We start from the raw sequence: 133,681 nt of genomic DNA, 5'->3' as shown, positions 1-133,681 counted from the left end.
CCCTCCCTGCAGTCAAACATGGTGGCAGCATCTTGCCTTGAGGAATGGGCAAAAATCCCAGTGGCAAGCTCATAGAGATTTATCCAAAGTGAACTGCAACTGTAATTGCCGCAAAGGTGGCTCTACAAAGTACTGATTTTAGGGGGGTTAATATTTATGCACACTGAAGTTATCTGTTATATTGTCCTATTTGTTGTTTGATTCACAATAAAAAGAAAATAAAATATTCAAAGTTCTAGGCCTGTTCTGTAAATTAAATGTTGCCAACTCTCAAATAATCCATTGTAATTACAGATTGTGAGGTAGCAACACATGAAAAATGTCAAGGGTGGTGAATATTTTCACAAAGCTGTGTGTGTGTGTGTATATATAAATATATATAAATGAAAAATATATATGGGCAACACAGTAGCGCAGCAGGTAGTGTTGCACAGCTCCAGGGACCAGGAGGTTGTAGGTTCGAGTCCCGCTCCAGGTTACTGTCTGTGAGGAGTTGGTGCGTTCTCCCCGTATCCACGTGGGTTTCCTCCCACAGTCCAAAAACACACATTGGTAGGTGGATTGGCAACTCAAAAAGTGTCTGTAGGTGTTAATGTATGTGTGTGTTGCCCTGTGATGAGCTGGTGTCACTTCCAGGGTGTATTTCTGCCTTGTGTCCATTGATTCTGGGTGGGCTCCAGACCCACCATGACCCTGAACTGGATCAGCAGTTACAGAAAATGAATGAAGAAATAAATGAATATATAAATATATGTATGTTCCCTAGTCAGATGTAGCAGACACCACACTGCTTTAGTAAACAGACAAAAATCTTGTCAAATGAAATTAAATGTTAAAGGGCTTATATCATAAATTACTCACCTTAAAAATTATATAGTATTCATCAAAGTATCAAAACAAAGGATTCACATATCAGTAGCACTAGTGGCACTGTCACACAGCTCCAGGGTTTTGGGTTCAAACCCACCTAAGGTCACTGCCTGGGAGGAATTTGGAGAGTTCTGCCTGTGTTTATTTACTCCAGGTGCTTTGGTTTCTTACCACAGTCCAAAAAATCTATTAGTAGGTGACTTGACATAGCAAAAGTCTGTGATGCCCTGTGATGGACTGGTGTGCACTCCAGATTGCAACACTGAACAGGATTAGTTATTTGGTTATTGGTTATTGGTTACAAATGAATCATGAATGAAAATATACAGCAAAATCAGCCCATTGTGTTTTAGTAAATTAGATGTCACAAAACCAAATACTTTTAAAGCAACACCAGGTAGCATTATCTTAAAATTACAGCTTCACTGACCTTTAATTAGGGAACATAGCTGTAAATGATTCTTTTGTAGGTTTTAAAAAATATGTTGATTTTATACACCCTATTTCATCATCTCCATGACGTATATTAGGTTCTTTTATTTTACAGAGTTCTGTAAAAAAAACAATACAAATTCTCACCTCTCCTTTTGGAGAAGAGAATGTAATATCTTTAGGGAACACAACTGGACTTTAAAAACACTGTAGTACTTTTAAATGTACCCTCCTCAAAGTTATATAGTGCAGTTTCTACAGTGAATATTCGGTGAATATTTGGGGAGTGGGGTGTTGTATATTGTTGTCATTAACAAAGTCCACTTCCAACCTCTTTTTTTAACATCCCTCTCTCCAGGCTGTGCTGTGGCTCACAGCATGGCTTCGCTTGTTAGCAATGCTTGCTAACCTGCTAACTAAGGGCACAGGGTATACACAACTTTACCAGTTTGAGCGGAGGTGCTCTAATTTCAGGAACATAGCTGACATAATGAACTGTGGTGTCACCTGGCTTTGTTATAAGTGTGTTATTTTAGCATGTTAGGCTGTTTTATATGACTGAATTTAAGGCTTTTTGCACAATGACTTTTATGTTGATGAGCCTGAATATGGGTGGAGTGGGGAGAGCACTGTTTTTACTGCTGGAGCCTGAATGTGGGTTGAATGGAGCGTTGCCTTTTTAGATAATAACATTTATAAAAAAAAAAAAAACTGAATATTTAAATCTAAAAATTAAAAACCGAATACATAACCAATTATATGATTACCCAAATACTTGAGGCCAGCTCTATTGTTCAGAAAATCAGCGCTCAGCTAATTTAAAATTAAGGCTGCACTGCGGCTCCCAGCATGGCTCAGTTCGCTGAGTCGTTTGCTAACTTGTGCATACATGGTGTCACTAAGGGCACTGAATGTACATGAATAAACCACAGATTCGTGGAGGTGTTCTAAGTTCAGGTGTAAAGCTGAAAAAATGAACTGTAGCTTTGCCATGCTTCATTGTAAGTAGGTTGCTGTAGCATGTCAGGCTGTTTTAGGCTTCATTCAAGACTTTTATATTGACATGGCTGAATACATGTGGAGTGGAGTGGAGCCTTTATCACCACATGTATCCCCCCCCAAAAAAAACAACAATTATCTGAATCACAAAACTATAAACCGAATTCCTACCCAACAAATTAATATCCAAATAGCCATATATTCAGGGCCAGTCCTAAATGACAGATGCTCTATTCTCCCAATTACAGGTACAGAACCTTTGAGGTATGTATCTTTGAGGGTACTACCACAGTGATAGTTTTTCTGACAGTGTAGCAAACCACCCCACCTCCTCTGCTTTAATTTCAGAACAGTGCTATAAGAATGAATTACAATCTAATGGGATCCCAGGAGCAGAAACACAAATCTGACCTAGTATTGCTTCAAAATTAATCATCTATACAGAATATAATAATTTACTATCTTTAACACTGAAACGCTCTCAGGAGTTCAATGAATTCCATTGTGGCACCATGATAGGATGCCACGTGTACAACAAGTTCAGTTGTGAATATTCCTCGCTACTAAATATTCCACAGTCAACTGTCAGTGGTATTACAACAAAGTGGTTGTGATTGGGAATGACAACAACTCAACCATGAAGTGGCAGGCTATGTAAAGTGTCAGGGTGGGGTCAGTGGATGCTGAGGCTGCCAACTTTCTACAAAGCCAATTGCTACAGAACTCCAAACTTCATGTGACCTTCAGATTAGCTCAAGAACAGTGCATAGAGAGCTTCATGGAATGAGCAGCTCCATTCAAACCTACACCATCCACAATTCAAAGCGTTGGATGCATTGGTGTAAAGCATGCTACCACTGGACTCTAGAGTAGTGAAGAGTGTTCTCTGGAGTGACCAATCATGCTTCTTCATCTAACCATCTGGCATATGGATTTGGTGGTTGCCAGACATCGGTACTAGTCTGACTGCACTGTGCCTTGTGTAAAGTTTGGTGGAGGGGGAATTATGGTGTGGGGTTGTTTTTCAGGTGTTGGGCTCAGCCCATTAATTCCTGTGAAAGGAACACTTAATGCTTTAGCATACCAAGAGATTTTAGAAATTTCAGTTTGGGGATGGCCCCTTCCTGTTCCAACATGACTGTGCACCAGTGCACAAAGCAAGGTCCATAATTACATGGATGAGCGTGTTTGTTGTGAAAGAGTCCTGACCTCAACCACACAGATCACCTTTAGCGTGAATTAGAGAAGAGACTCTGAGCAAGGCCTTCTCGTCCAACATCAGTGTCTGACCTCACAAATGGGCTTCTGGAAGAATGGTCATAAATTCCCATAAACATACTTCTAAACCTCGTGGAAAGCCTTCAGAGTTGAACTGAAGCTGTTATAGCTGCAAAAAGTGGGACATCATCATAATAAACTCTATGGATTAAGAATGGGATGTCACTGAAGTTCATATGCGTGCAAAGGTAGATGAGCAAATACTTTCGCCAATAAAGTGTATTTAGAACATATGCCCTTTAATTCCTGAAAACAATTAACTTTTGTTTTTCTTTAGTAAACAAGGTTCTCATTATTAACATGAACGATGACAAAGGAAAGCATTTGTTTTTTGTTGTTGTTTGTTTGTTTTCATGGACTACACAATCAGGCAGAAATACAGAGTAGATTTTGTAGTGTCTTAGACAGCACTGAGCCTTTGAGCTTACAACACTTTCAGGAATGGGCACAGAGGTTTAGAAGGAGCTTTCTTTCATCAGCTTGTCCCTTCCTTCTGTACTGGGTGAAGAAAAGGCAGAAAAATTCAAGACGAAAGGCAGATGGTTTGTCTGGAAAACCCACATTGCTAAAATGATTAATATGACAACAAAGGTCCTGATTTATTATTGGCCTAGTAGTTTTTGTTTGAGAAATAACACCCTGCTGCTGGGTTTTAACCTTATAAATACAGTGGGTGACTTTTAAGGATTTGATTAGGAGTTTAATATGTTATACAGACCTGTAGGGTTGCCACACAGTGCAAATGCACAAAACCAAAAAATGAGGGAGGCCCCTAGACTAGAATTAATCAAAGCTGGCGTAACATTTGCCTGGGTTTGTATTCAATCCAAGCCTTTACCAGCAAATCAGTGAGAACAGAGGGTACCAAAATCATTTTCTGTATCATTTGAACACAGCAGTTTTCTTTACAATGTTTCATTGTGAATAGACCAATAGATTTGCTACAATATCACTAGTAATTAAATCTTTCCTAGTCAAAACTGTTTTTTGCATTTTTGCAAATTTACAATTTGTAGATACAGGCTTTTGGAGAAAACGGGAGTATGGAATCAGTAAAATCTAAAAAATACGGTACAATATGGTACAATTATGTAGGGTACCAACACAGTGACTGTTTTTCTGACAGTGTAGATGGGTGACAGGGCACACACTAATGCAACCACCTCTGGCTGGTTTGACACAGCCAACCTACCAACAAGTGTTTATTGGAAAGTGGAAGGAAACTGGAACACCCAGAGGAAACTCACACAGATACAGGGAAAAAATATCCAATTCCTCTCAGAAAGGATTATTGCGTGCCACTCTTCTTCATATGTTCACAGTATGCAGTTCGCTGCAGAGTGTTTTTCAGAAATTGCTTATGCGCTGACTTCTAGAAGCACACATTGAACAATACATTCACTGCACTGTACCACCTCTTCTCAATCTGTGATTGTATGAGCCTGAATTTAGTACCACCTTACACATGAATGATGAGTGAAGGCTTATCTACAAGCCATTTAGGCTGAAAGGTGGCAGTGCAGATTTCTAATGACAGAATGGAATGCTATGGAACAGCTGCATGTGGTGCCTGAGTTCACCATGTTAAATGCCAATGTCAGCTAAAGAGATACAAAGTTCACAACACTGGAACTATGTTATCAGGAGTAATGGCGATCAGTGGAATTTTGTTTGTACATCAGAAATAACATCAATGCCTGACCTCGCTAATAAATGGTGACGTAATAAAAGCCCAAGAAATCACCACCCATACTCCTACAAGTATTGAATAGTAATCAATAACAAACCCTGTGCTTCATGCCCCAGTCGTGGGAGGCTTTATGCAGCTGTAATCCACGCTTCTAAAACATTCTGTGTCAGTCTGGGTGGTGTCCTTTGGCAGATGATGGGTCCAAATAATTTTGTTTAGGGCTCCAAATGGCTAGAGCCAGCCTTGAGTCTACCTTCATTTTCTGTTTGGTAGAACCGAGCACCTAATTTCAGATCTGATTCCAAGGCAGTGACATAATGAGTGACTAATATTCATGTAATATCTTCATAGACTCTTACAGCCCATCAGGGAAAAGCAATACAGCTCCTCTTAGAATAAGGAGGATCTCAAGGCTTGCTTGTTTCTCTGCCTTTACTGACTTCCACCAGTCCAATTTTGCTTTAATACCAAACACAAACTCTGCATGCATCACAGGCCAGGGATACACACACACACACACACGCACATCCTAATGAAACAAAACCATACAGAGTTTAAAGCATGAGTCACTTAAGCCCTCAGCAAAGAACAAACCCAATTGGATCCTTAAATGGTGAACAATAAGCACTTTGCTGTTTGAGACATTTTAAGATTTCAACATATTAATAAAGTACACAACTCCTTCCAGAATGAATGGCTATGGAAAAAGTGCTGCTATGTTTATTGGCATCATCTTCCACTATAAATACTACAGAAATGATTAATAATTATGAGAAAGCTGTTAGACAAGCTGGTTAGGATTTAGGCTTAGGTTTTACTGTTAGTGTCAGGGGTTAGAGATAGTTACTGCCTACTGTAGTATACAGTTGAATTAAAAATATTAGTATCCCAGATATAATTACATGCTTTGTTGTTAGTCAGTGTGAAATAGGTATAGTGGGGGTTTCTTTATTCATTGTTATGTCACAAGATGATGATCTCAACACATACAGTTCTACTTATAAACATCTAGTGGTAACACAAAATTAACATCAGACTAGGGTTTGGTATAATGTATTTAAAAATGAGGGCAGTATTTCAAAATTCTCATGTGTCTGGTGTGTCAATTTTCTGTTCTGTGTCTGAACAAGTTAAGTACGATGCAAAATGAAGTCATTCCCCTGCATCCAAAAGAGCCATAGGGAGGGTGCAATTGAATGTGTGTGATTCGAGACTCAGTTTCCTGGAGCACAGTCTGTGCTGTGGTTTTTAACCCCTTTTAACTCACTTAGCTAAGCCTAGCTGGCCAACTACACTTCAGAATGGTGGAGAGCATTTTTTTAACTTTGCTGTTCCTCCAGCACCAATTGTTGGACTTTGCTCTCTCAGACATGAGTTTTATAGTCAACATGTATGCTGGTGTGTGCCGTCAGGTTGTGTTGAGCTGAACTGCTCAGCATAAAACTCCAAAAACCCTTAAACTATCTCTGTACCCCTGTAACACCACATAACATATTAATATTTTCAGATGGTATGATGATTTGAAATAAATTGATACCACCCATCCCTACATCTGACTACCTACTTAGTAAATTAGTAGCTTATACTATTTTAACTTAGTATAGTAAGTAGTAAGTCATAAAAATTGGATCATTTTGACTTAATCTATCATTATTATGACTTATCTCATAATTATATCTTACTTTCTCATTATGACTCACAATCTCATAATTATCTCAAGTATCTCATTGTATCTCAATGTGAGTCTGTTTTGCCCTGTGAAGGACTGGCGCCCCCTCCAGGGTGTATTCCTGCCTTGCGCCCAATGATTCCAGGTAGGCTCTGGACCCACCGCGACCCTGAACTGGATAAGCGCTTACAGATAATGAATGAATGAATGAATCTCATTATGACTTACTTTCTCATAATTATAACTTAGTATCTGATGATGTTTTTTGTCATTATGACTTACTACTGGGACTTACTACTGTCCCATTAGTATGACTTATGATCTCATTATTATGTTTTGCTATCTCATAATTATGACTTACTATGCCATTTTTTTTTCAAGTTGCGTTCACTGCACTGGGCACTGAAGCAGTGGGACTTCAATTATCAGGGGTGTTATCAGGAGTGATGGAGCTCTGTGGAGTGATGTATGTACTACAGAATGAATCACTCAACATTAGCACCTGACCTCCATCAAATTTCTGTGACCAAAAGGAATCAAATCCTCACATAAATATTCCAATAACTTGTATTAGTTTTTTAATGATTGCATTATTGTGAACATTTCACATAGTGTTTAAAGCAACGTATGTTTTCAAATGATGCAGAAAAATGAAAAATGGAAAATATACATGGATTCTTCGGACAGCTATGATGTATTATAAATATACTGTATTTTGGGGGTGGGTTCAGCATAGTTTCCTGATGGACCAAAGCCAACATCCTCATAGGGCCAACTTTATCCTGTGGGCCACTCTTGGACAGCCCTGTTTTGAGTGAATAAACTAATATATGATTCTCACATAGTTCAGCGGTGCTTGGACAGATGTGAATGGAAAACAGATGGAAAATGTAAATTTTTGAGTGGTTTTCCTACAAATATCTCAGTGTGGGATCTCAGGCTAATTCTGCTGCGGGTGAACAGTATTAAATGGCAGATGTTTGGTGGAGTCTTATTCTTTTACACAGAGTGGAGAGCCACTTTAAGACGGTGAGCACACACACACACACACACACACACACACACACACACACAGGAAAACCCCAGAGCGGTCAAACCAGCCCTGCATCAGGCCAGCATCATGGAGGTGTTTGAGCACACACACACACACACACACACACACACACACACACTCAGAGCAATAAAAAGCGCAGGAGCTCCTGATCAGCAGTATTAACAGAGGGAGCTAAGCTCAGACTCATGCTGGATGTGTAAAGCTACGCTCAAACCCAACAGCAGCACTACAATCCTCTATAGTAACCCAGAGAGGTAAGAGCTATCTTCTTCTAAATTTATGCTCTTTTAACAATTAAAAAACAAAGTACACCATATTCTTGACATTGTAATTGAATGGAACCTGAAGAGATTTGTGAATTAGTAAAGTTTATTATAATAGTCATCAAGAAAACCTTATATTTCTGATTGTGGAATTAAGACAGATCTCTAGGTTAAACATATAAACACACTATATATGATGGTTTATTCATTCAAAAAATGTGCTTGTTTACGATTCGGTTCAGTTCGTTTCAATTTAGTTCATAATTGATATCAATTAAATTCTGTTTACTTATTTTAGTTCTGTTTAATGCATTACATCTGGATTCACTTTTGTCAAATGCAGTGTCAATTTCAGTCAATTCAGATTTGTTCATTTTATTTAGATGCTTACTGAATGAACTATCAGGATGATTTTGCAATGTAAATGTAAAGATCTGTGAAGTACACTGTTTAGTGCCAGTGTAAGGTAATACAGGTATTAGATTATATAATTCAGTTTTTAGCTGTTGTCTGTGAAGCACATGAGGTTCTTGCTCTGGCTGAAGCTGTGTGTGTAATCTGCTGACGGAGACAGGGACGGATTTGGTTAGAAACAGAGTCTGTGTGACTCAAGTTTCAGACAGACGCTTAAAAGCCTTAGGCCAGTACTCATGGTTTTAATTGAGAGAATCTTTGCATGTGACATATTTTGTTTTACCAACTGATTTTTCAGTCAGTTCAAAATCAAAACCAGAAGCCACTGCTCTGAGGAACCCATTATCCGTACAAGCATTATACAAGCATACACTTTTAGAAACAGAAGTTTTTAAATGTTTCTTGAATCATGCATATGGCTCTACAGAAATCCTTTTTTTGAACCTGTCTGTATGGGGAGGTTTAACACATTCACATCATGCAAATAATCAAAAATGCCATCAAATGGAAACAGTTACTCTATGCCATCTCGCATTTGTATCTTTATATCATTGGTGTCCTCAGAAAATGTTTGGACATGTTTTTGAAACTTTGCTTTCTTCTTTATCATTTGAACACAAAAGCACAACACTAAAATGTTCACTATGTATAGATAAATAGAAACTGTACAAAAGAACTTAAAAATAACATCTCTTGTATTACAGGCTGGAGATGAAGGAAAAAAAAGACACCAAAAAGCATTATTTATATAAATCACACAGAGTGAGTTTGGTTCTATAAATGACCATAGAATCGATGATTTCTGAGGCTTGAGAAACTTTGGAATAATTAAAGAACCTCTACATTTAGGGTTTCAGATCTTTTTCTTAAACATGGTTCCTTCAGAAACCAAAATATTGTGTGAGGTATTACTCTTATATTTACCAGTTTTAAAAAAATAGATACTTTCAGTCTACATAAATCAGTCATATTTTTTCATTGGGTATAGTCAGTCATTTAAGACATCAGGTTTGGAATCTGACGTTTGCTTCTTTTGTTTTGTCCAGGAGCTATAAAGGCTATGACTTACTGTTAAGCATCAAATACCGAATGCTTAAATGATCACAAACTTGTTAAATACTCTCAAGCAGACTTGCACAAGTGATTGGTGACACTGCATGTCAGACAGTAAATAGCCTGTTAGAAGTATCAACATGCTAGGAGGAGAATACTAATGGCTACTGCCCAGCTACGGTTGCCACCTCCCCAGTTTTCACCCTGACAGTCCAGTTTTCATGATGTCTGTCCTGTTTTTAATGTAATTTGTCCATTTTTGTAACATTCTCAGAAATTATGCTTGGAAAATAGGCAATAAAATTAAACATTTTTTCCAAGTTTTTACACACACACCTTAAATTTCTTGTTTACATGGTTAAAATTGCAGTGTGACCAACAGCCACTGAAATTCAGTTTGACAGGCCTGCAAACTACAGATCAAGTATCACTGTTTAGTGCATTGTGCAGCAGTATACAAGGGAATGGAAAAATGGATTCTTATTTAAAAAAAAAAAATATATATATATATATATATATATATATATTATATTTTATATCTGTATGCTTTAGATTTATATATATATAAATCTAAATTAAAGGGTAAAGGTGCTTATAGAATGGAATTTTGACTTTGTGTTTGAGGCATAGGGGTCTGGTTTTGGCTTGTTGAAAAGGTGGCAACCCAAAGTCCATCTGTAGGAGAAAAATGAATTATCTGTGGAATGTTTTTTTCCACAGGCAGCAGAAATAACAGGGTCAGCTTAACAGCATAAAAACACTGTTGCAATAGGTCTTGGTGGAAACTGAAATTACTTCTCGTTCCCTGTAATTCAGTGGTGTAATCTTCAAATACAATGTGGAGTTGTTTACTCAGAGGAATAATTTGAAAATTCACAGTGCTTTGCATGAGTTTAACCAGCTGTGTTAAACACGTTCTTTCTCAGCATAGCTCTACTGGTCTTTGAGAGTAGATCCAAGCATGTTCTTCCTGCCAAAAGGAAACACCAATTTTTAGACGGGTGTACTCTGGGAAAAAAAATCTTTATTTTTTTTGTTTTTCTTTGGTCCAAACATTGGCAATCATTTTTGTCTGTTGACTGTCAACACAGTTACATTTCATTTAATTTCAAAGGTAAAAATCAAGATCTTTCAAGTGGTTGAGATTTTGAAGTTTTTGAAACAGTAGACAACAAACAGGAACTTGTCCAAAAATTATCCAGGATTTTTCAAAGTGGTGTCGATAGAATCCAGACATCTGAAGAGTTAAATGCCTGTAGTTACATCATGGACATTTGTATAGAATCACACGTGCCCATTTAAAATCAAATAACTCTGTGTGGCTTTGTTTTTATGTCATTTGTCAAAACATTGGTGGAATTAAATCTTTAAATCACATTCAGTTTTAGAATAAGTCTACATTTACATTGAGTCATAAGGACCTTGGAGTAGTGGCCCCTTTGTCCTAAGATGGTACCACCATTTTGGTTGTAGTGTGTTTGATACTGTTTCATATTTCCATTCTTCAAAATCTGTTTCAAATTCTTTGTACATGCATGGCATTTCATCCACATTCATTCTAAGCAACTTAAAATTTAAAAGAGTTATGCTAACATAATATTAGGGGTCTGGCCCAGGATTGGGAATCAAACCACTTATAGGCTAGGCTGAACTAATGAATAAAACTTATTTGCGTAAGTTGGGGTTCTAAAGTGTCTGCTTGTGCAGTTCTAACACCTGTAGATATTTTAGATCAGGAATTTATTCCATGTTAGGGATCTTAAATTTTGAAATGCCACAAGTAATTCACGAATAGTTTATTAAAGTAAGGTTTTACGATGAGTTAGCTTTAATAATAACCAAAACATATGTAGGAATGGGCAATAATTGTTTGCTTAAAAACGATAATCACACACACACACACACTGATCTCTTAAATGTCCCTGCTTAGTCAGCAAAGTTTGGGGTGCCTTGGGAAAAACTCTTGATTCTATGTTTGGTTTCCTGTGAAAGATCATACGAATTACTACAGATCTAAGTTTAATTCATTTTCATGTTGCCCTCTTTTTATTCTCTCTCTGAGAAAGACTTCACTTGTACCTCTTTTTTGTTTATTTTTGACCTCATTGGCCAAAAGAGCTTAGAAACAGTCACAGAATATCTGTGAGGGATTGTTGAATGATGGAGGATCTTGGCCAGTATCACTCTGTCTTTAAGCGTTCTTCCAGGGAGATTAGGTTTGCGAGCTCTGGGTGATGGTTTTACATGCATGCCATTTCCCCACAGCAAAGCTCCTGAGAGGAAAACCCTGCTCTCTCTGATTAATGCTGGAACACCACTGGCAGGAGACAATGTTTATGAAGTGAGAGCTATGCTTTGTTTCCAGTCTCCTTTCCTTCACCTCCTACCTCTCTATCCCTCTCTCTCTCACTCTCATTTCAGACTAATACAGTAATTTGATTCTTATATTAAGCACTAGGAGACAGAATAATAGCAGCTCATTCATTTCCCAACTTACAACTCCCTGCACATTTTGCTATGCTTCTTTCTTGCTGTAACATGTTAGGGAAAAATAATGATTTAGAACACTATGAATGATGAACCTCATGCTGCAATTCACAAGGGCTTCAATTTACAAGAGTACAGATCTTAAACACCCATTACAACTTTTTCCTGGTGTTCACAAATATGCCCCTAAATTGCACCCATTTGTATTCAGCTGTGAACACATCATGAAAAAGTAATGGCCAGTAGAACAGGATACTTAAGATCACCATGTCCAATGCCAAGCATCAGCTAGAGGGTTATAAATTCCTATGCATTGGGCTCTGGAGTAGCAGAATTACGTTCTGTGGACTGATGGAGCAACATTAAATACCCTTGGGAGGAGTTGGAGTGGCATTTGTCATCCAGAACTAATTGTCCAAGTCACAAGTGGTCCAACATCTCATAATTTAATTTACCACTGGTTTAAAATCTTCCCCTACAAAATGGGACATCTCTTTAAGAGCCTGATACGTCATCAGAACACAAAGCAGCAGCAGCATTAGAGAAGTGCTGCTGGACTAACATAGTTAAATTTAGATCATCAAAAGCCTACAGACATGAATTTACCATAAATGTAAAGTCTTCCCAGAGGAATAGAGGTTTTTACTGAAGCAAATGGCATAAACTACCTAATAATACCTTTAATTTTAGAAGATGAGTGAGTGGGTATATATCCATTTTGGACATATAGTGCATATGTTCCATCCATCCATCCATTATCTGTAACCGCTTATCCAATTTAGAGTCGCAGGGGGTCCAGAGCCTACCTGGAATCATCGGGCGCAAGGCGGGAATACACCCTGGAGGGGACTCCAGTCCTTCACAGGGCAACACAGACACACACACATTCACACCTACGGACACTTTCGAGTCGCCAATCCACCTGCAACGTGTGTTTTTTTTTTTTTGGACTGTGGGAGGAAACCGGAGCACCCGGAGGAAACCCACGCGGACACGGGGAGAACACACCAACTCCTCACAGACAGTCACCCGGAGCGGGAATCGAACCCACAACCTCCAGGCCCCTGGAACTGTGTGACTGCAACACTACCTGCATATGTTAATGATTTGAATACCTGTGTCAGCAATGACTGAACCTTGAAGTAGAGGAAGTCATTTACTTAAATTAAAACTTACAAGCTGTAAACCTACAAAATTACAGTGTATCATGACCACGAAAAGACAAACACTAATATGAAACAAAAGCTTTATCATATGTTCTATTTCCCATTTATACATTGACAAATATGTAAAATACTTGTCTCAGCTAAGAGTCTCACCAATAGAAACAGAGCTACTGCAATTTGTGTAAAGAAAACCTTTCAGACTCTTGCCTTTAAGTCATTTTCTACCATTAAATCCAGTAATCACAGAGATGTGATGAGGCACAGTCTTTTCCCTTGGCGTGTGGTTTGTAAGTCCAATCATCTTTCGCCTCTTCCAATTTCACAGTGAAACTGTAGAAAATTCTGTCTGTTTCCAGAATTCTTGACAGCTGGATCCTATTGAGACAGTAAACCCTTGTTAAAAGAAGCAGTTTTTTACCCCTAAATGGGATAATCCAAAATTTGCAAATAATTCAGACACTGAAAGGTGCAACTCCAATTCCAGTGAAGCTGGGATGTTGTGTAAAACATAATTAAAAACAGAATATGATGATTTGAAATCCTTTTCAACTTATATTCAATTGAATAAACTACAAAGACAAGACATTTAATGTACAAACTGATAAACTTTGTTTTTTGCAAATATTCACTCATTTTGAATTTGAGGCCTGCAACACGTTAAAAAAAAGATGGGACAGGGGCATGTTTACCACTGTGTTACATCACCTTTCCTTTTAAAAACACTCAATAAGTGTTTGGGAACAGAGGACACTAATTGTTGAAGCTTTGTAGGTGGAATTTTTTCCCATTCTTGCTTGATGTTCAACTTAAGTTGCTCAAAAGTCCCTGGGGTCTCCATTGTTGTGTTTTGCGCTTCATAATGTGACACACATGTTCAGTGGGAGACAGGTCTGGACTGCAGGCAGGACTAGTACCCGTACTCTTTTACTACGAAGCCACGCTGTTGTAAAACATGCAGAATATGGCTTGGCATTGTCTTGCTGAAATAAGCAGGGACATCCCTGAAAAAGACGTTGTTTGGATGGCAGCATATGTTGCTCTAAACCTGTATGTATCTTTCAGCATTAATGGTGCCTTCACAGATGTGCAAGTTACCCATGCCATGGGCACTAACACACCCCCATACCATCCGAGATGCTAGCTTTTGAACGTTGCACTGATAACAATCCGGACAGTCCTTTTCCTGTTTGGCCCAGGGGACACAATGTCTATGATTTCCAAAAACAATTTGAAATGTGAACTCGTCAGACCACAGGACACTTTTCCACTTTGTGTCAGTCCATTTCAGATGATCTCGGGCCCAGAGAAGTCAGCGACGTTTCTGGGTGTTGTTAATGTATGGCTTTCGCTTTGCATGGTAGAATTTTAAATTGCACTTGTAGATGGAGAGATGAACTGTGTTCACTGACAATGTTTTTCTGAAGAGTTCCCAAGCCCATGTGGTAATATCTTTTACAGAATGATGTTGGTTTTTAATGCAGCGCCGCCTGAGGGATCAAAGGTTACTTGCAGAGATTTCTCCAGATTCTCTGAATCATTTGATGATATTATGGAGTGTAGATGATGAAATCCCTAAATTCTTTGCAATTGTACGTTGAGAAACGTTGTTCTTAAACTGTTGGATGATTTGCTCACGCAGTTGTTCACAGAGTGGTGAACCTCACCCCATTCTTGCTTGTGAAAGACTGAACCCTTCAGGGATGCTCTCTTTACACCCAATCAAGATGCTCACCTGTTTCCAATTAAACAGTTCACCTGTGGAAAGGTCCAAACAGATGGTTTTCCCAGTCTTTTGTTGTCCCTGTCCCAACCCTTTTGGAACCTGTTGCAGGCCTCAAATTCAAAATGAGTGAATATTTGCAAAAAGAAAAAAAATCAATAAATAATGTTTATCCGTTTGAACATTAGATATCTTGTCATTGTGGTGTATTCAATTGAATATAGATTGAAAAGGATTTGCAAATCATCATATTCTGGTTTTATTTATGCTTTACACGATGTCCCAACTTAATTGGAATCTGGGTTGTAAACTAAAAGTCTAGTAATGTTTCACTGTAGAGGAACTTACAGACAAGAATCTTTGGAGTATCAGTATGAGAGACACTCTCATCCAGAGTGACATACAATTTTAAATGTGTCACATTTGCAAGGTAATGCAGCATTAAGAGTCTTGCTGTGGTACATTGTGTTCCTCCCCAGCAAGGTGAAAACTGAAACATAATCTGCAGAAGAAGGCAGTGTTACCCAGTATGATATACCATGCACTTGTTGATTATTTGTAATGTTAATAATGGTACAATAGTGCTAAATTAGGCTTTGGATACTATTGTACCTCATAGTGCCTTTAATGCATTTTAACATCATGAAAGGAATGTTAAAGAAGACACAGTGTCATTGATGTGAAGCACTGAATCAGCCGTCATGTGGAGTACTTTGTTAAATATGATTTAGTGAGCGTGTGAGTTAGTTATGAGCAAGATCTGTTATGTAATTTGTGTCCAAAATATGTAGCAGGCGAATCTTATGTCAAACTATCATAAAACAATATTTCAGGCAGTGTATTCATAACATCTTCCATTAACGACACTTTCTTTTTTATAGTCATTAGACGCAGATGTCTTGTTCCTATAAGCACTACTATGAATAATTCTGCCAGTTCAGCTTTCTCTACAATAGAACATTTTACACTAAAGCACTCTTAGTGATTTTGTTTGTATTTATTTATTCATTTACTTTCTGTAACCGCTTCCTCTTGTTCAGGGTTGTGATGGGCCTGCAGCATACCTGGAATCATTAGGTACAAGGCACGACACACCTTGGTGGGGCCACCAGTCCATTAATGGGCATTACACTCACACATTCACTCAAGCCCTCACATATATAGGCACTCTATGAATATACAATCCATCTACCAGCATGTGCTTTTGGTTTTTGGGACAAAACGTGAGGAAATAGGGAGACACAGGGAGAACACACCAAACTCCTCACAGTCAGTAACCTGAGGTGGGGCTCAAACTTGAAACCCCAAGACCCTAGAGCTGAGCAACAGTAAGACCACCTGTAATTTGTTTATATCTTTTTCTTTAGTTTTCAAGCCACATTACTAAGAATAAGGATGTTAATACCAAAGGAAACTTGTAAAATTATAGTGTAGGAACTTCATCACAATTGCCATTTAGGGCAGTGTTATGAAGCACATCTGTAAACCACAAACGAATCTCAACACAGACTTCTTGAAAAATGGGGTTGTGACCATATAACTGTCTCAAACAATAAACAAGAACGGTCTGAAGACTTCAAATTGGTCCATTTTGGATGCAGGCATTGCATATGAGGTAACTGTTAGCATGTTTTGATCTAGTGAAGTTTGCTGGCAACATTCTTATTCAACAGAATATCTGACCTTATTTATTTTCCTTAGCTTCTAATGGTAGCAGCCAGCCTGTTTTTTTCTGTCTGTCTTTTTTCTGACAAATGATGAAGTGGGGAGTTTCACCACTGCAGTGATTTTAGGCTGGGAAATGAACCAAACTTTTGCCCATTATATCTTCTCAGACAGCTCACTGGCCTGGAAATTCTCACAAAACCACTTAAATAGGCACTACTTGTTTTTTTCTGTCAGGTTGTTTATAAGCGCATGGCCTTCACTTAATTCTGCAGGGGGATTTTGCAATGCCAGGTCAGTGTTAGTTTCGAAAGTTGAGCTAGGCCTCTGTGTGGCAAATTCTTTTGCACTTTCGGCCAAACTTTACTTCTGTCAAGCGCGCACAATTACAGCAATTTTCCCAACATGCTGCACAGACACCCTCGGATTAGAATCTGGTCAGTTGTGCTTGCCTCATTCTTTTTTTTTTTTTTTTTAAACCAAGAGCTGTCAACGCATTGGCCAGACTTACTCGTGGAAAAGAGAGCTGTAGAAACGATTTCTTGGCATGGCTCTTTTACACATAATCCAGGTGCCTTTCATGGTGCCTTCAAGCCCACTTACCTCAGCGCATGATCTTGACTCAAAGAAACAGATTACAGAAACTAGCGGACGCATTATTCATACACATATGACTGCTGCTTCTTCTCATATGACACGTTATACAGTTTCCAAATGCCACAATTTAGGAGAAACCAGGGACAGTTAGAAAAACCAATGTAACTTCAGCTTCTGTAGAAATAGCAAAACCAACGGTTTTGGTTTTCGTTCTCCACTTAATGTTTAGTCTGTAACATTGTTTGCTGTAGTGGAATGTTTATTATTATTTTTTTAATTATCATTTTACCATGCTATGAAATTCATTTTAATTGTTTTCGTAAGAGCTATAATTATTTAATTAATTGTTAAGAAAAATGTTTTCTCAAGGTAAAATTGTAAATCATTTGGGATCTCAAAGTTTGTATCAATACATCTATTCCAATATCTTATATTATGTTTTAATAATTAAATAAAAGCTTCAAGACCTTGAATGAACAAATAAAATGAACTCATTTCATTTGTGCTAAAATGAAGTCAAAACATCTTGTTGTCATGATAAAACTGTCTGAAAAAGGATCAATACTGTCTTGTTGCCTGAATGGGATGCCAATGTAGCAAAACTATTTTCCATTGACCTTCAAAGTTAGATGAGAGTGGGGTTAGCATTTGAAAGCCCTTGTAACATAATAGAGGTGGGCTTAACCACACTTGCTCTGGCTTGAGATGTGATACCCCAAAAGTGGGGGTTCTCCATCTGGGAGGGGCTAACTCCAGGATGTGACTGTAGATACTTGGTATGCTGTGACTGACCAACATGCAGATGTTTCTTGGTATACAAACCTTCTGACTCCTGTGGAAACAACTGCATGAAATTGTGAGGAGAGACAATATGTCATGACTCATGTGCCTCATTTGTTTTAAGGTGACAGTGCCAGTGCATTTTGCCAGCAGCAGCCGGAAAATTCACAATGGGTCCCAGCGTCTGGAGCTTGTGCGCTGTCTTCTGCACTTGGATACTGGGTCAAAGCATGGGCCTGTCCCGGAGACGAAGGGCCTTGGGAGACGATGGGGTTGATGGACTCCCTAAAAAGTGCTCATACACCTTCCTGGTCCCTGAGCAGAAGATTACAGGACCCATCTGCGCAAGCAGAGGGACAGCGCCTCCGGACAAGGACCGCGTGACTAGGTTGGACATAGCAGATGTTCGTGAACTGCTGTCCAAGCAGAGACGCGAGATGGACACCCTGCGGATGGTAGTGGATGTGGATGGCAACATGGTGAGTGAGATGAAGCTGTTACGGAAGGAGTCACGCAACATGAATTCACGAGTCACTCAACTCTACATGCAGCTTCTGCATGAGATTATTCGCAAGAGAGACAACTCACTTGAACTTGCACAACTGGAGGGACGCATACTCAACGCCACTGCTGAGGCGCTGCGCCTTTCTGCCCGCTACAGGGAGCTGGAGGTGCGCTTTTCTGCCCTTGCTGCCGTGGTCAATAACCAGTCTGTCCTTATTGGTGCTCTCGAAGAAAGATGCCTGCAGGTATACGGCGGTCGCAGGCAGGAACCACTTGCTCCACCTTTAGTCCAAGTTGTTCCTGAGAATATTCCAGTGCATGTGCCCCGTTTTTCCAATGAGATCCAGAGGCACCATAGCCGGAGTTTCCTCAGGGAACGGGGTTCCAGAGCAGGCCCAGAACCCACTGGAAGTACCTTGGACCCTGAACGGCCTCCAGATGGCAACTTCAGTTCTGAAGGTAGCTGGAAATTACAATCACAATGAGTTAAGCATGTGTTAGCCTCTGTTACTTTAGAATAACACAAGTAGCCTAACGCAGCAGAATACATTCTCTATACTAAGCAGTGTGTTCTTATATATTTTTCAGCAATGTTTTGGTTTGGATATTTTAAGGGAAAACCATTGTGGAAAACCAATTTCACACACTTTATTGAAATAAAAGAGATTGTTGTAGTACGTAAACCATATTAAAGTTTCACAACTTCTTTCTCAGTCCATAAAGTCAATAGCTGGAATCAGAAATGATGGGTTAAACATATGCTGCATAATAAGTGCTTCAGCAGCTTAATGCAGATATTACTCTGACCATACAGGCCAAGAAACTTTCATGAATGTCTAACTTTTGTCTGTGATGAAAGTATTAGTTTTTATACTTAATATTCCAGTGGCAAACCCTTAGACAGAAAAAATAAACAATGTGACAATATTACTTTTTGCTAGCACATTTGTGGAAATCATGTTGGCATGTTAACCCAAAACTATGCTGAGGCATTCCTAAATTAATCATGTGAATTTTTGCTTGTATCTGTAGCTTGTACAGCACTTAGATTTTACACTGAAACATGCCCGTAACAAAGTGAAATATTTAGTCACTTAAATTTACATGATAATATCTTAATGAAATATTCAGTAACTTAGATAAATGTCAGTGTGAAGAAATCCATTACCTGGTTGTTGTTTTTAGAAACTGAGTGGAATATGTCAGTCATGAAGTATTCAGTAGGAGTGAAATGTTAAATCGGTTAAATCTACAATAAGGGAGATAAATATTAAGGAACTATGTGAAATAACAAATCACAGAGGTTAAGTTAATTAGTAACCAATAACTGAGGTAACTATCAATAAGTAATGTAAATGTTGCAATCATTTTGTGAAATATGACAGTAAGTGACTGAAATATGCCCAGAATTGTGTATGTATGTCAATAAATGAGCTAACACTGGTAGTAAACAAGAACAATATGTGAATTAATGCCCTGGCATAAAATTTTCAAAATTCCAAAATATTATGGTAGTTAGTTTAATGTATAAGAACTTCAGTTCAGTTCCTGAAATCCTAAACAATTTGGAAGCTCACTTGACTTTTCTAAAAGGATACCACAGGAAAAAGTATAAAGTATTTCCAATTTTATTATTATATCATTTTCAATTCAGACATGCTTATTAAATAAACATGAAGTACAATCCACAGCCCTGTATTCTTTTAGTTCCCAGAAATCATTAGAAATCATCAGTACTTTTTGCAATTCCACCCATGAAACTGCAGCCATGTATTTCAATGTCTGGGACTTGTAAGAAAATACAGCTTGCACATTTTTGAAAGGCATATTTCAAAGTCTAGGTTTTCTCAGTCCAACTAACCACAAAGAATCTGATATCTATGCTACTTCAGTTTGCCATCCAGTTGGTACAGGTTTTAAAACACTAAAACCACAAGTATAGGGCGTCCATGTTTGTTTTTACAGCCCGGCCTCCTGCTGTTCCTCCTCTGTTTCAAATAAAAGACCTGACTTTAACACACTTTATTGCCAAGATGTAAGGGCAGATGGTAAACAACATAATGACATTTTCTCAGTAAATAAACTAACCTTTTCAAAACCTTTTAACTTTTAAATGCAGCCTAAACTGAGCACATTTTCATTATTCTGCTCTCCTTGGTTTTCCAGGTCCTTTCCGTGACTGCCTCCATGCGCTTCAGGCTGGGCATGCCACCAGCGGAATGTACCTTCTGAAACCAGACGACACTGAGAGGCCATTCCAGGCTTGGTGTGAACATGACATTGACAACGGAGGCTGGACCATCATCCAGCTGAGGAAAGATGGATCTGTCAACTTCTTCAGGAACTGGGAAAGTTACAAGGTGACACTGAGCCCCACGATTTATTTTTGATCTAACCAAGCAATATTTCTTTTCACTTCTTATCTCTTCTCACACAGAAATTATTTTTGCTTAAAAAACATGTGAATTAAAAAGCAATGTTTTACTTTTTTTTTTTTGCTAAATTCAGTGCTTGATGTGATGGAACTCATTAACAAATGCAGTGACAAATAAATCATATAAATAAAATGCAGTGACTTCATTCTCTTAAGGCATGATGGGTTTATAAAAGGCAGTATGTGTCACTGGTTACGCTGCCCACAGAAAAGCCATCTAGGACTCCTACCCAAGTGCCTTAGAGCTTCCTTGGCCTCAAGCGCAATTTCAGTTGTGGTCTGAGGAGGCAAAACTTTAACATTTACAAGACTGTACTATGTTAAGTCATAGTTAAATATCACCAGAAAATCTAGAAATATGACCTTTGCTTAAGCTCTGGGCTAAAGCTCATCAAGATGAACTGACACAAAGTGGAAAAATTCAGTGATCTGACAACTTATCCTTTGTTTTTAGTATAGGGACATAATAATTCAAATATCATGGATATCTTGCACACCTCTGAAGGCACTATTAATGTGTATGCGGTGCATACACATTTTGGAACCACATATTTTGCCATCTAGACAACATCTTTTTCAGTTGGACTCCTTCTTGCCTAAAGTCCAGTTCTCTGTCCCATTGGTGCATTTTGAAGCCCAATGTATGGCGATGAACACCTCAGACCATGTGGCAGCTGAAGTGTTATGAAAATTAGAAAAAAAAGACATTTTCTGTGCAATAATTACTGTTGTCTGTTCCAAACATTTTAAAAAATGAAACATGATGTAACACAGAGGTGCTCATAGATCTTGCCCTGTCCCAGCTTTTTTATAGCACATTTTGTCTAAAATGTCACACATCATTTATGTCTTATGTCGTATTATGTCAGATCATTCTCATTCCAGCAATAAAGGAAGCCATGTACATCTTTTTTATCCAGTAATTGGACACATGGGAACAATGTTGATACTCTATGCGGATACATTTTACTATGCAGATGCACATATCTAACACCATTGGTGCCAGATTTAAAGTGAAAGTAAGCTAAATGTCAGAATGGATTGCTAGTGAGATGATCTGAGATATTTCAAACATCTGGTTCCTATCATTATTATGAACAGTTCTAAGGCTCTCTCTCCGTACTGGGACTTCATCTTAATGATACATTTATGCATACATTTTGGTGGGAAAAATTCCTTTATATACATCTGTTTGATGGTCTGTTTGCTAACAGATTTGTGACGACTCAATGAATGGCCATTGTTGACTTTTCTCAGAGTTTCTTGCCACAGAATAATAAACACTGAAATTGGAGGGTTCAAAGTTCTGCCAGCACTGTAAATAAACCCACTCATAAAATTATGCTTATAACATAACAATATGGCCTATTGTTTTAAGTGTCATACATTTCTGCATCCATAACTTCTAAAACTGAGTAGCTGAGATTCAATGCTGCTGAAGGCAACAAATGAAAAAGGCAACCTCAGTTCATGAGTCTTTTTTTTCCTCTCTCTCTCCAGACTTTGGGTTCATTTTCCCATGTGCATCACACTCTGATGAAAAGATGGACGTTATCTAAGCTTTCATGGCTGATTGAGTGTTCCGAACAACTCTGCCAGAAAACTGGCGCCCCATTACTCTACAAACCCTGACTCTCAGCACAATTCTAGCCCCTGCCATTGAGAAACCTCAAGTCATTTGTCATTATTCAGATATTTAATGGAAAACCTCGATCTGAATCAATAGATTTAAGATACTTCTATGTTTTCAGGGAAGAACGTCAGCCACAAATTGGGCTTGCTTACGCAAAATGATTTGAACTCTTTCAGCAAAATCTGTGGTGAATGGACTATCTTAGTAAATGATCTGCAGCTTTCATATCAAGCCTTTGCTATAAATATTAAACATTATGAATCAGCTGTTGAGCAGTTAATCAAATAGCTCCTACTGTTTGATTATTCCTCTGTTTTCACAGTCCGCATGCCAATAGTACTGGGTGAGTTCATCAGGCATCAAAAGGAGGTTAATAAATAATCAGTATGCCCTACTAAATAGTAACAAACCTATGTTTCCGCTGTTGAGTCTGTGTAACACAGCACCACTCAAAACAAACTCACTTTCCTTTTCATCCCATTCCAGAAAGGCTTTGGCAACATTGACAGCGAGCACTGGTTGGGGCTGGAGAACATTTACAATATGGGGAGGCAGGGGGACTACAAGCTGCTAGTGGAGATGCAGGACTGGATGGAGAAGAAGGTCTATGCCGCCTACAGCAGCTTCCACCTGGAGCCTGAGAGTGAATCTTACCGTCTGCGTCTGGGCACATATCAGGGCAACGCTGGTGACTCATTAACCAGCCACAACGGCAAACAGTTTACGACCCTGGACCGGGATAAGGATGCCTTTTCAGGTTATTATCAATTTTGATATGTTAAAAAAATGTTATAGGTATAAAAACACTGAAATCTTATATCAATGTGACACTAAATATAGTCGCTGTCCAATGAAAAACATGTATATCCACTTTGATTTAATTTACTAAATCATTTAAACACAACACCCACTATTCTTCATATTGTGTGAAAAATTCATGATGAATGGACCAGTAGAAATGCTCCAAAAATGCTCTTTCCAAACTACACTGAACAATAACTGGTTTAGGAAAACCCAGAAAGGTCTCTACACCCACCATCCCTTTTATCAGCTCCACTGACCATACAGGAGCACTTGGTATGGGTAGAGCTGTTACATTTCATAGAACTGTTGTAAGAGAGCAATAATATATATTATAAATGTCCTCTTCTTTCTCTTTCTCCCTCCCCTTTCACTGATATAACTCCTCTGGATTCGGGCAGGTAACTGTGCTCACTTCCACAAAGGCGGCTGGTGGTACAACGCATGCGGACAAACCAATCTGAATGGAGTGTGGTATTCTGGAGGAGTTTATCGCAGCAAGTTCCAGGATGGGATTTTCTGGGCTGATTATGGTGGAGGATTCTACTCCATGAAATCTGTACGAATGATGATCAGACCCATTGACTGAATAAAAAGCACAGCCAAAGACTCAACATAGCTACAATTCTCCACATGTATACAGTGGCTAAACTGCCACAATGGAGAATAAGGGAAAGAACCGGGGTCCAGTTCTCAGTTCTATATTTAAATGTACACAATATGTCTAAAGACTTGTGGACACACCTTCTAATATGTGATTTCTGCTACTTTAATGTGCACCTATGGCTTACACAGGCATTCATCAGCACACTGTTTGTACAATGCCATTTTACCTTTATATATTTGGAATTTTTTGCTAGGACTCTTTCGTAATAGTTCATATTTGTCCTAAAATTTTGTGCTTGTACAACCCGGAAATCAAACACTCTTCAACACATCTGTGTTGAGAGTTGTGTCTCCGTAGAACAAAAATGACCAATCGAGTGAGATAGGATGCTCTGCAGCAGCTGCACATGAGCCCAAGGTCACCATGTCCATTACTAACTGCTGCCTGTTGGGTATAAAGACCCCAGCGCTGGGTTGTGGAACAGTGGAAAGTGGAGTGATGAAGCTGTGTCCAATGCATTAAGGATGAATTATATTTGTATTTTGTCATCCACAAGTAATCAGCACCTTAGCTCACCAAGTTTCTCTGGGCTGAATGCAATCAAATTCTCACAGCAGTGTTCCAGAATCTAGAGTGGAGCTTGTCTACTTAGAACAAGACTGATCATGACCAAGGCAAGGCAAGTTCTTTTCATGTACAATGGCAATTCAAAGTGCTTTATATATTCAAAGGAACAGTAAAAATCATTTAAATAAGAACATGAATTAAAAACATCAAAAGCAGTATTTAAAAAATGAAAATAGTGCAATTTAAACAAAAATAAATTTGAATATAAAATATAGAAGCTGTACAAGAATTAATGTGCTGTTACAGAATAAAAAGTACGCTTTTAACTGAGCTGTAAGCCTGCTGAAATAGGATAAGAACACGGCAGATTTGAAATAATAATACGTAGTGCAGGTTTTGACTTGGGTATCAGTGTTGGCAACAGTGGTATCAGATGGATTTTTTTTTTAATTTGTTAATAAACATTAAATAAACATAATTTAACATTAAATTAAATTAATTTAAAATGTTATCATCTAACAGCTGGATAGCAAGTGTCAGCAGTGGACAGTACACTTACACATAGCACTATGCTTAGACATTGGACTGAGGCTGTGACCACTTATCAATAATTTTTGCAGCCATGAAATCCATAAATAGAATTGAAACTCCAGACCTGGTTTTACTTCTTTTACACGCAGTAGTGATCGGGGAAAAACACCAGAAACAGTGTTATTAAATCTTAATGAGATATTGTGTCCTGCAGTGAGTTGTTATAGATAACAAAAGCAGATGTGATTTCTAAGGCAGCAAAGCTATCACTGCAATGCATTTAATTATAAGAAAATGAAGAGGAAAATGAATTAATTGTGTAGTAACAGAAACAAACATATCATGTTGTGTGACTAAGAGATGTAGATGCTAGGTGAAATCACATTCTGCTAAAAATGTCTCCCAGTGGAGCTCTGCAGCCCCAGAGCTTCCAAAACCTGGTGCACTGAAAGGAGCAAACAATGCACAGAAATAATCATGACTTCTGATATTATTATTTTAATACCGTTAATATTTATGTTTTCAGTTTTTGTTTTGTTATGCTTTTTTTAAAAAATGCCTTCTATAAAATAGTAAAACTCAATCTTGGTGTTAAAACGCATTAGGTGACATCCCCTTTGCTGCCAAATATTTATACTGAAAGTAATTTAGCCAATCCACCTACCAGTATGTGTTTTAGGACTGTGGGCAAGTGAAGGACAGTGGAGCACCTGGAGGAAACCCACTCAGACACAGGTAGAACACAATCAACTCCTCAGAGACAGTGATCCAAGGCGGGGTTTGAATCCACAACCGCGACCCTGGAGCCGTGTGACTGACATTTCCTGTTGCTCCATCATGCCATCCTTTAACACGTGGTTAAAATAAATAAATAAAAACAACAACCAAAAGTGTTCATCATCCCAGCTGATGTTCAATAAAGTAATCAGAATTACACAAGTATTGCAGTGTTCTACTATTTACACACAGACATCCACGTTAAAGGTTAAATACTTTTTTTTATTTTAAATGGAGGAGGTCTTTGAAGTAATAATTTTAACAGTCTGCTTAAATATGTACTTGTGATATGCTAGTGCAGCCTTTAAAAATGTCAAGAATTTGCTCACTGCTTATATGTCCGATCTTGAGACAAGACACAAAAGAAGGGGTCTGGCAGTAGCATTCAGTGAATAAAAAGACATGTGTGTGTTCTGATTAAAACTGACAAAGAAAGCCAAAGGGACATCATAAAACTGACTCTGCACAGAAAACTGGAGACAGGAATGAAGATAAATTATACGGTGTACTACTTCAGATTTGGACCAGCTTCAGTTTAGAGGCAGTCTCTGACAAATATCTCTGCTTGATATCAGAATTTTATCTGCAGTAGCTAAAAAAATAACAATAATTTATTTCCACTTTACTGCATAACTTTGCAAGACAGGAAGTTAGCTAGCACTTTTTTCTGTATATTCTTCCATTGTGATGATATTACAAAAACAAATGTTTTATTAATTTTCTGTTCCCATTTAAAGGAGCACTCTATAATATTGACACCAAGCATTTAAAATTGGAAGTATAATACAGTTTAAAAACAGTGGAGTGAGCACTATGCCTCCTCCGCCTCCTCCCCAGACGTGAAGATTGAGCGGGTTGCCAGTTGGAGGAAAACTGAACGAACAAGCAAGAGAGGAGTTTTTGAGCTAGAAGGACCATAATAGCTGAGGAATGTGCCATAATCAACACATTGACACAGAAAATTGTTCATAAATTCATTAAGACATCTACCTACAAAAGAAAATGAAAAAAGTGAACGAGCGGCCACCATTTCCCTACATTTACAAGACTTTATTGTCAAAATCCACATTAAATATTTAGACTAGACAAGGCTGGAGTTACTTATTGATATTTCCTTCCATAATGTCATTTAGGAGGCAGAAGTTTGCTTCTTATTCACATTTTTCATAGTCAAACATTTTGTTCCACACTATATGTCTTATTGTCTTATTCTATGTTCCACCTTAAGAGATTCTGAAACTTTTGGAAGCAACTGTTATTCCAGTTTATCAGTTTAAATCACACAAAACTATTGTATGTAATGTTACTAAATATTTACCCACTTAAGTGAAAAGCAGAAATGGAAAGAGCCCTTGCTGTTTTCCCTGCATTTACACGAATGTACTGCCTAAACCACTTTAACATTTTAGATTAGACAAAGTTGGTGTTATTTTGCCTTCAACCATAAATGTCATTTTAGGAGGTAGATCCTTGCTTTTTATTCATAATTTTTGTATTCAATCGTTTAGTTCCACCTTAAATGGGTCAGTTTAAGAGTCTTATTTGTGTTATTCTCCAGCTTTTATTGCATAATCATTTCCACCTTAAACAGCTACATGAAGCTAAATCTAGCGCTAGGTTTTATAAACAACACTAATTTTGAAACACATCCCATTATTTCCCTTTTTATTCATTTAAATCACAGGACCAAGTGTACATCATTTCACTAAAACATCTAGTGAAATGCTAATATTTGCTGTGTACTACTAAGCTTGATTTCTGCATTCCACCTTAAATAGATGAATATGCGAGGCTTTGCAAACACAATTCTTACTCCTTAATTTGTTTAAAACACACACCACAGAGAAACACACATGAATGTTGACTCAATTTTGTTAAAACAAACAAACAATAGTATTAACACTTTTCAATCATATTTTTATTCACCTTCTTCATATAAAACACAGCCCTGACACCTTTCAAATGTCGCTATGCCTCACTATCTTTATATATTACACAAAATCTATGGTATTTACCCCTTTTAATCTATACATAGGAGTCTGTATTTCTATATTTATTTTAAAAAACTATTTGCTGTTAGCTGTTCAGGAGGAAATTATCCAGCAGCTGCCTCCAATTTTCAAACAAGGCCAATATTTCCTCTCAATTTACTCCGTCTCTTGTCATGGAGATGTTTAGAAGGTCAATGTGGTTTTTGAGTCCAGTAAGATATAACACTTGCTTATTTCATGATAAAAAACCCTATGTTTGTAGACCTGGCAGCAGTGACTGTAAAAAGGATTGGTCAAAGTGCGGGATCACAGGAGCTCCGCTCCAGACTGGACACTTCGCAAAAACTGAGAATATACTGCTTCAGCAATGCTATGAGAGGCAGCAGTGTTTTAGCTTTGACTGTGTCCTTAATCTATGATCACACAACCTGGACAGTTTATGACAGTACAGTAAATATCCTACAGATTGCTCCTTGAAATGAGAAACTTTTGGAGGCCTTTCAAGCTGCAATGTTACACACCAGCTGTTGTTTAATGATGGTTTTAATCTTAAACAGTAACTTCATTGCATTGGCTTTGGGTTAGCTACATAGCATAACATCCAAAACATTAGCATCTAAAATACAAACTCATGTAAATTTCAAAGTGTGGTTGAAATAGAATAAGTGGCTAAACTCAGCTCATATTAATTGTAGCGTATTTTAGGCTAAATCGTTTACATTTAGGCTTCAATAACACAACACTGTTGTAACTTTAATAAAAATCTATTTTGAATACACACAGACCTATCACTGTATTCCTGTTATAGGAATTTTTATTTGTATGTGAAGTGTATTCTCATTTAAACGTGTAAAAATATTAAACCATGATTTGTTCAAGTTAATTTCAGAGGTACAATATTGAGCTTCCCTGAGCTACCATTTCACTGATGTGCTAAGAAAGGCTATATGTTCAATGGAAGATGTGAATGATTGGTTTGAATTTCAATCTACTGTATATGAACAAATTAAAAGTAGCATTCATGATTTCAATCATAAAACACTTTGTATAAAATTCAGAAGACTTTTCCATGTAATTTGCTAACTCTTCAGTCTGTTGGTGCAATAGAAATGTATCTAATATTTTTTAAAAACCCCAGTGTCAATAAATGAGTAAAAACAAAAACATAAAACAAAGTGGCTCGGTGAGACATACTAGGCTAGGGCAAAAACATTGAAAATCATGAAAAGAGATGAAAATATTTATTCTCGATCCAGAATTTATTTTTGCTTTTTCAGATTTTTTAGTTTGGAACCCACTCTTAATTCAGGAGACTGCTACTACATGAAAGTAAACACATACCATAAGTGCTACAAAGCTAAACAAGATGTACAAACGAGTTTCTATGGTAATTCTATCACTGAATAAAAACTCAAAGTTAAACTTCAGCCACGTACAAACAATTGTTTTCCTCCTCAAGCACACCACTCCACCTCAAAAGATGCAGAGTTTCTGAACATAAACAAATCAGGAGTAGTTCCCCACAATCATAGACATCGCCTTTAAGACATGCCATTTTTAGCTTCAAAGTTTGGACAAGGACTTTAGGCTGAATGAAAGACTGGACAATGCCATCCAGTGTTCAGCTGAACTTACTCAACTGTGTCTGCCAAAATAATTTCTATTTTAATGCTAGGATATAAAATTATTTACTCAATATTTGAAATTGGTGCCTCTGGGTTGTTGTTTTTTTTTATTTAGTCAAGACTGCTTTATGACCTGTGTTTTTCCATCCACAGTTCCTCTTTTAACAGCATAAGCCACTGAGAGCAGAAACAACACCTTTTTAAGTAATTAGTGCAAATCATGTCCAGTGCAGTGGATTGCTGCCTGATCCCACCAACAAAATAGAGTTGGATCTCTCTATTTGGAGCCTCTGGCAATAAAAGGGACAGAACGGTACTCTTAGTTCTTTATATCACAAAAAAGTGAGAAACTGCAGACTAAGTAAAGCCCATGAGAGGAACCCGAACATACAGCAAAGTTAAAAAGAGAGAGAGAGAATTCTGAGGTTGGGGTTGGTGGGGGAGGACGTTGTTGAAAAGGAATTGGAATGGAACTGGTCCAAGTTTCCTTTTTTTTTTAACCCTACTTCAGCCGTGCTTTCAAATACAAATATATTTACATTCTTTCCGAGTGAAACTGCGGTGTGACTTGTAATTTGATTTTAGCAGTCATGACTCCCTGTGATCAGCCATCTCAAACACGGGGCTCCTGAAAGGACAAGAGTAAACCAGGGACCAGAAGGACATCAGGGCTCTGCTTCAGCACAGAGAAGAATAAAAAGGATTCTGAACATAGGAAAAAATCCCTGGCGTCAAATCACCAGTAGCGTCTATCCCTTAGCCAAGCTGCCAGGAGGATCGTATTGCTTCGAACTCCGATAAAGATAATAAAGTTCTCTTGGACACAGAGCAATGTAGTGGATAAGTCAATATTTTCAGGTTATTTATACATGCCCTCCGGCCCTGTCATACATTAATCCTCACATCCAGAGAAAAAATCAGTACCTTTCCAAAGAAGATACCAAAAAAGCACATTAAGAATATATTTGTGACAGTTGTGAGAACCTTGTATGATTTCTGATCTCTTTTACACATTGGTCTTTAAAGAGCTCCTCTTCTTAAAATGTCTAATAAATCCTTACGATGTAAACAAGTCAATGAGAGTGCTTTAGTGAAAGATGTTCTGTTCTAAAGAATCTTGAACTGGCTGCACTGTCATTGTTCACAGTAGCAGTAACAGAATCCAGACTTCTGACACTTCAGACACTTATTACATGACAATAAAGTTGAATTCTATTCTATTCTATTCTATTCTATTCTATGTGAGTTAACCTCTCTTTGGAACAAAAGAGCGAGTGCTCCTCATATTTTAAATGTTTTGATATTATTAAGTGGGCCACCATAATAAACATTCATTCATTCATTCATTCTTTGTCTGTAATCACTTTTCTAGTTCAGTGTCACAGTGTGTCCATATTGAATGGAGATCCATCCATCCAGAGAATATATGAGGCATGCTGCCGGGAGGAATGAATGCCTTAATTAAATGTTAGCTACAGTGTGGAGAAATCAGAGAGACTTCTGACATCAATATAAATGAAATCGTTAAGAAATCATTAAAGGCATCACAGGTTAAAAAGTGCGGATCCATCCAAGACAAGCTTCATCTCTCCATTCACTCTTACCTCATTAGGATTAGAAAAGCAGAAAATGACCCAAGATCAGCTATCACACAGAGAGAAGCTGGATAGATACGGATCAGTTTCCTCTTCCCACGCTGTCAGACAACTCTCAAAGCTGCTCCCAATACAAAAGCAGCTGGATCCTGAATTACAAACTGCTTTTAAAACTTTTTGGTTGTATAGAACTGTTTTTACCACATCAACATGTTTAAAAGAGTTTAATGGTACTGTCAGGAAAACTATTGCACTTGATTTCCAGATTTACCATGACCTCTACTAAAATATACATACATACATACATACATCTTTTCTGCTTGTCCATTTCAGGGTAAAAAAAAAACAAATAATAACATATATGTGTATAACACACACACACACACACATATATATATATATATATATATATATATATATATATATATGTGTGTGTGTGTTATAATATATCTTAATATATATATCTATATATATCTATATCTATATATATATATATAATCTATCTTTAAAATCTTTAAAAATAGTCACACTTCCCATTTGATGAAAAACTGTTCATGGAAGTGCTCCATTAGAGTAGATACAAATAGTGATGAATGTGTCACAGATGTTTGGCAACACTGCAAGGACTTTTCCTGTGGCATATTTTTAAGTTATTGGGAAATCTTTGCTTTTTTAACAAGGTTAAAAAGAGTATTTAAGCAGGCAGGAAAGAAGGAATAGGCAGGAGCTAAAATAAGTCCAAAAGAAAAGCTATGTTCACATTTGTGTCTTATTTCTGGTTTGAGAACAATTGCCTGCCAAAGCAATATGAGGATCATGTTTTCTGTGCAATGCTGTAATGCAGTGTGGAGCTGCTAGTGAGCAATGACGGGTGAAAGGGCAAAACAGTTTACTTCTGAGAAAACAAGTTGTATGTAATTCATTCATTCATTATCTATAACCGCTTATCCAGTTCAGGGTCGCCGTGGGTCCAGAGCCTACCTGGAATCATTGGGCGCAAGGCAGGAATACACCGTGGAGGGGGCGCCAGTCCTTCACAGGGCGACACAGACAAACACACACATTCACTCACACACTCACACCTATGGACACTCACACCTACGGAGTCGCCAATCCACCTACCAACATGTGTTTTTGGACTGTGGGAGGAAACCGGAGCACCCGGAGGAAACCCACACAGACACGGGGAGAACACACCAACTCCTCACAGACAGTCACCCGGAGTGGGAACCGAACCCACAACCTCCAGGCCCTTGGAGCTGTGTGACTGCGACACTACCTGCTGCGCCATCGTGCCGCCTTGTATGTAATTATATTATTATATTTATTCCATATACATATCAGCAAGTTCACTGTAACAAAGAGAAGCAACAGACTGCTTCTCTGAGCAACGTTGCTCTAGATTATCCAATAAATATCCCAGGCATCCAAAAAAAAAAAAAGAAAAAAAAAGTTAAGAACAGAGTACAGTGTGGTTGGGGATGTTGTTAGGACCCCTGGTGGATGAAGCCCTTTTATGGGTGATTCCCATGCTGATAGAGGTTTAAGCTCAACCCACAGAATTTTATTCACTTGCTTATTTGCTGCTGTGGATTCAGGATCACTATTCTGCCTTAATGACCTGGGCCACATTTTCAACAGATGTTCCAGTGTTTGTATTGGATGGAAAAGCATTTGGTCTTGAAGATGAGGGGAACTGGAGAATGTGTATAGATGAGGATTAGCAAGCTAATCAGCCCTGCCTACATATTTCTGGCAGCATAATAACAGTAGACAAATTGTGTGGGTCACTGGGGGGTTGGGGGTGGGGGGAGTGGGCTTAATTTAACAGCAGGTGTTCAAACACTATTCCTCATAAGCCCCTCTGAACAAACAAGTTGTGGTTAACTTCCAGTGCACAACACAAGTCTTACAAATCTATTTTGTTGTGTTTGAATGTGTAACACTGCAGTAAGGCACGAGAACTGATTACCCCAGTTAATGTTGCATAGTAACATAAAACTTCTATGATAAACAGCCAGCAGTTTAATGCTAATCATATATGTAAGCTTATTATGGTTTCATTTTTCATATTCATTCATTATCTGTAACCCTTATCCAGTTCAGGGTCACGGTGGGTCCAGAGCCTACCTGGAATCATTGGGCGCAAGGCAGGAACACACCCTGGAGGGGGCGCCAGTCCTTCACAGGGCAACACAGACACACTCACTCACACACCTAGTCACCAATCCACCTACCAATGTGTGTTTTTGGACTGTGGGAGGAAACCTGAGTACCCAGAGGAAACCCACGCGGACACAGGGAGAACACACCAACTACTCACAGACAGTCACCCGGAGTGAGAATCGAACCCCCAACCTCCAGGTCCCTGGAGCTGTGTGATTGCAACACTACCTGCTGCACCAACATGCCACCCCATTGGCAGTAGTTCCTTGGAGGTTTTGGCCTGGTTAGAGTACTGGTTTATGATTTAAACTTGTTGGAAGGGTGCTTGGTACATATGCTGGACATTAGACTGATCCAGTGCAGAATAAAAGTAAAAAAAAAAAAAGCAGTGCTGTTCCGTTTACTCACCATATTCCACTGCTGCAATTCTGAGGTTTAGTGGCAGGGTTTGTTTACTGAAGTTTTCCACACATTAGAGCAAATGTTCAACGTGTTCATGCAGCTACTAGAATTATTTACAAACTTACATACATAAATATAGACATAAGAATTGATATGGGTCCAAATGCTTATTTATGTGATCAGTAGATAAGAATAAGTTACTGTTGGCAGTTCTAAGAAAAAAAGAAAAAAAAGTGTGTCCCACTTTCTTGCAGGAAAAGCTACTATTCTTTTGAGAGTTATTGCACTTGAAACATTTCTGTATCAATCTTATGGCATTTAACCATGAGAGCAAACCACTCAACATCTGTCTTCAATGTTTTACTGCACCACAGTCCAGTGCTGGGTATCACTTAACCCCTTTTGCTGATGCTTGGCCAGTTGACGTCATAAGCACATGTGAAATTGCTTCAGAAGGACTAATTATGTTACATGCTTTGTGGGCGACTTTGCAGTATGTGTGTCTTACACTAGTAGACTTTTGCTGTTTATAAACTTTTACATGTAGTGTACCATTCCTTTATTCAGAAAGTTTCTTGACAGTTTGCGCTATGTCCTAGAAGCTCATTACACCCAAAACACATTCAGTATTGAAGGTTATTTTTAGTCAAGGACCAACCTTCCTGATTCCAAAAAAGTGAGTGGGAGCATCCAGACATATAAATGTGACAAACCACAAATTAGCATAACCGCGTTTAACCACATTAGCACGTCTCTGAAAAGCCTCAATTACACAGTGCAGTCTGTGCAGTCATGGCTTTCTCTCCTCCATCTCCACCATGGAAAAACACCTTCCACCTCTTGGCATGGTTTTGGTGACCGTCCCACCAAAGTGACCAGGCTCAAACATTGGTGTAACATCCATCAGATTCAACCTCTTGGGCAAACAAGGCCTAGCAGTAGCGTCCAGCAACTTTTGACAAATGTCTCTCAGTAGGAGCGAGAGGAGTGAAGGTGTCATCTTTGGCCCACAGACGTGACCTCACTGATCGCTGTGAAGGGGGCCATTTTGTGGCTTCTGAATAGGAGCGAATGGACCCTTTTGACTCGGCTGCTGCTGAGTGGAAAAAAAAGAGCTCGCACTCAAGACTGTGCTGTGACCTACACACACAGAGCTAAGTCTGTGGGAAGGTGCTGCTGGGAAGTCTTGACTAACTCAATCAGATCTGGGCCCAATGCCAGAAAGGTCTTGCAGTGTTAAGACCACCTTAAAAGCCATGGCAACAACCTTTTTGACATACCTTCCATCTCTGCTAATCTTCAAGGTTTATGTCAGCCCAGTGAGCTATAAGTGTGATCTTTTTGGTTCTTTGGTCAGTTTCCATTACAATTAAATATTACAGCCATTCACATATACATCAATTACACAAAGGTTAAATATTTTCAGGGCTTTACAATTAATATATAAATATAAAATGTGAATGTGTATATGGGCTTTGAGAAAGATCTTCGTGGCAAATTATTAACTGTATTTTATCCTTTATTTGAATAATTGTGAGGCACAGTGGTGCAGCAGGTAGTGTCACTGTCACACAGCTCCAGCGAGTTTGGTCTGTTCACCCGTGTCAGTGTGGGTTTCCTCCATCTGTTCAAAAATAAATAAATAAATAATTAAATAAAAACCACACACATGTTGGTAGGTGGATTGGTGACTCAGAAGATTGTCCATAGCCACTAGAATTCATCGCGTTGAAGTGCCGGTGTCAGAACACCGGTCCTAGAGCCTGGATAAAAAAAAAAGTGAGGGTTGCGGCAGGAAGGGCATCCGGTGCGGTGGTGCGGTTCGCAGTTGGTCCGCTGTGGCGACCCCTGGCAGGAGGGAGCAGATGAAAGAAGATAAAGAAAAATACCCTTTATTTGGATAATTAAACTAAAGCATTTTATAATAAAAAAATTATAAAATAAAAAAACTTTAATAATCAACTGAGCTAGCCTGCAGCACACAGGTTTTTTTAATTAGCCTTTAAATCTTTGCCTAGCAGTCAGAATTGTTTGATACCCCAAATTCCCAGTTGCTGAGTGACATTTGCAAAATGTATGCTGACTGACAAAATAATAAATAAAATAATAAAAAATAATAAATTCAGTCATGGATAAGACTGAGGGATATTGCACTACAGAATGCTTCTTTAGTGCATGCTAATACCCTAATAAATGCCACTTTAATACAGTTGCTAATGCCTGTATAACTGTCATGTATATATAATACATGTATATTTTAATTATGTTTAAAGTAATATGTAATTGTAATATGTATTGAAATTGTAATTGTAATATGTATTCTTTTTATAATAAAAGACAGTTTACTCTCCTCTCCCTTGATTTCAGTATAGTGCTGTGAAAATGAATTACATTTTGCAACTGTAGTGGAACCCATCTGGAAATAAACTATATCTTACCCAGGTTTCTTTTAAGAGATGAGTTGCTTAGGGTGGGCAGATACTTCTGCTGGTTCTTTTTACAATTCCACTGAATACACACATTTTAATTAACTATGTGAACATTGTCTATTCTATCTCAGAAGATCTCCCTGATCTGCGTTTGAGGCCACATTGCTTTATTTGTCTAAGCCCCAGAAAGGCATCTTAAGCTCAAATATGGCAGGAGGCTGAATATCAGAGACAGGAAATGGAACACGTTCCTTCTAAAGGCCATGAAGATTTATTTTCTTTGATTAAATGGCAGACAATTCTGAGAGTGGGAGCAGTCCAGTCTAAACTAATACAAGTGCTTGAGACTACCTGGTAGCTCCTTAAAAAGCCATAAAGAATTTCTCTGACTTCTGTGGATGAAGCATTATTATAAAAATAATATTTACATCCTTTAGTCAAAAGGTAAATGTGGCTTATGAACTATAAATATATCAAAATTACAATTAATGGTAATCAGAAAATAACGCAAGACTCATCAATCTTTTTGCTTGTCTGCAGATGAAGTAGGGCGGCATGCTGATGCAGCAGGTAGTGTCGCAGTCACACAGCTCCAGGGACCTGGAGGTTGTGGGTTCGATTCCCACTCCGGATGATTGTCTGTGAGGAGTTGGTGTGTTCTCCCTGTGTCTGCGTGGGTTTCCTCTGGGTGCTCCAGTTTCCTCCCACAATCCAAAAGAAAAAAACAGGCGACTCAAAAGTGTCCGTAGGTGTGAATGTGTGAGTGTGTGTGTTGCCCTGTGAAGGACTGGCTCCAGGGTGTATTCCTGCCTTGCGCCCAATGATTCCAGGTAAGCTCTGGACCCACCGTTACCCTGAAATGGATAAGCGGTTACAGATAATGAATGAATGAATGGATGCAGATGAAGAATCAGACCAGAGTCACATTTAAATCACATATTTATTCATTGTATGTAATCGCTTATCAGGTTCAGGGTTTCCGAAGCCTACCCAGGAATCGCTGGCCGTAATGTGGGAACGCACCTGGAGGTTGCATCAGTCCATCACAGGGCACCACACACTCACATTTGTTCACAATCCTATAAACACTTTCTGGACACCATTCTTCTGTGACACTTCCTCCCAGACGGAGGAGCAACCTCAGGTGTGAAACTGACACTACCTGCTGTGTCACCTAGATCACATATTGTCATTATTTATTCTACAGATATTCTGATTTGTTGAGAAGAATTGCAATGTCTGGGTGATTGAAATATTACAGAGGAAATCCACTGAATTTTCCATATTCCATGTCATGCAGTCACTACGATTGCAGAGATCCAGCCATTCGAAATTGCTGAAAGTAATGTGTGCAGTCAATGTGGTTTATAGGATATGAAAGAACACAGTGTCTTTGATAAGAAGCCCTGACTAGCACTCTCCTGTGGAACAGTCTCTGAAAATGTGATGAATATTTATTAGAGTGAAGGTCTGAGTGAGTAAGTAAGTTATCAGCCAGCTGCTTAATTTAATAATAATAATAATAATAATAATAATAATAATAATAATAATGAAACGTATTATTTCACACCTTTACTTTATTATTTCACCCAATACTTCACAACTGAGGATGGTGGGGGGGATATAAATAATAATAATAATAATAATAATAATAATAATAATAATAATAATAATAATAATAATAATAATAATAGTAATACAATAATAATCAGGGAGAGAGAGAGTGTTTTGAGAAAAGTTAGTATTTGAAGATGGAAAGAGAAGAAGAAGAGCTGGTAGAAGAGGGTAAGCAATTCCAACATGTGGGGGCAGCTACACTAAAAACCTGCCACCCACAGAGTGAAGCCCAAACCTACGAATAGTCAGAATACCTGAATCAGCAGATCTGAGTTTGCCCCAAGGTGCATAGGGGAGCAGAGATGGGAGGGAGCAAGGCCTTGAATGTCAACAGAAGTATTTTGTATTTAATGTGTTCTATAACTGGAAGCCTGAGAAACTGGTGGAGGTCGGGGCTGATTTGGGCAGATACGGGGTGATACGGGCAGAGGTGCTACACCAATGCACTAGTGCCTCCTTGTGGTAGAAGCAGATGAAAACAGATTCTTGGAATCTGATGTAGATCATCTACACCTTTTATTCACTCAGCCTTTATTCACTACTGCCAAAACTATATATATATATATATTATTACCATTATCTGTAAGCACTTATCCAATTCAGGGTCACGGTGGGTCCAGAGCCTGCCTGGAATCATTGGGCAAAAGGCGGGAATACACCCTGGAGGGGGCGCCAGTCCTTCACAGGGCAACACACACACTCACACATTCACTCACACACTCACACCTACGGTCACTTTTGAGTCGCCAATCCACCTACCAACGTGTGTTTTTGGACTGTGGGAGGAAACCGGAGCACCCAGAGGAAACCCACGCGGACATGGGGAGAACACACCAACTCCTCACAGTCACCCGGAGCGGGAATCAAACTCACAACCTATATATATATATATATACACTTTTACATTTACATTTACCTTACAGTAAATATAAAGAATATCCTTTCCCTTTAGAGCTGTAACATTTTTGGGCTTATATATTGTTTCTGGATGATAGTATGTAAGAGTAAATGACATAATAACCAGAAAAATTAAGTATGACTCTAAGGCCCTATGATTTAAAGACATGTGAGCAAATGTATAGCTGATGTCTGGTTATGACTGTGTATTGTACTGGAGTCCAGTTTTTGAGCTAGTGGTTAATGCTGGCTTGAAAACTGCTGGCCTTCTGTGGTTTTCTGGTGCTCGCTCTCCAGACTCAGAAGGTGGTGAAAGGAATTTCCTCAACTGGAATTCCAGATCATTATCTAATCCTGACATAGTGCCTTTGCACTCAGCACTTCATAAAGACACACAGCACATCAGCCACTATCTCCTGGGACCAGGACCAAGGCTTAACATACAAGGTGTGACCTATCAGTCCAGTCAGTCTGCTCCAGAGCCCAGCGTTCTATTGCTCTCATCAGACTGAGACTTTATTCAAGGCAGATTTATTAAGTTCAGGAGTGGGATCTCAGGAGAGAAAGAATAGATTGTGTTCAGAGCAAGAAAAGGGCCTGTTTGCCATTTGGAGGTGCACTTGACTATAATGAGTTTTATCCTTTGGGCTTCTTCTTATTAGCTGATGTAACATAAGTGTTCTGTTACAATCTCATTTCACCCACTATACTGCCAAATGTATTCAATCGTCCATCCACCTCATTGAATCCAGGGGTTCCAATCATCTCCATGGCAGCAGGTGTATAAAACCTAGCACCTAGGCATGCAGACTGATTCTACAAACAATTGTGAAAGAATGGGTCGCTCTCAGGGCTTAGTGAATTCCAGAGTGGTGCCATAATAGGATGCCACCTGTGCAACAAGTTCAGTTGTAAATATTGCTCCCTACTAAATATTCCACAGTCAAATGTCAGTGGTATTATACCAATGTGCTTGAGATTGGGAATGACAACAACTCAACCATGAAGTGGTAGGGAATGTAAAATGACAGAGTGGGGTCAGGGGATACTGAGGTCGCCAACTTTCTGCAAAGTCAATCACTACAGAACTCCAAACTTCATGAAATGGAATGGATTTCCATGGCTGAGCAGCTGCATCCAAGCCTTACATCACCAATCAGAGCAGACACTGCAAGCCAGGCTCATCCAACATCAATGTCTGACCTCACAAATGTGCTTCAGGAAGAATAGTCAAAAATTCCTACAAACACACTACTATAAACCTTGTGGAAAGCTTTCCCAGGAGAGTTGAAGTTGTTATAGCTGCAAAAGGTTTGGGTTTGGTTACAGGTTCTGGTCATAACATTAGAATAACATGAAAAAGTTTATTTATTTCAGTAATTCCATTCAAAAAGTGAAACTTGCATATTATACTCATTCATTCACTCACTCACTGACTCACACATACTGATATATTTCAGGTGTTTATTTATTTTAATTTGATGATTATAACTGACAACTAATTAATACCTTAAATTCAGTATCTCAGAAAATTTGAATATTATTTAAGACCAATACAGAAAAAGGATTTTTAGAAATTCTGGCCAACTGAAAAGTATGAACATGAAAAGTATGAGCATGTACAGCACTCAAACTTAGTAGGGGTTCTTTGTGTCTGAATTACTGCAGCAATGCAGTGTGGCATGGAGTGGATCAGTCTGTGGCACTGCTCAGGTGTTATGAGAGCCCAGGGTGCTCTGATAGTGGCCTTCAGCTCTTCTGCATTGTTGAGTATGGTGTATTCCATCTTTCTCTTCCCAATAACCCATAGATTTTCTATGGGGTTAAGGTCAGGGGAGTTTGCTGGCCAATTAAGAACAGGGAGACAATGGTCCTTAAACCAGGTACTGGTAGCTTTGGCACAGTGTGCAGGTGCCAAGTCCTGTTGGAAAATGAAATCTGCATCTCCATTAAGTTGGTCAGCAGCAGGAAGCATGAAGCGCTCTAAAACGTCCTGGTAGACGGCTGCTCTGACCTTGGACCTCAGAAAACAGTGGACCAACACCATAATTGACATGGCGCCCCAAACCATCACTGACTGTGGAAACTTTACACTGGACCTCAAGCAACGTGGATTCTGTGCCTCTCCTCTCTTCCTTCAGACTCTGGGACCTTGATTTCCAAAGGAAATGCAAAATTTACTTTCATCAGAGAACATAACTTCGGATCACTCAGCAGCAATCCAGTCCTTTTTGGAAGCGACACACTTTAGACACTGTCTATTGTTCAAGAGTGGCTTGACACAAGGAATGTGACGCTGAAACCCATGTCTTGTATACGTCTGTGCGTGGTGATTCTTGAAGCACTGACTCCAGCTGCTGTCCAGTCTTTGTGAATCTACCCCCACATTTTTGAATGGGTTTTGTTTCACAGTCCTCTCCACAGTCCTTGCTTTTGCAGTTTTTTCTACCACATTTTTTCCTTCCCTTCGCCTCACTATTAATGCGCTTTGACACAGAGCTCTGTGAACAGCCAGCCTCTTTAGGAGTTAACTTTTGCTCTGCTTGTGTAAGGTGTGAATGGTCATCTTTTGGTGTTTCCACAATTGTCAAGTCAGCAGTCTTCCCCATGATGGTGTAGCCTACAGAACTAGACTGAGAGACCATTTAAAGGCCTTTTCATGTGTTTTGAGTTAATTATCTGATTAGAGTGTGGCTCCAGGTGTCAATATTGAACCTTTTCACAATATTCAAATTTTCTGAGAAAATTTGGAGACACTTGAGTCGCCAATCCACCTACCAACATGTGTTTTTGGACTGTGGGAGGAAACCGGAGCCCCCGAAGGAAACCCATGCGGACACAGGGAGAACACACTAACTCCTCACAGACAGTCACCCGGAGCAGGAAACGAACCCACAACCTCCAGGCCCCTGGAGCTGTGTGACTGCGACACTACCGTGCCACCCCAGTTATAATCAAATTAAAAGAAATAAACACTTGAAATACATCTGTCTGTGTGTAATGAATGAGAATAATATACAAATTTCACTTTTTGAATGGAAGTACTGAAATAAATCAACTTTTTTATGATATTTTAATTTTATGACCAGCACCTGTAAGAATGGGATGTTGCTCAAGTTCATATGTGTGTCAAGGCAGATGAACAGGTCATGGCAAGTGGCTAAATGTTTGTTCTCATGTAAACAAACACACAAATCCAAATCCACACAATGGGCATGGATATTATTGAACAATTGTCCATATATTGTTCGCTAAGTCAGTAGTGTAATTATTGTAACAGGCCTGCACCTGAAAGAACTAGTTGAACTGAATTTTGACTAGCATAAAACTGTGTTAATTCTGTAACATAATGCGCTTAGGATTTTTTTTACTTAACACAAATTATCCATGTACCTCAATGAAGCAGCTTTTAGTGATATTAAACTCTTCAGATGTCTGGTTTCTATCGTCACAACTGTGAAAAATTCTACTCAGATACTCCAGAAAATAGTGATGTGTCGGTCGTGAACGAACCGGTTTAAAGAGCCGGCTCTTGTAAGTGAACAATGAGAGCCGGTTCCCGTCTAAGACCAAGCCATTTTTTTCTAAGGCTTGTCATTCAACCAATCAGAGAACAACAAGCAAAGGTACCACTCAGCGAAGGGTTATACCATCAAGCAGGTGGGCAGATAATAACAGAGAGAAGAAACCGGATCAACCCCTCCGAGCTGAGACACTTGGTTTTCCTGAATGCCAATCTGCCTTCCAAAAAATAGTTGAAGAAAATGTTAAATCAGTTAAATGTTTGTTGACAGTTGTGGTTGTTTTAATCACTAACGTTGAATGCTGCTGTTTTGAACAGAATATTTGTTTATAAATCAGAATATTTTATTATTTTATTACCCAGAAATGGATGATTATTTAATTTAATAAGCTATTTTGTAATACCTATCTTTTGGGATCCATGGGCTATATTTCAGAATTTTTTCATGTGATTTTTTATTAAGGTGTTTAAATAAAAACCCAGTTATTTATACAATTCAATGTGTGAGTGTAATCAGTGAGTTATTACAAGACAGCCATAAAAACAATTGGCCATTGCAACACTATTTATTATTTTTAATATTGAAAAATAATATTTTGTCCATATAGTCATGTAAAATGTATGTAATATTGTTATGTACCAGTGGAAATGAGTGGTAAAACAAAGAGCCATTTAGGAGCCGAAAGAGCCGAGCTAAAAGAGCCGGCTCCCCAAAAAGAGCCGAAATTTCCATCGCTACCAGAGAGCATTTGGTATTTGCTTTTACCTTCAGTTGATCTCAAACTATTATCATCCAAACTAGTGTTCAGAAAACAGAAGGTGGCGCTTTTACACAGAAGATGGCGTTTGCCGTGTTTAAATGACGTAAGGTGCAAGTTGAGACGTCTCACCGTATGGTTCGTGTAGTAAATGCCGTACAACAAAGTTCTTCCCTCGCAATCTCTTTACCTCAGAGCCACAGCATTGCAGAGTTTTCCTTTCTTTACCAATTTTGCTTTAATACTTAAAGACTACGTTATCTTGGCATGATCCATTTGCGCAAAAGAAAGTGCTAGAAATGGACTGGAGCCCGCCCGTTGAGGGCCACTGCTGTATATTTTGACTTATCTGATGGTGTTGGTTTTGTGGGTACACCAGACCTAGAATTCACATTTTCTCAGTATCGTTTTAAACCTTTTGGAACTCTTTGGTTTGTATCTGCATCAAATTATTCTGAAAAAATGAATAGCAATATGGAACTTTTTACTCTAAAATTAAAGATTTATCTCGGCACAGTGCATTTATTTTAAGGCTTATTACTACATTTCATACTGAATTAGCATTAGTACTCAATTAAAAAGTTCAGACTAATTGCACAAGACATTGAAACGGATATTCAATAGAAACATGGTCCTATAATAGTGAGATTTATGGCACTATATAGGCACACTGCACACTTTTCCATTGTGATTTGCACATATATTGTTATTGTTTGCATTTTTGTAACTTTCATGTTAGTGTGTTATATTTATTGTGTAGACTATACACAACTTAGTAAACAAGGAACGTCCCTGTACGTTCAAAATAGGTCTAAAAGTAGTCTGTCCGTCAAGGACATATTTTAAACGTCAATGGACGTCCAACATCCATCTTAAAAAGTTAGTTAAGTGGTGACCAATCGATAACGTCAGTGGACGTCCAAAACGCGTTTTATACAAGTAATTTATTTCGGGACCAATTAATAACATCAATTGACGTCCAAAATACGTCTAATAGTCGTCTTTTCAATGTCTGTGTTTGAACGTCTTTTCAACTTTCATTTTCAACCTTAAGAGAACGTTGATTAGACGGCAGTCATTACGTTATTTCAACGTTGAATCAACGGCTAATTGTTTACTGGGAATTTTTTAAGGGAGGGAACATAAACAAAATTCCAATGTACCTGTATTCTGTTTTTATACCTGTGCCAATGATAATAAAGCTCTTATCTATGCACTCGTGTAACTGTGAAGCCACATCCTGTTTGTGAACATAGCAGAATATTTAGTGTGGTTTTTTTCTCATCTGAACACAGTAAATTCACGAGTGTTAAATCAACACTATTAGTGTTAAATTAACACTGTTAGTGTAATAATTTAACACTCTCAGTGTTAACACTAACAGTGTTGATTTAACACTGGCGAATTTACTGTGAATACTCGTACACTTCTTATAAAATTCAGAAGATATTTCCTCACCATTTGCTAGCTCTCCAATCTGTCACATTGGTCTAATGCCCCAGTGTCTGTAAATGAGTAAAAACACAGACTGTCTCAGTCCAGTATACTAGTCTTTTTCTCCCTCTCTCTGCTCATGGCATATCTTCATTTCCGTTCATGGTTTTCAAAATGTAGAGGTCTTTTCATTGTCTAAAGTCTTCCAGAATGGCATTTTATTGCCATGAGCAGAGAGAGAGAAAGCCTAGCATACCTGACAGTGTCCGTATGTTTTTTATTTCATTTATTTATTTATTTATTTTACACATTTACAGACACTGGGGCTTCATAAATACATTAGTCCAGTTTCCAGTGCACAAAAGGACTGGAGAGATGAAAAATTCTCAGAAATTTATAAAAAGTGTTTTTGAATAAAACCATGAATATCACCTTTAATAATTTGTTTGTTACTTTAGCCTCTTCGCAAGCAAAGAATAGTACAAAACAAGCCCTGGCTGAACAACTATGTTTAGGAATAAGATATCAGTGTGTGGTATTTTATGGGTTTTGATCCTGACATAACCAGTCAAACCAAACTTATAAAAAAAAATACCCTCAGGCTGCATTAAAAAGCCTTCAATTATGGATACTTTCAAAACACCACACCTAGTTCTAAATGTGTCAAGAGTATTCTGCCCTTCAATGATTGCACCGATTTCTCTCAGCAAAAATTAATCAGAGTTATGATAGAACTGCATTTTAGGTTGAACATATGTAGAGAAGAAGAACATTTTCAGCCTCTTTGCCACTTAGTTGGTCTGTGAGTTGGAGGGTGTTTCCCCACATGTTACACTGTTGTCTTGGTGGCTTGCATGCCCCAACAGCTGCCCTTGAGTCACATACTTGAATTAGGTGTAGTGTCAGTTCCCATGTAACCAAATTAGCGAAACGGCACTGACAGTGTAGAAGGTTTCTGAGGGTTTAACCTGTTTTAACCATTTAAACTCATTTATTATGGTTATAAACTCAACATATTATTAAGTTTAACATTTAGTTGATTAAGTATTCATAATTCTCTAATCAACACTTGGCAGTGAGCGTGTTAACCTCATTGTAATCCCAAAGACCTGTGTACTCTGGAGTGTTCCATTTTATAGTTTGGGGTTCTGTTCAGATTATGCAAGCCGAGTTCCCAACTGAACACAAAAAAAGGTTTGTGTGTATCATTCTGTACTGGCTCCCTTTTAAAAACTGCTGTGTGTTATAGGAGGTTTACTCAGCAGACATTTCCCAAACTGCTAATTATTTAGCAGACGTTTGTATATATTTTCAACCCAAAAATCTGGACTGCATATGTTTAATATGTGATTGATCGGTTTGGGGGGCGGCACGGTGGTGCAGCATGTAGTGTTGCAGTCACACAGCTCCAGGGACCTGGAGGTTGTGGGTTCGAGTCCCGCTCCGGGTGACTGTCTGTGAGGAGTGTTGTGTGTTCTCCCTGTGTCCGCGTGGGTTTCCACCCACGGTTACAAAACACACGTTGGTTGGTGGATTGGCAACTCAAAAGTGTTTGTGTGTGTATGTGAGTGTGTGTGTCGCCCTGTGAAGAACTGGCGCCCCCTCCAGGGTGTGTTCCCGCCTTGTGCCCAGTGATTCTGGGTAGGCTCCGGACCCACCGTGACCCTGAATTGTATAAGTGGTTACAGATACATGGTCTTCTATGGTCTCCAATGCTTGACTGAGAAAAAAAGAGTGTGATATTGGAAACTTGAGTTGCTGCTCATTTTGGAAACAGTTATCTTTTTAATGTTAATTTCTACTTAATATCTGGGGGAAAAAACAAACGTATATATAAAATGGATATTTCAATAGTTTGTACTTATATAACAGGTCAAAGTTAATGTTTGTTTAACCTGTATAGCACCTTTTGTTTCTGACATCATAAATACTATTTTTGTTTTTTCGAATCTTAATTCAGACAAGGGTTAATGATATATTTTATATTCATGTAAATATTTAAAGTTTAACATGTTGCCAGTTTGTTGTTCTAAAACACAGAATGTTACATTGGGAATGTTTTTTCCTCTTGTGTTTCTCTCTGCTGTTTTGTAGGATTACCATCTCAGCAGCATGTCTCCACACGTCCAGCTCTGGACTGTGGTTTGATTCCTAGGAACCCCATGCTGCATCAGTAACATTCCTTAGGCAAGACTCCTACTGCTACACTCACGCATCTCTTTAAAGTTGGATAAACAAATTTCTGCAGTGTAGAAAAATGTCTATGAAGATGAAAATGAAAAGGACTAGCGCTTTTTGAAAAAATATAAGAACAAACATTCTGATGTGTTAATGAACAGATGAATGAATGATTGAGTGAGTCACAGTTTTATTTGACAATTCCTTGAAATAAAGTAAAAATCTTCAAGAGTAATAAAGAAATTTACTTCAAACATCATAAAATATAAAGCATGAAATCAAAATAGTACTTGCTCCTGAGCTCTATTGCCCTGTGAAGATACATCTTCAGTACAGCTGTTAGTAAGATGAGTTTTTTCTTGGCATACACAATAGCAGTGATATGAAGTTCTTCATTTGCAGTAGTCTAACACATCATAAAAAGGAGCTCCTACAGTTTTGTTAGGCAAGGTTTAACTTTATTACAACACACTATTTATGATTAAATATTTAATTATCAGCAGGTATCTGGCTTAATAAAGTTAAGTTTATTGTAGAATGCCACAATTATTCCATAAAAAATGGCCATTTAAATAAACCAACAAGTAGGCCACTCAAAGTGAAAGTCTTGTGTAACAAGGCTTTTAAAATGAATGTCCTGTAACTCCCTGTGATTGGATTTCCTGTGGATGGCAGGGTTGCTCTCCTGCAGGTGTTATTTAACAAAAATCTCATTAAAAAACAAACTCCTTAAATAAACCCTAGAAACCTAAAACACACGTCCAGAAACTGTGAAAGGTCTATTTTTCAAATATACAAGCGGAAAAGGCATACATTTTTAAATTGCTGTAAAAAAAAACATAATTAATAAGAGACACATGTCTATTTCTCGCTCACACACATACATGCACATACTCACATAAAAACTACACGCTCCAGGTGACTGTGAGGAGTTTGGTGCGTTCTCCCTTTGTCCGCGTGGGTTTCCTCCGGGTGCTCCGGTTTCCTCCCACCGTCCAAAAACACATGTTGGTAGGTGGATTGGTGACTGTTGTGTCTGTTGGTGTGAGCGAATGTGTGAGTGTGTCGCCCTGTGAAGGAGTGGCGCCCCCTCCAGGGTGTGTACCTGCATTGCGCCCAATGATTCCGGGTAGGCCCTGAACTGGATAAGTGGTTAAAGATAATTAATGAATGAATAATCAGATTTGAGTGACTAGATGCGTCCTTGAGATTATACCGCATTGACACCTGTACTTTGTGCTGGCACTTAAGATTGGATCACCCAGGACACGTTAATGTCAAGTGTGAGTCTTTGTTTAAAAGTCATCAACAAAACTGAAAATGGTTAGTGCATTTCCTTGAAATGTAAAAAGTAATACAAGGCCACAAAGCGTCACTGATGCAAAGCCCAATAGCACCCCCTTCTGAAGCAGCCCCTAAATGTGAGTATGTGAGTGACTGAGTGAGTGAAAAATAAGTGAACTGAATAAGTGAAAAATATGGGTGAGTTAAGCCAGTTCCTTGAGGTGATTTGCATCTAAAAAAAACACTTCAAGAAAACTGACTCGAAATATTTTTCTGTATACAAGTATAAACATTTGTTACACAACTTTATAACATACAATGTAATCATATGAAAACTAAAAAGTAACAAAACTGAAGTTGAATGATGAATAAAACAAGCTTCGATCAAACAAGATGAGTGTTCTGCAAAATCTGGGCTCACTATTGGGAAGCAACAGGTAACAATATTACTTTAAGTGTCATAACTGCTTATTAAACACTTCTGACTTGTTTATGATGTTATAACCCTTGATAAACTAGTTTAAAAACCGTTCATAAAAAATGAGGGTAGATGAGTTTTAAAGTAATACCTCTAATGTTAATGGTGAGATCAATCTAATTATAACAAAATTAGGGATTTTAAAGAGCTACTTCAGATATTTGACTCATAACACTTTTCTGACTTTTGTATTTTACGTACCCACCCTTGCCGTTTAAATAATTAAAAGACACTCTGGTGCTTTGTCTTGCTATTAGTTGTCTCATCTATAGTGCTGTTCCTGAGGATGTATACTTCTCATTTCCTCACCGGACTGGTCAGGAACACGCAGTGGTTGTTAGACATAGCCAGGTTGGGAGGACTGGTTGGAGCGTGTGGGCTGGTTGGAGCGTGTGGGCTGGTTGGTGCGGGCTGGGTAACTTGACCCTTCTTTTCCTCCAGAACCTTTACTGCCACAGTTGCAGCACAGCAGACTGCCCCCAATCACAGTCAATGCTGATCCTGCCCAGCCAATAAACAGAGCCTTCCCAAACTCATACCTGCAGCCAGCAACAACAACATTCAGCTCTCTGTACATCAACGAGGAATTTAAACACTATGAACCAATACAAAAACCATAAAACTGTCTTTGGAAATGTACCAAACATAGTCAAAAAATCATGTTAAAAAGGGTAACAGTATGGAACTTGTACCCCTTCGCTTCAGTAACGGCTTCAACTCTTCTGGGACGAATTTAGACTAGATTTTTGAACATTGTGATTATGATTTGATGGCATTTAACCACATAAACATGTATAAGGTTAGGTTCTGACTTCAGATGATTCATTATTTAATCAAAGAAAGCCACACATCGCAAGGTACTTGAGTTCAGTTCCCTGCTCAGTTAACTACTCTATTCAATATAAACAATATTAACACCTTCGGTTAAATTTACATCCATCTGTCACATGATTCAACCGTAAGATGCTCTGGATAAAACAAATGAATGGGATTTGTTTGTCATTTTAAAACCAAAACAATGCCTCACAAAGTTGCTTACTTGCTATTAGTCGGAGTAAATGGATCGTAGAACTGTCGTCTGATGTTGTCTCCGAACCAGATGGTGGCAATAAAGGCACAGACTCCTGCAGAAAGACAAGAAATGTAAATAATAAATCAAAAACATGCCTATATTTTAAAAAAGTATTCACATCATAAAAGATATGGAGAGTATGGGGCCCATTTTCCACGACTTGAAAAACATGTATCCACTAAGTTTGTCATAATAATGAGAAATTTTCTATAATTATTTTTTTCAAGATGCTTTTGAAATTGTATTGTGGCTTTTAGTTTGGGGTTTTAGGTTCTCCTCATATGAGTGACTATGACTTTACCAAGATGGCCTCCAAGTGGAGCGGCTTTATAAAGACTTTAAATAGCACAATAGCCTTAGAATATTCTGGCACTAAATTACACAAAGTATTAAACTTTCTAAATGCAAAGCCAAACTTCATCCAAAGGAAGACTATGGGAGGTTTGTACTGTCCTGTGTTTTAGTAAAGAAATGCACACATCCATCAATGTCATTAAAGAAGCAATGCTATCCTATAGGTTTTATAAGAAAGGAAATAAAGAAGCAAATTAATGTTCTAATTAGTACAACAGAGCTGTTCAATGTGGTTTTTTAGAGTTTCTTCTTCTCGTTAGAAACGATGTAAGAGAAGAATTTATCCACACACCTGCAATGATGAAGACCACTCCTCCAACTACAGCAACTTTGTTTTTCACCTCTCCGTTATCAGCAAGGCAGGTGGTGCACTTCATTCCCACAGCAGCCACCAGGATAGCCACAGCAGACAGCAGTATTCCTGCAACCATGAACCCTCGTGTAGCCTGAACATTCACTGCGAGAAACAAAGAATATTTTTATAGAGCCATTTATTTTAGAGCTACTATCTATCTTGTATCTATCTATCCTTGTGCAAGACTCTTAAAACTGCATAAGTCTACCTCTGTAATGTAGCAAGTATTGTCTGTCAAGTGGCATACATCTAAAATGGCGTTCTATTTATCGCTCACTGTCAAAGTGAGCTCAATTCAGTCAAACTGTCATTTGACTGAATTTACAAGACTAGAATATGTTGCATTTTCTACTTATTTAAGTTACACTCAGATCTGATGTAGCGGTCAGGGTACTCTGCCATTTTGCAACCAGACAGCTTCAGGTAAATCCACCTCCCTTGCAGATTGTTACAGTATACAAACATATAAAGCAGAGTGGGATTATTCTTGTCTTCACATGTTTTTCCTTTCTTTTTTTTTCTTTTCTTTAAAATAGCATATGTTTGAATTTGATACTTCCTTAAAATTATTTGCTCATAATTGCAGAGAATCAAGAATGTAGATTTGACTCCAATGACCAAACACCAGCTTCCCAGGCCTCCTATACATATTATTTACATTAAAAAAAACCTAATCTATGCAGGTATTTAGCCAACATTAAGATGGAACCCTGAGGATCATAAAAACACTGTTACCAAATGTCAATGTTTTAAAATCACAATGGCAGAAAAACATGAAATAAAAACTCTTTAGATTGAATAATACATAATATTATTTATAATAATAATACTAATAATATTTAAGGTTTATAAATGATTTATAAATATAAGGTTTATGAGTATATCAATGGTTTCTTAAAAATCAATTATAAAACAAGGATAAAATGGGTAACAGTGGGCTGTTGTTTGTCAAGTAGTAACCCACATCATTGTATCCTGTTAAACATATGAGGTTATTGCATATTCTTTACCTTGACATTTTCAGATTATCTGACAATTTTTACCCTTTATGTCTGTTACAAATTTTAATTATTTAAAGTAGTACCTGAGGTTATACATATTAGTTAGTTATACATATTATTAGTATAAAAGTTATACATATTATTTTATGTTTGGTCTTAATATTGCTATTATTGATAATGTTCTCCTTTTTTATTATTTGCCTACAAACCAAGACTTCTTTTCAGACTTTGTTAAACTACAATGTTCAAATTTACACACACACACACACACACACACACAAGAAGTAAATTTGATCATAACGATACGCCAAATATGAAATCGATAAATATATTACAACAGCCCTGTTAAATGTGCATGTGCTCATTTTCCAATTAGAAATGACTGTGACCATCCTTGATAAACAATGGCCATTGTTGACCTATCGACCTAACCTCCTGGTTTTGTCTGTTCTTTGAGCTCTGTGAAACCTTCGGCTTTGCTCATCATTAGCTGAGGTATTTGAGGCATTGGTCAAACTTGTCTCGACGTGCAAAATGAGAAAGAAGAGTGGGAGTCGACTTTTTCTGAGGTGGTTTCTTGAAGAAAATAAAAAGAGGCGGGAAGTGCTTGCATTGTTTCAGACTAATGAATATTATATTATACAGCTTATGGTTTATGTATTTTTTTTTTACATTTTAAGCTTCCTTGAAAAAAATAACCTAAATACACAGCACACATTCAGCCTTAAATGTAATTAGACACCCCTTCAGCTATTAACATTGCACCCGTTATGAAGGCACGGTTAACGCAATCTGTATGAAATGTAATAAAGTGCACATCAGATCACTATGACCAACGTTGAGGGTTGGCTAGCGGGGTATAAGGCCCCTCACTACTGATGACCCAAAATTGACCTAAAAATTACATTTCTATAATACATCTTAATAATCTACAATTAAATCCATCTGGATGTATTACCTATAAATTACACATTCCTAAACAAAAAAATTACTTACTTGGCAGTTGTAGCAGGGAATCATAGACTTTACATTGCATCTGACCAGTACTTTGGTAGACGCAGCTTTGCCAAAGCCCTTCGTACATAGCCTGTGCTGTGATGATGTTATCCCCTGCATAGGAAGACATCTTCCATTCAGTCATGATGGTGGCGGCCAACAAGCCTACAAATCCAAAAAAAGCTAAAGTAAATCCAAGATTCTGAAGCCCTGCGTTGGCCATTTCGTCTGTAGTTTGAAATCTCCCAAATAAGAGAAATTATTCAAATGAAAAGTCCTTTCAGGAGACTCTCTAGACTTGGAAGAGGAAGGCTGATGTCTGAATGGCTGCCAGCTGTTTGGCACTTTGCTTGAACATCCTCTCACCTTTTTGGGTGGGCCCACGTCCCACGTCTTCATGAATAGTTCAAATAAAAGTTTGTGCTCTTTCTCCACCTTGTGGTCATTTATAGATGGCTCAGAATCACCAGGATTCCAGGTGCAGACCCTAAGGAAGGGTCCTCATGCTGAAAGACAAGCCTCAGCCCCATAGCTGACCCTGGGCTTTGTTGCAGTGGACCTGTGTTGTTTACAGAGATGGAGCATTATCCAACGCATTTCATAAGAAGGCATCCAAACGTATAAAACGTATAAAAAATTAAAAGCATGGATTCTGTCACCACCTTGTGGTTATTGAAGGAATGGGGCACGCCGTAGAACAGCAGATCAAGTACAAAAACTTTAGAAAGTGTGCCAAACTTAAGAGTTTGGAGATCTCTCTGCTCAGTATCCCCTGTTTACCAAGTTTAGAAGGTTTGTTAGAGCAGGAATTCAGCTGGACTCCAACTATCCAGGGCCTAATATTGACAAAATAAATTAAATAATTAAAAGTAATTATACACTCATGTGCCAGCTTATTAGAAACTTTTCCAATTCTCGTCATCAGCCAATCACAAGTTGGATACATAGAGATACCATTGCCATCTGTAACCAGAACTCCTCTGGGTAAATGGGCCTTCCCTTTACCCCATCACTCAGCAAAATGGTTGCCAGTTGGCAGTTATTTGGAAATTTGTGTTCTCCTCCTAGTGTGTTGAGCTTTTAAATGAAAAACACCTCAGGGAACAAGGAAATTTAACCTTTCTCACTCACTCACAGTTATGAGTTGCACCACAAATGGCACTAAAATCTCATGATGAATGAACCAATAGAAATGCTGCAAAATTACTTGGGATAAAATCTCTTTACATTGACCTCCATAAATATTTTTCATCACATTCAAACCCCTCACGGTGGTGCGGCATGTAGTGTCACAGTCACACAGCTCCAGGGACCTGGAGGTTGTGGATTCAAATCCTTCTCCAGGTGAGTTTGGTGTGTTCTCCGGGTTCTCCGGTTTCCTCCCACTGTCCAAAAACGTTGGTTGGTGGATTGGTGACTCAAAAGAGTTCACAGGTGTGAATGTGTGTGTTGCCCTGTGAAGGACTGGCGCCCCCTCCAGGGTGTGTTCTTGCCTTACACAGTGATTCCGGGTGGGCTCCAGACCCACTGCAACCCTGAACTGTATTATCGGTTACAGATAATGAATGGATAAATCCCTTTAATTCAGAACAAAACACTAGGCGGGTGCCTATTAGCCATATAGAGTATTTTTAGATGTACTATATCTAAAAATATAACATCTGAATATAGAATAATATCCTGGGATTGCTCAATTGAATATAGACTTACATTAAAATATAAACAGATGTCATTCACTAAAACACAGAACAACCTTCCTGAAAAACAAACTCTTGACTGATTCATCCAGTATGTGTTTGCCTTTGAAAGAGCTGAACTGGGTAAACTGTTTTGTAACTTTTTTCCCGTCAAACAGTGTGATGTCATTGAATGGATGACCAATAGCCGATATGTTACTTTTGCAGAGCAAGTAGAAACATATCTTTGCCGTCAAGGCTGCTGAGAAACCACAAGACTTCCAATTCACTGTTTTTTGCCTACGGCGAATTAATAACACACAGGTCAGTAAGGATTTATTTCTGCAATCATATCCTTTAGAAACTAAGAAAATTTTATTTTTACTGGAGTGTAAACATTTTAATCTTGACTGTAAAATCAAAACAGGATTGGTTGAACAGGATTACCTAATTTTGTTTGACAAGGCAGTTATGAAATAAATTATTCTGTATTGTTCTGTCTAATGCTATAGGACATCTAGTTATATATATATATTACAACTGCTTAAAAATTTGCATAATAATATGCATTTATTCACTTTTAACAAATACATATACAGCATTTATCAGACACTCTTATCCAGAGAGGCTTTTTTTTTCAGTCAGATCTTGATTCTCACCTAGTACAAATAGGTTAGAGTCTAAAATACCCTTGAGCTCAAACAAGGCTAGAAGAGAGACAGCGCTGATACCCAGAAAAAAAGAGAGTGAGACACAGCACAAATCCTCTAGTTAAACCAGTGTTCATTCCTATTGGAAAGTTACAAATAGTTGTATAAAATGTTTATTACAGATTTATTTTAACAGCCAATTTGGCCAATGACTCCTAGCCCTTTTTGACATGAAACACAATATATATACATAGTGTCACACACATCACAAAGAGTGCGCAAACAGATTAAAAAAGGGGAAAGGAAAATAAACAGTACCAACAATCAAAAGACAAGAATCATCTAATTTACTACAAAAATGAATTATATACATTTACACAGTTAGAGATTATTAGAAGGTTTTGTTTTGTTAGGTATTTGATCCATACAATGTTTTGAAAATTAGAAACCCAAAATGTCATGGTTGAAAACTGAAGAGAAATCCAAAAGTGTAAAACGTTTTAAAAGCCTTTTAAAAACTGTAAAACCCACCATTAACATATTTTGCTAAATCATCATTTAGAAGACAGATATGTGGGGAGAGAGGCTTAAAAGTATAGATCAAGTATTTGAGACACTTTAGGGATGGTTTCCCAGACAGGGATTAAGCCTTGTCCTGCACTATTGCCTCCCTTCAATGGAAAAACCTTCAATGGAAATCCACAATTCAAAATGCTGTGTAGTCCAGCACTAGGCTTAATCCCTGTCATGGAAACCACCCCATAGCCACTGTAGATGTCCAAACATCTGCTACTTTACTTTCAGGATTAATATTTATCCAGCTTGTCAAAGGATATTAATACCGTAAGAAATAATACTAACATGGCTGTCGTCCTGACAGGGAAAATGACCAGTCGACATGCTGTGGTTTTACTACTTCTGATGCAGTTCATCCATCACAGTTCCTTGTTCGATCCATGTCAGTCTTTTTCTGCAACCACCATGATCTGCTCGGATGACAAGGCGTTAACTTTACCGGTCGACCTCCCCTCACAAGTGAAAAGTTTGATAGTTGTGGCATCTGGAATTGGGAAAATCAGTTTAGAAAAATATCCCCAACTGACCAAGCTTGTGCTCCTCAACAACCAAATACGCATGATTACACCCCATGCCTTTGATAGACTGATCAGTTTGGAGGAACTGGAGATCAGTGGAAACCCTTTCATGAGCTTACCGACCGGGACCTTTCACAAGCAGGGCAACCTCACCAAGCTTCTCCTGAATAACAACAAGCTGGAGCTTTTGGAACCAGGAGTATTTGACCATCTGCAGAGACTTGAGAAGTTGCAGCTGAAAGGGAATAACCTTGGTCATTTGTCTGGTGCTCTGTTCCACAATCTCTACAACCTCCAAGAGCTTGATCTGTCCTTCAACAGTCTTTCTTCAATAGATGTAGACCTCCTCAGTGGGCTGAGCATGCTGAAGAAGTTAAATCTGGATTTGAACCAGATTTCTTCTCTGTTTTCTGATTCATTTAGTGCTAATACTCAGCTTAGGACACTCTCCATGCGGGGCAATCAGATTACCCATCTCCCTCCAGGTATTTTTGCCCACTTAAATAACTTGGAGGAACTGAATCTCAGGGACAACAGGATAAGACAACTGAGAGCTGGAGTGTTTCCGTCCTCTCTGAAGACGCTTATACTCAGTGGTAATAGCCTTGTCCATCTCACTTCAACCTTGTTTGGTGGCCTTCAGAATATCACACACCTGGATTTGTCTCAGAATCATCTGTCCATACTTCCCGCAGAACTCTTCCAGAATCTTACATCCTTACAGCATCTTGACATGTCCAAGAACCAACTCATAAAACTACCTACCTCTATCTTCAGAGGACTGTTCCTCATCAAAGCCATTCTTCTGCAGATGAACAAGTTAAACTCATTAAATGTAGGCCTATTCAAAGACCAAGAAAATATGTCACTGCTTTATCTAGCCGGGAACAATCTGAGGAGCGTGCCATATGGCTTATTTAACCCTGTAGATGTTCAGGGTTTGGTGTCACTCCACAGAAACCCCTGGCATTGTGACTGTGGCCTTTGGTACCTCCATGAGTGGCTAAATTACAGTAGCAATGCCATGGAAGATGTGCGCCAAGTTTATTGTGCCAGTCCTAAACCTCTCAAAGGGCTAAGCTTGAACTTCTTGGAAAAGGAACAGCTAGTGTGTGTTAATAGTAGCAGCTCCACATTGAAAGGCTTCATTAACTCCACGAGATCATCTGATATCATAAAAATAGTCTCAGACAACACTACCACACCTATCTCTACCACAAAACAGTGTACACTCCACGAAGTCAATGGCACAATTGTTATAAAATGCAAGCTTATGAAATGTTCCGACTTGAAGTTCGAAGCTAATTTTTACCATACGGACAAGGGCAATATTAATTACACCATAGAAAAAATATGGCCAGAATACACTCAGTGCTTAAACATGACTGTAACATTGACTGTTTAACTTTAATACTGATGTTTTTTCTTTCTGAAATATATCAAGGGAAATCAGGGGTGACACATGACTGTCAGAATGAGGTCTTTCAGTTCAGCCCATAAAAGTGTCAAAAATGTGAAAAAACAACAACAACAACTCTTCAATACTTGCTCATTCCTTGGATTGGATTGTTCTTGTATTAAATTACAGCTGTGATTCACATGAACGTTTTTAGCTGTTCTACAAACCCCATTTCCAGAAAGTTGGGACGCTGTGTAAAATGTAAATAAAAACTGAATGCAATGATGTGCAAATTGTTTACTTGAAAATACTACAAAAAGACATATTTCAATTATTGAAATTTAGAAACTGTATTGTTTCTTTAAAAAACCGATGCCCGTTCCAAAAGTTCCAAAAGTTGGGACAGGACAACACAAAAAGAATGGTAAAGTTGTGTAAAGAGGACTTTTAAAAGAGGAAAGAGGAAAGTGAACTTTGAAAACCTATGTGAGCAAATAGAAATACAATTGGAGAATCACGTCTCTCGGTGTAAAATAGAACCTTTGGATTTCTTCTTCTATAGTACATAATATCTTTAAAAATTCAGAGAATCTGGAGAAACCTCTGCATGCAAAAGACCAAGCCGAAAACCTATACTGGCTCTCTGTTGTCTTTGGGCCTTCAGGTGGCATTCAATTAAAAACACGTGATTCTGGAGTGAAAAATCACTTCAGAAACACATATAAAACCCATTGTTTGTGAGCACAGTTTGTTGCTGCATCCACAACAGAATGAAGAACCTTATTAAGGATTCACAAATGCCACCATCATCTCTGGGCCTGAGCTCAGGTAGTGTTGCTGTCGCACAGCTCCAGGGACCTGGAGGTTGTGGGTTCGATTCCTGCCCCTGGTGACTGTCTGTGAGGAGTGTGGTGTGTTCTCCCTGTGTCCGCGTGGGTTTCCTCCGGGTGCTCCAGTTTTCTCCCACAGTCCAAAAACACACATTGGTAGGTGGATTGGCGACTCAAAAGTGTCCTTAGGTGTGAGTGTGTGTTGCCCTTGAAGGACTGGCGCCCCCTCCAGGGTGTATTCCCACCTTGCGCCCAATGATTCCAGGTAGGCTCTGGACCCACCGCGACCCTGAACTGGATAAGGGGTTACAGATAATGAATGAATGAATTAAGATCCATGTTTAAGGGATGCGAGAGAATGACGAACTGGTTAAAAGTCATTTAAACAAATTACAAAAATGGTTATTTAAGGAACCAATAGTGGTTCTTTGGAATCGCTTAAAGAACCTTTTGTAGCACCTTTAAGACTGCAGTATTCATAGTATTCATTTGAGCTTATCAATGAGATTAATTACTATTTTATCATTTTTTAAAATAGGCGGAAGGCTGTTCCAGATTGAAGATCGTCAGTGAGAGAGAGTAAACTTTACAAGTTTTCCTAAAGAATGCTGTAGGAGATTGTTAGAATTTTGTGGCATAATGATACATATGAAAATTGTATTGGCAGCTGTTCTGAAAGCAGTCAAGCAGAAGTTTGTGTATATACGATAAAATATACTGACATACGAAGGTTAATGAGTTCATAGACACTGCAAATCTCATAAGAGTGAGAGCCTGAATAATAATCTGATGCAGTGACAACTCTAACAAAGTGTTTCTGAAGTATGTGTAAACAGCTGATATTTCTTGTGAATTTATTGGCCCAGGGAATACTAAAGCAAGTTTGACCTGATTTAATATCATATACCTGACTTTGTCAACAAGAATACCACACAGTGGGGAGTATCTTTGGGAAACAAACTCCTAAAAACTGCAAACCACATGCAGTAGTTGTATTAAAGTACTGATAAAACTAATGTGTCTGGGGCCCAACATTTGGTGCAACATTAATAGTCAGTGATGTATTTAGTAACATTTTTCTCACAAGCTTTGTAGAACACATTGAAACTTTTATTAGTCCCTAATTTTGTCTGTGTATACTTTCCTGAAGTCCTAACCATTCAGAGTGACAAGTATTGTTTTATGTCATATAAATTATTATTATTATTATTATTATTATTACACTGGGAGCTTAAAAGGCCTTCAGAGTTGCCCACTCTAAATGTATTTCAGTCTAAATGTGAGTGTCTCTTTAAAATCTTTGCCCAAAACCAGCCCGAGCATGTCGAAATGGAGGTCGGAAAATATGTTCACTTACAGAGTTTTTTCTTGTTAGTTTCTGTTCTGAAGACAATCTGGACATCAGGAGAAATCTCTAACTACGTGGCTGATAAGCAAGGTAGATGCCCTGTAAAGTTCAAAGTACAAACAGGACTTCAAACAGCGTAATGCACCAACACACAATCTCGTGTCCTTTCTGTTGAACCTTAACGAAATATTCCATACCACTGCCACATGGCAACAAAAAAATCTTCTCATCTTTTTGTTAACGTTGCTAAACTTGAAATGTTTTTTGTCCTTTGGAGACCTGAAGGTATTATGAGTAAAGTTTTTTTTGCCTGATTATTCCTTGCTTTTTTATTTCACTTTCAAAGTATGTGTGTAATTTAATATTTGTACATATATCACCCTTCATATACTTTCTAATCATATTGGTTAAAAAAAGTTTCCTTTCATTTCTGAATCTTTTTAAATTAATTAATAATAATAATAAAGATATTAGCTTTAAAATAATCCATGTACATGGGAAAGTCAAAATATAATAAGGGAAAGACAGGGCTTTTAATACTGGGGAATTTAAAAAACAAAACAAACAACAACAACTTTAACTTGCCATTTACTTCTACAAGATAATCAAAGCTATAATGGCTTCAGAAAAATGCCCTGGAGCAGCTCCACAGTGCCAAGCGTATGTTTGGAGCTGTATAACCACCAACCTACTGTGGTTCAGTGCAAGTATGTTCTACTTTGGTGTAGTATTTATGAAGCAGAACTAATCATCCATCCGCACCTAACCTCACGGATTTGTATGTAGCTGAATGCCACTCATTTTTCACAGAAATGTTCCAACATCTAGAGAAAAGATTTACAAGACTAGATGACATTACCGCAGCAAAGGAGACAAACTCCCTGATAATTCCCTTCATTTTAGGAGAAATGTTGGGTGGCTAAGATTCCACAAACTTTTGGCCATATAGTGTACATCTAAATTACCATAATGTAGGCTGAGTATCACCCACAGAGGGTGCTCTATGCTCAAGGTAAGAATTTCATTAAAACAATGTAACAAACATAAATAATTTTTTTAAAGGCAAAATGGCTTCTAGACAATTATATATATATATATATATATTAACCATAATTATATATTTAACTATGTTCTAAAAAAAAACCCTTTCATTGGATCCTATCAGAAGGCAGCATGGTCATTCATTCTCCCATTCACCCTTATTTTACTCTTTTACCACTAAATGAAAAAGTTCAAGTAGCACCAACTTTATATTAGCACCTTTTATACCTCAAACCTATAAGTACTAAAAATCCCACTGGTGTCGGTGACAGAAAGCAGTGGCCACTTTGATCACAGTAAATCATTAAGCCAGACACTCCTTCAGCAATCAGACACTGTCCAACACAATGCCCTGTTATGTAATGCTGCATTCCTCCATGAGCTGAAAACGAGATACTACAAGGTAGCAGTCCAGAGGTCTGGGGGACATCAGTGCTTTAAACAACACAAGTCATCCCAGCATGGATGTGTGCCATGAAAATTTTCAGGCACTGTCGTAGAGTGAAGTGCTTTCTGATGCAGCCTACAATTAACCCATTTAACTGGTTTGTATCTGTGTTGTGTAATAATTCAGTCACAACGTGCGTATTTTGTGGCACAAGGTTTAGCGTGTGGTAATTTTGCCTCCTTGCAAGTTTGCTCTAAAATTAAACGCTTTCATGTGTCATTTTATAAAGTCAAGCACTTATCCCACCAAGAGCACAATGCAGTGATTAAAGGGTAATTCCACTTATTTTTTCAAATGTCAGCATAACTCTATCACTGAGATGTAAACAAAGTGGTTTGGGGTGAAATGCTTAGTTCTAGCAAAATTTATTACATCAGAATGTGTCACAGTTTTAGGGACAGGAAAAACCCCATAGTTTCATTGCTCTACTAAAGTTCTGAGGCTACATTTTAAACAAAAATGTGTTTTTTAATCACATTTTTAAACGTGAAATGAAGCATTTGAGTAAATGAGTATTTATATGTCTTTAAAAAATAAATAATTAAAAAATTAAAAGGTTGAAACAACAACAAGTTTTTGTTGACAGATGGGGATCAGTGGGAATGGCCTTGTATTTTGCATTTTTGCTTTGTTCACTTAGAAAATGAAATTCCCCTTAATGTATGTATAATTTGTGGTGTGAAGGCATGTGCCTTTCTGCATGTCCCCCTCCCCCAAATTCCCAGCTTCAACCCCACTAACAGAGAGAGGGAGAGGGAGAGAGAGAGAGAGAGAGAGAGGGGAGAAGGAGGAGGAGGGATCAGAAGGGGAGGACTCATGCTAGGGCTTGTGGCGTCTCCTCTACTGTGAGTTTTAAGAGTAGAGTGAAGTCCTGCTGAATGAGGGACTACAGCCTTGTTTAAGCTCAAGACCAACACAAACCTGATCTGAGCCGAAAACTCAAGCCTGGATCTGGAGTGGAATCCAAATTAAACCTCATTGGCCACTACTCCACTTCAGAATGAGGGGATGTCTGGATCATCTCTCCCTCTCCTCACTGTAGGCTACACACACTGAAGAACAAGAGGACCACTCACATCAAAGGTAATCAGTTACTCCACTCACTCCAGCGACTTCACTTAGAGTTCAAGGTTAAACCTAAACTGGTCCTTCCCTTATATTTTATCTACTTGCCATCAACAAATAGATCATCACGAAACATGTTAGTACCTTAAAATGATATCTGTTGGGCTATTATTTTAAATACAAAGGGATCTGCTGTGTTTTACGTGTCTTTTGTTTATTTACAAAATATGGCGCTAAAGAGACCGAATAAGAGTAATAGGGGGTGAGAGAGTTAACCAGTGAATGAGAGAGAGAGAGAGATCCACTCCATTCACACCGAAAGTGAATGAACGCTAACTCTTAGCATTAGCATTTCTCTCAGTGGTAAGTTACGCTGCTTTTATGTGGAGCATTAAACACTCGGTTCTGTTACCAACAAAGTCTTTGTTGTTTGTTTTTGCTGTGGTCCGATTTCCAAACACAGAAAACGAAAGAGAAGTAAGTGGGAGGGTTGGCTTCCCTCAGTAAAGTCCAAGAAGTTAGCTGACATGCCTGCAGCGATTTAATGATTTATTTATTTATTTATTTATTTTTTATTTATTTATTTTTTGGCTCTGGACATTTTCATATTAGCTCTCTCTCTCTCTCTCTCTCTCTCTCTCTCTCTCTCTCTCTCTCTCCTTACAAATAACTGACATTTAATTACTCTTATAACTGTTGTGTCAGTATAATGAGTTTTATACCAAAACAAATTTATTTATTGTTCTCCCAATTATGTCATGGAGTAACATATTGCCTGGGTTGGGTTTCTTGTTTGAAATATATTTACAGCATTTTGGGAAGATTTGTGTACCAGACGTGTGCTCTTTGACAAACCTCTGTTTGCTCTGTTTGGTTACACTCACAGAATGCCTATGTTTGTGTTATTATTAGTACAAGAGAATTTTGAGCAATGTTGGCAAAAATATAGTATCACAACATTAGACATTGACTAGAGTAGTATTGTTGTCTGTGTTGGGACTCTATTCCAATCTGTCACAGATGGAACTGTCCTGAAACCCCAAATCTACACCAACTAATACACTGTATCCTGTTTTTTTGGCTTTTCTGACATAAGTGAGAACAGACTAAAAATGTAATCGAGAAGCAATGAAATTTAATTTAGTGTTTCAAACTTTGCACTGCCCAACCTTTGACATGACTGAATATGTTCTCTTTATGAAATGTCATTTGTTCAGTGTTCTTTTAGCAGATCTACTGATGAGATCAACCATGCACTCAGAAGTGTAGTGAAATAGTTTATCACAGTAATGATAACATCTTTTCACATTACTGACCTTGTCAACAAAATAATTTAGTGTAATACCTGGAATCTTTTCAAGACACTACATGACAGTTACATGACTGTCACTCACTTGTTTACACTTTTACTGCACATTAATTCTCACACAGCATGATTCATTCTTTGATATTTTGGTCGGATTGTGTAGGGAGCCAGCACAGAACAAGTAACATCCAATATCTTGATGCTGTTAAGTACCACACTTAAGTTTCAGGCCCTGGTCAAAGCCTGCTGCTTAATGAGGGGCCGGTGCTAACGCTTGTACTCTGGCTCGCAACCGTATTCTGATTCTTACTTAACCAATGTGGCAGCCCAGTTATATACAAAAAAAAAAAAAAAAAAAAACAATGGGAAATTTAATGAAGCTAAGATTTGGTACATTTATTTGTTAGTGCAATTAAACTGTTCCAACATAAATGGCCATGAATATATTTTATGGATATGGTGCTCTATTAAAGGGAACCCTCACTGTCAAGATTTATAGGCCGCAATATGATGTACATGTCCAGTAACAATAACATAATCATACTAGTAGGCTGCCGTTGTTGTTCTGTCATTTGTTTCATAAACATTAAATGCTATGTTTTCTCTTTGATGGAAGGTGACCATTCAAGTTGTTCAGAAGTTTCTCAAGGACTTTTAATAAGATGGATATGGGTTTTGGACCCTACCCCCTCATTTTTGAGAAATCAGGGATACCTGTATGACCAATGCTATGCAGTGGATGGTAGGCTGGTAAAAAAGTGTTAAATGTGATTGCAGATTGTTCACATGATTGGTCACTTCATTTTCATATTTTTATGCATTATGTCACCTATGATCACATGTTAACCACAATGTCAGATGTTTACTTGTGAGTGTAACTTACACAGTTGAGTGGAAATGTGTTCAGAGAAGAATAAATGCTGAAATAACATGAAATGTGTGCGCATATCAAAACAAAGAAAGTTCACACTAGAGAATATCTGCTTTTGGGAAATGTCTTTTCTTTGTGTATAATAATGCAATCCGGTAGGCCACAGTAGAACATTAAGCAACAGGCAATGACAGTGCTGTCATAAACATTTTCCTGTCTCTGTTCAGAGAGCTTACATTTACATTTATGGCATTTGGCAGAAATTTATCCAGAGCTTAAACAAATCACATGTGAATATCGCATTACAGTTGTGGCCCAAGGAACTGAGCCCCATTCTGTTATGGAGAAGGCAGTGGTGTTACCCACTACATACCATCAACTGCACGCAAACCATTAGATCCTTAAGGCATAGGTGGAGATTGGAGGGAACAAAACCATGACTGAGGGTCATACAGAGTCTGACTGCCTTTGCAGAGCCTTTGGAGCGTATCCTGAGTGTGGAGAGCAGCCATTTCACTGACATGTGTGATCCATTACAAGCACCAACAGGGATATCTGAACAACAAAGTGGCAGGCCAAAGTCTGGAGTTTCTAAATTGCTGAAGGAAAAGTGTCTGAGTCATGTTTCCCTCCAAGAATTTGTAAACATTTTTTTGAATGAAGTAAAATAGGTTGAAAGAAAGTCTATAGGTAAAACAACTAGCAACAAGAGTGAATTGAGAAAAAGAAGGAAAAGCAGACAGAGAAAGGACCAGAAGGAGGGAAAAAAGGAAAAGAAACTCCTTTACAACCGATGTTGGAACACATTCTTTCTGGCCGGGTGTATCGGAGGCCGTAATTTGCAGTCGTTTTAAGAGCTCTTACATGGACCGCAGGATCCGCTGGCCAGTCGAAGTGGTGTCTGTTGTTTCCGGATGTGTGTCTGTGTATGTTGTTTTTCCTTTTTCCTAAGAGTGTCCTATGAAGGTAGAAGGGGGAGACAAGTACATGTTGAAGTTCCAGCACTGCTAAACAAACATGGCTAAAAAAGTTCCACAACCCTTCCTGCTCTGCTTTTCCCAGATTCCATGGTTTTGTTTAGCGCTGGGGGATTTTGTATTGAGTTTGCCTTCAAAAGCAACACTAGTCAACAGGGTTGTAAGCAGCAACATCCACAAACCGGAGGCTTTTAAGGATAATTTGACATGAAAGAACACCTTGGTGTTTGGTCCACCAGTCGGAAGTGAAACAGATTTGAAGAGGGATGTAATAATTGTAAAAAGTTATGTAGAAGTTTCATATATATTAAGAATATTTACATATTCTGTGTGAAAACCGTACATTCAGTTTCACTCTTGGATATTAATTGTATCAATGTATAGAGTAGCACACGTAGTCAGATATACAAGTGTATAAGACATTTTTTCTTCTGTTTAGTGTGTTATATCTCTAGCGCTTTCTTGTCTATATATCTTTAGCTCTATTCAGACAGTATTACTTTTACCTGAGGAACTGGGGCAAAGTAATTATTACCAGAGTGTCTCGGTAGTTAAATCCCTTCTGAATAGATAGTTTCCTTCATTTCTCTGGAATGCACACTCCTGTTTCAGGAAAGATTATGGAGCCTTTTACCCATCCAAACTGACACATGGGGAAATATTCTGTCATATTCACGGGTGGATCAAACTAGTCATTCAAGTAAGTGGTGAATGTCGTGATACACAAATACACAAGACGACCTAAAGGATCACTGAGAGGAGTGAAACAGCAGGCAGCTATAGGAGTGCACAGTAGCACCCACCATACATGGTATGAATGTGCATCCTATTCATTGAGTTGCTTCCATTAAACTGTTTAGCAGTTTAGAGTGAGTAATTTATTTATTTTTTGCCATCATCTTGCCCATTATCTTTTATGAAGGAACAGAAAACAAGGCTGTTGAGAGCAGTCTAGAAACTCCAGTAGTGTCTCATCCACGCTGTGAAACTCATGCACAGATTCTACTGTCATATAAGTCTTAGTTCAGTGTGAATAGCAGATGATGTGACGGCAAAGCGTGAATCACATAGCCACTCCCATATCTGTTGTTTACACCAAGATTTCTTATCCAGTGAAGATCAGTTAGTGCTGACCTCAAATCAGCATCATGATTAATAGAGCATTTTACCTGGATTACTATTAAAAAAAGTTTGTTTGTTGAGTTTGTTTTCTTTTTTTCCTTTAGTGTTTACATTTGACTTCTTTATGTTCAGTTTGGAACGTAAAGCATTTTTGTAAACTTTGGTACAAGTTGCTCAGTTGGCCTCAGTGTTTAGGTTCTCCTCCATGTTGCTCCAATGTTCAGACTTCATGGGGCAGAATCACATGATTCTGTGCGGTAGTGTGGTTTTAAGGGAAGAGTACATTAACACACAGTGGGAGACATATACAGAGAATTAACAAAAATAGAACAGAATTAAAGACAATATGATATCATAGATATAGGCAAGATTACATCTATTAGAAGTTGATTTTGATCATTTATTTAAAAAAATGAATTGCCAAGCCCTATAACCCATCAAAAGTTTATTGAAATTCTGTTTGAAAATTAGTTTATTGTTATTACTTTAAAAAACGTAATCTTGTCTCAATAAGGATGTTCTTTATCTATGTATTGCTTTCCCATATGTTATTGATCAAAACTATAAAAATAATTAATGCACTTAAATTAAATAGCTAAAGCACTTTATCACCTGATGTGGACACATAGTCAATTGTGTATAACTCATATAATGTCCAGAGAATCATGACATTGAATGCTGTGGAGCAGCTGCACATGAGCCAGAAGTCACCACTCCGACTTCCAAGTGCTGGCAAGAAGGGATATAAGGCCCCCAGCATTGGGCTATGAAGCATTAGAACTCCCATGCATTAATTTGCCTTGATTGCCTTGTTGTTTTCACTTGTTATGATTAAGTAGTCTCTTCAGGTTTCTGTGATCTGGGGAACTTCTCCCTCCTTTTCTCTGTTTCTGAACAGTGGTCATCGCAGGAGGCTTCCCTCCACCTCCACAGGCCAGGTCACATTCCTAGCTAACAGCTTCTCTCCTCACTGGGCCTGCACTTCCTGCTGCATTTTATGGTGTTCCTGCTGTCGCCCGGGGTTGAAGGATCATTAATCAGGCCGGTCTGTTTGGCCGAATGTTGACACAGAGTGTTCCTCCACACGACTGGAGACTCTTCCAGACTTGAAGAGCTTTCCTTCAGCCAAGCTAGCTGCTAGCTGCTGCCTTTAGGGGTTTGCTGGAATTCCTTCAGTGCTACCTTCCCTCTCTCTGATGAACAGCTCTGGAAAGGGTAATTATTAATTATAGCAGCTTCCCAGCGTGCGCTCCCTCTTCCTGTTGACTCCCGGCCTCCAGTCCTGCAGATTTTGGCGTCAGGGTTTGATTATATTTTTAAGCTCAAGCGTCCTTGGAATGTTATTTATTAATCTAGCAATGTTTACTTTCTCCCTTGCAGTGAAAAGCTGCTGCCGTATCCTGCAAAGATTCACAGATTTTTGATATATTGTGACCGCTAAGACCCCCAAAAGCAGCATGGCTAGGCCTACTTCCTATCAGTAGCCAACTAAAACTACACAACCTCCAAAAATAGCAATGGTTTGCGTAAATCACCAGTCCAAAAGAATCAAAATGAAGGACGTCAACTGAAGTAGTTAAGTAAAAGATAAGGTAGGCCACAGCAAATGCTAAAGATATTTTTTATTTGCACTATTTGTCCAGAGGTTGGTAGTCATTTTTTTTAAATAATAAGTAAATTCTAGAGAGAGGACTAGAGGGGTATAAAAGCCCAAAATTGAGCCGTGTCTAGAGAGTGGTGGAGCTTTATCCAACATTTTTGGGAAGGATGGGATTGGTTTTAAATGATTTTCTTTTTACATATTTATATTTTTATCTCTATCTCTATGTTTCATCTGCTGTACACCTCTTCAGTCATGTTTGGTTTTAATATATGTTTTATACATTAATTGAATTAAAAGAGTTATTATAAGAGTTATTAGTTTACATAAAAGTTATTCCTTCCAAGCTTACTCAAACAGCATTTTTTTTTTTTTGCAAGGACTTGCAGCTTATCGCTGGATGATCTCATTTTAAGTGACATCATTTGTGATGTGTCGACAGTTGTGCTTGAGTGGTTGAGTGAGTTGTCAATATGCAGTCCACCACATCAGACATTGATTATAGGGGTAGATTGTGAAAAATCCATGCAACTTTACACTTATCTCATTTTTGTTTTTGATTGGCTTAGACCTGTATGGTTCTGAACTAATGCCGTCAAACCATTAAAATAGTTAATAATAGATAATGGCATTAGATTTTCTAGTTGGCTGCAAATAATCTAGTTATATTAATTTTCTCAGATTTTAGTTTTTTTACATTTTAAGTACTGTGAGATTTGTTTTAGCTACAAAAAATGCTTTCAATGACATTGCACAGCAGTACAACACAATTGTGCTTCCGCATCCACATTTAACCTATCGATGGCCACACACAGACAAACACACTACCACATTAAATTCAGTGAGAACACACACCTTCAGTTTGGCAAGCATCTATCCTAGCACCCAGGGAGCAGTTTGGAGATAATGTGCCTTGGACATGGGCCCTTCAGCCATGGATGCTGAGGGAAGAGATTCTGAAACACTCCTCCAGCCCCTTTTTACATGCCAGGTCAGGAGATTGGAGGGCCATGGCTTCCCCTTCACTCTTTATGGGAACTGGAGTTGCCACTTAGATGTAGCTCTTGTTAGTTCACTACATGTTGATTTATCCATAGCCCATCTACACCCAAGACTATTGAAATTTGTAAAGATATAATAAATAAATTAAAAGCTGAATTTGAATTGGAGGGCTACAGTCACAGATTCTATTAAAAAATATTCAGCATGGGAACAACTAGGCTTCAGGTTACTCTACTCTGGATGGAGGAAAATAGTCTAGTAATGTTTAAAATATATAAACATTTTATTAACACGTTAAATTTGTCAGAACTAGTCTGAAGTTTGCACAGCTGCTCTGTGTGAGTGAGGGTGGGTTATAACCCCCAGTGTCACACACACACACACACACAGAGAGAGAGAGAAAACACGTACACGATATATACACATGCTTCTTTAAATCTACATTGGATTTCTGAGACTAAAATATCTAACATTTAATAGAAGGTTGTAGTAAACTGCCCACCAAAGTCATCAGGAAGAGTTAATTGTGTAGCTAAAAATAACAGTAGCAGCCACCATGAACCTTGATGTAATTTATGTTCATTTATACATGTGTTTCAACAGTTTAGTTCAGTTTAAAACCCTTTAAAAACTCTTTGTAACTCTACAGATTTGCATTTCTTTGGATATTTCTCATGTTGTTAAGCTGGTTTTATTTTCTGTTCCAGAATTCGATCAGATTCATTGCTTGTCCCGGCCCCCCACTCATTGCAAGCACTCTGTAGTGTCTACTGTGCAAAAGACAAAGCCCCTAAAACGTTTGATTGCAAACAAACATTGAATGAACTTGGCCTTTGCTTCCATGGAAGCTCTGTTCAAACAGGACGCTCAGATCGACCACCTATGCTGTGTTCACATCTTCCTCTAGCACAGTCATGCCTGAGCACTGTACAAAGGGCCCGACTGACCCACCCTCACTCGCACAGAGCAGCTGTGCGTGGGTGATAACGGATCATATATCTGCATCACCTGCCACTTCCTGGGTTCCAGAAAAATCTGAAGCGTTTACTGTAACTGCTCACACTTCCAGAATCTTATGTCTATCCACCCCTAAGAGCAGCAATCTGGAAAGCCTGAATTATGCTAAAATTTAATTTAAATTTATGAACCAACGTATGTTGGCTTATCCACAGTTAATGTAAGAGGAAACAAATGCTAACTGCTTTTTTCTCTGCCAAACTATTGCTTCAAAAAATATTATTTTTGATGTTACTTATTGTTATAGTAAGAAACTCTCACTTTATATCACAGCATGCCTCTTTTAGCATATAATACATTTCATGATTAGTTAAAGGAGCACTAGGTGGTATTTTTACCTTAACCTCTGTCATTACTACTCTGGGCTCAGCACTACAGAAGCTGCACTATGTAACCTTCTGAGGCGGGCAGATATTAATCTGTAAATGGAGCCATAAAATCATTATTTAAGGGCCACATCTAGGATTCTGGGGAACAGCTGTTCTGTCATTTAAGTTCAGAAGCTCAGTGTCTTTTAAGGTGGAATGTTATGTTTGAGAAAAAGAAATATGGCTGTACGTGGGTGACGTATAAATGATTGTATGTAAGTTTTTATTTACTGTTTGAATTACCAGAAACTCATATGTAACATGAGTTATTTAGTTTTGTGACACTTTCACTCTGTGTCTACTTTCAGGCAGTTAGCAATATCCTGAATTTAGTGTCATTTCCAACTAATCTGAAACAACATAAACAAGGCAATAATACCCACCTATGGAGCATGTTTGGAGGTCTCTCCATTGTCTAAAAAAAGTCCAGATGCTGTTTTTCAGCCATGAGCTGAGAGTGAAAGCCTAGCATACTGGGCAGAGACACTTTTTTTAAAAGAACTGGGGCTTTGTAAACATATTTAACCGGTTTTGAGAATGCAAACTTCCTGGAGAGCAGCAAATAAATAGGAAACATCATAAATTTAAATTAAGTTCTGGTCAGTGCCTTTAAAGGTGATGTTCACTATTGCAATAAAAAAAATAGCTGATAGAATCAAACATAGTGGCATTTCCACATTATATAATGCTGTAAATTGCACAAATAATGTTTCATCTACAGTGCTATTGGGTCAGTTGTACATGTTTTTGTTGTGATGCTAATTTGAAGCCAGCCATGCTTAAAAATGCAAGGTGCAAATTAGTTTCCATTCTATGTTTTTCATTGACCTTTGTTCTGAAGAGGAAATTCTTTTGTATATTAACATTAAGCTGGAGATCAGGCCTTCTCCCTCAGAGGTCAGGCTTCCTAACTAGTCTGCTACATCTCCTAGTTTCTCCACGTCTTTCCTTTCATTTCTGGATTTTCAGAAGTGGCTTCAAAAGCTGAGTAAATAAACAGCATTGTCTGGGTTTATAATAACTACGCCACGCTACTTGAGGAGCATCCCTACCCCCTCCACCTTAAAAGAGTGCAGCACTTCTGAAGGACTCGCCCTGGATTAGCAGATGTTTAGCAGATTAGTAGGCTGTCTGATTTCTCCAGGGCTTTCCCTCTCTGCCCTGAGGATGGCAGATTCCTGTCTGCTATGGCAGGTAAAGGGTGTGGTCACCCATCTACTGTACTGATGATGAATTCAGTGTTCCCCATATTTCACTGCATTTGTGGGTTGAAATGAGCCAAATTGACTCTGGAACTGTGCTGTTAGGAAATGTAACACAATTTAAATGGTGTCAGTGGCTGTATTGGACGTTGGAGTGTTCACTGTGCCGTTTTAATGCACCTGAAATGCAAATTTGGTGCACACACACCTTCTGTGCGCTCCATAGAAACTCATGTATTGAAATTGACCTTTTTGGAGCAGTCACACATGAGACAACTATCAGCTATACGCATATGTAGCCCTCCCAGCCTTAAGCTGTGGAGCAGTGGTAGTGTTCTCTAGAGTGATGGAGCTCCATCCATTTGGATAAGAACATACATAGCCATATTTTGTTGATATTTTTAGTGACAAAAATATATCACATCATCTACATAGAACAGGCTTCTGTGCATACTTAATGCACTATGACAGTTTATTTGCTGAATATAAGATTTAGGACAAAAATTAATCATGGCATATGCAAATATTATTAGGTGTGCAAGTAAGATTTAGAATGTTATTGGGTTTTTTGTAACATATAAATGCAATAAAAAAAAAAATTCAAATATACTCCATAATTGTCAATTTATTTGAAAAAAAAAAAAACCCTAGTTCACAATTGCTGACATTAAAATCAGGAAATTTAAATGATCTATACCAAAAATCACACATACTATTGGATACAATATCCCCAAAAACAGAACAAATCGATGCACATGCTTTTGCAGCAAATTTTCCATTGTCAAACTCTTAGCAAATGCAGTGATGAATAAATTCTTCTCACTTGCCAGTTTTATTTATTTATTTATTTTTGTTGAATGAAAAGGCAATTATTTATTCTAATACTACAGAACAGTTACCATAAAATGACAAAAGAGCCAGAGAATTTTTGAATTTTGAGTTACAATTACATTATTCTTTTATATGTTATGTGTGTTTTCAAAAATCTTTACATCTACTAATAAATTTGTATAAAAGTATTAAGTGCTAAGTACTCCAACACTGTAGTTCGTCCTTGGCCTGGCCAGCATTATATTAGGCAAAAGCCTGCAACTAAGAACCTGTAGGAACACGTCCTGTGTCCGTGGCAGCGGGCCCATTCTGCTGGCCTCAGCCTCGCACCTTTGGGGCTAAAGTAGTTGGGGAGAGTGAGGGGGGTGGACACAACTCTGTCCTAGGCACGTGCCTTAGCCGGCCTGTAGCAGCATGTTTCCTCTCTTAATTCAATCTGTGATGGTAATAGTATTTTACAGCGCACTGATGCAACAACTGCTGCACTCACACCTTTCAGAGTTGCAGCACTCAATGTAGAGCACTAGTAAGGGGAAGTTGGGGTATTAGCATGCTAGCCAGCTCTGTGGAGGGCATTGGTGTTACCCATTACTTTATAACAGCTACTTTATAAAAGGGCACATGTGAGAATTTAATTGTATGAACTACTAATCTGTATTTGTTTCATGTACAATTAAATTGTAATAAAATATATGTATTATTCATAACTATAAATATACTTTTTTTTTAATACTCATCCATTTAATCAGCTCCTCTGACCATATTTCTGCACCTTTTATGTGTACAATTATAGACCATTTGTTGCTCTATATAAAATATCAGCCCATTTTCCCCCTGTTTGCCAGACCGGCCTAGAAGAGGCATGTGCGCATACTGACTGACACCTAATTTAGGAACTGTTAATTCAGCCATATTTCACAGAGAGAACTTAAGGTGGCACCGCTACACCGTCTGTTGTTAGTTCAGCCGTATTTCACATTCCAGTTTGTGAACAAAATTTGGAACTGTTCGGCGGTGACCAGAGGTCCTCTTTTCCTCTGGACAAGTGTTCTTTTTGGGACCTGAAAAACCAGAAAGTTGAGAGCTGAATTGGGACACGCTTGCGGCGCTTCAGTGCTGTATGTCCACCAACCACCGCGGTGCAGCTCCGTGTCTTACTAGAGCCTCGAACAGAAATGTGTTGAACCAGCAGAACACACACTAATACACCAAGAACTTTCCAGTTAATACTTACTGTGTGGGAGTCCAGACCATTGGTGAACAGAGTGAAAAGAGGGCTCAAAATGTATGCAACAGGTGGACTACAGGCTGTACTTCTGCAGCTACAAGTGTGGAACTAAAGTTTTGGCTGATTGGTGTGTACATGTTGGATAATATCTGAAGCTAGGCAGGAGCATTACTTTTATAATGCTATGAGCTAAGTACATCACAATTTAAAAAATAAAAAAAGAAAAAAAAAAAGAAAGAAGATCAGCCATGTCATCTTGTATGGACCAGTCTGACTTGTGCAATTATGTAATGCAAATGGAAAAAAATACTGCACTTTTATGCAGAGGCTGACACATACTGAGCGTATTTCATATTGATCATATGTCTTGGAGATACTGAGAGTTTTATGAGTACACTATAGGGCCAAAAGTGTAGACTTATTCATCCAACATTTTGTTTGCAGTCAAGGACATTAATGATTTTTATCGTGATTTTAAGCAAAAAAAAACCCCCAAATTTTATAAAATTTTGAGGATTTTTCCGCACCATTTGCTTGTTCTCCAATCTGTTTGTGTGCTCAAAACCAGTCTAATGTTTTTATGAAACGTAAATGAAAGGTAAAAAAAAAAAAGCTCTCTGTCCAGGTGTATGCTAGGCTTTCTCACTCTCTGCTTATGACAGAGAAACGTCAATTTTTTAGACAACTAAAATAGGCCTCCAAAGATTGAAAACGTGAACTAGTATGAGGATATTGCTCAAGTCCTGCTCCGTAGGTGGGTAAGATTGACTTATTTTGCTGTAGATGAAACTGACTCTAGATTCGGAAAAGATTGGTAACTAAATGAAAGTAAACAGAGACTGTAAGTTACAAGTGAGTTTCTGTAGTAATTCAAACAGTGAATGAAAACTTAAAGACAAGTTAAACTTTAGCCATGACAGTCAAACAACCGTCTATTTTTTTCTCCTTAAATATACTGTTCCACCTAAAAAGGATGCAGAGCTTCTGAACATAAACAAATGAGAGTACAGCATTTCCCCACAGACATTGCCTTGAAAAGGGAGTTTAATACTGCAGTAACAGGAAGATGATGGAACACTGCTGTTGGGAATTGATTGTATTTAGCCTCTAGAGCATTAGTGAAATCAGGCTCTGATGTTGGATAATTAGTTCTGGATCACAACTTCTCCTCCAACTCATTCTAGAGGTTTTGTATGGAGAGGCAACTCTCTACAGAATGTAGCTCCACTGTTCTACAGCACAGAAGGTCTTTCTACCTCTAGTCGATATTTCTTGGGCCTAGAGCCCCTAAAAGCAACATAGATAATTCTGGAGAACTACTGTCCTCACAGCAAACAAAACAAACTCCCTCTTGTGTTTGTGTTCCTTCAGAAGCTCTGTTCTCCGAAGACATGTAGAGCATTGCAAGTCAAATGTATGTTTGAGTAAGAAGCTGACTGTAGCTTGTTTGTGGTTGAAGTTTAATTTGCATGTTTGAATTACCACAGAAACTCATTTGCAATTCAAGATGTCTCATTTTGTAGCACGTCTAGTACGCTCTTAATTTCATGCAAAGTTAGCGGTCTCCCAAATTAGGAGTCAGCACCTCCTAAAGTAATGTAACTGATACAGCAAATATAAGTAAATATTACCCACCTATGGTGCAGGAATAAAGCAACATTCTCATCTTTTTGCATGCTTTTCAATATCTGGAATCTCTCCACCATCCAATGATGCTTATCTGCCATTGTGGAGCTACTGACACAGAGCCAGTCTGGACTGAGGCACTTTGTTTCCCATTTTACAGAGCCAGGACTGTGTACAAACACTGGACCTCTAGACTGGAGAGCTAGCAAATGGTGAGGAAAAATTCTCAGAAACTGTATTGGATTCAGTTGCGACCATTGCCTTTAAATACAAAGCCTGTCAAATTGAATGAACGCCTGCCAGATTATGCAGGCCATGGGAAAGTATTCTTGAAACATTTATGCTAATTATGTTTGGAAATTCACCGTTCAGTATTAACTCCACTTAATGGATCCCATTCTCATTGTGGACGCACACAAAACCCAACAAACATCACAGTTTGCTGGCCTTTGCCTGGCTCCATTAATACCTCGTTAAGTGCAAAGTTACGAACCTGGTTCTCAGATGAATAAGTGTCTGACCGCTGTGGGCCACTACTGTGGCCGATTGACCCCTCCCCTCTGTTCCCCTAGCGATGACCTCCTTCACACAGTCGCTCTTTCATTCTGCTTACGGTGGCTGTTAAAACACCCCACCCCAAACCACTTTTTGGATTTACGGCTCCCTTCTCATCGTCTTTGTGTGTGTCTGTGTGTGTGTGTATGTGTGTGTCTGTGTATATGTGTTGGGAGTTTAGAGTCCCGTCAGACTTCATTAAGTGACATGCTCAAGCAGCAAATCGTTAAAACAACAAACAAGTCCTCAAAAGACCCTCAGAGAGACAGATGAATTTCCCCTCCACCATTTCCAGTGTGTTGTTTATGTCTGACTATGTCCAAGATTCCCACACATGTCTGAAAACCTACAGAAAATCTGGAAATTGATAAACTAGTTGTCTAGCTCTGAAAAATAAAAAAATGCTGAAATGTCTATGATAAATTAGTGAGGTCCTGGACAAATGAATTATTTTTTTATGTGCCCTTAGACAGATTACCATTGTGATTTAAATGTAAGTTATATTAAAGTGTAGGCTGGTTTTACAACCAAGAAAATCTGGATTATATTTGAAAGTTGAAGGTGCCAGACGCTCATTTAGTTGTGGTTGTTGTCATGTACACAGCACAGTGTTTGGCTGCCCCTGATTGATCTAACCATGGCCTGTTTAAAAGTTGTTGTTAAGACCGTTGTTGTGGATAATGTCGAATTTCAAATTGCAGTTATTATAAAAACAATGAATCGTTCAACCCTATTGCATAGAGTGGATATAAAATTCTTTTAAAATGCTAGGGTGATGTAAAAATAATCACAAATGAGAAAATGGGAATCATTTCAGAAATGTTGAAGAACCTTTAGATTCTATGACAGTATTCAGTTTTTATTTGGTTAGGAGTCTATCAGCATGACACAACTTGATGTGGCAATCTATGCCTACGCTTCTTTTCAAATGTGCTCCAAATCTGTCAGATTGCGAGGGTCTCCTGTGCACAGCCCTCTCCATTTCACCCCACAGATTTTGAGTTGGATTCAGGTCTGGAATCTGACTGGGCCATTCGAAAACTCTGGTATTCCCCTGGTGAAGCCATTGTTTTCTTAGCATGGAGGTATGCTTTGGGTTATTTTCGTGATAAAACATGAAATTCCTCTCCATCTTCAACAATTGTCCCAGTTCCAGCTGATGAAATACAGCCCCAAAGTGTAATGCTGCCGCCACCCTCTTTCACTGTGGGTATAGTGTTTCTCTGGTGATGTACAGTTTTGTTTTTGCTCTTTAAGCTTTGTTGACCATGGCTTATGCTGTAATTTCTAAACTAAATAAATGTCTGTGAAATCCTGCTAGAACCGCTTAACCGAATATGGGGTTAAACAGAGTCAGTTTCATTAAGAACAGGTGTGCACAGGCTACTGTTCAACATGAGAATGAATATGATTGGGGCAGCACCCATCACCCCATGGGGTGTCCTCCCATGGTGTCCTCAAAAAAGGTGTCTATAGGTGTGAGTGAATGTGTGAGTGTTTGTTGACCTGGGAAGGACTGGTGCCCCCTCCAGGGTGTGTTCCTGCCATGTGCCCAGTTAATACATGGCCTCAACCCTGAGCTGGATTAGGAGAAACATAATAAAACTTACATCAGTATACAATCTAAATTCCCCATGTGGATGGTGGATCATTTTCAGCGCTGCAGTGACATTCATGTGTTGTGGTGGGTTCAGTGGATCAGATACAGCAGTGCTGCTGGAGTTTTTAAACAGTGCCTGCTCTATTTCAGAGGGAAAAAAACAGAGGGCATTCAGTTAAGAAGGTCAAGGCCTTTTGTGTAAAGAAATGTTTGCTGTTTTTATTTGATCTGAATCTGATGTAGCTTTGTAGTGTTTCCAGACAGAAATACAGACTTCAACTTGTTACTGACCAAAGAGATGATGTTTATCTAAAGTGTTTCTAACCAAACGACACAAACATTTTTATATTCTTTGGAAATAACGTTCTGAGCCTGAAAAAATGAAAGCAATTTCCATGTATTTCCATAAGATAAACATTGTAAAGTGGTTGATCAGCAGGGATCTCAGAGGAACTGTGCAGGAAAAACATCTGTCTGTGGACATTGTGTCCAAGAAATGAGTTTCATTTTTTTTATAGAATTAGAACAACAAATACCACCCTCCGGGCTTGTTTTTAGGGAGTTTGTCCCCCTTTGTTCATAAGAATTTGTATTGGATTTTAAAATTAAGCCATGAGGACATTAGCAAGGTCTGGTACTGGTTTTTGGATTATTGGATCTGGATCACAGTCAACCCTCCAAGTCATCCTTATGGAAATATTTGGAATATGGTTCATTAAAAAAGTGGTTCTGTAAAGCACTTAACATAATATAGTACTGTCCAGGTAAGGTTTAATGCTGCAAATTGAGGGAATTTCAATCATGTTATTTTAGACAAAAAAAAAAACCCAGAGCTGTATGCTTCATGGCTACTGTGAAAAGTTGGAATTGAAGAAAAGAGTTTGTATTGACATTTTCACCAAAAGATTTTTCGAAACAAGTCAGGAAGTATTGACACTTCAGGATTGATCTGTCTCAACATGAAAGCTGTATCAGTTTCTTAATACCTTAAAGATATTGTGTGCAAAATATATCACTGAGGGCATGGATTGGAAAATGTAAAATTCTGCCTGTGTAGACAGTTCGCTAAATATTGGGACACTGTGACTGGTTGAACTCATGAGCAAATTCCCCAGGGCCAAATGAGTTGAATCAGATGTGACAGAGCAGGGAAAACACATTTCAGGCCAGTGGCCCCCCAGGATTGGGATCAGGAACCAGAGCACTGTGGGGCTAAAAGCTCCTTCTCAGAGCATTATATGCTCTGGCTGTTAATACTGCCGTGTTGTGATAAGCCAGAGAATCTGAGATGCTCTCCAGATAAGCCACGTGAGGGGATGCCTTGCTCTGGAAACACAGGAAGTGCTCAGCACTGAGATTACCACAAAACTCCACATGCCATAAGACCAGCCTTGTTATGGAAGCCATATGCTAGCTAGCACAATGCCTTGTTTTGAAAGACACACTCTACTTCCACATGGGGATTCCTAGCAAGTTCAGAGCCTTTCTGACTGCAAATGGTCAAACGATATGTTTGGGTTGGACAGCTTAATCATTAGGTTCATTAAAGCCAGTCAAGTTTAGACTGTGAACCCTGCTCTAGCTAGCATGTCTCATATTAGCATGGAAAAATCATGAAAACTGAAAGGAATGGTTAACTCAACAATAACATCCAGGAACTGGTTATAAATACAGGGGAAAGTCAATATTTTGCCACAGCTAAAGAAAATCCTACCTGGGTATTTTAAAAATATACTGCAGTAGTGAAGGGCATTTGGTGTGAATAAACTCTTATTTTAAATGGCATCCTCACATGGCATGTGGCTTTAAAGCCACCAGCCTGAGAGTGTCAGGTCCAGCATAGACTTTGTCCAAGATTTAGACTTAACTAAAAATTAATATATATTTTTTTTAACTGCTGGCCCAACTGCAGAGCTCAATGCACTTGGAGGAGAACATTAACTGGCCAGATCGGGGCCCAGTTTCCTACAAGCGTGTGATGCTCACTCTACCACTTAAAATGCTCTTTGTTCTAAGATTCTTTTGGGAAACCCAGCCCTGTTATGTTGGCTAACAGATGTCTGCTCTGGTTACAGCTGTTCTTGAGATGTAGGGAGAAGAAAAGCCATCCTACATACTCAGACAGTGTGAGGCAAGTCGTGCTCTCTTGGACCCCCAGTCTCGGAAATACTTTGAGGCTCACGTGTGAAATCGTCAAATAGTTGCCCTATGCTAATTGCTGTAAACTGCCATTACTTATTTGCTATATTTGCTTCATAGTTCTGGGGCAAATCAAAAGTAACAAACAGTATCTGTTAAACTACATATGGGATTTTTGTTTAATTTCAACCTATTTCCAACAATGTTCTCTTTGTTCTCAGATGGAGGAGGGTTACGAACTGGACCTTACCTATGTGACAGAGCGCATCATCGCTGTATCCTTCCCACAGAGCTGCTCAGAGGAGACCTACCTGCACAACCTGAAGGATGTCACACGCATGCTCAAGTCAAAACATGCTGATAACTACTTGGTAAGATACTCCTTTGCGTTTACACCCAGTGACAGAGGAGAAATGTCTGAGGGTAAGAAACCGCTCAGAAATATAGTCCCTGAAGGAATGAGTTTTGGCTTGTCTTGTGTGGACATTACACAGCGACTTTTGAACAAAGAGGTCTTTTCACTGTCTAGCTTCAGAAATAACAATAATTAACGACAGTGTCTCCAATTTGGTTACAGTTTTTATTGGGAAGTCTTTTTTGGTTCCCATGGAATGTTAAAGGACTGGTGACACCAGAACCATGAGAGAAAGAAACCAACATTATTTAAACTCTGTGTTAGGTTTTGCTAAAAATACACACATACACACACACACACACAGAGGTGGGCATTTCATTCAAGTAAGATTATTGTTACTGTTAGAATAATATGACTCAAGTAAAATTAAAAAGTACTAAATGACAAAACTACTCAAGTACTGAGTAACTGCTGAGAAACCCCTTTTGTTTAATAATCAGGACACGAAATAATACACCGGAATGCACAAAAATATAAAACAGCAATGAACAAATTCAGAGCCAGAGAATATATCTTAAACAACTAAAACAATAATAAATTAAATCTTTACCAAGTAACAAATTAAATCCAGCCACAGTAACGTAAACACAAAACAGTGGGCTCAGTAGGTAGAGGTTACAAAGAATAAGAAGAAAAAGGCAGTCTGTACATAAGTTTATGTAAACCATAAACAGGCTGTGTGTGTGTAGTTCTGTGTATTTACATGTTCACTAACAAAACAATGGACTAAATAGGCAGAGATTACGTTGTCTCTGCCATTATACCGTGCTTCTGTGCTGTTTTACTCCTGTGTTTGCCGCTAATGGCTACATTGGATTGGTGAGACACAGTTATGTGGCAGAGCCTCTGTTAGAAGTCTTGCCAAAACAAAACAGAGAGATTGTGCATTGGACGGAACGATAAAAAAAAGTAGCGAATAGAATGTACGTCAATGTAACTGTACAATTTATCCAAAATACAATATATATATATATCACATGAAAAATACAACATAAAAGATACATGGTTTTCTTTGGACAGCAACGATATATATTTTTTACTTAAAATTAATGGTATGGATGTTTATTTGTTATTTGTACACACTAGTCCTCCATATTTAGGAGTATCATTATTATATATTTGGTTATTTTCAAAGTTTACAACTCTCCTTTGAGTGGATCCTTCTTTGTCTGGATTGCACTGTTGTATTGCCATTGATAGAGACAGTGAATGGAACAGCACACTACAGAAGACCTACAATTTAGTTGGTCAAGTAACTGCTAACTGCTCATTTAAAAATGATTTATTAAAACTGATTAGTTGCCAGTAGTGCACTGTTTGTTGCTACATTTAAAATGAAGTTGTGCTGATTTTTCCCGTGCTCAATGCTAAATATGCTATTGGGCTACAGGGGTATAAAGTTGTTAACTGAGATGTTTATCAGTATGTGGCTTGATGCTAAAACGGGTTTAGTCTAAACTAGTTTCTTTAAGTACATTTACAAACCTTAGCTTTTAAATTCATCTAGAAAATGTATCTTATCTAATTTTTTTTAACTTAATTAGCAAACAGTACCTTAAATATTTTCAGATTTCAGAAACTAAATTCTCGTTTCTGTTCTTTGTTTTCTTTCCAGGTGATAAACCTGTCAGAGAAAAGACATGACCTGACAAAGATGAACCCTAAGGTAATGTAAAAAGATCTGTTTGAAAATGCCTCACTTACAGTGCCGCAGTGTGTGGGTGGAGTGTGTTTACTGTGTGTTTGGTAATGGCAGCCCTAGTCATCAGAGTCTATGGAACTAACTCAGCCCAAACAGTAAAGAGCACACATGCTATGTGTGAATTAGTGTATTTCAGCTCCAGTTATGCCCATTTAAAATTATTTTGGAGGTAAATGTTGCCAATTAGCAAATTTTGCATATGAGCTTTAGGCATGTGTGATGTTTAAGATGAATATTAACTGCACTTGAGCATTTTTGAAGTATTAAACATGAATATTTTACATTTATCTAATTATTTTACATGTTTTAGTTCATATATCTTTCATGTGAAACACTTAATAGTACCCCCTTGTGGGCAACTCCTTAATATGTGTATGTGAGTAAATAAATTACGAGCCAATTCCGTGAGGTGCTTAACATGTAAAAAGTCTGCTTTTCAGAAATCAATGTGCAACTTGAGAAACCGTTATTTGCATTTTTAATTCATCTTATCTTAAAGGTTACGTTCATGTTTTTTTTAATCAGAAAACACTTTTTATAAAATTTAGAGACTCAGTTTCCTCAGCATTTGCTGTTCTCCAGCCTGTTTGTGCTCTGGACACAAGTCTGATATGTTTGTGAAGTTCCAATGTCAGAAAACCATCTCAGAAAACATACTCCTGTATGCTAGGTTTCCTCTATGTAAGAGTATACAGCAGAGAAATGTCAACTCGAGGTGTTTAGACAATGAAGAGGCCTCCAAGCAATGAAATGTATGAACTGAAATGATAATATTGCTCTATTCCTGCTCCATAGGTTGGTAAGATTGACCTTTTTTTTTTGCCGTTTCTGATTACTTAAGGTGGATCTGACTCCAGATTAGGGAGAGCGCTAACTGCATTAAAGTAAACATAGACAGAAAGTGCTACAAAACGAAACAACTTGAGTTACAAATGAGTTTCTGTGGTGAATGAAAACTTACAGACAAGTTAAACTGGTACAAACAACAGTTGTTTTATTTTCCCCTCAAACATACCGTTCCACCTTTAAAAGACATTAATCTTCTGAACGTAAACAAATCAGAGGGACCAGCAGTTCCCTAGAAGCTTTGAAATTGCCTTTAATTGCTACTACCTGCTCATACTATTTTTCTATATCTTTTGTTCATTTAGTTTATTTACACTAGAGAGTGAAGTTAATTGTGCTATCTTATACTTTTGCATGTTTATACAAATTTATACAACTAGTTATGTTGCTTATGTTTTGAACTATTTCTAGACACTGGACACAGGCTGGCCGGACCTGCATGCTCCTCCATTGGACAAAATCTGCACAATCTGCAAGGCCATGGAAAACTGGCTTCATGCTGACCCTCAGCATGTGGTGGTCATTCACTGCAGGGTGAGAGTCCACACGCCACACACTGTTCACATTTAAATCTGTACATCTTCTGAAAACACCACTGATTTCCACATGGCAGGTTAGGGTTCAGTTCCTAGCTAGTGCAGTAACACCATGCTATACCAATTAGAGCATTAGCCCCTATGTCTGTAACATGATTATTATTGTTATTTGCTCCTGTATTAGAGCGTCTGCCAGATGTAAAATATGTAAAGCACTAATGCTGCTGAAAAGAAAGAGCATTTACCAAAGACTGACATTACACAAACAGGAATATATAATTTAAAATGATGACAGTGGTACTGAGCAGAAAATGTCTTAGTACTATAACCTTGTTCAGGTGTTGAGAATAGTTTGCAGATCAAATGGTCTAGATTTTCCATTATCGTGTTATTGATTCAGCTGTTTTTCAAGCTAGCTAATAAATAAATAAATAATTAAATAAACAGGGTACTTCCACAGTTCAAAACTGCTTTGCGTATGTAATACTGTGACTTTCTGCTGTTTATCTAAGCTTTAAGAGTGTTGGCAAAATTGCAACTGGAAAAAACAACGTTCTCACTAAACTCAAAGTTAAGGTAGTAATTAATGTAAAACAAATTGAAAAAGCTCAAGCATAAATTACATATTGAGTAAATGTAATGTAATGTGTTGCAAATCACCTTTGTGTTTAGCTCCTGTGCATTGTGTATGTCTGTTTTTTCATTACTTCCAGGGAGGAAAAGGCAGGATTGGAGTCGTCATCTCTTCATTTGTCCACTTCACAGACATCTCAGCCAGGTACTGACCTGCACCTCACCCTCCCTTCCCCTACCATGTGTACATATGTATCAATCTCTCACTGACATTTTGAGGATAATACTATAATGAAACTATATAAGGCCTTAATCGTCAGGTTTGAAACAGTCACCAGGCTTGTTGCCAAGAATTAACTAGAGGGGGTGTAATGTCGCCTGAGTTGTCTGGAAAGATGTAGTTCCTGTACCTTTTGTGACGAGTTGGCGTGGTGTTTCAAAACGAATCAACCGACATAGGTACCTGACCTGTTTTTGTGAATAAATGCAATATAATACTTGGAGCACTATTCAAAGACAAAACCTTGCCAGAAGAGTGAAGTCTGTTACTGAAATAACTTGTTTACAAACTTTAATTTGATTATGTTATTATTACAGCTCCCAAAAATATCAAAATGTTAACTATAATAATATTCAATAATCTTAAAGAGACTTACTGGACTCTTACACTAATGCTCTAAAACTTAAGCTGTAGTCATGCTGTGATTGTCAAGGACATTGGGCAGCTCTGGTCAATCCTTTGGTTGAAATGGTGATTATCACATGTGTGTTCATGCTGATCTGCTCAGTACACACACTCCTGCTGTGGTGTGTGTAACTTCCCTATTTATTCACTGCACACTAGGAGATTAATCTGTGTGAGTGAGTGAGAAAGAGTTTGTTGAAAACCTCACACTGTGTGTGCTTTGTGTGGGTTTTTATACATTTGTAAGGACCAGATGTCCCCTCAAGGATATGAATATGTAACATTTTGTTGCATTGTGAGGACATTTTGATGGTGCTCACAACTTCTAATGCTTTCTTACAAAAACTGGTAGTTTAATGTGGGAAAAATAAAAGAGTGAAATCATTTACTTTTGCTTAATGAGGTATAGGTTAGGTTTGGGTGTAGCGTTAGTATGCTACAGTAATCAGTGTTTCTGATTACTGGAAGGCCCTCATGAGTATCTATCTCTCTATCTGTGTGTGTCTGTGTGTGTGCGTGTGTGTGCATGTGTCCGTACACTCCGCGCTTGTGTTTTTCGGTGTGTGTGCTTTCTGCTTTTAATGGTTTAGTGGTGTTGGGATAGTGCATCCCCTTCGTCAGTGTTTATTTAACCAGGGCATTGTGCTCTTCCACACTGCAATCCTGACCTCACTGGATACTTACTTCTCTCTCTCTCTCTCTCTCTCTCTCTGTGTTTGTTTGTATGATCCACTTCCTTTTTTTCTTCTTCTAACAATGCCTGCCAGTGTTAATATTAAATATTAAATTGAACTCTTTAAATATCCGACCTCCCTTTTGCTCACAATTCTCTTGTAGTCATGTTCATTGCAAATAAATATACTCACAGAATGATTCTCAATTCTCATGCTATTTTTGTCTGTTTTTATTTTGTCTGGTGCAGTGCAGACCAGGCATTGGACCGCTTTGCTATGAGAAAGTTCTATGATGATAAAGTCTCTGCTCTGATGACTCCGTCTCAGAAAAGGTAAGATGGTCATTCATGTGTGAAGTGGTGGTAGGATAAAAGGAGCGTAAACCTGGCACAAAAATAAAAGCTGCATAAGAAAGTTAAACTAGGACTTTAAATGATTTACTTACAAAGCCAAAAAACACTAGGACTCAAATAAACTCAACACAAACCTGAGCACAAACAATATCATGTTAAAGAAAGAAAAGTGATAATAGCTATAGCTGATGTGGTGGGGTCTTGTTTGTAGAACTCTCCTACTAAGACCCTTTCTCTTGTGGCTTAAATGTCTCACATATGAAATGAGAATGTGTGGGATGGTGTCTTTGTGAATGCTCCACCTTTCGTGCCAAAGGGAATGGGAGAATACAATATAGACCTCAAAGCATTGGCTTTAGGTGCATGAAATCTAATCATCCAATATCAGTGCCTATCAGTAATGCTCTTGTGGATGAACGCAATTAAATCCATGCAGCAGTGTTTCAATACATATTTTGAAGCCTTTGTGGGAAGAGTAGTCACTGTTACTACAACAAATTTGTACCAACTCACACTTACCGCTTACTCATATAGCAATTTTGTAGACACACAAAGTGCTTTACATTCTTTGGAAGACTAAGGAGTCGCATCAGCCACAACCAGTGGACGCCAGCCAAGTACACTCACCACACATCAGCTATTTGGTTGAGAGGCAACAGCACAAGGCAATAAACACACCCTGAACGGGGTGCAAGCCCATCACCAGGAATCTCACATACACGGACTCACCCAATGTCACTGTCAGGAAAAACTGTCTATGTGGTGGTTCCCTCAAGTGTGCCTATTCTGTACCTTTGTACCTGTACCTATGTTAGGGAACAAATTGTGTTGATTTCATATGCCCCGCTTTATCTACATGATTTTTTATTTTACACAGTTCTATAATGAAAGATTACAAATATTCACCTCTCTTTCTGGAGAAGAGAATGTAATCTACCTTTAGGGAACACAACTGGACTTTAAAAACACTGTTGTACCTTTTAAATGTACATTTATGTGTACCTCTTACACCACTGTGCTGCCCAATCTATTTGGATCGTCAGAGATTTACAAACCCCAGGCAGCAAAGAATATTTCGCCCAAATGAGACACATCTGCAGTTTTTCTTAAGGCCCACATTTGGCCTGGAATGATAGCGTTGACTCAGGGTGAGTCTGGATGCCTCAACTCAACCACGAGTCCATCTTATACGGGCCAGATGTCAACATTTGGCCCATGTCCGGCCCACACAACACGTGCCATAAACCAAGTCTATCCTGGCTCATGATAGTTGGCCCATATCCGGCCCACAAAACACTTGCCAGTGCCGTAATTAAGCTGTAAGTGCCAAACGTGAGACAGATTTAGCTCAAATGTCTCCACTATCTGTGAATTAGCAATTTTGGGAGGCATGTATACAGTTCTGGAACTTACGTCCAGACTATATGTTATAAATGGGAGTCCTTATTTAGACATCAAGCAATGTGAAAGTACCATAAGAGGGGTGCTGCTTTTCATTTTTGATATGTAGATATGTTCTATATGCCTTTATCAAGAGAGAGAGAATGAACATGAAAGAGATACAAAGTGAGTATGGATGAAAGGGAAAGAAAGAAAAAGGAGAAGAAAAAGAATGAAAGAAAATGTGTGTAACCCAATGCCTTCTCTACTCTGACTCATACGGTGCATTATGAAGACTCATCCTCCACAAATGTATGATCTCTGCTACAGTTCTCACATGTGTGTCTTTGTCCAGTTTACAGCATAATACCACATCAATGTCAGCATCAGATACCATAAACCAACTGTCCGAGAGTTTAGTCTGGCCTTTAGTTTTCTTGCTTTGTCTCAGTCACAGTTTAATACAAACTGCACCGATTACATTGTTTGCACTGAAACAGTCACCACCCACATATGACCAAAACATACAGACAATAGAGAGTGCATTCAGTTATTGCTTTTTTTGTGTATTTTTTATTCATTATTGTTATTAACACCCACTTTTTTTTTCTTATTTCTGCTTTTCTCCAAGTTCAATAAATTGACTATAGCATTGTGCTAAGTGATGGGGATAGGGGTGGTTATCCTGCCCACCCAGAGAGCATGAAGCCAGTTGTGCATTTTTGGACTCCCAAGTTCAGATTCCATTTTCCTAATAATAGGACCAGCTTTTAGGACCAAACTGGGGCAAATCTTCATACGTTTTTAAGGATTTACATAATTACATAAGACTTTTGAACATGTGAATTAAAGGAAAATATTCAACACATCTGAGAGCCTGTTAACTCTAGTCATTTCATTTAACATGGTTCCACATCCAGGTTTATAACCAGGCTTCATTCATGCTTAATTTTGGTATGTTTTGTTACATTTCTAAGTGAAAATGAAGATACACCAACTTATGGTTTGCCATGTTATTAGAATACTGAAAAGCAGACTTCACGGACCTCTGTCAAGCTGTAGTATATTATGTGTCAAAAAAGGTGAACAACATTCAGTCAAGTATTCAGATTTACCCATTTACTGATTTCAGATTTTGTTGATGTTTTTTGTTTCTTCCCCTAGATATGTGTGGATTCTGAACAGTCTTCTGAGTGGATCCATGAAGATGAATGCCTCCCCACTCTTTTTGCACTGCATCATTCTCCACGGCATTCCCAACTTTGACAACTCCGGAGGTTTGTTTTGTTCTGTTTAAATCTGTGTTATTTATTTCTCTGATGTTCTTTTTCTATACCGATATCAGATATCTGGGCACATCTTTAAATTTTATAGAATAATCTTTTTACTCACTCAGTCAGTCATGAATGTTAATAAGCCCTTCGCACGGTGGTGGGCAGCCGTGGCCTGGTGGTTAGGGAACTGGGTTTGTAACCACAAGTTTGCCAGTTCAGTCGCCCAGAGCTGGGTTAAATGCAGAGAACAAATTCCTCTGTGTGCGAGCACAGTGGTCAATAAATTAATTCCACGCCAAAGGAATCTGATGGTGGCCACCATGGTCCACAACTTCAGAAAAAAGCTCCTCTGATTTCACCACCATTTCTAACAACAGACTGAAACCTGATTTGGTTTCAACTTATAGCCAATAATGTATATAGAATATCTAGAAGGGTTTTTAGGTGAAATTTGTTGGTCTTATTATGGATAGTGTATTTACATTGCAAATGTAATTAATTCTAATTAATGTATGGTCAGTAATCCCTACACTCTTAAAAATAAAGATGCTACAAAGGGGCCTTTAGGCGATGCCATAGAAAGACCACTTTTGGTTCCATGAAGAACCATGTGTGTTTAAGAGACATGTGAATATGGAGAACCTTTTAAAGGTTTAAAAATCACTGAATCTTAAAGTTCTTTTCTCATTTGAACGTATTAACAAAAATGGTTCTTTATGGGACCAAAAGGTTTTCTTCTATGGCATTGCTCAAAGAACCCCTTACACTTTTTTAAGAGGGTAGGCTGATCATAAATATCATTGTTTGAGATGGAAATGCTTACAGAATTTTATATCTGTAAGTTAAATAATTTGTTATGAAGGGTACTCACTGGTATTATAGATTATGTCTTGCTCATTCTTTCAGATATGTGGATTATGTTTGTAATCCCCCTTTATCCAACCTCTAAAGGCTGAAATTATCCACTTAAGTACTACATGACAAAAAGTCTTGATTGGACTTTTTAATACCTTCTGGTATTCCATTAACCCTGTTAAACTTAACTTAAACATAGCATAATAATAAGAGAAATACTACATCACATGCAGAACATTTTTAAAATAGTGAAATAAGAATAACATTTTTTGTTTTAATTTTATCAAGTCCCCTGGGTTCCCTCTAAAATATATTTTATTGGATTGGTGGAGTTCAAGGAATGGTACTGGGAAGATTAAAATAGGAAAATAATGAGCCTTTTTTGGTGTAATAATAAACAGATGAAACTCAATGGTGTAATAATAAACAGCCTGTACATGCAGGTATTGACTCAAATCCAAACACTCCAGGGGAGGATTTACCGTAAATCATTGTCTGATACGTGACTAACCACAGTAACATGAGATACACACATGCATGCATGCTTCTTTCTAGGTAAAAAGCCATAGATTCATGAACTGACACAGTTATTGCACAAAAGACAATAGATCAAATTTCCCACAATCCCCTAGAGTTCTCAAAACATGCTAAAAATTGCTCTGATGGAATAAAATGTTGTATGACGTCTTACTACTTGAAGTTTATATTCTGTGGAAGTGCAGTTTAGTATCTGAATACTTCTAAATCTTTTTCTATATTGTTAAAAATATTTCAATCTAGCACACTGTTAGGGCTCCCCACTAGCGTTTGTGTGTGGTGGGGAGTGTAGGTTTTGTGCCACATCACTGCAGTATCTTCATCTATTCCCTTTTGATAATGATCAGAGGGGAGTGTGTGATTGTGCCCTGCTACATTAAAAAAAGGGGGGGACCCTATTTCAATCTAAAGGCTTTAATGGCCACAAAAACAAATAAAGGTAAAGCTATGTTTGACATAGGATTTTATCTGCACAACATTTCAGGGTCTACTTTGTCAGATTTTTGCATTTCATAAACAAATGTTTTCTGTGGGTGACAGGTCTGTACCACAGGCAGGCCAGTTTAGCATCTGGATGCCTTACTCTGGAGCCATGCTGTTGAAATACAGTTATACTTGTCTAGGTGGAAGCATATGCTGATCTAAAACCTGTACATGAGATATAGCTTTTATGGTGTCTTCAGTGGTGTTCAAGTCACCCAATCCAGTGCATCCCCCGCACCATCATGGATCCTGGGTTTTGCACTGTACACTTAAAACAAGCCAGATGGTCCCTCTCCTCTTTAGCCCAGAGGATGTGGTTTTAAAATTTCGATTGACTTAGTTTTGATTCACCTTTACCTGTGTCTGTGTGGGATTCCTCTGAGTGTTCCAGTTTTCTTCCACATTTGAAGAACACCCGTTAGTAAGTGAACTGTCCATGTGGGATTGTCCATAAGAGGGAGGGAGGGAGTATGGCACTGTGATGGACCTGTGCCCTGTCCAGGGTGTGCTCCCACCTTGCACACAGTGATTCCGGGTCCATAGTTCTAAAGGCTATAGCTAGGACTCTCCCAATACTCTGTATTGTCAGCCAACCTTTAAAAGTCCTGTGATAAAACTGCTATAATATAGCAATATAATCAGTCATTTTATGGTACATTTGTCCCTGTTTTGCAGTGTGTCGTCCGTACATAAAGGTGTACCAAGGGATGCAAGCAGTGTATTCATCAGGAGTTTAGTGAGTTCCATGTTTATGCTCAATTTTTATATTATTTGTTTTTGTTCTTTGGCTTCAGCTCTTTCTTTTGTTGATGGTGCAGGTTTATTAATTTTTCTTTTTTTATGTGAGTACAGTCAAATTGGACCTGGCCACAGACACAAGGTCTGCATTGTCTTGGAGCCAGCTCAGCTACTGAAGGGAGACATAATGGTACAATTATTACCTTGATTCAGTACAATTTAAAGGAATATTCCTGTAATTCTCAATCCAATCTCTACCTACAACATCTGTAATGCACCATCACTTGTCATTGATTATTTTCTAACTTTATTTTTGGTAAAACTCTTTGTAATACAAGTTTATTTTTGGCTTGTTGCTAAGTTGAACTGCCCATAGGTCTCTATTATCTGTAACTAACGTTTCAAATCAATAGTTTTTCTTTTGTTCTTTTCTAAAGGCAGTAAAATGCATTAAAACTACTGTATGTGGTCATATGCTTCTAAAATTTTATGTTGAAAAAGCCAGAGTATTTCTTTAACATATTAATAATACATTTTGGACATTTATGAGCAGTGTTTGAAAGCAGCTCTACATTTTAAACCTGTAATCTCTACTTGTACTTCAAAAACAACCATGGTGTAAAATGTAAAATGTTAGTTATGTTTAAACAAACATCTGCAGAATAAGTGCAAATATGAAAATACAACTCATTAATATAAGTAACTAAAGATAACTCTGTGTTTGCAGTTGAAATGTTTCCATAAAAGCAGTCCGTCTCAGCGAGAGGTTGTCTTCAGACTTCAGTTCCACACTGGCGCTGTGCAGGACTACAGCCTCATGTTTGAGAAAGAGGATTTGGAACATGCCAACAAAGGTATCTGCGAACAAACACACAGCCCAAACAGATGATATCTCTTCCTGCTAATTTGTATATCATCTACAAAGGCTTGAAATAAGTGTTGCTCTGGAGCACCTGCACAATAGCACAAGGTCACGGTGCTTAAAGGCACTTTAGACAATTCTGGAGAACTGCTGTTCTCACAGGAAAACAGACTCCCCCACTGGTTTGTTTTTGTTCAGACGCTCCATATCTTTTAAGGAATGGCTTCTTTCAGAACTGTACACCCTCTAGAGACTGTACTGCTCCATTATTGTCACAAACAAACATTGTAAATGTACCATTAAAGGTAATATATGTCCTGTAGTTGAAATGGGGCATATGAAGTAAGGCAGAGTACAAGCTAGTATTACTCTTAATTTCAGCAGAAATATTTAATGAGCAGAGTTCCACTCTCAATGACCATGTAGTGTATAATATGAGGCAGAGCAGCCTGGTAGGCAGGGACCATTACTGTCACCACACTAGCCACAGTCTGTCAATAGATATGTATAGTGCAGTTTCCTGGCTGGAACAGCACTGCTGTCCAAAGCCTCAAACCCACACTGAGCTGTTCTTTAGCTGTGCTGAAAACCCACTGTTTTCCTTTTAGATCCCAGATTTCCAGATTATGGAAAAGTGGAGCTGGTCTTCTCTGAGGGTCCAGAAAGGATACAAGGTATTCTTTGTCTGTTCCTCTACCTCTCTTTCACTGCTCTCTGTTGCTCTGATTTATTTATTTAATTATTTTTTGTCTCATTAACTTTCATAGGTACATTCTTTATCAAACTCCCTGTTCAGAAATGTGATATTTTCAATGTATTCCGAGAGATAAATGGGTTATATAATGATGCATGACCCATCTTATCTTTTCTTTATTTCTTTCCACCCTGTTTATAATTCTCTGTCATCTTTCCCTCCTATGTGCACGCACACACACACGCGCGCACTTTCCTGCTGAGCTCTTTTGCAGTCCTGTCAGCACACACTTCACACAACAATTCCCCAACCAGAGAAACTCTGCAGAAGACAGCGAGAGTGAGGAGATAAAGATAGAGGTAGCTTCGTAAACTTCTGCTTCGCTCAGTGTTTGTGTGTGTCTGCACAAGATGGTATCTGATGGACTGAAAATATATTTTCTAATTCATTTCTGAAGCAAGTTCTATTAGTGAGACTCTCACAAATGGAGGACACGCACTACACCGATTTCAACTGAGAAAGTGACAGTTCACCATGTACCATTTTCAAATAATTTTTTATGAATGGGAAATTGTGAGCTTAAATCCTGGTGAGCTAAATCCTCAGCCTTCTCTGATTCGGAGAGCACAACTAGCCTCAATCTCATTGGATGTTGTATGGATGTAGTCATTCTCCCCACATTGTTTATACAGGCATGTGTTAGTTAACTTGTGAGTAGATTCACATGATTCTGAGATCCCTTATGCTAGCCTTAACCCCCCCAACTTGGTAGTACTCTGGGGTATTTTTTGTAATTTGGGGGGGGTATTTTAGCTTATGAACAGTAAGTGTTCTCCACCAAGCCTTTTAAGCTGTCCACTGAAGTTGCATTGGCAAATGTTTGAAAAGATGCAGTGGTGTTTCACGTGCCACCTTCACCCTCTTGTGTTGTAGCATTGTGTGGCTAGGGGAGGACTAATGATTATGTGGAATGGCTAAATACTGGGGAGAAAACCGGATTGAAAATACATCTAATCAAGTCATCTCTGTCTCTCAGGAGCTGAACACTGGCAGAATGGTGCAGATGTCTCTGTAGACTACAGCGCCACAGACTCTCTCACCAGATGGGACTCCTACCAGGACATCTGCAACGGTGAAGGTAACGTTCAAATCAACAGCTGAAAAATACATAAATATTCCAAAAATTTCTTACACTTGCTTTTGACTACTTGTGTTGTGAGAATTAAATATATATATTTTTTTATTTACTTTTTTGCTGTAAAAAAGAGGCATGGCCTACAACCAAGCTGCTTCTTAGCTGCCTACTGATATATTCATGAAGATGTCAGAAAGCTCTTACTTTACATAACACTCCCAAAAGTATTTGGATATTTGGAGCAAATCAATAATATTCTGTTACTTCATAACATAATTTAAATATATATATTTCTTCCTCTGGAAGAGAGAGATTTTTTTATATTAACATCAAACTGATGTGTACGAAAAGCCTGGAGAAGAATTCTAAATAGACTGCACTGATGCTACTGCAAAATCTGCAACTATTTTTCCTCAAAAAAGAATGGAATACACGTGCAATCATTCAGAAGTCTGTCCAAATGAAATACGCCTTTTGAAAGAATGTTTGAGATGTATGAAATCTATAAACGAAGAAAGATGGAATAGTCTGTTTAAAAAAAACAAACAAAAAAAACCAAAAAATCTTAGTTTGACATTTCCTCCTTAACATAATTACCTGTATCAAATGTAGCAAAAATGTCCAAATACTTTTTGTTACTGCATATAAAGCACTTTTTGGCATGGCAAAAGTATATTCTTCAGCATGGCATGAAGGCATATCTCATTGTTGATCTGTTGATATTGAGAAACAAACACATTTTGTGTTGATTTGATTTTTGAGGTTTCCTTCACACTGAGGGTAGTGAAGATTTTATCATTGGGAGATTCTGATAAATCTTACACATTACACTAAAGGAACCCACTTGATGACATTAGCAAACACACAGGCACACAGTGGCCTTAGTAAGAATGTTGAGTGAAAAATAGTCTGTTCCAGTTTACTACATTTCCCATAGTGCTGTGTTGATTGCAATAACAGCCAGTGACTACCTGGAGATAGCATGGATTTGTAATTATGAACTCTTATCATGCATGTTTTAGTCAAATGTACTTAAATTTTTAGTGCATGTACAAACCCCATTTCCAGAAAATTTTGGTTAAATATAATAAAATCAAGAATCTGTAATGTGTTAATTCTCTTGAAGCTTTTTTGAACTTACAGAAGCACAAAGAAAATAAATCCAGTGTTTACACTTGACAACAAGATTTGTTTTATAAATATAAGCCAAATTTAATATCATGCCTGCAACACACTTCAAAAAAGTTGGAACAGAAGCATGTTTACCATCACCTTCCATTTTAATTACACTGTTTAATCATTTGGGAACTGATGGGGGGAAAAAAGTGGAATTTTTGCCATTTCTGGCTTGATACTCTTCAGCTGATTCTATTCAGCTAAAATACATAAATTATGAAATATGGGAATGTATAGACAGATTAAATCATTTATTTATTTCATGACAAAAAAAATATATATTTTTTTTTTTTATTTATGTATAAATGTATTTATTTAAGCTTATGTCATTTGAAGCCCTCCCCTCCACAGCCTGATAGTTTCTTATGCAGTGCCATCTAAGGGTTTGAAATTTGTGCTCATTCAACGTTGATGTCCTGCCTTACTCGTCACCTGCTTACAATGTAATGCTTCAGAACAGTGTGACGTGACTTTTCTGTTAACATTTCATGCTTATTTTGCCCCTTATTTTTGTGTGTGTGTTGTATGCATCAAAATGTGTACATATTTACAAAATCAAGTTGCTCACTGAAAACATTGGAAATATTTTCTTTGTAATTTTGTCAGTTAAATAAAGGTCCAGAGTGTTAATTCACAAAGGCACTTTAGAATAGCCCATAAAATAAAACCTAGATTCCTTTTTGTGTATATTACAATGAATTATCTATATTTAAAATCGTGAAATAGTAGACTAATATAGCACCTATACTGTAGGTGGTGCTTTTTATTTGTGCAAGCAGGTCTTTAAAGCAAGTTAAAGCATATATAAAAAAAAGTTGGCAACCCACATTTTATATAAATTTGGAAATACCAGCAAAAATGATTTTTAGCATTATATTCACATCATAAAAACTACAAATAAAAATCTTATTGGTGTAAATGTTAGAGCTTATCTAGGATTGCCAACTTTCTGAAATCAAAATAAGGAAAGCAGGGTCCAGGGGACCAGTATGCACTTGTAAATCAGATAAAACATTTATTAAGCCAGCTGCCATCAGGAGGGTCAGTGCCTGTCAGTAACATTTTTGAAAACTGGCAAAGCAGAATCTTTCCATGTATTTTGCAAATACTGTATTACCCGTTTAAAATAGCTGTATTATTTAAAATTGCTTATTAATTACAATAAGATCTGAAGAGTAGTTGGAGCTTTAAATTCTTAAAGGATAGTTAAAGTAATGTTAAATGCTGTCTGAAGTAAACATGCTAGAAGGAGAAAAATGTTAGATGCTAGCTGGAGTAAAGTAGATGCTACTTATGTAAAGATGCTAGATGTAGTAAAGATTTAGATGTTAGCTGAAGTAATGAATTAGATATATTTTTGTTGGGTAAACATTAAACACTAGCTGAAATTAAACTTTATAAAATGGGTGGAGTATGCCAGGCTTGGAAAAATGGATGATTCATGACTGGGAGGACGAACACTCACTTCCCTGGAGATATAATGGTGACATTGTTTTTCTTTTGATTTTTGAAAAATGGCACTTTCCTAAAGTGATTTATAAACAAAACATGTAACTCATAGTTCATTGTCTTGGCACTGCATACTTGTAAGCTAAACATACTCACACAGTTACCAGACATGCCCCCACCCACACACTTGGCCCACCGCAGGGGTCAGGAGCCGACACTCTGGAATATTTTCTTCCTTTCGGTGGCTGCTATGGCAAACCTCACCAGCGAACCACGGAATTCACAACTGCCTGAAAATAGACAAATATATACAGAGTGGCTTCGGAAGAGTGTCCCTCAGCCCTGCTCTCACACTCCCTTTGGACATTTTTTGTAATTTGGACCATGTCAAAAGTGAAACCCATGTAGGTTTCCCTGTAAACCAGGGCAGTTTCCTTATTAAAAAAATAAAAATAAGTTCATAAAAAAAGGCTGGTGCCTTCAGTTCTTTGATGAAGAAGCATTCCTGTGGTATCTTGGAGCTGTTGTTTTAACATGTAAACACAATGTTTGAGAGAGCCAGCTCAAAGTTCTCAAGGAATTCAGCAAGTCTCTACTATCAGCCCACTATGTCTCTCTTTCTAGCAGGTTCCTATTATCTGTTGTCATTGATTCTACCAATGTCAATATCCCAAATAACACTGAATTGCCAGGATATTGTTGGTGTCCTAAGTCTACGTTGTGCTTTAAGGCTGATGCACTTGATAGCTAATGGATAATAGAAATATCTCCTATAACCCCTTTTATATTTAGTCAAATCAACTTTTTTATTGGCACCTACTGTGGAAGCAGGAATTCAACTGTAGAAGCACAGCTTGTTAAAACTCCAAGGAAAGTACAAAAATAAAGTGGGATGCTTATGAGCTTAATGCCCAATGATGAGCATGTGCTGGGGTTTAAAATTCCCCAGGACTGGGCTATAGAGCAATGCTGCTATGTTCCCTGATGTGATGGAGCTCATTCAGTACGTTTGGAATAAGTAGGTCTCATACCTGACATCACTGGCCTATGTTCAGGGTGCCAAATGCCATCAGATTAGAAATGTATCTGTGTATATTGTAAAGTATACCTGGAAGAGTATGTCTAAACTGATTTATTTTATTTTTTGGGATAAAATGTAAATTGTAAGTTTGATTTTTCACAAAACTATTCCTTTAATCTCTTTATGAGTCCTTGAGGATCTAATAACATTTCTAATAGAAATCATTCCTCCAGTTAATTTGTATCAGGGTTGTAAGGGATTAGTATGGAATGTCTTTTCCTGGGGAGCCATGTGCTTCCCAAATGGAGATGTTTCTGCAAGCTGTGGAAAGAGGCAGAGATTGGAATTATAATTACAGTCCACACAGGCTAATTTCAGCTGCCCGTCAATGTCAAGAAAACCACATACTTACTCACTCGCGCTCTCGTGCTCTCTCGCTCTCTCTCTGAAAAACACACACATACAAAAAAAAAATCTCTCCTCCACAATTCCTGAACAGACACAAACATCAGTGTGCACTTTCCAATTCAAAATAGATATTCCACCTGCTCATCCATGTGATTATTGTTATTATTAATGATTGTAGTGATACTAATGTATCATTTATAATAGAACTTCAGTTAATATTGTAGTACTATTAGGATGTTTTCCTCCACAGCACAAAGTCCAGGACTCCATGTGCATTTTAAACCTGCAGGGATCCAAAGACAGGCAAATTCAGACAGACAGCCTTTCTTACCTCATAAACCTACATGTTCGATTCCATCAGCTTGTGGAGTGGTTCCAGTAAACTTGAAACTCTCAAGCAAGTGGCAGAGATGTGGGTGGAGATAGAGGCAGAGACTGAGCTCTGTGTGTATTGAATGAAGTGAAAGCTGGTTTCTTGGAAATGACTTCTACATTTGTCATTTTAATGAACATAGATTATATGGATTATTAGGGGTTTAATCTGTGACTGTAGGGGGACTTTAAAAGGTGCAGCTGAGATCCATATGAGTAGAAAAAAAGGCTCACTAACACTATTACATGGCCAATACGTGCACAGGGAGGTAAACAGGGTGAAAGAAATTAAATGTTTGTATAATATAATATTAGTATCATTGCTATTATTTATGTTATAAATTATATTAATGCATTTTAAAATTAAAGAAGAATAACTCTTGCTCTTCTCAAATGGATAAAGTATTGCTTTTTAATGCCCTGATTATTATTAGTTAAAATGCTACTATTGGAACATATTGTAGTATTTGAATTTTTATTTATTTATTTTTGTAATTTTGCAGTGGTGGTTGTAGTTAGACGTTGTGCTTTGTTTTTAATGGAATAAATTCAGGCTGAGTGGATGGTGGGTTGGTCATATTTGGCTGAAAACTCTTACCCATATTTATCAGGTCAAAAATGGCTGAGACAATCAGTAAACCCAGCAATTTAGGGTCAGAGCACATCTGGTCCCATAACAGTGTTCTATGTGTTGACAGCAGCAGGCGTGTAATTTGGTGATGCTGGAGCTGAGGGCTGAGTTTCGTATAAAAGGAACCCAACTAGAAGGCACAGGGACTCTAATTAAAAAGCTGCGTTCACTGTGTGAGCTGTTTAGTTACAGAAAGGAATGTTGTTTTCATCTGTGGATGGATGGATGGATTAGCGAAAACAAATCTCTCTTTCTGTTGGATTCCAATCTCTTTTCTTTCTTCCTGTTCTTGCTATATCCCCCCCCAATTAAAATGTTCTATCCGGTTGATATATTACATGTCCAGAAGTTTGTAGACACTGCTTTTATTGTGTGAATTCAACTATGAAGTTGCACCTGTTATAGACAAAGATGTTGATGGGGCCAATGTGCTTAATGTCAAGATTCACCTCTTATGGAGTATAAAGCCAACCAGCACTGGGCAGTGGAACTATGTTGCCCCCCCCCCCCCCCCCCCCCAATACCTACTGAAAAATCTAAAAAATAATAATAATACTAATAATAAAGATAAAAGGCAATTCCACCATTTCGTTCAGAATTTATTTATTAAATCAACCACTGAGGTGTACACAAAGTCAGAGAGGTTTGATGTGAAGTAGTCTGTTGTATAGAAACTGACTGCAGTTTCTTTAAAGTGGTGGTGAAAGTAACACAATATCTGTTAAAACAAATACGTCTAGTTTACATTCTTTCCTAGTTTACATATTCAACCAGCAAATTTACTTTATTTCCCCAATGTAATGTCAATAATGGTAAAATAATCATAAATCTGAAAACAGTTCTGTAAACCTTAAGATTATGTCTTGTACTCTTCACCATGACAATAGCCTGCAAGTACAGCTCCTCCTTGAATACATTGTAGGGCAGAACATTATGTCAAAATGTCTTAACACAATGTCCTAAGACTCTAGCAGAGTGTTGAACACCATTAGGTTTAATAACTCTGTTAGGGAGATTTCATTAAATTTTTAGGCTCCTGGTTCCAGTCATTTCTGTTCCATTTTACATTTACGGCATTCAACAGAGTGAGTTACAAAAGTGCTTTGTCATTCTGTTCAGAGAAACATCTCCACCACTTTTGCGACTCTAAGAACGGAGATTTACTCGGAATTTCTTATTTAAATGAAATTAATTTACTTACAAATAGTACTTATTTAGTAGTTAGTTCAATAGTAGGTACAGTGGTAGATTTTGATTAAGTAATATACACATTGGTATCAGCTGATTCTATAGATTTTAATAAAAGTTAAGACACTCACACTCTCCCCTTTATCTTTTCTTCAACATTCACTCTCTCTTTCTCTTTCTCTCTTTCTCTCTCTTACCGTTTTACCTTTTTCTTGGATTGAAAAGGTATTGGGTGACACTTTCCGCAGCTCCTTCCCCCTCCTCTTAAGCCCCACCCCCATGTTTACATTCTTCTCTCCATATTTGGCAACGGCCCCCTTGCCCCTAGTCCTTGTGCTGAGTTAAAGTAGAAAAAAAGAAGGCCAGCGTATTCTGCAGCTCAGCACAGAGCGTTACCTGCAGAAAACACTGATCGCTGCGCTACGACGCTGAATCAGGCTTTTCTCTCTGCTCCGACATTAGAGGAACATAATTTTGTGACTTTCTCTTACACAAGCTCAACTGAAAGAAGAGGGAGGTAAGGGTTTTTTCCCCTTTTTGGTTGGGAGGGAGGTGAGAAGGAAGTACGAGGGAGGGGGTAGGAGTTGAGAAAAGAGTCAAAGGCAGAAGGAGAGATGGCATTGGGAAATAGAGTTTAGAAAAACTTTAGCATTTTGAGCTGAGACTGTTAATAACTGAAAGTCTATATTGGCAGGCGTGTGCAGAGGGTTTGGAGGCACTGGTCAAATGCTTTGTTAATTTATTTTAACTGTTAAGTACGATATTTTTCAGCAGACTTTAGTGCACATTTTTAATACACTTTTTTAGTAAAAGTTATAACTTTATTTATTTTTGTAATAATTCTTTGTTCATTAAAATGTACAGAATAGATGTGCCTATATTAACTTAGAAAATCAATGCAACAGGTAATCTGCACCCAAACTTTTGCATTTGACTTTATATATGTATATGTGGGGGGAGTGGAGGTGTGAACGTGCAAATGTGTGAACAAGAGGTCTTTATCATGCAAGCCTGGTATTTGGAGCTCCATGCAGTGTGTCTGGCTCTTCATTTGCTTTTCTCCACATCAGATAGCAGCACACAGGCTCTCGGCAATGCTTCTGTCTCACAGGTTGAATGGCTGGAAATCCAAGGGTAATGTATACGGACTCTCTCATAGTAGTCAGTCTTTCCTTGAGGCACTGTTTTTGATAGTTGTTCAATATCCTGATTCTGTGCCTATTGACCTTGTTGGTGTTTTCTGTGGCTGCAGAAGTCAGAGAAAGAGAGAGAGAGATTTAAGGCATAATGCAGAGGGCCAGGAGCTTGTGGGAACTCAGCTGTAAACCACCTGACTTTGTGGAATGCTTAGGTCAAATGTGGACAAGCTATGGTCTTTGCTTAACTTAACACTTTAGACAGTGTAAACTTGGTCTGGGAGTGAATGGAGTTATGCAAACATTGCAGAACAGTATATCTTAGCAAGCAAAAACATCCTAATATTCTATTTTTTTTTATTATTTGCGTGTTTCAAACACTGTTTCATGATCTGCATTATTTCCTTAAATATGCAAAATTATATGCATTATTTATAAATAAATCATATGCTATACATAACATTTATTTATACCAATGTAAAACAATTTGGTTCAATTTAACTTTTGAACTCACTGATGTGTGTTGGTTTAAACAATTTTCAACTAATTAATGGTAAATATTAGTTATACAAATATATTTTAAGGCATTTATTATGGAACTTGTTATTGTAATTCTGAATTTAAACACTCTCCTGCTTGTTTATACTATATGGTAACTCTTGTATAGTATTAAAATGACTATTATCATTTTATCAGTTTTCCAGTTAATTTTAACAGTTACGTAGTTGAAAATGGCACATTCCATCAAGGAAAAAAAAGTAGGTGAGACCATTTAAAGATGTTAGTCTTAATTAAGCATAATAATACTTTTAGTTTTTATATAAATACAATGACAGTTGATTTTAATTATCCTATGCAACAGTTACCATAAAATGGCAAAAAAAAAATAAAAAATCATGAGAATTTTTGGAAATGTACCAGAGTTTAGGTCAATCAAACCTGGCTGAGATATTCAGATACCTCCATTAGGCCTCCATTATTACATTATACATTTGGGGGTCGTAACTGTGGGTATATCACCATGACCAGATGTAATATGTGATCATAAATACATTAACTTTGCAATTTTGGGTCTAGAACAAGAAAGGGTAAGTCAAATGTGTATTTGCTCTTGTTCAAGAAAAAGTTGTGTGTTCACGAACCCCACCTTTGTTATAGGTGAGAAGTGTCCTGTGTTTTATCTGTCTCTAAATGTATGTGATCCAGCTGACCTCTTGAAGCACTCCATCTCTTCTCTCCCTCAGCTCCGCCCTTGCAGCCCCAGGTTACAACCCTGGACAAACTCTCCCCTAAACGCAGCCAGGTCAGCAGTGTCACCCTCGGCAGATCTGCCCGCACCACCTCCGTTACTTCCAGTCCCGAGCACAGTGACCACGGCTTATCGGCCAGCAGTGACTCAGGCCTCTCCAGCACTTCTTTGTGGACAGAGCGTGGCCCGGTGTCTGGCAGCAAATCTGCAGGGCCAAGCCAGCAAGAAAAAGCTGAGCTGAATCGTCTGCTGAGCGGCTTTGGGATAGATGAGCCCCAGGCAGATGACGGCATGGAGCCAAGCTCAACCTCTCGGGAAGTGCTCCACCATCCATCAGTGCACGCCAATGGCAATGTTCGGCCCAAAGACCGTGAGACAGACATCTTGGATGACGAAGTCCTGATGTCAGGCCATGATTTACGTAGTGTTGACAGTTTGGGGACACTTTCATCCTCATATCACAAGAGTAGCCAAAACTCACTCCTGTCGGATGGTTTCTGCAGCCCTGGAGGGGTTGAGGACACCCCACATCACACACCAGCAGCCATGGAAGAATATGAGAGAGCCTATGCTGAGGCACGGAGAAACTGCCTTGCCAAAAGGACTGTGTCCCTTCCGGTCAACAGCACGTCCAACTCGGGATCCAGGGCTCAGCTGTTCCGGCAGGGAAGCTACTCAACCCAGACCTGGGTCCGCCAGCAGCAGATGGTTGCAGCTCCTCATTATTCCTACCTGCCTGAGGAAGTTGGAGTGGAGGAGACCTTCCATAGGGACAAGCAAGATATCCCACCCAAAATGACTAGCGACAATCAAGCTGTGACTTGCAGTGGCACTTCAAGTCTAAAGGTTTCTCCAAGTCAAGACAGAGACAAAAGTCATGATGAGGAGTTTAACTCGCTTACAGTGGACATTGACAACTCCATTGACCAGCTAAACCAGCTCATCCTGGACCTGGACCCTACGTTTGTGCCTATCCCAACCCGGACAAACTCAGTTAAGAAAAACGGTGTACCAGTGACTGCTGCTCGTACCAACAATGGCTTGACACTCAGACTCAATGAGAACAGCAGGAGCCAGCAGTCAGGTAAGATGGAGGAAAGGTTTTGGGGCTGTCTGATCAGATTTTGTCTTCTAGGCTGGATTCTCAAGCTATTTCATTTTTGCGAAAATGAGCAAGAAATAATTTGAACATTATAGAACAGCTTAAAAGACAAAATCTGGCCAAGCAACTTCAAAGCAGAATGTCCCTTCTGGGTTCTGGTGGTGGGTTTGGTGATGGCACTTCTGGTGATGTTACAATGTCTCTGAAAATCAGTCTCTGGTTTTGAAAATAATACCAAACAGGATGCTTATATAGAAAAGCAAGGGTAAAACCTTGAGCAGAAATAGATTTGACACCATCTTATTTTTATCTCCCATACTGGACATTTTAGTGGTTGTTTAACTGACATTTTAAAACATCTAATGTTGTACCAGCCTGCCTATGCTTTAGCAGGGTGGCTTTAATATCATAAAATATGCAAAGCTTGTCTAAAAAGCAAGACAGAACACGGAATAAAGACATTGAGACGGCAAAGGACCCCTGTAGCCCTGGATTCGTGCTTGACAGATGAGGTTTGACACTATTGTGGTATGCTTGACAAACAGCGTTGCTAAGTTTGTGATGGAATTCCAGAATTTGAGTAAGGCAGTGTTTTCACCTGGTTACACATGAAAAGAAAGGCAGAGCTCCTGCCAGGACCTCAAGTATTTTGGAAGGGATCAGGAGGTGTTTGGACTTGTCTTTAGTCAAGTATCTGCTTCTTGAATCAGTTCAGTACATTCAGAGCAGGAACAGCTTTTTAGCTCCAAACAATATATCCCTCATATTTAAAATGCTCTGCTCTGCTAACTTATTCTCTAAAAGAGGTCATTCAAATGTTAAAAATAAAATTGAGGCTATGGCTTAATTTAGTAATAGGATATTTTTTATTAAAATTACACAATAATAAATTATTAAGTTTTTCCAGTTCAATGAATCTACAGCAAGTTCCAGTTCAGTCTGTCTCACCTTTGCCTAAAACTAATGGACACATTAGAAGCACAGTTCAGGCCTTTTTTTTGTTGCTCTGTTCTGATTTTGTTGTTGCTGATCAGCAAAGTGTCATATCTAAATAGCGGGGACAACCTGTTGTGGGAATTTATTTGAAGAGAAGTGGCACAGATTCTACTGTACACCCAAGGCATTTTTAGAGGAAAAAAGGAGATCTAGAGAAGACTAGAAACAAAGAAAAAAGATGGCAGGAGGGAGAAAAGAAGGCTTCAGGAATTTTAGTGATACTGATCAAATGTGAAAACTTTCTTTTTGTATTAGCACACTATGCTAGTCAGTTGATTATCAGGTAGCATTATCCTGGCATGTTTACAAAATGGATGCTTTGAATTCTATCTGTTTACTCAACTGGGCTTTTGCAGAGGCTTTGTGTGACTCTGCCAAGGATGCAGGTATTCACCTTAAAGCTACACTTTGCAGTGGAATCTGAGGAATGTTCTTGTTCTTGGACAATTGGGGACAGGGAATATTTTAATCGGATTGTCCACGCATAAACGCCACAGCAGCTATGCAGGTTCTGGCTAAAGTCAGGTACAGTAAGACACTGACGACTGAGGATTAATCTAAATTCCTACATCTTTCATGCTTTCAGGGTTGGGAATGGATTCCATTTTTGCAGGTTTCACCTTGCTTGAAGGAACCAGATGGAGTGGGGTGTGGTAATTGTCCATAAAAAAATAACTCACCTAGGTTTGTTTATATCTGGTAGAGTATTAGCTAGAGGGACAAGTCATAGCATAACTGAAATGAGCAAAAGTGAGGAGATGTTTTGCTGCCTTAATAAATTTAACATTGCATCTTTTATCACTTGTGCTAGTAAAGAGTAGACACACATCAAAAAAAAAAGCTTTTTTTTTTCTTTTTTGTGAAACAAGAAATAATGCTTTTTGAACACACGTTCAAAAGTGACATTTGTAGTTCTAGTTAATTTTTTAAGAGGAAAATAAACTTTATTTAAAACAAGAATAATTTGACTTCACATTTTAGTCCCGCTCCTAGTTCAAAGACATAATGATTCTAAATTAAGACTTCATGAAATAAAAAAAAGCTTTTTACTTGACTAATGCTAGCACTGAAATGAGCTAGCCTTAGTCAAGAGTAAACAGGTCTTCTAAATGCACTATGACTAAGCCAGTGCTGCACATTTTAGTCCTAGAACTAGTTAGAAGTAATACTGAGACTGTGTGTTCTAGACTTTACACTTAAGTGCTAAGTGAATTTAAGAGGAGAAATACTTTAATATTTGTTTAAAGGCAGGTTTAGACTACATATTTTAGCTTTAGACCTAGAGTGGATTAAAAGCTTTCTCAATTAAATGATCAGATTTTCTTTGTATCTTTGTCTGAAAGGACTTGATTTACTAGAAATAAATGAGAATTTATTCAAGGTATTGCATCAATATACATTTTTGTCTGGTTCACATCCCTGTTGAACAGGTCTAGTCAAATGTGGTTTCTGTTCTAGATATTTAGGGGTATGATCAGACAAAATAATATCAGATCTAACTGTCTGAATGAAGATTTAAGAGAATTTCTTGGCAGTGGTTTCAAGTCTTTGCTGAATGAGTTATGACTTACACGTTTAGTCAAACAAGTGATGACTCATTCTCTGTGTAAAGGTGGGATATGATAGTGGAGCCTGAATGGCTGGTTGAGAGGGAAGGCAGAAGTGAGAGACTGGAATTTCCAGGAGAGGAACAGAAGTAGCTTTGGGGCAAACATTCTCTACCTGCCAACAGACAGGCCTATGTCCTAAGGCTACAAAAAATAAAAAAGCTTGATACAATCAAGTGAAGTCTAAACATGCCAGCACACTTCACTTGCTTTTAAGAATTGCAGAATTCATTTTCTTAATTCAGAGCAAGTCATGTATCTCCATTTGTTAGTATTTACATATATTTTTGACATAATGTTTCCTGTGAAATTTTTCAAATAGAATTTACCATTAAAATAACCCACAAATAATGTATTATTAGTTTCCATTTAATGTTAAACATTTGGAGATGGAAGGTTTTGCTTTTACAGTGATGATGAGAAGACTTCTAGTTTGAAATTAATACGTTCAGTGTTATAAAAAACAATGATATTGCAGATTAATAAATTAACCTATTACGCTAGTCCTGAATGATCACAGCTTAAAGCATGCAAATAAAAACAGAAAGCAAATAATTATTTACACTGCAAATAATTATGCAAATATTTTAGTATTTTGGGAGCTCTAGATGATTATAAAATAATGAAGAAAACTTTCCAAAATCAATAATGGGGTTACAAAGGGATTAACATAAAGAATTCGTTGTATTTGAGGCTAATAATTTGACAAAAAAAATTATTTTAAATAGACCATATTATATGTGATTTGACAAATTATTGTTTCCCAAATAGTTGAATAAAATTTCAAGGCTAAGTCATGTATTTGTTCCAAGTGAATGACTAACATGAGTCAGATTTAATTTAGTTTGGTGTATTATACAACCACTTGACTGGAAACAAAACTCTTTTTGGCATAATTAAAGCCTAGTAATGCAGAGTGGTTTGTCATAAAATGACCGATTCTAGAGAAACTTACTGCCTCTGATTTCTTTAATTGTGACCAGGACCAGGAGTAACGAGAACTACAACATAGCCATTTTATTTTACATCCAAAATATCCTGTGAACCTGCTTATCATAAGTAATAAAGCTAAGTAGTGGTATATCAGGGGAAAATTAACTGCAAGTTAATCAGGCCAAAATTGTATATCAAAACTACTATAAAACAATTTGTCAGACATCAGGCTGTGCATTTGTAACTACTTTATGTAACAGCATCAATGCAGGATTTAATTTCAAACCATTTAGGAACTTTACAATATATCTAAAGGCCTGTTGGCTGAAATTTTGATAGCCAATGGTAGCTAATATATAAATTAAAGAAAAATAAATATTGATTGCTTCAGTTACCTGGATAAAGATGTTTTTATCATGAAATCCTTTGAACAAAAGCACTTTGAGCCACATTGGGGGTGTGTTGGGAGATAGGGCCATTAATTAAGGTGAGGGAGGTGAGGCTCATTAACTTTCTTCTATGAGATGTTAATGCGGCAAACTGGCTTCAATGAACTGTTCTCTAATCTAGGCCTTGCAATGGTGATTGTTCCATCTTGCCCCACATTGAGCACCCCACCTCCTCCCATATTAACATTCCAGAGGCAGAAATAGAAGAACACTTCTGTGAATGGCTAAGATTAGCATGTCCGTTCTAACTGACACTTCACACTGTGGCCAGACGGCCCAACAAACTGTTTGCTCAGAAGTGCCGTTTAGCTGGCATTGTTCAAAAGGTAAAAAATAGCAGTGGAATACTTCTTAACACATACGTGTGACATGGAATTAACAACTGGGCACAAAATGGTGGCGGAAATCACAAAGTGAACCGGCAAGGTTGATATAACTTGATGAAGCAATAAATGTGTACATTTCATACTGAAATAACAGAGGAACTGTTAAAATATTACCTGAAGATCTTATTTATGTTTTACTTCAGTGAGACTTTATGAAACTATAGACTGAATTATTTGTTGTTAGCCTTTCTACTTCAATTGCTTTTTTCCCATGCATGCCTCGATCTTCAAATCCTTGCTTAATACCACACCTTGATTTTCTTGGTTGCTTTTCCTCTTTCCTAAACTAGTGCTCCTTTCCATTTCAACAATGGACTGTAACATTTTAGCTTCAATGTTACTGCACACACTGTAGTAATGTCCTCTGTATGTTGTGTGATCAGCTGTCCCACCAGCGGGGGAGAAGTTGCACTGTCTGAGTCGGCAGGGCAGTGAAGTGAGCGACCACACAGAGCTGAGTGGACGAGGAGTCTGGGAAGTGGAGCACGAGTTAGGAGAGAGACTCACATTCAGTCATAGTGTTCCTCCATCACCGGTAAGGAAAGATATGTGGTTTGGGTTTCCAATCGTGGCAAGTCTCTACGCTTAGTCCTGTTCCTGGTCTTTAATAACCATCTACAATTAAGCATGGTGAATATTTGCTAGTGTGCAGCTCCTCTGGAGCGTCCAGTTTCATGCTTTTCTAAGGAGATTATACAATCTGGAAATGAGTAATCACAATGGATTATTATTTATTCTCTAATTATTAAGGATCGGCTTTAGACATTTCGAAATAGTGTATCATGTAATGAATTATTTATTATTTTACATTTATTACATGTATTAATTATTTTACATTTCAAACAAATGGCACTTTTCCACTGCATGTCCTCTACTCTACTCGACTGGTCTTTTGATATTTCTTTTGGCAAATCTAACACCTGGTATGTGGAACTGGGTCCTTTTTTTTTTTTTTTTTTTTTTTTTTTTTTAAGTATCTGCTTACTCCTGGGTCCAAGCGAGCTGAGTAGGGACTAAATTAAACATAACATGTAAACCTTTCAGAGGGTTGTTATGACTTGCCAGTCATAACGAAATGCAGACATCCAGCACAAACTTGGCATTTGTAAAATCTCCAAACTACAGCAGTGATCACATTCCGTCGTTGTCCAAATAAAATTTTTTGGCAATTTAATATTTTATTTTTATTTATTTATTTATTTATTTTTTAAATGGTTCAAAAAACTCTTTGGCTGGCGACAGAGGAAAGACTTTGGTGAAAAACAGAACGATAAGGAACGATCGCTATGACCTGACCTGTATGAACTTGGGTGTGGAACTTTTGTTCACTCCCAAATAAACAACAACACACAAATACACGAAGAGTAAACAAAGCTTAACAATACCACTGCCATTGCCGTGGATTCTTAAGCCTGCAGTTCCTGTTTTGCAACGTCATTGGCTACATTTTGGGGTGGGCGAAATTTATCACGGAACACAAATCAGGGACCCAGCGAGTAGAGTTGAGTAGAGCAGGTAGTCTACATAGGAAAAGCACAAAAATGTCTAAAGCTCTTGAACTCTGTTTCGTGTTGCAGCGTCCTCCTTTGTACAGAGCAGACAGTGTGGAGTACAGAGGCTCCAGTGCTGGGCTAGATTCAGGAGTGGACACAGGAAGTGACATAATTCCTGCCACACCCGCCTTCCCCGTCTCACCCCCCACACCTTATGGTAAGATTTTGGGTTCTGAGTGTATAAAAGGAACCCAGACAAGTTATGATTAGCGACATAAAAAATTGCTTACGTGTTAAGACAGTTCATGGTGATTATGAAAGATTGGGGTTGGACACTATTATTTAACTGAAACATGTTTCATGCCATTGGGTGTTCTGGTTCATGCATGTTCAGGCTTTCTGAACGCCTTTTCTGAAAACATTTATATGACTTATTGTTTCCATATGAATAAATGCATTACATCAGCAGAGTCTTTGTTAAAAGTAAAAACATATTGAGACCAAATTGTATGGAAATGTGTTATTTATTAATGTGAATTTATTACTTTTCATAGTGTTAACTCTGACGCATGCATTCCAAACATTCATACCTCCTAAAGTTTACAGATGATTAATGAACTTATCATCATTTGTCTCCTGGGGAAATACTGACAAAACATTGATACATCCAATTACAGTCTGGCTTGTGTTTGTGTGTGTGTGTGTGTGTGTGTGTGTGTGTGTGTGTGTTGTGTATATAGTAACACTTTTTGTGATCACATATATATATACATACACACAGAGCAGGTATGATTTGGCTGGTGGATTATTCTCAGCACCACAGTGACACTGACATGATCATGATGTGCTAGTGTGTTTCGCTTGTGTGGATCAGACACAGTGTCACTGCTGCAGACCCTCTGAGTGGGCATCATGTACAAACTGAAGTGTGCTTTCTGGGAACGCCTGGAATTTTGAGACCTAAGGGTGGGGAATATCCAGAGGTCTGTTTATTTTGAAAGAAGATCTATTTCAAATTTATGAAGAGGGACATCCACAATTGTACTAAATTTTGCCATGTCATTACATATTAAATATCCATATCTGGAAGTTAATTCCAGCCTGAGCACAACTCTGAATATACCATTTGAATCATTTTATAAAATGGTTATACCTTATTCATGATATAGTAATGATAGGGCATTTTTTACTGACAGAATTCACTAAGCTTAAGCAGCAACAGTCAAAAAGTCTTAATCAGTGAGTAATTAACAATAGAAATTTCAATTGTAGCATCTTTTAGAAATGTCTGTTGCTAATTTAATACCAGTTTATACATACACTACAGCACTTTTCATTGTAAATACAGTTTTGTGTAGCTAACTGAAGAGGTTTTATAGTAATTTAGGCAAAGGTATTTAGTGTTGTATAATCTGTTACTGTCAGTATTCATATTGCAGTTTTGTCTTTTTTTTTCATCATTGGATATTCCAAATGTCAGAAAAATGTCATTCACCAACAACAAACATCTCAGTAATCCACTTTATATCTATTAAATTGCAAATAAATCTAAGAAAGTTAAACGTTGCCCGTTCCCAAAACCAGATTGTCTTTACACTCACTACAACTTGCCCAAACACCCTCATTCTTACATAAGCTCCTGTTCAATTTCATAATTCAGTTTGTGTTAGCGATGCTCAACATGAACCTCTTCATTCCTTTCTCTACAGTGAAGAACATGCCAGAATTTTCACATTTCCCACAAACTCCAACTTCCAGCATGCCGCACTTCGGGGCCTTTAGGACAGAGCACGGTAAGCCAGAGATACTGCTGTTATTAGCTATGTTTGGAATATGGCATTATTTATATTTATTTATCATTATATATATTATTTATATTTGTTTAAAATAATACTATGTAGTTATATTCACCTGACACTGAAATTTTATATTGTGAAGCAACTTATGACATCCCTAACGGTGTTATTTTTAAATAACTGTAGAAAGGAAAAAACAGTTGTGTCTCCTGAGTAATGTAGTGTTTAGGGGATTATAACTGTGATGCCACAGCCATTAATTGTTGGAAGTTCAAGGGAATACAGCTGTCCTTCCTGTCTCTCTCTCTCTCTCTCTCTCTCTCTCTGCATACTGATAATAGCCAACACAGACATCTGTTTTATGAATTTGTAGTTAGTGTCTTTCTGAAAGTATGCAGAGCTTTTCATGTTGCATTAGACAATTTATAAAATGGTTTTAATATTTGTAGCTGAATTTGATTTCGTTTTATTATTAGGGTTTTGACTAGTGTGTACTACTTTATTCCTATTTTAGTCATTTAATTTTTGTAGGTTTTAGTCAGCAAAAACTAAAAACATTTTAATCTAGTTTTAGTCCATTAAATAAAACAACTAGCCTAACTTTTTCTTGTTTTCTTTTACAGGTTTTACTATCTGAGTTTTTATATATTACTAACTTTCATAAATAATTCCTTAAAACTTACATTTAAAAACATGTTAATATCTAATATTATGGAAGGAATATGACCACTGTTTATTCATGTAGATATATTTTACATTTATTTAGCATTATTTTAAATAAGTGAGTGTAGAAGGCTCTTGCAAGTTTCGACTCTGAATCGTTGGCCAACAGTTGGTATAAGCCACTACCAGCAATTCTCGCTGCTCACTCTAGAAAGACACTAGACACCATAACCACAGCCTAAAATAATTTGACACACATTGATCATATTAAATTAGTTCTCGCCTAGTTTTCATTGTGAAAAATAAGTCATCAACACTTTTTTTTCCACTGTTTTGTTAACAAAATGAACAGATTAATAAAAGATGCTGTGGTGCTTCAAGGGAACATGATAACCTCATTTGATGTGGAATAAATAGCTAGAGGTTGCAGTTGGACATTAATAAATCGGGGCTCAGATTTGTTCATGGCTCATGCATTGTGTTTAAGAATCAATATACACTTTACCTAAATGTAAACTTAATGAAAAAGGAATAAAACATATATGAGATTACAGACATGTTTTAATGTTAGCTTCTGACTGCGCTGTAGCGCTTTGAGATTTCTTTGAAATGTAAAGTGCATTACAAATAATGATTATTATAAATATAATATTTCCCAATTATTTTTTAGCATCATTTGTGCAGAATGTAATCACGTATTCCATTGAACAAAACAATTCTTATCATTTGTCCTCAAAAGTGGCCATTTAGATGAGAATAATTAACAAGCTATTTTCAACACTATACAACAATGAAAAAAATGGGAGGATTGCATTTACTACCTTTAAAATAATCAAAAGTAAAACATCACTTGAAAAATGCACATAAATCTAGAAGTGAATTTTTTAACTAAGATCAGTTTTGTAAAAGCAAATACCCAGCGATCATTAGAAGTTGGTTTTAAGCGAAGAGTTCAACATCCTTTCCCTTAGAATAAGCTGTCAGATACATATCAAATAAAAAGCATTAGCAATTGAAATCCTTGTTTAATTTAAAGTAATTTTAGTCCATTGTTTTATACCCCAGTGTTTTTGTCTTTAAATAGCTCTCATTTGTCTTGGGCAAGATTAGGCTGACTTTAAGGACCAGAAAACAGCTTTCTCTTTCTGCTGCCCAGTCAGCAACAGATTGTGGAGGAGTGGCTGTATTGAAATGTCAAGGCTTTGTATACAGAAGGCTGAACATATGTGCTTGCTGACCTATGACAAAAGGCCTCTAAAAGGGAGGGAACAGCCAAAGTGAACAATAGACCAAGGGCCAGCACTGTGGAAGAAAGCATTCTCACTAGAGCAAGTCTCTCCACTGGCTCATCCCTGCTGCTTTGATTGGGTTTTGTGTTTGATCAGCCGTGAGAGCATTCTAAAGCTGCTAGATCCACTCCTGCGCCTGGAGAGTTAATTCCCCAAGGAGCAATAAAGGCCCCTGTAATTCCAAACGTAATCCATCCCATCCAGTCCAGCTAATAAAGGTCCTTGGAAGCACCTGAGCCTGGTGTGATAGTTTTTAAAACTCACCAGGTGTGTGGATGAGACACCTGTCCAAAATCTTTCAAGGGGGTCTCATAATGTTGCATTTATTGGTGGTGGATATTACTTACTTAGGCTTTCCAAGCAACTTTAGCAGGACCAGCACAACAATAATGTCCTGCTTTAATAAGCAGTAAGATCTGGGATTAAGCCTGGAACACTATCTATATATATATATTTTTAATAGAAGGTTAATTGTCAATGTTGTTTAGGATAGTTGTCGCCATAATGTGGGTTATATTCTTAGTTTCCCCTGGGCATCATCACAGCTCCAGAGTCTAGGGTTTGGTCCTTGCCTCTGGTGGATTTCTGTGTCTGACCCAGTCCCGGTGGTTAGTGCTTGTCAGTGCACTCCTAGAGCTGGTTCCAAGCCTGGGTGGAATAGGAGGGTTGCATCAGAGAGACTGCAGATTGGTTGATGCTGTATAGTGTCCCTTCACTGAAACAGCTTAAAGTTCTACAACAGCAAGAACATATTCTTAGGTTCCTCGTTTATTTTTGTTACTTGTAGTTGTCTCTTATATTTATGTAATTGCAGTTTTCTAGAGAGATTACTTGTGGGGTCTTTAAGATAGATGGATAGGTAGATACTTTATTGATCTCGAAAGAAATTCAGCAGCCAGTAGCAACAACATTTTTTAAAAAATGGAATTTAGGTTGTTTGCCATCGTCTTTTTCTTTTTTGTTTGTTTAGGTTACTTGAAGTTAACTCTTATTTTAAAGTTAATTTCTCTTGAGCAGTGACCTGCAGTAACCGGAACGCCACAGGATGAAGGCGCTCTTTCAAAAGGAGTTAGCAACTTTTTTGTCCAGACTTGGTCATGACCTTACAATCTGCTGCCACTGTGCCTAGTTGTCATGAGGGCTGGTGTTAGGCCTAATGAAGAAAAGGCATGAAGCCTGCTAAGGTTTTACTGGAGAGCTTTATCCCTGTTTGAATGTTACTACAATGCATATGATGTAGCATACCAGAGATTATCAAGTGTTATAAAGAATGTTGACCTAGCTATCCATTTATCCTTAGACCCATTCACATATGAACTCCAAAAAAGTATCAGGTCTGGAGATGTCACAGAGGGGTCCTTTCACAGATGCACTGCGTAGTGGGAGATTTAGGTGTGCTTTAGGCATGGAGTGGCACATGTGCAGCACATGCAGGAGATACTCCAGAGCATTAGCAACTCCAGTCTCACATGCACAGACAGAATTTATCCAGAGTCTCTAATAGGGGGTTAACGGGATAAAGTCTGTGTAAAGTCCGGGACAAATGTTGAGGGTGTTTGTGTTCACACACAGCTCCTCCAGGTAAACACATTAATTTAAAAGACAGCGCATTTAAAAATAATGTTTCTTCAATGGTCCTTTTAGTAAAGAAAATGGCTCTGCATAGAACCCCGAACTCTCAAAGTACTTTTTGCATGATTAAAGAGTTCTTCGCATCATGAAGTAGTTCTTCAGATTGCTGAAGAATGTGTTAGAGATGGTTAAAGCTTGACATCGTAACAATAGAAGAACCATTTTTGGTGCTATATAGGTCCTTTTTCTGAAAGGTGCTATATAGCACATAGTGTTTAAATGCTCATGGTTCTACAAAGAACCATTTCCTTTAATAAAGAACCCTTGGAGAACTGTCATTTTTAAGAGTGCACTGTAAATGTGAAACAAGTACTTTTATAAACAAGGAAGGATGGATTTGGAATACATTCAAAGACATGACCTTTTCAACCTAAAATTTAAAAAACTACTTTATATGATCATGTGCGTCATGGGTATATTGTATGATAGATGATTAGAATATTGGTTAATTACATGATTTTAATGCTTTTTATTTCAGATATGAGAGCTTATACAGATATTATGGGGCGTGAAGAGAGCATACCTAATATCTCCCACAGGCCCTTCACCCGCACTCTTACTGCAGGAGGAATGACCCACATGGACAGGTAAAAAAAAAAATCCACCTTTATGTTGCCTCATTTGTTTTTTAGAAGCTTATTTGTAATTGAGGGCTGCTGTCTAGCACAGTTCAGACCATGAAATTATCACATTTATCAGTCTATGAAAAATTAATATACTGCTATCTTATAAGACAAGAATGTTCCAAATGACCATAACAAAACTACTAGTAAGATGCCATACACAATTTAATGGGGTAGCTTACACAGGCATTTAGGCTTCTTGTACTATATTATACCCCTTTTTCCACAAGTGAACACCTTTCCCTACGGTCTTAAGGAAACATCTATGATATGCCTTTGTCAAAATACTGCAAAGATCCCCCTGCACAGCACTTTCCTCCCCGTATAAACAGCCCTGTTCAGAATGACTAGTTTCAACACATGTTCCTTTAAATGAGAAGGAGCCACAAGTCATGCTGTGTTCCTTTTTAAATTTTATGTTGGCTTTTTCAAGTTTTAAGTCATTAGTAATGAATAAACTAGAATCAACTAGAGTGCCCCAATAAATCAGATTTCTTATTTGGAAAGTTGCCTCACCAACCTCAAGTTCAGAATCCAAGATGGCTGCTGGTATTACACAGTTTACTAGCGCTTCTATCTGTGTCTCATTAAATAGGTCATACACACAGGGCTGTCAAACTCTTTCCATGGTGTTTGGATGTGTAAAATATCACATATTATCAACTGGTATCGCTAACAATGCTAACTGGAAACAAGCAAATAATGAAAACCTAGGGCGTAGCTTCAGATCCCCAAATTAATGTGATAATTTACTGAAAAAAGTATTTTTTTTTCTTTATAATATGACCCCTTCCACATGGATTTTCTGAGTAATCTAAAGACAACTTTGGCTTCATAAGAAAGTTGTACCTTCAATGGCATATTGTCACTTTCCAAGTAAAACATGTACATGTCCATTGTGTCTGTTTTTAGTTCACTACGTCATTTAAAAATAGCAGTTGCCCTTCAAATTGTGTGGATTAATTTAATGATGAATGGACCAATAGAAGCGGGTGGCATTGTGGTTCAGCAGGTAGTGTCACATTCACACAGCTCCAGGGACCTGGAGGTCATGGGTTCAAGTCCCGCTCCGGGTGCCTGTGTATAGGAGTTTGGTGTGTTCTTATTGTGTCTGTATGGGTTTCCTCCGGTGCTCCGGTTTCCTCCCACAGTCCAAAAACACATGTTGGTAGGTGGATTGGTGACTGAGAAATGTCCGTAGGTGTGAGTGAATTTGTCTCGCCCTGTGAAGGACTTGTGCCCCCTCCAGGGTGTATTCCTGCCTTGTACCCAGTGATTCCGGGTAGGCTCCGGACCCACCGCAACCCAGAACTGGATAAGCGCTTACAGACAATGAATGAATGGACCAATAGAAATTTCACAATTACTTTGAATAACATTTTTTACACTGACTTCTACTGAAAATAAAAAGTTTTTTTCCCTTTTTCTGTAAATTTGCTATTTTGGAGATGCATTTTTTAACAGTGATGATATAAATAAACCTGTAAGTGCACTTGATTCATTCAAGGCATAAAATGTATACTAACAAATTCTCTTCCTCTCTCTAGTTCATCTCAGTCATCGTGTCCTGAGGGCAGCCTGTTAAGTCGCCACTTCTCCATCAACACCCAGCGCTCTGGGACCTTGGATTACATCCAGAACTCACCTCCCTCTCACCATCCCCACTCACACACACACCCTCATCCAGCCCCTAATGCTCACAGCTCCCCTCGGGGCAGCCAGAGAATCAGAGCTGCCCAGTACTCTCTGAGCCGCAGTCCAGTCCTTAGTGAGCCGGATGGCTTCTTGCCCCCGTCAGGGCCTTCAGGTTTTGTTCAAGAGGCTGAAGGTCTAAACGGCCAGTTAATGCTGCCCCCTCTGCCTGAGAAGCGAAGGACATCTGACTGCGAGCGGTCACTGGGCTCTGCATCACCTGCGCCAAGTGGATTCTCCAGCCCCCACAGTGGAAGTTCTCTGAGTATACCCTTCCCAAATGTACTGCCCGAACTGCAGGTCTGCCCACCATCCCCAATGCCAGGTGAACTACAGAGGATTTATCCCTGTCACATACTGCTTTATATACATTCTTGAACATACACACATGAATGAGCTGATTAATTGGAATTCAGATGCCCTTGGAGCAGAGAGAACACCAGATTGTGTAGAATAGAACGGCACTCCTGTAATGCACAGTTTCTTGTCCTGGTGCTGTAGCATCATGGATTATTTCATGGTGCTTTTGCATTGTATGGTACCTACACTACTCTACTTGTCTCTACTCTGCTTTTCTTGCTTTTCCATTTGGCAAATCTGGTACCTAGTTGTTGATTGGTGGCCAAAGAAATATTCCAGTAAGAGCTGGACAAGGCCACAAGGAACAAAAAAACTACACAGATCTCTCTGTACTGTTGCACTGAGCCGCGTTGAACCAAAAGAAAAAAAAAGAAGCAAATACACAATGAGTAAACAATGCTTAACCTTACTGGGTGTGGGAGCCATGGTAGTAGAACAACAACCAAGTACCAGGTTCCAAAACACAAGTAAATCCAAGTAGAATGGTTAGTAGTGTAAGTACCATGCAGTGGAAAAGCACCTACATGCTCTAACTGACCTCAGCACATATCCATCAAACTGCAAACCCAGAGTAGGACTGCTCATCATGGATCAGATTCTTCTCATATTCACAATGTTCCTACTGGCAAAACATGAAAAGATTAGTCCTAATCCAAATAATTTTCTAAATATCAAGCTCTTTATTAGTTGAAGCAGGTATGTTTGAGCAGGGAAAATCCTAAGCAACAGATGTACATATGTGTGGTATTGGAATTGAATTTGCTGATACAGTATTAGCCCTAGTTTATTCATTAATGTTAGCAGTATAGTAGTGTGTTTGACGTAAGCTCAGTAAAGCCAAGATCTTTGTTTTACCAATGTTTGCAATTTTGCTTCTTTTTAGATGTTCTGGCAAGCAAGCAAGTAACAGTCAAGTTTGTCCAGGACACATCAAAATTCTGGTACAAACCAGACATCTCCAGAGATCAAGGTACTTAGCAAAATCTTACAACAGTCTGCACACCTAGTTGCATGGCCAATGAATACACAACATGGCCAAACGTTGGTAGACATCTAACTTCTTTTGAAATGAAAGCTGTTAATATGGAGTTTGTCCCGTGTTTGCAGCAATAACCACATATACGCTTCTGGGAAGAAGTAGTTGGAACATTTCTGTGAGGATTTGATGGCATTCAGCCAGGGGAGCCTTAGTGAGGTTAAGAACTGGCTTTGGATCAGTAGTTATGGACATGCCACCACATTTCAGAGTTATTGCATGGCGCTCTGCCTCCTCAAGGAATGCAGTTCCATAATTCCACATGCCCATGCTGGGGGCTTAATACACCTCTAGTCAATGATTTGCATTGGGCATGATGACCTTGGGCTCATATGTGGCTGTTGCAAACTGAATAAGAAGAGGTGCTTACCAAATTGGGATGTATACAGAATCTTGTTTAAGGTTGGTCCACTGGCTTTGTTACTGCAAATAACAGATTGACACTTGTTATCTCACCTGTCTTGACGCAGCTATCACAGTGTTGAAGAATAAGGAGCCCGGCTGCTTTATCGTGCGGGACAGCCACTCCTTCAGGGGTGCTTACGGGTTGGCTATGAAAGTGGCCACGCCCCCTCCTTCAGTCCTGCAGCAGAGCAAGAAGGGTAAGCATTGGCAGAGAGCATGCAAATGGGCGGGGCTGGTTTTGGCTGAGAGTTTGTGAGCTGGGGTGACCATGACGTGTGTATGACGTGTTCCAGAAGGTTCTCCATTCATCTTCATTGTAGTGGACAAACCACTGAAGCTGGCAGGCTTCCCCTGAGCACATAAGAGGCCTTTTGTTACAGCTGAGCAACGAGGAGAACTGAGCCAAGGCTTAGAAATGGAATCTGATAGGTGTTGCTTTTCGTTTCAGTAGTCCTGCTCTACTCTAGCTTGCTGGCTTCTCTGACCCAAGTCACTGGCTCCTGGCTTGTGCTGAAGAAGGATAGACCTTAGTTTGACAATAACTTGTCACACAGATGTATTAATGGCCCGCTACACAATCATATATTAAGTCAGTTTTTCCCAATCCCTGTCTTTAGGTGATTTCAGCACAGAGCCATTTAGTGTTTTATCGGAACACCTGATTTAGCTCAAGAAGATAAGATAACATATGCTGATCCTGACGGAAATTGCAGGAGGACTCCAGGACTTCGGACTTAAGTTCAAATGCGTAGTATTTATACCTTAAAATTACAGCTTCATAATCATTGCGATGCTCCATTGACCTGTAATAAGGAGAATAGTGTCTCTGTCATTTCTACTCTGGACTACTCAGCACTGAAGAAACTAGGCTACATGTCTTTTGGAGAAGGCTAGGAAGCTACCTCCTCCCACCCCTCCCCAATGGGTTCAGTGCAGTGCTGTAAAGTCTATTAAAATGGGGGAGCTCCAGGAGCAAAAAGTTTATATCTTACTTGGTTTTCCTTTAAAAGATAATTAAGCAAAGAAAATCAAATTTTTTTCCCTATTATTTCCAATGTCAGCAAAGACATAGACATATGCTTCTTCAGTTTTACACCAAAGCTTTGAGGCTGATGTAGCTTATACCTGACATGTCACCCTCATGTGAATTATGGTGCACTCACTTCAAAATATATCAGGTATCTCACGTAGATTTATATATTGTGTTTGCCTATAGACACATACATATTCATACAATAGGAAACATTACATAAACATTGGGTTCAATCTCTGAGGTGTGCAATAGTTTTTGATTATAACTGAGCCATTAGTTAGTCTTTTTATGGTCAATATATTGCCTCAGAAATAACATCATTAAATAATATTATTGTCATTTTAAGTAAACACAATGCAATATTGAAGTCAGTAAAACTGCGGAAATGTCCATATGTTTTGTGTATATTGTGTGATAGAATTGATAATGTACTTATGGGGACAGTACCATTATTAGTCTGTGGATTATCACACTGCATGTAAACATAGCCAGTCAGCACTTAGGAACTCACTTTCACTGAATGAATTGTAAGCTCCTACCATTGGCTCGTGATGAGTAAGCTCGGCCAATCAGAGCTCTGTGTACACTGTGTTCCAGGACAGTGCCTCAGGTGTGAAAACCTGAGAATGCATTGTTTATTAGGACACACACACAGGTGTTTTCTGTACATAACTGTACAGCTCACATTCTGAAATCATGCACATCTTACACACCCACACAGTAACTCTTTAACCGGCCTTAAAGTAATTTTGACCACCTGTGATGACATCATGAGCGCTGTGCTGTAGGCCCTTAAGTCGAGCTTCTGTGGACCTTGAGAATGTGAAACACAACACTGCTGTCTTTGTGCTCCTTCAGCCAACTCCAGGAATTCTACACCTCTGTTCCCTTTGGAAAATTCCTGTCATTTTTGTCTCTGTGTACTTTTTTTTACTGTTTAAAAAAAGACATTTAATTTTAAATTGATGTTGTCATCTTTTAAATGATGTTTCTCTTACTAGTACGTGGTGATATATATTCACACAGCTCTTTATCTCTTTTTCTCTCTCTCTCCCTCGGTCTCTCGAACTTTCTCTCACAGGAGGAGACTTGTCCAACGAGCTTGTGCGTCATTTTCTCATTGAGTGTACACCCAAAGGAGTTCGCCTGAAGGGATGCCCTAATGAGCCCTACTTTGGTAAGATCTTCCATGAATCAATCCATCAACCCTCACTCTTAAATCTCTACATCCATCCATCCATCCATCCATCCATCCATCAAGTTATCTATGTTTATCTATTCATCAATCTGTCTTCAATTCACACTCTTATCGTTTATGCAACCATCCATCCTTTTACCCATCTATGAATCTAGCCATCTGTTTTTTGTCTGTTGTCTTATACTAAGTGAAGAAAAAAAATATGTGCACAAATATGTCCAAATGTTTGTAGACAGCCTTTTGATTAGTGAATTCAGCTACTTTTCCACTTTTGTGGGCATGTGATAAACAAACTTGCTCCTTGCTGCTCTTGGTGTGCATGCTCACTGTGCCTAGCATGTGTGTATGTTCATTGCCGTGGACAGGTTAAATGCACGGGCAAAATTTCACTGAACTGTTGAACTGCACAACAAACTTAAAGCATAAATTTCAATTTTTGTTTCATACTCAATGTCAAGACTGAGCTAGAGGGCTGTAGGGCTCTTCATCATTGGGGTGTGGAGCGGTGAAAATGTGCTCTAAGAAGTGTTAAAGTCTTGTGATTTAGAACTAATCACCCAGGTTCAGTACCTGAAATCACTAATGTTCTGAACAATGAATGACATCAAAAGAGAAAAGACTGAAAATTGGTGACCTCTGCTGGTAATTTAAATTTGAAAATGCTTTATAAGTCACAAACTACCTTTGAGTTTAGAAGGCAGTTTCATTTTAAATCTAACATGATAACACATCTTAATAACCGTGTGTGTGTGTGTGTGTTACAGGAAGCCTGACAGCTCTGGTTTACCAGCACTCCATTACTCCACTGGCTCTGCCATGCAAACTCATCATTCCAGACCGAGGTACACATTACCACATTCTCCTATCAACTTGTGAACAGATTATAGACGTTCTGTTCGAGCATGGCGACTGAGGACTGTTTATCATAATGAAACCTGGTTGTAGAGTGGACAACCCTCCTGTAAAATACAGTATCATCCCTTATTTGGACACTGAGAGATGTGTTCCACAATCGATCCGATACGGAATGTATTTGTTCGGTATTTTTGTAGTTAAACTATTAAAACCTCCCTCTCAGCCAGAGGGAGGACTCCTAAACAGAGAATGCACTTCTCATTGGTTGTGTTCATCAATGCATATTTGCAATCCTTATTACTTGGCAACCCTAGCTGGGTGAATAATTGCTACTGAGACTGAGCTGTAGAGGAACTGAGGAATTCTCAACTTATCTGTCTGTTTTTTCCCTGCAGACCCCCTAGAGGACGCTGTGGAGGCACCGTCACAGTGCATCACCAACTCGGCAGCTGAGCTCTTGAAGCAGGGAGCAGGTGAGTGGGAGAAAATCTGTACACAGATAACACAAGTACTTGGGCAGTGACATTGTTTTTTTTCTGCTACTAGGTAATTTTATCTACAAGTAAAATAAGTTTAAGCTTGTTACTTTTATTAAAGTAAATATAAATATAATCTGAAACCAGTTTTGCATAATTTATCACAATACTGAATGAGTTGTACCAGAAATGCGTCTGTTGCATGTAATCTCTCCCCCTCTCTCTCTCTCTAGCGTGTAATGTGTGGTTCCTGGGCTCAGTGGAGATGGAGTCTTTAACAGGTTTCCAGGCAGTGCAGAAAGCTACCACAGATATCCTGAGCCTTGAGGCTCCGCCCACCTCCACCGTTGTCCACTTTAAAGTGTCCTCGCAGGGCATCACGCTGACAGACAACCAGAGGAAGTGAGAGGCTTATTCTCTTTTTTCTGACACACACAGTGATGAGTTCAGCATGAATGACTAATTCTCTGACAAAACACCCTACTGCCTCTTACATCTCTCTGTCATGTGCTCTGTGCAGGCTGTTCTTCAGGAGGCACTACACAGTCAGCAGTGTTATATTCTGCGCTCTGGACCCTCAGGACAGAAAGTGAGTTTTAAACTTTGCCTCAGAGTAACGCAGTTACACTTGTCTGGCCGGCTTTATTTCTGTGATTTCTAATAAATATATGAATATGTTGTAATACATTAATTCATTCATTGCCTGTAAGTGTTTATCCAGTTCAGGGTTGTGATGGGTCCGGAGCCTGCCCGGATTCATTTGGTGCAAGGCAGGAACACACCCTGTAAGGGGCACCAGTCCTTCACAGGGCAACACACACACACACACACACCTATGGACACTTTTGAGTTGCCAATCCACCTACCAACATTTGTTTTTGGACTGTGGGAGGAAACCGAAGCACCCAGAGGAAACCCACGCGGACACAGGGAGAACACACCACACTCCTCACAGACAGTCACCCCGAGCCGGACTTGAACCCACAACCTCCAGGTCCCTGGAGCTGTGTGACTGCAACACTACCTGCTGCACCACCGTGCCGCCTTGTTCTAATACTGAGTTATTCAAATTAGTGGGCCTTCTAGGTCCTTACCAAAGAGCTAATAATTTTTATCTGTATTTTTTAAATGTCATTTTATTTACTGTAATCATCCTGACTGTTGTAATGCAGTTACCCTCCAATTAATTGCTTAATTATAGCTGGAAACAAAGTTATATTAAGAAAATCCATTCAGGAGCTCAACTAAAGGCTTTATAGATGTAGTTTTTGCATTTATGGTCTTAACTAAAGTTTAGCTAAAATTTACACTGTTAAATTTAGTGCATGCTCAGCACCACGGCGAAACAGGTAGTGTCAGTGACACAGCTCCAGGAGGCTAGAGTTGGTAAATTAAATCCATGCCTTCGATGTGGTGTTTGGTGTGTTGTCCCCTTGTCTGCGAGGGTTTCCTCCTGGTGCTCTGGTTCCCTCCCACAGTCCAGAAACAAACACACATTGGTAGGTGGATTGGCTGTGTGAAATTGCCTATAAGAGTGTGTATGAGTGAGTGATGCCCTGTCCAGAGTGTGTTTCTGCCCCATGATTCTGAGTAGGCTCTGGACTTTGGAGTGCAACCCTGATCGTGATGAAGAGTTTATAGAAGATGAATTAATTAATAAAATTCAAAATATATTTACATTTATTTATTAAACTTTGTTTGTATTCATAGGTGGAAGCGGGATGGATATGCTTCAGCCAAGTGAGTCCGTTTTTTTAGCTTTTTTTAGCTGTTAATTATTATTTTTATTATTATTATTAAACTGAACAGAAATCTCTGCTGTATGTGTATAAAGTTGTAATGATAATTTCAAACACTACCCTAGATTTACCTCTTTATTAATTACAGTAGTCAGGTTGATTCTGATCCAGTTCTTTTTAAATAATATCACTATTTTCATATTTAATAGAAAGATTAAAAGCTTCAAATTTGAATTTTATTATGTAAAATCCAGTAAAATATTTATCCAAAAGTTTGTAAACATCTATTTAATCACTGCAATAAAGTCGGATCTAGTCGTTCCCTACACTACATTTCTGTACTGATTTGTTCCTGTGTTCTGCAGGATTTTTGGCTTTGTGGCCAGGAAATCGGGCAGTGTTATGGACAATGTGTGCCACTTGTTCGCTGAGCACGACCCTGAGCAACCGGCCAGTGCCATCGTCAACTTTGTCTCCAAGGTGATGATCGGCTCGCAGAAAAACGCATGAGAACTCCACCAAGACATCCGTGGACAAACGGACGTTTTGCATTTCACGTTACTCTGGAACAACCACCTCACAGCTGCCCAACAACTGACGACATCACAGTATCAATCACCACGAGCGCTCGAACCCTGGAATGTGCGTTTCACATGAACACTCATTTGACTCCCAGTGTATATCACTGGATATGAACACTCACTCACTTCTGAAGTGATGGAATTTCCAATAGTCATCACATGCACATTTGATTCCTGAGTGATGACATCATTAACGTGTTACATCAGAGATCCTAAACCACTACTTTAAAAGAAGCTGAGAAGAGAAAGGACTTTTCTTTAGGAAGACCCTCAACTTCTGGAGGAAGAGAATGGGAAAGGTCATGTATGTGTATAAATGTATGTACTGCTATGTAACCCAGCTGTATTTATTGTTTTTCTGTCCAGAATATTCAATGCGTTTAATATGTAAACACTTCACCTGGTGAACTTCAGATATGTCTAAATATAAAGGAAATTATTGTTGCTATTACGTGTTTTTGTAGCTTTTACTACTGACTATCACTAGATTCTATACTCAGTTACACCTGGACCAATTTAAGAATAAGGGTATTTTTGAAAGGCCACGTTTATGGGTTTTTAAGGGCTGTTTGTATTAATATAGCCCAAATATTGTTGTTTTTTTTTAAACAAACCAAAAAACCTACTGTTAAATGTATGTATTGTATATGCACCTGGTAGTGTAGGGTTTTGATTGCAGAATTGTATATTCTTTTGAAACAAAAATCTAGAAACCTGTACCATGTAAACCGTGCAAAACATGTCTAAAAAGCCTTCCGTGTACTTCATTTTAGTCCAAATCTTTCTATGCAATATTTCTATCAAAAACAATACACAAGAGTTGAATGTTATTTAAAACCGTGAGGTATTCACATCATTTTTAACCACTTTTATAAGAAAACATTTCACTACCGGGCCATGACTGGATCAAAAACCAAGTTTGAAATATTATTTAGCTATTGTTTTATATAATCCATTCGGACAGGTCTTTGAACTTTTAAAACGTCTTCCTCGTCCCACTTTGCTACAATAAAATTTCCGGCACCTAGAAAATAAGTGCTGGACTCTTGCTGTGAGAATTTGATTGCATTTAGCCAGGGGAACATTGGTGATTTCAGGCACAGAATGATTAGTTCTTGATATGTCTACATCTCATGGTTAGTGCTACATTAACACTGTTCCACAGATGTTCATGACTTTCTATGGAGATCATACACACTGTGTATAGTCTGTGTCCACAGAGTGTGGACCTTAAAGTAGCTGAATGAACTAATAACGATGGGTTTCTATAAACCTTTGGACAAATACTGTACTTTCGTTATTTTCATGGTGGGTAAAAGTTTCAAATGTGTATTTTTTCTGAGTAAGCTCTAATATATTCCAGTATTCAGTGTCTTTATTCTAAAGTATCACATGAGAAATCTAAGGACACTAAACTGACCATTACAAGGACATGCCTGGTTAAGCTGGAAGCTTTTTATAAGGCAATCATATGTATCAAAACCTCGGAAGATGTATTTTGAATTAATTTGTATGCAAACTGTTGATAAAGGAATATATCTGAGTGTTTTTGTCTTAAGCATATCATTTATTTTGCATGACTGTAACTTTCTGTACGGACTGCAGCATACACCATTTGTTAAGAAACATATGTTAGAACACAGGTGTTCAAAAGCACACATTTACAACTCTACAGATTACATTTCCCTCTACATTTGTGTTAGTTAAATTAAGGAATGTACTTTATTTCCACAAAAGTCATTTCAAACTATTAAGCAAGGGACTGATTAGTTTCAGGTTTTATTACTGTAACAGATTTCCAATGGATCGGATATTTCCATCACTTTATTTAAATACTGAAACTGTATGGAGGCGGCACGGTGGTGCAGCAGGTAGGTGTTGCAGTCACACAGCCCCAGGGACCTGGAGGTTGCGGTTTCCATTCCCGCTCCGGGTGACTGTCTGTGAGGAGTGTGGTGTGTTCACCCTGTGTCTGCGTGGGATTCCTCCGGGTGACTGTCTGAGGAGTTTGGTGTGTTCTTCCTGTGTCTGCATGGGTTTCCTCCGGGTGGCTGTCTGGGAGGAGTTGGTGTGTTCTCTCTGTGTCCGTGTGGGTTTCCGCCGGGTGCTCCGATTCCAGGTAGGCTCTAGACCCACTGCGACCCTGAACTGGATAAGTGCTTACAGATAATGAATGAATGAATGAATGAAACTGTATCTAAGAATTCGGGAAGGCTTGGACAAGCTTCTCACAGTTATTTTCTAGAATATTATCCCACTCAATTATTTTCCCGTTTAGGACTTTGTAATGGCCTCTCCAATAAATTCCCCTTGTATTTAAGCCATTTTGTCACAACTGAAAGACACTGAATGAAGCCTTGGTGTGTTGCTTTCTCTCTCTCTCTCTTTTTTTTTTTTTTTAGATAATCTGTCGTCTTCTACTTTCTGAAGTTAATAATCATGTCCCCAGCAAAACAGCTCCACATGTTGCTGCCAAACCATTTTTCACACTTTGAATGGTGTTCTTTGGAGTAAATTCTTCACTCTTTTCTGTATACATTGTGCTTATCATTTGATTCAACCGTATTTTGTCTGACTAGAGAACACTAGCCCAAATTCAGTTCTATCTTAGCTTTATCCTGGTGGTCATGTGTCTGGCTTTTATTTCTTCTTCTTCTCCTAAGCCTTCAAACGTTTTTGTGATTCCTTTCAGAGCAATGTAGTTTTTTTTAATGATTGTCTATAATTTTACTGTTGCTTTGGTGCTTTTAGCTGTTTAGACGTTGCTCCTAAGTAGGAATCAGGCTTGTGAAACTCTGCATTATTTACAGTCATAGAATAACTTATTTACCCCTAATTTGACAGTTGGCCAATCAGAAGCTTCTGAAAGTCTGAAAGAAGTGGAACTGTATTTTCTAGAGTGATGGAGCACCTTTAAATGCGTTTCAAATACTGCGAGATCAGCAGGGGGCGCTAGGTTGCATGTATTTCAGTAAAATATACACTACATGTTCAAAAGCCTGGACACCTGCTCAGCCAACATTTCTTAATAGTGAGGTTGACTCAGTAAATGATTCTACCCCATTGCAAAGACTTTGCAACAGATATAAGACCATTTTGCTCAGTGGTCTGTCCACATGATATCATTTTGTATCTGCCACTTCACGCAACGTTTGTGTGTGTTAAAGGAACAATAGGTGGTATTTTTCAGTCATGAACTGGACTTAAGTTGTGTGGTGTGAAAATGAAAAATGTTTTAAGAAATACAATTCACGGGTGCCCAAACTTTTACTGGGGGCTGTACTGTGGGCAAGTGAACAGCAGAGGGAGCTCTGGTAACGAGTGATCCAGATTCACTCATGACACAAAGTTTTTCATTCCCTGCTCCTCCTATATTTCTTCTGAAATGAATGGTATTGTAACAAGTGTGTGAAAGATTGCCAGGATAGCATATTTCTTGTGGACTAATGATTTGTTGTTGAACGGGCATTACACAACAGGCTTTACAGCCCAGCACTTGAACAGCACACAAAACATAGGGAAAACGCACACACGGTGGATTACCACAACTCTACTAAAATCACCGCCCACACCAAACAACACACGACATCACTAACTAAACACAATCACACAATGTTCCTGAGCAAAGCAACAATAAACATTAAAACAAATTCCGTTACTGAGGTAACCATGGGTCACGCTAGGAGCTACGTCACAAAGCTACGTCACCTCCCCTTAACTCACCACCGATATGTGGGGTCCATGGCGGATGGCACAGTATTAATAAGGACTTTATCCCTTGCTGGAATATCAGCTTCACGTTTTATGTAAAGGTGTTACACCAGACATTGCAACATTCCTATGAGGATTTGATTGCCTTCAGTCATGAGAATGTTATGCCGCATTTTACATTTTTGTACCTAATGGAAAAGCAAAGTTGAGTACTTTAAGTCACTGCAAACATATTGGACGGTGCTCCAACATTTTAGAGAACACAGCTCCTGAATGCTGAGGGGGTTTATAACCCTCCAGTCAACACTTGGTTATGTATGGAGATTATACAAGCCACGTGTACACAACTGAACATCTGTGTTCACGCTTGTTAATGCTGATAATTTAAGGGGTGTCAACATACTTTTAGAAGTATAGTGATACATTGCTACAGCATAGAGGGGGTTAGTTTGGAGAGTAAAGGTGGAAATAGAATTCAGTGAACAGAGATAAGCTCACGTAAATCCCTCTTTGACATTAGAAGTAATGAAACATCTATGGGTGTGGATTGTGAACACGTAGCTGTACAAAAGCAAAGACATACATACACACACATGCGCGTGCATACACACCCACACCCGCCTTCACTGTTTCACACTGACGCCTGCTCAATAAACAGTGTAAATCCCTCCACAGGTCTGTACAGGCCAACAAACAGGGAACTGCAAACGTGCTGATCCTCAGAAACCTGTGAGTGTTTTAGTACAAAAAGATGTGGCTATTTCTGCGGTTTAATGCGTTGGCCTCACACTTGAAAAATCTGAAAATGAAAAGCCATGAACAGGTATATGAGGCTCATATTATTCATTCATTGTCTGTAACTGTTTATCCAGTTCAGGATCACGGTGGCTTCTGAGCCTACCCAGAATCACTGGGCACAAGGTGGGAACACACCGTGAAGGGGGACGCCAGTCCTTCACAGGGTGACACACACTCACACATTCACTCACACAATCATACCTATTAACACTTGAGTATACAGTCCACCTACCAACATGGGTTTTTGGACTGTGGGAGGAAACCAGAGCACCCGGAGGAAACCCACTCAGACACAGGGAGAACACAACAAACTCCTCACAGACAGTCACCGGGATTGGGGCTCAAACCCAATACCCCAGGATTCTGGAGCTGTGTGAGCGACACCTGTTGCACCACTGTGCCATCTACAGGATCATTCATTCATTCATTCATTGTCTGTAACCGCTTATCCAGTTCATGGTCGCAGTGGGTCTAGAGCCTACCTGGAGTCATTGGGCGCAATACACCCTGGAGGGGGCGCCAGTCCTTCACAGGGCAACACGGACACACACACACACATTCACTCACACACTCACACCTACGGACACTATTGAGTCAAGTTGAATCCACCTACCCACGTTTGTTTTTGGACTGTGGGAGGAAACCGGAGCACCTGGAAGAAACCCACACGGACACGGGGAGAACACACCAACTCCTCACAGACAGTCACCCGGAGCGGGAATCGAACCCACAACCTCCAAGCCCCTGGAGTTGTGTGACTGCAACACTACCTGCTGCGCCACCGTGCCATGCCCACAGGATCATATCAGTCATAATTTATAATTAAATGAGTTAGTGGCAGCGGCAAGAAAGAAAGAAATTAAAATTGATAGAACGAATGGCAAAAACCGAGAGAAAGGGTGATACATTCTGCAGTGACCCCCTTTGTGTGTTGGTCAACTGACCGGCAAAGTACATCCTAAATAGATTAATTTGGGTATGAATGTGGCACCACCCTGTGAAGGAATGGCGCCCCCTGCAGGGTGTATTCCTGCCTTGCGCCCAATTATGTTTCTTTGTAGTCTCCGGACCCACTGCGACCCTGAACTGGATAAGCAGTTTCAGACAATGAATGAATGTGGCACTGGGCTATGATCCAGTCACACAAGGATGAACACTGTGCTTTTAGACAGCACCCCATTCACAGTCAATTCTAGCCTTTGTTTTGTTTATGTGCTGCTTTCCTAATAGCACTGATTCTATACTATCTCTACAGACGGAATCCTGCAAAATGCTCAGCATGAAGCACTTGGCACTGAACCACATGAAAGACAAATGGACAGAAACTCTGCGAGTGTGGACAGGCTCTAAATCAGGGTTTTTCAACCACAATTGGGCCACAGGTCATGACCTTAAAACAACCTTCTTGTTTCTACACTCATTGTCCACTTTATTAGCTCCACTGACCACTTAAGTGCTTAGTATTCATTCATTATCTGTAACCGCTTATCCAGTTCAGGGTTGCTGTGGGTCCAGAGCCTGGAGGGGGCACCAGTCCTTCACAGGGCAACACACACACTCACACCTACAGACACTTTTGAGTTGCCAATCCACCTACCAACATGTGTTTATGGACTGTGGGAGGAAACCCACACGGACACAGGGAGAACACACCAAACTCCTCACAGACAGTCACCCGGAGCGGGAATCGAACCCACAACCTCCAGGCCCCTGGAGCTGTGTGACTGCGACACTACCTGCTGCTCCACCGTGCCGCCTTAAGTGCATAGTAGTTCACTGCTGTGTCTGATCCACTAATATCAGCACAACACACACTAACACCTGCACCTGCATACCTCCTCTGTGGTGGTCCTGACCATTAAAAAACAGGGTTTAAAAAGAGCTAAGTAAGTATGCAGAGCAAAAGATTTATATATTTTATAGATATTTAGCAGCAGTCATACACACAGGTTTTTTTTTAAATTGATATGAAAATATCCCCAAAAATGACTAATTTTTTTAAAATGACTAGATTTTGTTTCTTATGCAAAATAATCATAATAATAATAATGAAAAAGCAGCCCTTCTTTGCCCTTCTCCAGGTTTCTGCCATTAATACAGCCCCAAACCACTTAACATACAGATTCAGATCAAACTTCATTTCAAACGTCTCAGCATTGAGAGTGGTGCTATTACCAGTAGATTGACGAGTGGAGGATAGGTTACCTCCCAAGGTTCCTCCCAAGGTTATTCCTCAGCTGAGGGCATTTTTCCTTGCCACTGTTGCCCTTGGCTTGCTCACCTGGGGATTTTTACATCATTTACATTCTTTACATTTTTACATTTCATGCCAAAACTTTGTCTTACCGGAATTCTGTGAAGCTGCTTTGTGACAGCATCAGTTGTAAAATGCGCTATACAAATAAAATTGATTTGATTTGATTTATGTATGTTCATTTGTAATTTTCAATTAATGTTGTGGTTTGATTCCCGCTCCGGGTGACTGTCTGTGAGGAGTGTGGTGTGTTCTCCCTGTGTCAGCGTGGGTTTCCTCTGGGTGACTGTCTGTAAGGAGTTTGGTGTGTTCTCCCTGTGTCCGAGTGGGTTTCCTCCGGGTGACTGTCTGTGAGGAGTTTGGTGTGTTCTCCCCGTGTCTGCGTGGGTTTCCTCCGAGTGACTGTCTGTGAGGAGTGTGGTGTGTTCTCCCCGTGCCTGCGTGGGTTTCCTCCGGGTGACTGTCTGTGAGGAGTTTGGTGTGTTCTTCCTGTCTCCGAGTGGGTTTGCTCCGGGTGACTGTCTGTGAGGAGTTTGGTGTGTTCTCCCCGTGTCTGCTTGGGTTTCCTCCGGGTGCTCTGGTTTCCTTCCACGGTCCAAAAACACACGTTGGTAGGTGGATTGGCGACTCAAAGTGTCCGTAGGTGTGAGTGTGTGAGTGAATGTGTGAGTGTGTGTGTTGCCCTGTGAAGGATTGGCGCCCCCGCCAGGGTGTATTCCCGCCTTGCGCCCAATGATTCCAGGTAGGCTATGAACCCACCACGATCCTGAATATGATTAATGGTTACAGATAATGAATGAATGAGTTTTTGCTTAATTGACACAGTTCTTTGACCGATTTGGGAAAATCTTAAAAGCTTTGAATGTTTGTTTGTACGAAGGAAATTTAACTGGATTGAATATTTCACCACTGATTTTAAAGAGAATTACATTTTTACTCCCCACAGACTTTTTAAAAAGCTATATTTCTGGCCCTTTTCAAACACTGTGTAGTTCCTTCTTTTGGCTGAATATTCCCATCTGTTTTAATGTTATGTAGCAAGAAGAAATAATATAAATAAATGTTAATTTTATTATTTTTACTTATTTTTAAATGTATGTTTGCCATAGTTAATTTTAAAGGCTTTAACTCAATCAAAACTGCTGGTTAATCTGAAGTTATTTATGTTGGTGAAGTGCAGTAGTTGGGTCTCTGAGGTAATTTGCCACCCACATTCACGCTGCCCACTGCTCTGTATATATTAGTGGTCAGTATTAGAAAGGACATACACTTGTCTACGGTTTATTTCTCAGCAGTCCTGCTCCGAGAATTTTAACATGTAAAATTAATTCAAAAGTTAGGTAAACAAGATATCAGTGTGTTAGCTAGTGCAACATTCTAGTGAATAAGATATCATTATGTTAGTTCATGCATTTTACTGTTTTCCACAGCTGTTTGGGAGCTAGTTTACATCCTTGTGGTAAACGTTTAGCTTTGGCAAACCTTTTGGCTCTACATAATAAAGCAATAGTCGATAGTTTGTTATTTTACAAGCGATTTAGACTCAACTTGAGTACTTTTTTGCCATGCTGATGCAAAAAATAAAATTAAATTAATTAATAAAAAGGGCGGCACGGTGGCACAGTAGGTAGTGTCGCAGTCACACAGCTCCAGGGACCTGGAGGTTGTGGGTTCGATTCCTGCTCCGGGTGACTGTCTGTGAGGAGTGTGGTGTGTTCTCCCTGTGTCCGCGTGGGTTTCCTCCGGGTTCTCCTTTTTCCTCCCACAGTCCAAAAAACACACATTGCAGGTGGATTGGTGACTCAAAAGTGTCCATGAATGTGTGTGTGTGTTTGTGTTGCCCTGTGAAGGACTGGCGCCCCCTCCAGGGTGTATTCCACCACGACCCTGAATTGGATAAGCGGTTACAGATAATGAATGAATGAATGAAATTAATAAAAAGCCCAAATTGCATCTGTATTTCTAACAATAGGCATAAGTCTGGCTTACAAACTTGATAATCTCCCACTAGGCAGCACTACACTACACTCCATCAAATTAACATTTTCAGTTATAAAAAGAGTAGGGATTAGCAGGTTGTGGATTACAGGATTAAACAAATCTCACATTGTTGTCATGTATAATATCTCTGCTTTACCATTTAAACCCTAGAACTATGGAACATTGCCTCCAAAATTCCCTTTATGGAAAAAAGTGTCCAAAAATGTCCCTGTCTGACATGACCTACCTGGACTCTGTAAGGAATGTGGGAGCTGTAACAATCACAGGCCTCTGTTGTTCATTCAGCCGAGTCAAACTCTCTGTTTGCATGCTCTCCCCTCCTCTTTTGTGCTGGGATTGGAATGGATGTTCTCTTCTTCACCCTAATTAAGCCGTGAATGAGCACTCTTTTGCTCGCTAATGGAGTGACCTCAACAGTGTTTGGCTATTCTTGACACTTCAGTGGAGGATATTGAGAATATGGGGCCTCCTACGAAAACAGCTTATTACCCTATCCACCTGCACCCCCACCACACACACACCTTCAACACCTTCAAATGCCACTCTAACACTGTGATGATATCAGGGCACCAGACACATAACCATTTGCATTGTACTAGCTCCACAACTTAATAATATTATTTTTGTGTATCTGAAGCTAGCTTGGAGTAAATGTATGCACCTGGAACGACGTAATCGAATCGAATGTGATTATACTTACCTTGTCTGTCTCCTAGCAATCAACAAGACTGTGTTTTAAGGGATGTATGCTCTGCAATCCTACCATAATATGATGGACTGTTCCTGACTGTAGTCTGAATATATGTTCTGCACTGATGTTATCAGTCACGTAAAAAAACAGCTGATCTTGTGTTTTTTGTTTTTAAACGTGAGTTTTCAACACCGATTTTTAATTCTATTTATTGATTTCTTGCCCAAATGCCAAGTCATGTGTTTAATTCAATAATTGGTAATGTAAATGATTTTCATTTAACTAGGGTGACCAGATCTGACATGGTGAAAAAGAAAACACATCTCTAGTGGGGGGGTTGATGAGCTCTCGCCCCTCGCTGCCGTTGTA

At 38.5% G+C, this 133,681-nt stretch overlaps 4 protein-coding genes across 4 annotated transcripts; 3 read left to right on the top strand and 1 right to left on the bottom strand.

The window, feature by feature from the left end:
* Positions 1–8,156: 8,156 nt before the first annotated feature.
* Positions 8,157–26,115, top strand: angptl1b (angiopoietin-like 1b). The gene is made up of 5 exons (XM_066681520.1): positions 8,157–8,246; positions 18,262–19,100; positions 20,808–21,001; positions 23,195–23,465; positions 23,911–26,115. Exons 2-5 carry the CDS (start codon positions 18,308–18,310, stop codon positions 24,096–24,098), a joined length of 1,446 nt encoding a protein of 481 aa, XP_066537617.1. The 5' UTR covers positions 8,157–8,246; positions 18,262–18,307; the 3' UTR covers positions 24,099–26,115.
* A 20,672-nt stretch (positions 26,116–46,787) lies between these two features.
* cldn1 (claudin 1) lies at positions 46,788–52,480 on the bottom strand. The gene is made up of 4 exons (XM_066681388.1): positions 52,147–52,480; positions 50,087–50,251; positions 49,408–49,492; positions 46,788–48,907 (listed from the first exon to the last, which is right to left on the bottom strand). Exons 1-4 carry the CDS (start codon positions 52,367–52,369, stop codon positions 48,706–48,708), a joined length of 675 nt encoding a protein of 224 aa, XP_066537485.1. The 5' UTR covers positions 52,370–52,480; the 3' UTR covers positions 46,788–48,705.
* Positions 52,481–54,079: 1,599 nt separating this feature from the next.
* Positions 54,080–57,244, top strand: zgc:153913 (carboxypeptidase N subunit 2). The gene is made up of 2 exons (XM_066682087.1): positions 54,080–54,146; positions 55,353–57,244. Exon 2 carries the CDS (start codon positions 55,358–55,360, stop codon positions 56,969–56,971), a length of 1,614 nt encoding a protein of 537 aa, XP_066538184.1. The 5' UTR covers positions 54,080–54,146; positions 55,353–55,357; the 3' UTR covers positions 56,972–57,244.
* A 4,225-nt stretch (positions 57,245–61,469) lies between these two features.
* On the top strand, positions 61,470–125,385 carry LOC136707191 (tensin-3-like). Its single transcript, XM_066681129.1, has 27 exons — positions 61,470–61,715; positions 79,363–79,512; positions 81,172–81,222; positions 82,516–82,638; positions 83,354–83,418; positions 84,821–84,904; positions 87,470–87,582; positions 90,130–90,190; positions 90,307–90,382; positions 90,920–91,046; positions 91,663–91,728; positions 92,785–92,886; positions 101,509–102,597; positions 107,370–107,521; positions 108,564–108,696; positions 110,189–110,272; positions 114,338–114,446; positions 116,030–116,499; positions 117,418–117,504; positions 118,041–118,172; positions 120,090–120,185; positions 120,971–121,048; positions 121,457–121,534; positions 121,771–121,939; positions 122,058–122,126; positions 123,248–123,277; positions 123,642–125,385. Exons 2-27 carry the CDS (start codon positions 79,363–79,365, stop codon positions 123,784–123,786), a joined length of 3,939 nt encoding a protein of 1,312 aa, XP_066537226.1. The 5' UTR covers positions 61,470–61,715; the 3' UTR covers positions 123,787–125,385.
* Positions 125,386–133,681: the final 8,296 nt, after the last annotated feature.

Source organism: Hoplias malabaricus, chromosome 9 (assembly GCF_029633855.1).
Source record: "Hoplias malabaricus isolate fHopMal1 chromosome 9, fHopMal1.hap1, whole genome shotgun sequence".
Taxonomy (NCBI): domain Eukaryota; kingdom Metazoa; phylum Chordata; class Actinopteri; order Characiformes; family Erythrinidae; genus Hoplias; species Hoplias malabaricus.
This window is presented reverse-complemented; position numbering and strand designations above follow the sequence as displayed.

Coding starts and splice junctions, on each gene's coding strand:
- LOC136707191 (XM_066681129.1), top strand. CDS start 79,363: ATGGAGGAGGGTTACGAACTGGACCTTACCTATGTGACAGAGCGCATC. Junction 84,905..87,469: donor ATGACTCCGTCTCAGAAAAG/GTAAGATGGTCA, acceptor TTCTTCCCCTAG/ATATGTGTGGATTCTGAACA. Junction 91,729..92,784: donor GGGTCCAGAAAGGATACAAG/GTATTCTTTGTC, acceptor TCTGTCTCTCAG/GAGCTGAACACTGGCAGAAT.
- angptl1b (XM_066681520.1), top strand. CDS start 18,308: ATGGGTCCCAGCGTCTGGAGCTTGTGCGCTGTCTTCTGCACTTGGATA. Junction 19,101..20,807: donor TGGCAACTTCAGTTCTGAAG/GTAGCTGGAAAT, acceptor TTGGTTTTCCAG/GTCCTTTCCGTGACTGCCTC. Junction 23,466..23,910: donor GGATAAGGATGCCTTTTCAG/GTTATTATCAAT, acceptor GGATTCGGGCAG/GTAACTGTGCTCACTTCCAC.
- zgc:153913 (XM_066682087.1), top strand. CDS start 55,358: ATGACCAGTCGACATGCTGTGGTTTTACTACTTCTGATGCAGTTCATC.
- cldn1 (XM_066681388.1), bottom strand. CDS start 52,369: ATGGCCAACGCAGGGCTTCAGAATCTTGGATTTACTTTAGCTTTTTTT. Junction 50,252..52,146: donor TTCCCTGCTACAACTGCCAA/GTAAGTAATTTT, acceptor TGTTTCTCGCAG/TGAATGTTCAGGCTACACGA. Junction 49,493..50,086: donor AGTGGTCTTCATCATTGCAG/GTGTGTGGATAA, acceptor GTCTTTCTGCAG/GAGTCTGTGCCTTTATTGCC.